This window comes from Odontesthes bonariensis, chromosome 3, assembly GCF_027942865.1.
Source record: "Odontesthes bonariensis isolate fOdoBon6 chromosome 3, fOdoBon6.hap1, whole genome shotgun sequence".
In the NCBI taxonomy this organism is placed as follows: domain Eukaryota; kingdom Metazoa; phylum Chordata; class Actinopteri; order Atheriniformes; family Atherinopsidae; genus Odontesthes; species Odontesthes bonariensis.
In genome coordinates this window covers 24829936-24974114 of record NC_134508.1, presented here as the reverse complement: position 1 = coordinate 24974114, position 144179 = coordinate 24829936, and the positions used below count along the sequence as shown (strand labels likewise).

Here is a 144179-nt window from a genome sequence, read left to right as displayed (position 1 = left end):
AAATTACAGTTAAATTTTCATTGGTAAATGATAATAATAATAATAATAATAATAATAATAATAATAATAATAATAATATATTTTATTTATAAAGCACTTTGCATCAATTTAATGACCTCAGAGTGCTACATTTTAAAACTAGCATTTAAAAAAACAGTAAAATAATTTCAAGATTTTTCAGGCAAACTAAAGGCTTTTCTAAAAAGCATTTAATATGGTCAGGTAACCAATAACAATTGATAACTGTAATACATCAACATGAAACAGTATTATCTGTGAGGCTGCCCCACACACACACACACACACACTCATATTAGAGGAAGTGGGGGGGTGGGGTGTTTTTCTGCTTTATCCTGTTGTTTCAGACATCTGGGGAGCTTTGGCTCTGCAGAAACAAAGCCCGTGGATGTTAACTAAAACAATATGCATGATTGGTTGCAGCATGTTTACAGTCCAGCTGTGTGGTTAAAGATCTATTTGCCTTAATGTTAGATTAGCAAAGCTCTCATGCAATGACTACGATGGGTTGATCTGTTTATGATTATCCAAATGGAAAGAAATATAGCGGGGGGGCTGCACCTTGGGAAAGTTTCGTTGAAGAAGCAGATATAAACCTAATGAGTGTTCAGAGGAGATTTACCTTCCACTATATTGGTCTTATTCAGTGTAGCTATAGCTTGTAATATCCATCATACATCAGTTTGATTCATTTCAATGGTGTTCATACCACTAAGCACTACTTTAAGAGGTAATGTATTTCCGCTGATGTCATATGTCGTTCATATATCCAACAAGTTGTGTGTTTCTAGGTAAGGGGTAGAGACTAAAAAGATACTTTAATGCAATGTGTTTTTATGGTGTCTCTTTTAATGCAAGCAATACCAAACCTTAACTCATGACCTTTTAATTCCAACATTTAACATGTATACATATACACATATATACATATACATATACATGTGTGTGTGTGTGTGTGTGTTTGTGTGCGTGTGTTCCAATTTGAAGTGAGATTCATGTCCAGTGAAATGAATGAGTGAATAAATAATTAAACAAGTAAAATTGTTTCTGTGAACCTGATGAGGTAGATCCGGCTTTCTTGAGCATTTCCTATTTTGCTGTGAGACTAGATTCCAAATATTTCATAATCCCGCATATAAAACTGCCCTTTCAAATGATTGTAGACGATAAACTGGTTCAACGCTGGAGCCTCCGCTGTCAGTGAAATTACTCACTGCGGGCATCAGAGGCCTCTTACCACATCAATCCAGTTCATGAAGCTGTTTTCGTGGTAACAAATAAATCACAGGAACATGAATGCGTGGCTCTGTTACAGTAGTTATTGCTGTGTAATTCAGCAATCAATATAAGAAGTTACACCTGTGTAATTTCTCAGATACGGTCTTTTTCAAACTTTGCTTAACTCCACATCTCCCTGCTCTGCAGAGCGCTGAGCGAGAGAGTTTTGATGAAGACAATGAGATGGTGATGGGGACTGCGGATAAATTCAGCCTTGGTAACTGACTGAAAAGAAACTGACTCCAAAAGAAACATGGCTACTGTTAAGGATCTGAAAACATTCAGATATGCTTGATGCTTAAAGAGCCTCTTCATCTGTGGGTGTTGTGTGGTGCTAAATGAGCTGGATAAAGGTCTAAATATAAGACTGCCGTTATGCTACTGCTTTCCCTAATACAGTGCAGTATGTGATTATCTGAAGCACCGAGGAACAAACCAATGAAACAAAGTGTTTGTGACCGTCATTTGAACCATGGTACAGAAATCGAATGCAGTGCATGTTCAAAGAGCAAAGTAAAAGACTTTTCCTCTTCAGTCAGACACTGAAGTAAAGGAAGAATGTGTTTTGTTTTTCCACGTGGAAACTTTTGCGCAAAGATTAAATCAATACCATATAGTCAATAATATCCTGTGTCATCGCAGCTTTGAATGCTAAACAAGCAGCTGTATACTGGCCTAAGTTCTGCAAATATTGTCTCTTTTTCCATTTTATCCAAAAGAGATCATTTCAACATCTGAAGAAAAAACTAAAAAAAACTGGGATTTCAATGCCCTGATTGAGATTATTGCGCAGCTTATGTCACACAACAAAACACTACAATGTAATCACTCACTGCTGTAGAAGAAGGGTTCTGAAATTAAAATGAAGAGCTATAATTACTATAATACTCAGAATCAAGATCCTTTCAATACACTCATTGCGCCAACGCTAAGGCAGAGGGAGCCTTGGAGTGGGTTTTCAGAGTGTTTTGTTTTGTTTGTCCATTTTATTTGTCACAGTGAAAGATACTTGGCACATTTCTTGAAACTTTGTGGTGTTGTGAACTCCGGGCAAACAAAAAACTAATTTTAACTGTCTTTGAAATTTTGACATCGGACATTGGCCTTGATATTAGGAGTTCGTCTTTGGTTGTAAGGCTGATTAATGTGTCAGATTTTAGAAACTGGTTGTAAAGTGTAAAAGTTTTCGCTGTGTTCATTGCAGCGCCGGTTTATATTGGACATATTGGCCTTGTGACATGTTGAACACATTCGCTCATTTGTCATTTTCAGATCATGGTCACATTCCACCAAACCTTAACCTCTTCTCTGCCGTTGGCTTGAACAATAGACTAATTAATGTTTAAAAATTGTGTTTAATTTTCCAGAGAGACACTTAGATTTTTAAAAGTCAATAGAAAGATTTTTTTCGGAAAATGCTTTTATCATCAGGCCAAATTCTCAGCTTTGATGTGAGATAAAGCAATTGAGAATCACATTAATACCCAAGCAAGACTTGGAAGATTCATCTCAACTGGCTAATGAGCCTGGGAATGTTTCCAGAACGCATAATCAGATGCAGAGGAAAAAAATACAATAAATTATTAGCATAAATCAAATAAATATAACAAAAAGAGAAATGTCCCTCTGCAGATACAAAGAAACAGGTAGACTGTGACAAACCTGGAAGGATTACAGTGAATTATTTGAGCCCATAAATGTCTAAGATACACGTGTGTTTCTCATCAATATTTATTAGAATTTTTTGGTAAAGGAAAACAAGAAGATTAGCATTGCAAACAGTTCACACAGTAAGAATAGTTTGGCATTTACAGATTTTCAGCGCAGTTGGATGCGTTGTTCGTACTTGATGACAGATTTTTTATGTGTTCAAGACTTCTGAAGTCATAGTGTGTTCACGCTACATGACTGATCTGCAGCAAGAGTTCCCATAGGATCTTTATCCAGATGAACCACTGAGTTCAAGGTTTCTTTTTTCTACAATAACGCAACAATAAACACAATACAAGAAGCTTCTGATGATCCAGTCTCTTTTGCTCATCTGGCTGTTAAAGAGAAAGTGGCGATCTCTCTCCACAGGTCCTCTCCTGACTCTGTAATGATACCAACATTTAACCAAATTCAGCAGAATTTCCAGTGCAGACAGTAGTTGTTTTTCACTATACTTTCCTTCACAATGTAGGTTATTCATTTTATTTTTCCAAGTCCTCCCCTCCCAACTTTTCCAGAATATCAAGACTGCTGGATAGTCGGAGGCTGGAGCGTGATTGAGCTTTGCAGATCATTGGAGTCTTTGGACTAAGATTGGTTTTGGACATTTCCTCAGCAATCTCCAAAATTCATCTGGGACATAAAAATGGGGCTTACATTCTGTGAACAATGTTTTAGGTGGGTATTTGTTTAGGAATTCTTTCTTTTGCTTCTAAACATGTAAGTTTTTCCCTAATATCTCAGTTTTATACTTTTGTATACTCTGCTTTGCAATATACTGATTCAAATTGGGAAAGAAAAGCTGTTTTGACACCAATGTAACTGTGAATCAGCTTCTGTTTGCTATTTCAAAGTATTATCAGACCATTCTTGTGCATAGTTAAACAAATCATTCCTGAACTACACAGTGGTACAGTCTGGCAATACAAACAAAAATCCATTAGCTGCAGTGGAAAAACCCGTGGAAAACATCAGAATTTATCAGAATCATGACATTCTACCAATGAAAAAAAAAAAAGGAAAGAAAAACTGGTTATTATCTCACATGTTACTGGAAACCTTGAGAGAAACTGGAATTTGCTTTACAGCAGCCTGCACGTTCCGCCCCCTACCTCTCTGCTGTGCTTCAGGTCTGCCTTCAAAGCCCTTACTTGCAGGGGAGAGTGTCATTTAGCACAGGCTTGTAACCTTGGCAACTGAAGAACTGCCAGTGATTGACACCCATTAGACTCCTCCTCTTACTGGTTGTTTTCACTCAAGCATGGGGGATTCTTGTAAATCACATTAGAGGCTCAAGGAGGGGCCTGAGGAACCTGATATTTACACAGATTTATTGGTCTCATGGATTACTGGGCACAGTTTCTTTATCTTCAAGTGGCAGTGCTCTCACTCTCTCCTCCACTCATGGCCCCTCTCTTTCATCCTCTCCAAACACCTGAAAAGTGTCTCCTTTTTTCTTCCTTGTCAGCCCATATTTCAGTTAAGGATAGTCTGAAGAATAGCCTGCAGTGGCTCCCAGTAATTGGCCTGTAAGTATGAACCCTCCAAAAAATCTTTTCACACTAGTAAATAACCAAACTATTGTTCAGTTTGATACAGACTGACAGAACCCCTTTTTTGTTGCACAGACCTGGAAATTTTGTCCACATTGTGGTCCAGAGGACGTTTCACACCTGTCATTTTGGCATAGAAGTTAGATTTGAAAAGACTATGTTAATAAAGCATAACATAGAAACAATCTAATGAGCAATACCAAGGTTTCCCCTTGTGCTCAGGACCTCAGGGAGAGTCCTAAGTCTGACACCGATGTTGGCAGCAGATCCTGTGGGTGCCGTAGGTTGGCAGGTGGGGCCTCCATGGATTGAACCTGTTCCCGTACATTATGCATATACTCAACTGGAATGGGATCTGGGGAGCTCAGAAGTTGGGAGCCTATATGCTGAAATAGGTTTACTATATCCAGGGTATCTTCTGCTTATCTGGGCTAACTAACCAAAACATTGGAGATCTTGCTAAGCAGTATTGCAACACTGGTAGTCAAATCAGTAAGTCAAAGTTTCTTTAGTTCTGGAAATGTATGCGTTTATATAAAGCAGATTGAATTGGCATCAAAAGACCAATCACAGTCATGGATATGGAGTTGCATAAAACCTGCGTAAAAACCTGCCATTAAAAAAACAAATAAAAGCTGACTATGTGAACGTCTACATCAATAAGCACATTGCCATGCCAGCATCATTAAAGCATGAGTGGATCCGAAAAATTATAATTGTATATTTCATCAAATTATTGTGCTTCATATGTATTCTTGAGGCTGTGAGACGGTTTCAGTCTTTTTTTTTTTGCCAGATGCAACACTTACAGAACCAAAGGTTTCAAGAAAAGTTTCATTAAAAAAAAAAAAAAAAAACAGGTAATCAGGGTCATACAAGAAAAAAAGAATATAAATAAAGATAGAAGATACTGCTGAATAGGGATTAGCATCCCTTCTTCTGATTTCAGATAGCTACATATAGACCAATGTGCTATTACATAAAGGAATCTTCAAGAAACACTTGTGACTGTTTTTTTTTTCCGCAGAATCAAGCTAAATTAAATAAATCGTGTGACTTTGCTCATTAATCATCGCTACAATTAGTTCCTCAGATGTGTCACACGGTTTCCGTGGTGCAGTCACAGGCTTTAATGTTGGTCGTCAGATCACAGCTAACTGCCCGCTAAAGTGAGAAGACACTCCCGAGATATAGTAATGATTAGATTAGTAGCCAACTAAATTACAGAGAAAATGTGTCTTTCAGCCAAGCATCAAAAAGATGCTGTGAAAACATTCAGAATTGCAGATGATACTGACAGAGCTAATTAAGCTGTGGGTGTTGTGTGGTGCTAAATGAGCTGGCTCCAGGTTCCTAATGTTAGACTGCTGTTATGTTACTGTCATCTTTGCACAGTGTGTGATTATCTAAAGCGGGGACTAACAAATGAAAGCTGTTTGTCTGCTGTTTGAACCACCGCATTTTACCGCACAAGATATTTTAAAGGCAGGCAGAGGAGGAAACAAGGTTGTTCATTTTTTTTTTTCTATTGATGATAAAATAAAAACGTAGATGCATGATTGATTGAGATTATTACCAGTGTGATTTATATCTCCGTGCTGATGTCCCTCCGTACTATTGATGCACAATTTGTACATGAAATAAGACTAAGATTAACAACCCTTGATGGTTAAATATTAAATGAGTCAAATGCAAATACTCTGAAGGGCTGTGGTCGCTTTTTGTAATTCACTTCAAGGGCAGAAATTAGACTTGCAAAACTTCACCCATGCGCAGGGAAATTGCACTGAGATGTAGCCTTGCTGTGAGTGGCAAACAACAGGGAAATGAAACATGCACCAAAAAGGAGGGACCATCAATCTAATGGGATTCCATTGCAAATTCTCTGCATTTCAGTATCGCTACCTCTCACTGGGGGATAGTCAACAGTGGAATAGCTTTCAGACACTTCAGCAGACACAGAGGAGGACTGCAGCTACCCTAGATCCCATGTAACAAGCAGTGCCGCATGTACAATGAGAACCATTTTTAATTTTATATAGAAAGAATAACAGCTTGGAATAGAATAATGTGGACTCCATTAAAAACCAAATCAGCTTCATTAGACACGGTAATAGCCTCACTTAGTGATGGCAGGCACAATGACTGTGGCGAGCATTAACTCTGCTCATTAAAGAGAGTTGAGCCTCACTGTGATCAACACATGCCAGCATATGATGAATGGCAAATTATGACCTATTTTTATCACATATGTGTACTACACAGTCATTATTTTGTAATCTTAATAAAGTCATACATCATGATAAGATGTTAATCTCTCTTCTGGTTTAATGTAAAGTAGCTTTGCCTCTATAAGTACACTGAGGCATGGCTGATTTTTGTTTGTTAGTTTTTTTTTTTGTATAGGTGTTTATTTCTGTTGTACATAAATGGAGTTTGAAAAGCATGAATAGATTGCTGCATGTCCTGCGTGTGCACTCATTTGAGCTGGGAGAGAAAGTGGAGGGTTGGATGACAAATTTGGAGGAGGGAATGTGATTACTGAGACATTGGCAGTAGCAGTTGTCACTTCTGCATCGCCGCAGAATACAGCCAACTTTCCCTAACGCCGTCCAAGTAGTGGGAGATGGAGGGGAATGGATTACAGTTGATTACATATTTTGATGGATAGCAAGGTAATATATTAAGGTACTATTTGACCTTCTTACCACTTCAGTAAATGGCTTGGTGCAGTCGTGTCACGTCTGGTGCAATGAAAGTCCAATAACCTTTGCATCATTCTTGCTCTCAGCTGCAGAAAGACACCCCAGGAATGACTTATCTGGGAAGAAGTGTGGACAGAAGAGTGAAAAATTCTACCACAGGCAGGAACAGCTGTTAGATTGGAGGAGGCAGGGCTGCAGATGCGTGCTTGTACTTACTAAGAACACTTTTCTAAAGTAAAGCCTCTGTAAAATAGCATTACTTGAGGGTTACATTAAGTAGTGAGCTCATATTACCAGGCTTGCGTCCGCACTTTCCTCCTTTCTGTCTGGCTGCCTGGTTGTAAATGGGGCTTATCAATTTAACTTTTTCGATCCAGCCTTACATACTTGTGCGCAGCAGCATTTGATCAACTACATTGCACATCTGTTGGATGCCAACCTGGAATGAGATCCAAACAAGCAACTGCCGGTCAGGGTGATAGCACAGGTACCGCTTGGTAAAGTTTAAAAAGGGAGAGCATTAATCATACAGATGACCAGACAATTATTTGCATGGAAAAGAATAATCTTCATTACTGCACAGAAAGTAAATCGTGTTCTCCAGGGTGTAGTTGTCCATGTTTCCTCATCTGTTATCAAGAAGAGACTTGATTGCTGAAACCACAACATTTAAATCCCTGATTAGCATCAAATCAGGTTAAGTTAAGTTCCTGTTTGCACAACAAATAACTTTGGAGTAATGCAACAAAGTTCAATGGACTGATGAATCAAGCATCAACCTCTCAGAGAGGAGAGAGGAAGTGGGGAAAAAAGGAGAGTGATCCATAGCGCACCACCTCACCTTTCAAACCTGGTGATTTATCGATGGCATTTACTGGTGATTTTCCTCCTGAGGAAACGTAAGGATGAACGCAAAGGGGTATGAGTATGGGTGCGGTCTGTGTGTTCAGATTCAGCCAAATCCATCAAATCTCACGGGACAACGTTCATCCGTCAGCGGGATGCAATCCTAAACATAGCAAACAAAGAGCTGATCGGGGAGGAGGAGGTGGAAAATCCTTGACTGGGTGAATCAGTCACCTGATCTCCGTCTGACTGAACTGCACTCCACCTGCTGAAGATCAGACTGAAAGGCAGGCACCAAACAAAAGCTGAGGTGAGAAGTGAAGTGAGAGCATTTTCCTCATGTCAAATCTTGACTGCATAAGATTTTCAAGAAAAAAAAACAACAAAAAAAAAACAGATTGTAAAGATATCACCTCAATGTTTGTGAGGGCCTTGAGCACCCTTGAGCACTGTAGCCCAGTTTTATTATCACTTTGTGTCAGGTGCAGACCCGGTTTTAGCATTAAAAAGTTATCAAGGGTATCTACTAATGAGATGCAGCGGTAGGTTAGTGACGAGTGATTTTCGCATCCATATGGCCCTGTTACATATGTATTAATATGAGTTTGCCTCTCATAACACAGATTTCCAGGAGGAGTACGGAAGTTATTCACACAGACTGATTTACAAAGCATTGTGTTAGGTCAGTCAGTGAAAATTGCAGCATTATTTGCCAGCAGAAAAAAAGCACGTCACAAGGCTGTGGTTGTGGCCGCTGGAAGGAGGCACAGATTTGGTCCATCACAGGCGGGAGGGAGGAGAGTGTGTGAAGGAAAAGAGTCTCTAGTCCTGGAAATGTATTTGCTTTGAGAAAAGAAGTCCTCAGAACATATCGGTTGCCATGTATCGATTCTGCTTCGATGCTATGATGGAACTCAGTCAAGAGTAGAAGTCTACAAAAAAAATGACAATACATGTTAAAAATAGTTGATTTTCTGGCCTCAGCAGAACACTAAATCAGAAGAATAAACACGCAGCTCGAGTGTTATGCAAACATGACTGTGATGTCTTGCGGTGGTGTAGCTGAGAAAGAGCTCAGCAGCAAGTGATCAAAGAAGGGATTTTTAAAAGCTTCAAATCAAATCAAATCAAATTTATTTGTATAGCACATTTCATGTACAAACAGTTCAAAGTGCTTTACATAAAATAAAAGCATTGCAGCAGGGAGTGCAAGAAGCATTAAAAATACATAAAATAATATAAAGAGAAACAAATAAAATCATTTAAATGAATTTAAAATCAGGCAACAGTCTAGATAAGTTAAAAGATATTTCATGCATAGACACATGAGAAAAGAAATGTTTTTAACCTGGATTTAAAAATGTCTACATTTGGTGAAAGTTTAATCTCCACTGGCAGTTTGTTCCACTTGTTTGCAGCATAACAGCTAAATGCTGCTTCTCCATGTTTAGTCTGGACTCTGGACTGGACCAGCTGACCTGAGTCCTTGGATCTAAGAGCTCTGCTGGGTTTATATTCTCTGAACATATCACAGATGTATTTTGGGCCTAAACCGTTCTGGGATTTGTAAACCATCAGCAGGCTTTTAAAATCTATTCTGTGACTGACTGGAAGCCAGTGTAAAGATTTTAAAACTGGTGTGATGTGTTCAGATCTCTTAGTCCGGGTTAAAACTCTAGCAGCAGCGTTCTGGATGAGCTGCAGATGTTTAATGCTCTTTTTGGGAAGTCCAGTTAAAAGAGCATTACAGTAATCGAGTCAACTGGAGATGAATGCATGGATGAGTTTCTCCTGGTCTTTTTGGGAGAGGAAACCTTTAATTCTGTTGATATTTCTGAGGTGGTAAAAAGCTGCCTTGGTGACAGCTTTGATGTGGCTGCTGAAAGTCAGATCTGAGTCTATCAACACTCCGAGGTTACGAACTTGGTCAGTGATTGTAAGGTCCCGAGTCTCAAGATATGTACCAACGCTGACCCTCTTCTCTTTGCTACCAAACAGAATGATCTCAGTTTTGTCTTCATTTAATTGTAGAAAATTCTCTCTCATCCAGGTGTTTACTTCCTCCAGACACTGACACAGAACGTCAGCTGGGCTGCAGTCGTCCGGTGACAGAGACACATAAAGTTGTGTATCGTCGGCATAACTGTGATAATTGATGTTAAAATTCTGCAATATCTGACCCAAAGGGAGCATATACAAGTTAAACAGAAGAGGTCCAAGAATTGACCCCTGGGGGACTCCACAAGTCATGGCCACTCGCTCAGATTCATAGCTGCCAATAGTAACAAAATAACTCCGGCCTTCTAAGTAGGACCTGAACCAGTTAAGGACCGCTCCAGAAAGTCCAACCCAGTTTTCCAGCCTGTGCAACAGGATTCTGTGATCTACAGTATCAAACGCAGCGCTGAGGTCCAACAGAACCAGGACTGAAACATTACCAGAATCAGTATTCAACCTAATGTCGTTTAACACTTTGACCAGAGCTGTTTCAGTGCTGTGATGACGTCTGAAGCCTGATTGAAACTTATCAAGACTTCCACTTTCATTCAGAAAGTCGTTGAGCTGGTTAAATACAACTTTCTCAATAATCTTGGATATAAAAGAGAGATTAGAGACAGGTCTGTAGTTGTTCATCATAGAGGCGTCTAGAGTTCTCTTCTTTAGGAGTGGCTTAATGGCAGCTGTCTTTAGTGACTTGGGAAAAATGCCTGATGCCAGTGAGCTGTTAACTATTCGTAGGAGATCACTTTCTACTGAGGTAAAAACAGTTTTTAAAAAGTCGGATGGTATTATGTCCAGAGAACAAGTTGTTGATTTCAGCTGCCGAACTGTTTCCTCTAGGATTTTTAAATTAACAACATTAAATTGTGACATAACATCAGAGTTATTTCTAGGTTTTAGACACAGATTAGTTTTCTTGTTTGTCTGTGTTGCGTGAATGTTTTGTCTAATTGTTTTGATTTTTTGGCTATTTATTCTTGATTCGCAATTTATTAACTTACCTGAAAGTATGAACTACATAAAACACCTGCGGAACAAAAAATCTGCATGGTAAACATATATCATTGTTATAATATAACTACAACTCCAAAAAGGTTGGGAAAATGTGTAAAATGTCATTTTAGAAAAAATGCAATGATTTCCAAATCTCATAGCCCAATATTTGATTCACAATAGAACACAGAGACGATATCAAATGTTGAAAGAGAGACATTTTACCAATTCTTTTGACTTTGATGGCATCAATGTGTCTCCAAAAAAATCAACAAAAGGCTGGAAAAGTAAGTGGTCCTTAAGAGATCCTTAAGAGGTCCTTAAAAACAACTTCAGAATAATGTGCCCAGATGTAACATCATCAAGAGATGCTGCCTAAAATAAATACTGGATTCCTATGACCTTTGGGCCTCTGTTGACACTGCAATAAGCAGACATGATATCACCATGGAAATCACCCAGTGGGTTCAGGAATACTTGTAAATCATTGTCTCGGAACTAGGTTCACCGTGCTGTGCACGAATGCAGGCAAAATCTTCATCATGCAAAGAAGGAGCCATTTGTGAACATGATCCAGAAGCGCTGCCATCTTCTTTGGGCCAAAGCTCTTTTAAAATGGAATGAGGCAAAGTGGGAAACTGTTTCGTGCTAATGGGAATCAGAATGTACTCTTGAGTGGAAATCATAGACCCCACACCCTCAGGACAAAAAAGGAGGCAGAATATCTGCATTTCTGATGATATCGGGATGCATTAGTGCCTATAGATTTAGTGCCAATATACCAAGAAAGGTATATACAGGTTTTAGAGCAACATATGCTCCTATCTCTACAACAACTTCCATATTTCAGCAAGACAACGCTAAACCACATTCTGAATCTATTACAACAACATAGCTTTGTAGTAAAAGAATCCAGGTGCCAGACTGACCTGCTGTTATGATGCACTGGTTCGAGGCGTAAGGACACAAATGCGGATTTAAAAAAAACAAGACTTGATTTATTAAACACAAAAACAGAACAAGGTTAACATAAGGCTCGGCTGAGCCGGATGACAAAACTAGATCTATGAAAACAAAACATGACTAAGACAAAACAAAGAACATGACTTGGAAAAAACAAAAGACTTGACTTGACTTAACTTGACTTAACTTGGCGTGGCTTGGCATGAAAGGTATATGTGCATGGCACAAGGATCTCACAATAGCCGTATTCGGACTGTAGGAACCTTTGGCAGTTCCTATAACCTTTTCAGGAACGGGGCCGTTTTTTCCCACATTCGCACATACAGGAACTCGGGACCATGGCCCTCAGTTCCTATAACCATTTTAGCTCCTTCTCCGAGGTCGGGTCTTTTCTGGGTTCTATAGGAACACATCTGACGGAGGTGTTTGGTGGTTGGTAGCTACGCCCCTTGTCATGTTGTCATGGCTGAAATGTTTACTCATATGACACGGACACAACCTGCGCGTGTTGAATAAGGCGCGTCGCCAGACATCCGGCGACGTGGAGGCAGGAACCGTTTTATTAATCACAAAAACAGAACAAAGTTAACATAAGGCGCGGCTGAGCCGGGTGACAAAACTAGATCTATGAAAACAAATGACATGACTTGAAAGGTATTTGTGCATGGTGCAAGGATCTCACAATGACTGAGGGCAAACAAGGAACCTAAGTACTGTGGGGACTGATGAGTGAATGAGTGCAGGTGACGTGAGTGAAACTAATGACCTGGCATGGGAAGTGAAGGAAAAGCAAATGGCAAAATTTAACTAAACATGGACTAGGAAACTAAAGACTAAACACCAAAGCATGAGAAACTAAAACATGATAAAACACAAAACTAAAAACTAAAAACATGGCACCCAACCCCATGTTCATGACACCTGGCTACAGCCCAGGCCTAAGAATCTGGTAAAAATATGACAAATAAGACTCTGGACTGTTGTGCAGCTTAGAGTCCAGTCAGACAAGAATTATTTTACCAAAGGTCTATCAACTGGTCTCCTAAGTTCCCAGACATTTACAGTTGTTAAAAGAAGAGGGGATGGTGACACATTGGTAAACATGGCTTTCTCCTTCACTTTTTAGAGTCGTTTAAATTCAAACTGATCTGACTGTTTTTATCTATGAATGAAAATGTAGGTTTGTGCAGTTCCATAGTCATCTTTAGATGCAGGACATTGATATCAAATTGAATTCAATACTTTATCCACCCCGAAGGTAAATTACAGGCCTGCAGTGTTGATAAAGTGTTGATTTGTATTATTTACAAAAAGTAAAAGTAAGAAAAAAAGAAAACATCAGAAGAACCAAAAAATGAATAAATCAATCAAAATAAATGATGTATTTAATGTTAAAAGAGTTCCGTTTCTGATTGAATTGTGAGGCAAGCAAAGATTCACTGCTGTACTGCATAATGAAGTATTACAACAGCCATGGCAGTCATGGAGGAGTTCATTTTGATCAAAGCCAAAAGTCCATCTTAAATATTTCAACCGATGAGGTAATCAGGCTCATGCTTACATGTCCGATGCTGTAACATTTAACAAGCCGAGTCTGTCCTGTTGGTAATTTACAGACTCCTGATTATCAACATGTCTTATTTGCAGCTCTGATTTGCACCGTTCCTAGAAGGTTGCTTTGGTCATTACTGAAATGAGTTGCTTCTGTGTGTCTAGGTCAGTTTTAGGACCTCACTAGCAGAACTGGACACTGCCCCCAGCGCTGTGCATAATTTGTGACCAGACACTAATTTGTCCTGTTTATTACATCTGGGTCTATGTGGTAACATCTCACACTGAGTTTTTTTTTTAAACTTTATTTATGCAAACTTAGTCCAATTACAGGGATACATGGTGTTAAATGTTGTCTGTTCTTTTTTTTTTTTATCATTATTTTAAATGAAACACGTACAAGCTCATGGGCTAAAACAACAGCAACCGTATGTCTGACTTGTCTGATTTGTAGCTGTAGATGGGCAAAAATATCAATTTTTTTTCTGGTAAGCCAGCCTCCATTGTAAGTTAATCAAGTTCATCTCTAAAATGAGTTTCAGCATTACTTTACAATGCATATCATTATGCCTGAATGGAAGTGTGATTGCCATTATGATTCTCAGCAGAGGTCTGATATGAAAGCTCTGCCACAGACTGCATACCACCTACAAGGCTTTTCTGGATCAAGATCCAAATCCTGACCGACATTTAAAAGTTGATTGCTCCCAAGCTGGGCCATCCCTGGAAAACTTGTATTTAAATATGTCCATATGTCCACTTTTTCAGCTTTCCAGCTAACAAAAAAAAAAAAAAAACACAACCAGTTAAACTCCCTGGCGGTTACGTTGTAAGGCAACTAAATAAAAAGTAAACTAAAGAGCTGTAATTGTACCGTTACGGTTTAAAACAAGTCCTGAAACTTCTTCACGGTATTTGTTTCTTTATTTACGATCGCATTGTTGTCATTACCACTTGGACAGAAAGTTCCCGTCAGTTCTGGCTCTATTACAGTAACACAGCTTATCTGTCAGCATCTGAGTCCAGCTTTGAACTCACTGCAAAGTGTTGAAATGATGTCTGCACCCGCAAAACTCACTGAGTTAATTTGACAGTGCTGAGTGCAAGTTCAGCTGGAGTGACAACACTTATCCACACAATTCAAAACTAATGAGAAGATGTTTGAAAATAGAACAGAAACAAACATACAGGCATTCGGCAATCTCCAGCCACTGCAGTTCGTATGATTCCTTTCATGATATACTCCGCCTTTTTAGGTATTTTGAGTGTTTGACATAAAGAAAGGAATAATTACTCGCTCTTTCAAGAACTATGCTGCGCCTGCTGAGTCTTATTTGACGTTTTAAGTTTAGTAGTATGTCAATACGCATTTTCTTTTAAAATCATCTCTATTTACACTTACATTTTGTGTTTGCAGCTGCCACTCAGCATGTCCATGTACTATAACATTTGTCTTCAAAAGGACTGGCACTAAGTTCTTGATTTTTTTTCTCTTCGTATCATGCAAACTCTTCTGTAACTGTGAATTCACTGCAAAAGCTTATCTTAGGTAATTTAGACTCATTGGTTGATATGAACGCCTTCTTCTCTCAGATAAGAGAAAAATCGTGTTAGAGTAATAAAACAGAGGAAATGGTCTTTGATCCCTAAGTCAGAGCGCTACCACTCGCTCATTGTGATTGACAGCAGGCCAATTAGGCAGGATGGTCGTCTCATCTAAGTGTCCACGTGTTGTCAATAACTTCCGTGCTGATAATCCGTTAAAAAAGGACGGCAAAAAAGATGTTACCTGCTCGATAGACTCTGGGCTTTTTGCAACGATCCACAAGATCATGCGGATGCTTTGTCATGTTTCATTGAATCCATCTTCCTGTGTGGTATATGTGCTTGGTTTGGTAATCTGACAGTTACTGTCAAGTCTCGGCTGAACTGTCTGGTGCACACCGCAATGAAGGTGGTGGTTGGGAGTGACCACCCTTCCCTTCAGTCCAATTACTCCCATCTGGTCGACGTTTCTGCTTCAGATACAGCTACTTTCAGACCTGCTTTTTTTTTGTTTTGTTTGTTGATATACAGTATATATTTATATATATATATATATATATATATATATATATATATATATATATATATAAATAATACCATCGCAGCTGCACATGCACGCTTCACACAAACTCCCATCCTCCTGACTAACAAATTTGGTCTGAATCCGAAGAAAGGGTGAAAGGGTTTAATTGTTAACAGTACACTTCAGACGAGGGTCAGTATCATGACGTGAGGCAGAAAAGCCTGAGAAATTCATCAGTATCTGTCACAGCTCCTGACGAGCTGCAACCACTCTCACCTGTCCCTCATTCCATCATCACCAGCTGCTGCTACATAAGGGCGGAGTTCCATCTACTCATCGTCAGATTGTTGTGAAACCCGATGTGGTAACACCTTCAGGCCTCCGTAAACATTTGATATCGCAACCTTGTCCCTAACCAGTCTGTTTCCCCCTCTTGACCAGTTCGACCCTCTCCTCCAGCCAGTTCCACTCTGCTTGACGCTTACCCCTCCTTGGACTCGGATTCCCGGATCTTGGACCTGTCTGCTGCCTAACCCTCCTAACTGGACCGCGGCTTCTGGATCTCTTCACCCGGCTCTGTTCCCCTGTCTGTCTGACCCCGTGCACCTCAGGCCCGTTGGCCCCGGACCTTGCAGTCTAAAATAAAAGACTCTTTGATTCTGAATCTGTCGCTCAGTCCTAGTGTCCTTCTGTGCCTGAACCGTGACAGTATCAACATGTTAAGGAATAATTAGCACTTAACTCAAATCAATTCAAGTCAAACTCAAGCGAAGAACAATCATCACAAAGGTGAAAGCTTTTCACTTTATAATTAGACTATCTGAGCAATATGTCAAATGGTAAGAGAAATAAGAAAACAAATTAGACAATTATTATATTTTGTATCATTTTCAAGCAATTTACAACTCTCAAATCAGTATGAGGTGCTAATTGTCACTAATGCATATTGTCAGCGGAGGGGGGGTATAATCAGCCATGAGGGATCACATCCATAATTCATTACGTTACCAAAAATTTAGATCACTAAGATGCAATTTGAAAAAAACAGCATTAAAATGCACAAGCATAGACTGAATATGGTATCAGTAACTTAAATGCAAACATAAAAGATTTCTCATTGATTTGAAGAACATAATTTCAACTCTTAGCAACAAATACTCATTATAATGAGCTTGTTTCACCTGCAGACCTGAGTATGCGCACTTTGATTAGTCTGTTGAACTGTACACAGGTTTCTTTAGTGGGTTTTGTTTCCAACTTGTTAATGAGCTTGTTCCTTAAAACATCAATTATTTTTTCCCTCTTTTTTTATGATGACTTTTTTTCCCCCCATTAACACTCTAAAACATCATATACAATGAGTTTGATCAACGCAGAACAGGATTCAATTAAAAAAAAAAGATTTCTCATTCTACACAACCAAAATTAGGGGCCGTTTAAAAGATGCAGCTCAGCAGCACTTCATATCTAAATTCAGTATATCTGTTTTTAATGCCAATTCTTATCATTAATTTTGCCTTATGGGCAGCCATTATTGATGTTTGAAACAAGGATGAACCACTGAAAATTGCTATGGCTCATTTCACAGCTTTCTTTACATTTCTACAAATTAAAATACAATGTGGTAACTTTGTTACGTTAATTAAATGTAATTATCTTTTATTTTCATTTAGGGGTTATCATATCAATTCAGAAAATGTTACTCTGTAAAGAACTTATTCAACCATTTTCCAATGAAAAGTACGAAATGTAAGATCTCAGTGAAATCTGAACTGTTTAAAACTTGTCTGTCTGTAGGCGCATTCCCACTGTAGGAACCTTTGGCAGTTCCTATAACCTTTTCAGGAACAGGGACGTTTTTTCCAGCATTAGGACATACAGGAACGAGGGACCACGGCCCTCAGTTCCTATAACAATTTAAGCTCCTTCTCCGAGGCTGGGTCTTTTCTGGGTTCTATAGGAACACATCTGACGGAGGTGTTTGGTGGTTGGTAGCTACGCTGCTGGTCAGATTTCCACTTCTTCGTGTTCCTAATCTGCTCAACGCAAACAGTAGAATAACGGCTGAAATGTTTACTCATACGACACGGACACAACCTGCGCGTGTTTAATAAGTTAAACTTACACGTCGTCTCCTTTGTCTGCAGCGCTCTCCTTCCTTCCTTCATGAAACCAAGAAGTATCGCCTGCGCTCGATTCTTCGTCTTCTGACTCTCTCTGTGGGCTCTTCTAGCCTTGATGTTAGACGCCTGTTGTGATCGTCCATGATTAATATCACCGTCATGCAGACCATGAACATGATAGCTTCTTGGTGGTGTTTTTGTCAGGATCAGTGTTTTTGGTCACCTTGTTCTCTCCTGTGTTTTTGGTTTTCCCTTGTTAATTTGCCCCAGATGTTTTGAGTTCCCTTGATTACCCTCATGTGTATTTAAGTTCAGTTCTGTTCCTTGTTCCCTGTCGGATTCTTGTATGTCTCCATGTATGTCTACCTGTGCTTCATTTCTGTGTATGTTTGCGCTAGTGATGGCAAAACGAGGCTTTTTGAAGCATTGAATCATTTTGAACCATTGTGTCATAAAGTGGTTCACTACTCGAAGCTTCATTCAATTCCCTTGGGTGACATCTACTGGCGTAGCGATTGTTGCACCATAAGAAGCCCTGCGAATGTGATGCATATAATAACACGATAATAACACTTATGTATGAATGTGTGTTGTACATATGGGTTTGTAATACCTCATTAAAGATTGATTAATTTACCCATGAAATAATAATTTGCCCTCTCCGGGTCGGGAATGAGATCCTTCCCCAAGTGAAGGAGTTCAAGTATCTCGGGGTCTTGTTCACGAGTGAGGGACAAATGCAGCAGGAGGTTGACAGGCGGATCGGTGCGCCATCAGCTGAGCCAGAAGGAGAAGCTCTCGATTTACCGGTCAATCTATGTTCCTACCCTCACCTATGGTCACGAGCTGTGGGTAGTGACCGAAAGAATGAGATCGCCAATACAAGCGGCCGAAATGAGTTTCCTCCGCAGGGTGTCTGGGCTCTCCCTTAGAGATAGGGTGAGAAGCTCGGTCATCCGGGAGGGGCTCGGAGTAGAACCGCTGCTCCTCCGCATCGAGAGGAGTCAGATGAGGTGGGTCGGGTATCTGGTTAGGACGCCTCCTGGACGCCTGGTGAGACACGTCCCACTGGGAGGAGACCCCGGGGAAGACCCCGGACACGTTGGATCTCTGGCAGGGGAACGCCTCGGGGTCCCCCCAGAAGAGCTGGAGGAAGTGGCCGGGGACAGGGACGTCTGGGTTTCTCTGCTTAAGCTGCTGCCCCCGTGACCCGATCCCCGGAGCAGCGGAAGATAATGGATGGATGGATGGAATAATAATTTAAAAACAATGTGAAAATTTTTGCTCAGTAGAAGGGCTCAAACGGTTCCTTTTTTTTTGTAGTCAATATCTCCAGCTTAGGAAAATACTCTGTCAGAGGGAACAGAGGAGGCTGGTGTGCTGAAGGAACTGTTTGGGTCGAAATATTCCCACACTTTAGAACGCTTCCTCGATGGTTGCTCCATGAGAGAATAATCAAAAAACGAGAGCTGTTCGTAACATATAATACGTGTAGAACGGGGACATGAACCGGGGCTTCAGCCATCTTGAATACACTGAATCGCGGCAAATGTTCAAAGCTCCGCTATCAACTCGAAGCAGTCAGCTGACTCGGTCTGAATGAAGCAGTGAAGTGGTTCAAACGTCATCAGTGACGTCACATGAAGCAAGCTCCGGCCCACTGCTTCACTATAACTACCCTGTCGAGTTTGAAGCGCGCTTCGAAGCTTCGGTGTTGGAGGTAACATCACTAGTTTGCGCCCTGTCCTTGAATTATTGTTAATAAATCACATTCCTTTTCCACAACGAGGAGTTCCTGTTGCCTTTGGATCGTACTCACCACACACATCGTGACAGAAGAATCCAACCAAAGATGGATCCAGCAGCAGGACCTGGGCAGATTACTCTTTTTGAGTACCTTCGCCGGGAGGCTATCAAATACGAGCGCCGCGTGGAGAAAGAGGCAGCGCAACGCTCACCTTTCTGGGGCACCCGGCTGGTGATCGCGCCTCCCGGGTGAGGCCCCCGGCGATATTGGGACTGTCCACCTCCTCAGAACCGGCAGAACCTCCTTTTCACAGTTGTTACCTTTAAAACTCAACTCATCATGGTTAAAAAAGGTAGAAAAGCTGAAAATGAGAGCGGACAAGATGGCGGTTTAGCCTCCGAGGAGCTAACCAGCAATGAGCCCGCAGAGAATGAAAATCAAGACAATCCGGCTGCAGCATCTCTCGGGGACATACAGACACTGCTCGCGGGCATGGAGGAGCGGATGAAAACAAATTTCAGCCAACCATGCCAGACATGATCAGACAATCCAAGCTATTGAAACCTCCATGAATGACTTCCAGGGGAGACTTACCACGATGGACTCCACAGTCGGCAAACTTGTTAAAGTGAACGAGCAACTGCAGTCGAAGGTGGACGACCTTGAAAATAGATCAAGAAGGTGCAACATTCGTATAACAGGCATACCAGAGAGGATGGAAAGCAACAAACCAACCTCCTTCATTGAATCCCTCCTGGGAGAGATCTTCGGCCCCGATGCTTTCCCTCGCCCTCCAACCGTGGATAGAGCACACAGGCCGGCCATCCAAAGGAGACAGGACGGCGCGCCCCGTCCCTTCATAGCCTGCATCCACCATTTTCAGGTGAAGCAGCGAATTATGCAGCTTGCCCGAGAGAAAGGCTCATTGACCTACAGGGGCACGGAGATTCACATATATGCGGATTACAGCGCTGAGGTGTCCAAGAAGAGAGCCCCAATTAAGGCCGAGCTAAGGAAAGCGGGATACCAGTTCAGCCTGCGCTTCCCCGCAAAGCTCCGCGTAATCGCCGAGGGGTCCCGATACGAGTTCAACACCCCTGCTGAAGCCGCTGCGTTTCTGGGTGAGCGACAACCAGCTGACAGGGACGTTATTCCTTTCTACCACGACCCTGATGGATTGTTTGGTGAGTGAACTTAACTACGGATCTACAATGTCCGGCACCTGAAGTCTGAACAGTCATTCATGCCTGAAAAAGCCGCGGCCTCCTTTTTTTTTTTTTTTTTTTTTTTTTTTTTTTTCTCTTTCTTTAAAAAAATATTTTCTATTTTACCCGCATTTAAACGAACAGTATTTGGCAAATACAGACTTATACCAGGCGTCTTGGACCCTATACACATGGCGGGGTGTGAAATATTTAATTTATTTATTAGGCTACAATTGCTGTTCTGCGTTGAACTTGGCCAGGGGACTGTTTAAGCAGATGGCCTTGATCACTCCGTTAATGACCCGGCTATTTCCTTTCTCCTTTTTTCATAAATAATGCCGGCTGGTTTTAAAGGACAGACTCCCTAATTTACTGAGAACCAGTTGCCTTAGTTCACAGCTTTAAAGGCTTATATCCCTAGTTGTTTGTTTACCGGGGTGATTTAAACATAATCTATAGAATTATTTTGAACACAGCTTTATGCCTTGATGATGTCTGATGACATACTCGCTGGTTATTTAAACTTTTTTCTTATAGGCTATCAATACTGCCTTTCACAGTACTGCTGACTAAGAATCAAGCTTCTTGTATGGTTTTGCTTGGATACTTGTAAAATAGTGGTCCACCAAACTCTATCTTACTTTTTTATGTATTCTATGGAAATGTTTTTCATAAAGACAGAGCTTTAAGTGCAGAGTTTTACAAAGCACAAATGAATAAAGGTACTAGCCGAGAGAGAAGGACTGTAGATTTACACACACACAATTGTAATATTGCTTTTATTGTTGTTCTTTTTGTTTGTTTGTTTTTCTCTCTTTTTTTTTTTTTTTTTGTTTGTTTTGTTTTGTGTCCCCCCACCACCACCACCACCAATGTTTCCTGCTGCAACATATTCCTCAGACAATACATCACCTTGTTGTCACTATTGCATCTCCATCTATTCTCTACTACTCCTAAATAAATATGAAAAACAATCTCAATGGGGATAGCCAACACCACTAAGTTCATATCCTGGAATGTAAAGGGAGTCAACAAGCCGGTTAAAAGACAAAGAATTATATCCCACCTGCAGCAGTTGAAAGTAGATGTTGCATTTTTACAAGAAACACACCTCTGTAATGCTAATGTTTCCAGTCTTAAGCAAAGCTGGGTTGGTCAAGTCTTCCATTCCAAGTTTAATGCAAAAGCAAGGGGAACGGCCATATTAATTAACAAAAACATCTCTTTTCACTCCCAAGAGGTAATTAGTGACCCCAATGGCCGGTACATTATTGTTGTTGGACGGCTCATTGCCAACCCGGTAATTCTGGTGAACTTGTATGCACCAAACTGCGACGACAGTAACTTTTTCGAAAAACTATTCCTGACAATACCAAAAATTGATAATGGATATCTCATAATAGGAGGAGACTTTAACCTCGTACTGGATGTCACCCTTAACAGGTCATCAACCAACCCCCACAATCTTACCAGGTCACGCCAGAGCTTATTCCTTCTTTTCAAACGTGCATCATACTTACACATTACATTACATTACGGTCATTTTGCAGACGCTTTTAAACAAAGCGACTTACAATAAGTGCGTTCAACATCGGTAGGCAAAATAACTTCAGGTCACAAGAAATCATAAGTGCATTTCCTTCCACAACCAAACAGCTAAGAGGAAAACTAGTGCTAGAGTAAGTGCGATAAGTCAGTTACCTCAGCCTCTCACCAACTCCACACCAGTCACAGCGGGGTGGGGATGCAAACCCTGGCTCGGGTAGGGGGTAATGAAAATGTAGAGGGTGCCAGTGGTGCATAGATTATTTTTTACTTGACAACAGGCTGTTACCCAAGGTTAGAATGTGTTCATATACTAGTATTGTAATATCAGATCATGGTGCCATCTTCTTTGATTTGGACCTCCCGAACCGCCCTCCCTCCAATAGGATTTGGAGGCTCAACCCCCTTCTGCTATCAGATGAGAAATTTGTAGAATTAATTTCATCCCAAATTGACTTTTTTCTGGAGACAAATACCTCCCCAGAGATTACACATGCGACACTATGGGAGACTCTTAAAGTATACATTCGAGGACAAATCATAGCCTTCGCCTCCACACGTATAAAAGAAAAAAAAATCAAGATTACAAAATATCTCTCAACAAATATCAGATATTGACTTAAAATATGCTCAAAGCCCCACCCCAGACCTCTATAAAGAGCGCCTAAGACTAAAAACTGAACTTGACCTGTTAACCACTGATGACGCAACACGTCTCATTATGAAGGCGCGGCACAACACTTACGAGTTCGGGGACAAAGCGAGTAGACTACTAGCTATGCAAGCTCGTCAGGCAGCTGCCTCTCGCTCAATTACAAAGATTCAGTCAAATACGGGTGAGATACTGACAGACCATGGTGACATAAGCCCCTTTCACACTGCGACCCGCTACCTTAGCGGGTCCAAATTGCACCTTCGACCCGCGTCAAGCAATGTGAACGCTTGGCGTATTAAGTGACCCGTGTCGCCTGAAGCCGAGTTCAGGGGGCGTTGCCTAGTGGCAGAGCGTCACACAAAACATATAAAATGCTGGGCGTGTACAATGACGTAGGCACAAGCCATGCGTCGGAGGTAGGGTTAAATACACCTTGAGGACTCGTTTTTGCAATTATATATGCAGTTCATGGAGATGTTATTTTACGGGGTGTGGATGGTTACAACGTGGGATGCCGCCGAAGAACATATGCGGATAATACAAGAGCACTATAGTCCCCGAAATGTGGCGGTAAATAACGTCCTCTGCTCGGAGGCTGAGCAGAGGACCTCCTTGTCTCCCCAGTTGGCCATATTAAAAAATGTCTCGAACTTGATGTAGGCTAAAACAGAGTAAAACTTGTCCTCACCTATCGCTGTTGTTCTGAATCAGCTGTCCATTCTGTCTTTTAAACTCCTCACGTCACGCAACGCCCTCGTCCGACCCGCGTCGATTGCGTTCACACCAAACTCGGCTCGGCAAAAAGACTAGGGTCCGACGTGGGTCGAAAGGCGAGTCGAGTTGACGCGGCAGCCCGGGTCGGCAGTGTGAACGCAACAGCGGACACGCTAAATTCGCGGATTAAACGCGGGTTATTCGTCAGTGTGAAAGGGGCTATAAATAACACATTCTTGCAATTCTACTCCGACCTTTACACATCGGAATGCAGTAGTTACTCCCTCGTAATTTCTTTGAAAATCTGACTCTCCCTGCTGTGTCTGAGGACCAAAATTCCAAACTGGGTGCGGACATCTCAATTTCCGAAATTGTTACGGCTATAAAATCCATGCAAAATAACAAATCACCTGGCCCTGACGGGTTTACATGTGAATTTTATAAAAAGTTTTCCCTGCAATTAGCACCAACACTCCAAGCAATGTTTAAAGAAGCACTCTCACTAGGGACTCTCCCTATGACGCTGAGACAAGCCTCAATCACCCTACTTGCAAAGAAAGATAAAGATCCGCTTTTATGTTCATCATATCGACCAATCTCATTGCTAAATGTCGACTTTAAAGTATTATCTAAGGTCTTAGCTAGGCGCCTTGAGAGTGCAATTCCCAATATTATCTCGCCCGATCAAACAGGATTTATCCAGGGCCGACACTCGTATACTAATTTGAGAAAGCTAATTAATATAATCCACTCGGCTCGGTCAAAATATCCTGAGGTAGTAATTTCACTCGACGCAGAAAAAGCTTTTGACCGGGTCGAATGGAACCACTTATTTTTCACCCTTCGCAGATTTGGTTTTAAAGAAGCGTTCGTCGCTTGGGTCAAATGCTTTACTCCTCCCCTCTGGCATCGGTAATTTCTAATAATATACAGTCTGCTTATTTTCCTCTTGGAAGGGGGACAAGACAGGGGTGTCCTCTGACCCCCCTCCTTTTTGCAATTTCAATTGAACCTCTAGCAATAGCACTGCGACTCTGCAGGAGTTTCAAAGGCATACAGCGGGATGGCTTAGAATTCAAAGTATCTTTATACGCCGATGACTTACTTCTATACGTCTCTGAACCAGCCTCATCACTTCCCTCCATTCTAGACATTCTGAAACAATTTGGAAGATTCTCAGGATACAAGTTGAATTTGCAAAAGAGTGAAATGTTTTCCTTAAAAGCTGAAACAGATGCTCCTCTCTCTAGCCCTCCCCCCTTTAAAATTACCCAAAATGGCTTTAAATACTTGGGAATTGAGATTACCCGTACTTTATCTACTACTTTTACAAAGAATTTCACTGCTCTCCTTAACAGTTGTAAACAGGACATGAATAGATGGACCTCTCTACCACTATCAATAGCTGGACGTGTTAACCTTATCAAATTGATAGTATTGCCTAAATTTCTATATCTCTTCCAAAACATCCCGATTTTGATTAAAAAATCTTTCTTTAAAACGCTTGATAAAATCATTATCTCTTTCATATGGGGTAGTAAACCCAGTCGTATCAGCAAGATCCACCTCCAAAGACCAAAACACTCAGGAGGGCTAGCATTGCCAAATTTCCTTTTTTATTATTGGGCATGCAACTTTCAAAAATTAATCTACTGGCTTGAAGATGAACCAATCACAGGAAGGGCGGACTGGGTGCAATTGGAACTCTCATCATACCGATATCACTTAGGTTCAGTAATTTGCGCAGCCTTAAAGGATAAGACCGGTTTTTTGACATTGGGCCCTTGATTTCACATTATAGCATGATGTTCTACTCACCCCTGCTTGTTGTTGAACATTTGGAGCTGTTCCGAAGATATTCGAGAGGCGTCTGGCTGCTCTCTTGAGATATTCGGCCATGAAACGGTTTCCTATGGGCAAGCTTATACAGGCACAAACTATGCTGTTTATAATTTATTAATTACTGTACATTAGCACTGATAACGTGGAGGTGCGTCGCTTACTTAAAAAAATCCGGGTTATTGTAATTTTGATTTTTTTTGTCGTAAAGTGGGTGTTACTGACGTCATCGTCGTGCTACTGCCACAGACAGCCCACAGACCTGCTGCCTATTTATTCATTCGGCTAAAATTCAAAATTAGTAACCCGGATTTTTTTAAGTAAGCGACGCACCTCCACGTTATCAGTGCTAGTGTAGAGTAATTAATAAATTATAAACAGCATAGTTTGTGCCTGTATAAGCTTGCCCATAGGAAACCGTTTCATGGCCGAATATCTCAAGAGGGCAGCCAGACGCCTTGCGAATATCTTCGGAACAGCTCCAAATGACCAACAACAAGCAGGGGTGAGTAGAACATCATGTTATAATGTGAAATCAAGGGCCCAATGTCAAAAAACCGGTCTTATCCTTTAACCCTCATCTGTAATCATTTGACTTCAAATACAATAGTTAACCATTCTATAAAAATTTGGGCTCAATTTAGAAAATATTTTGGAATACAAGGCCCTTCTATCCTCTCTCCTATTAAGTTGAACCACATGTTTACTCCCTCTTATACAGACCCTACATTTACCCAATGGTTCGATAAAGGGATCAAATCAATCTGTAACTTATACATAGAGGATACATTTGCATCTTTCTCGCAAATATCCCAAGCCGACAATCTACCTAAAAACGATTTATTCCGTTATTTACAGGTTAGAAGCTTCGTACAAAAGATGTTCCACTCATTTCCAAATAAACCCATAAAATCCCATACAGAATGTATTCTAGGACTGAAATCAGACAGTAGAGGACTGATCGCCCAGATCTATGACCTCATTCAGAAAATTGACCCACACTCGACGGAAAACCTAAGGAAGGCCTGGGATTCTGACCTTGGTGTAGTTTGCCAGAGATGATCAGTGGAAGTCTGTCTTAAATCTGATACATACATCATCTACATCTGCTAAACACGGCCTAATCCAACTGAAAGTCGTACACAGAGTTCACTTCACCAAGGCTAGGTTGGCAAAGATTTATCCGAACCTTGACCCATTATGCCCTTGATGTAGGGGTCAACCTGCAGATTTAATGCACATGTTCTGGCTATGTCCGAACCTTTCTACCTTTTGGACAAGTATTTTTAAAGCCCTCAGTGAGATGTTTGGAACCCGATTAGATCCCGACCCGATTTGTGCCCTCTTTGGTGTAACATCTGAGGAATCTAGAGCTGCCCTACCGACTAAAGCTTGTGTTGTCATAGCTTTCACTACACTCCCTGCAAGACGCTTGATTCTTTTCAAATGGAAGCAACACACACCTCCATCCTTTTCTCACTGGGTCAAAGATACCATGTACTTCTTAAAGTTAGAAAAAATCAAGTACACACTTAAAGAATCTTCCCAATCATTTCTCAAGTAGACTTGAACATATACATGACCTTTTGCATTGGTGGAATTTCCCCCCTTCTATTATTTCAAGTTTGTATGTATTTATTTCCCTTTTTTCCCCTCCTGGTTGTCTTCTTTTATTTTTCTAGTTTTCATTTGGTTGCTTAAGTAAATTGAGTGTGTTTGGGAACCTGTAGCCCTATGGGTGGGGGGTGGGGGGTGGGGGTTGGGAGGTTGGGGGGGGGGGGGGGAGGGTGGGGTAAGAAGGATAGGGTGAACTCCAATGTAACTGATGAACATTGTACCCTGTGTTTTAGAAATGACTGTAAATGGATAGAACATGTACATGTGCTGTATTCTTGTGGGTAAAAATTTCCAGAAAATCAATAAAACATATTTTCAAAAAAAAAAGAAAAACAATGCCACTGTCAAGAGCAGGAACACTGTCATCAATGATACTGCTGCAGTATCTGGAAGATGAAATGCTTAGTGTGTTTCTGTGTTTCATGAAGTTCGCGAGCCAAGACAATTCAGTCAATAGAGGTGAAGGTCTGAAGCGCCCGGCGTCACCACTTCGAGTCTCTGCCCTCTTCTTTGCCTTCACGTATCTGTCCCATAGCTTCTTCCACACATTCTTACAGAACTCTCCCTCTTTCCCCAAATTTCTGCCAATCTCTGTCCACGAATTTTGGGAGTTTACGTGGTCCCTGTGCTGTTTCACTGCAGTTTCGTACAGGTGCCTGTACAAACGCACCTACTGACTGAGCCTGGTCTCAAATTGGTCCATCCGGTTTGTGGTTCTCGGCGCAGCCAAGTTACAAAAATTGACTGGTGCACGACAACACGCTGTGCCGTCTTTTCAAGGCATTTTGACATCACGGGTCGACTGCGCCGTGAGCTACGCGTCAACTGTAAATCCAGCTTAACACATCACCATTGTAGACGGTTGCGTCGCATCGGTCCCTATCAAGGTCCCAACTCATGTGCAAATGCAAAATTAAACAGTTCCCCTGGGGAAGGGCAGTTCATAGAACGGAATTCGAGGTGGACCGTTCTTAGAACTGTCCGAATGCGGCTATTGATTTGTATATAGCCGCTGTATATTTTTGTTGGACACATTTTTAATTTTTTTAATTGTTATTCATTAGCTGTACATACACCAGTTAATGATGCTTTAAAGGGGGAGTTATGCATGTTGAGAAATACATTCATCAACCCTTGAAAACACTCTTGTTTTAGCCCTCACTAATGTGCATACACACTGCGCACGAATGCTAAATAGAAGGCGTCAAGAGTGTAGTGCTAGCCAAAATCTAATTTCAGTGAAAATTCTTCTGACAAGGTGGAGGGACTTTCGTTTGCAACATCACCTTGAATATACAATCCCTGCAATCTGAGTCAGATTCTTTTGTTCATTTGTCAATATCGCTTGCCATTTTTTCTTTCAAGGGCACATAAATGAAAGGTTGAGTGCAGACATTGAACCTAATCACGCTGATGGTTGTGGGACTCTAAAAGCTGTGGGTCATTAGCTCTCATAAAGGTCTACATGCCGTCCCCTGAGTGACGTTTTGCTGAGGACAGGGAGATGCATCTGATGCATTTTTATTATGGACTTCACAATGACTGTGGAGGGAGGATGGTCGATAAAACAGAGGCTTTGGGAGCTCTAGGAGTGTATTGTTTTCTCAACTGTCAGGCTTGCTGTCACGTGTTTGTATTGAATCTATAATCTGTATGCAGCCCTGTATCATATATCTGCAGAGTAAGGCACTATTGTTGTTGCAGCACTGCGCAGAAGAAATTCAGTGAGTGATTTCTGCTATGAAAGGAACTCAAAAACTAGATAAATGTGTGTCCATCTTCCTTATCTTCCCCAACATATTTCCACTCAGGATGTTTCCTGACTGCTAAGTCTATGATTGCTAGACATCTGGACAACGTAGTTTACAGAAAATACTTCATTTATTGCCACTAAAAACTGCTGCGCCTCAGTTTATTTCCTTAAATTTAAAATTCCTGTACATGTCTTGGGCTGGCGGTTCTCCCGTGGGACATGTATCTGTCTCCGCCACACAACAAAGCTTGATTTATTTTCAGTCCACTCTGTGCATTCGATATGTAGTTTAATCTTGGCATCGAGGTAGGGAACGCTTCTATTTGTCTACTCTTGGATTTAGATCAATCTTTTTCTGTGGGACCTAAAACAAAGCATGTGTTGGATGAGCGCCACTACACAGACGAGTAGCTCAGAAAATGATCTTCAGCATGCATCAATCCAGGAATGATTCAGGTGGGGAGACTGAGTGGAGCTCGTTTGCAAGGCTCTCATTGCAAAACAAACAAATTGAGGTGTCTGAACAGTCACTCTAAGCACTGCAGTGGTAGAACAAAAGATCACTATATGATCACAATGTTTATACTGAACATATTCCATATCCAACTTTTTCTATATGTGTCTAGGCCTGTCATTCTCGCCTCTGGTTCTCTAAAACCAGAGTAATTGCATAGTTTCATTCTCAGGCTATCACAATAATGAGACAGTATGATACCTTTTAAGGCGCATAAGGTGAATTTGGTGTCTTTGCTTCCACGTCCATATAAGAGCACATCTTCGACACTCAGAAATGCCAGAATATGCACTAATTTCACACTTAACTGGCTGCTAACATAGTTTTTTCATGTCATATTTTGCCTGTGTGAAATGAAATGCCTGCAGGGTGTTAGGAACCCAGAAGATAAATTGCACCGAGATAAAGGCTGCTTCACAGGTAATCATGTGTATGACAAAACCAGTGGAGAAATGTAAAAAATTTAATAAAACACCCTCAGTGTCAAGAAAATGTGCAACAGAAAGGTGGTCCGGATGTTTAATGTGTATATTTACAGTGTTAAAATATCTCTACGGGATTCAACTCAGTTGTGAAGGCTGATATTCTGGTTAAATTTGTACTTTAATGTGTTTTACACTGCAGCACTCAGCCACCACTAAAAGGACATAACATGATGCGTAAGGTGCACCATAATCATCACAGTGACAGCAATACACTGAATGTTTCTTCTGAGTGAAAGCTGCCTTGAATGTGTCAGTTACAGAATGCCAGTAACAGTTTAAAGGATAACACAAAACCCAAAAGGATCTCTACTAAAAACAATATATGGAATTTATTTACAGCAATTCAAAAAAAAAGGGGAAAAAAAAAAAGAAAAAGACAATTGAATGAACGACCAAAAAAAAAAAAAGGCACGAGTTAAATTGCGACAGCGTACAGGAACATCTGTGCTGAGTATGGGTTAGAAGTTCCCCAACTCCCGATGGTACACACCGCTGACAGTGGTTGAGAACAACAGAGCGAAGATCCTGCGAGACTTCAAGTTCCAGACTGACAAGCAGCTGCTGGCCAACCAACCAGACATAGTGATGGCTGACAAGGTTGTGACAGATGTGGCAATCCCAGCTGACAGCAAGACAAGGAAGAAAGAGCATGGGAAGATCTGGAAGTACCGGGAGCTGAAGAAGCAACGGGTGCTGATGTGGGAGGTGAAGTCCACGATGATCGGTAACAGAAGGTTTGAGACACAAACTGGGAGGCTGGCTAGATTTGCAGTAGATTTTTGAGTTGTGTGTGGCACTATGTTCGCAGTGCGTGTCATACCTGTAGGTTTATACGGTGCTAAAATCCAAAAACTGTTTTAGACAATTTAGAGTCAAGATATTGAACTTTTAACAACAGAAAGCAGAGGAAAAAAAAATGTTTATTTATTAGAGAAAGGAAATCATGCTCACTGTGATAAAGTGCAGTAAGTAGTTTGACCTCGCTGAGTTGTTTGGCATGCGCTGCTTAGCAACCTGGTATCTAGTTTTCTTTTAACTTGACTGCATCAGTGAAACTGTGGATGGAAACGTTAGAGTCACATGAACCTTTTCCTTCAAAAGAAAAAAAAAACAATACAAACACAGTTCCAGTTTCGACCAAATGAATTCTGCTATGTTAACGGTGTGCAACACGAACAGAGGACAATGACACATTCTCAATTAGTAATCCTTTTGTTCATCTGCATAACTTCAATTTTCATAATTGCTTTGTTCAAATGGAACTCCAGGCACCTGCCCAGCAGCACTATTTGGCTGTACTCTCCCATATGCTGCTTACAGATTCTGGCTAGTGATTTTTCATACTTGCATTGATTATCGGGGGAAAAAAAAGAAAAAAAAAAGCGTGCTTGGTAAAATATTCATCCGTCACTTTTAAATAAATTACATCTTGCATACATTTGCAGACTTTAACAACACTTTCATCTTCGATTGTGTGATTAATTTAAATGCTAAACTGTGTTCGTCTTTGATATTGTTGATGAGTTCTGTGCCTTTACGCTTAAAAGAAAAAACTTTTGCATAAGGATTTCAATGTGAAGCTTATTTTTGGGTTTGAGCGTGTAACATATGTATTCTCATCAAAGTGCACATTCTATAAATTCTCAGGGAAAATGTGTGACCTTCATCTGGTGTTCATCACATCATTTTCACCTGAGAGGATTTCAGTTGCTGCTTTTCATAAATTAGACTACATTCCCGTCATGCAGCCTTGGCGAAGGAATGATCAACATTCTCAAGAGGGTATGCGACTCTCTATTTTACATAGTCGGAAAAAAATCATCGGAATCAGAGATAATGTCATTTTTATTTCAAGCATTATTCTTACTTGTCAAAACCCACCCACAATTCAACTCAGCCACAGACATTTCAATTTAAGATTCTGGCTGGTAGCAGCTAAAAGCCAGAGATGGATGCAACCAGGAAAAGTGATGCCCAAGTGAGACGTTAAACCCAACACTTTTGCCTTGTCACATGTCTACCTTTTCTTTAGCATAATATCACAATCATAGATATCGTATATTTCCCTCTTTCCAGTGGTATGTTGACTTATTAAGTGTATTTAGATTATAGAATACACACGTTGCTATTTCATCCTTATTATTGTTACTATTGTACTTTCTAGGTGCTCTAAGCATTGCAAGCCGTCCATTTCCTTCATATTCATTCCTCCTCATATCTCCATATTTCAGCAGCTCTCGTGAAAACAATTATAAGGATAAATAGCGTTACGGGCCAGAGGGAAAACATGTATATTTGATTTGGCGGTGAACTTTCTGTTTAAACTGTTGGAGGTTGCTTAATTTTGGCTCCAACAGACCTCTGACTCCATTAAATTCCCAGTAAAAGGGTGTCAATGCCTCTATTAAACAACTACAAATCACTAAATCTTTTACAAAAAACAACGTTTTCATGACTTAATTCCACAGTTTGATCGGTATAATGGTGCAGTGAAAAGAACCGGCTTAGAGGAATTGCTGCCGTTGATTGCAAGCAAATGGATTAAGTTTATCTAACAAGACAAAGTGCAATTTTCAAGTTGATTAATTCCACAAAAGTACCCTGCCATGATCAAACCAGAAAAACGAAAATTAATTTCATGATTAAAAAAAAGCACTTTATATCAACTATAGCTCAAAATTGTTTTGGAATGCTAGTGAGAGTAATTCCATAATTGTGTTTATGTAAGGCGTCATAGAGAGAAATATACAGAGGTATAAGGAAGCAGTTTGAAAGCCGTTTAGGGGGGAAAGACTTGGAGGATCATCCACTAGTTAAACTTGAGGAATGCACGTTGTTTTGATTCATGATAGTTTTGTCAGTGGAAAAAGCATTTCATTTTCCACAGACGGTTTTGGTGTGTTGGCGTGTTTTAATCAGTTTTCCGTTCATCTTAATTATAGCTTGTTTCCTTGGTTAATTGGACTAACAGACCCTCGAGGGGATCTGGCATCCATTTATTCTTTTTTCAGAAAGTAAATATTTATTTTGTTAATGGTTTCCTATTTTTATCCACTCGACATGGAGGTTTTAGACTAAGATGCAGTATCTCAAACTGCAGCTTCATTATGACAGCCCTCAATCACTGGATCCCATTGTGTTCACTTTTATACACGGTCAGTCTACGGTTTTGAGCCTCAAGCACACACCCTGCGGACTTCAGTCAAAGGTCTGGTAAGTCAACCAAGGTTACAGTCAGACATATATATATATATATATATATATATATATATATATATATATATTAACTTTTCTTGATTGTGAAAATGGGGTGAGGTCATGGTAGGGTGAATTCACTTATGGAGTTATGAAAAGACTACTGAGCTGCAATGAGAAATCCAAGCTCGCTAACACTGTGAGGTGGCTGTGATGTTGGTTTGCTGCAGCAAACACCCCCAGTCTAACTATTTGTCCTCGTGTCCAAAAGCTAGTAGTTTCACAGTCCATGGCTCTAAAATTGTTTTTTTCTGTCTGGCAGCATTGAGGTGGCATGACTGGATATGCGACACGTAAATATCTAAATGTGTGAGTCATCAAAATCTACATTTTTTGTGTACATTAGGGAGACATGAAAAGTAAACATCATCACATCGGAATATGTGTGGAGATGTGGGGCGTCAATGTGCGTATGAATTAAACTAAGCTGATTCAGTGTTGGGAGCAGAGTAGGGAAAACAGTAATTGTAGGAATTTTAGGCCTTCAATGTGAAACTGCAATGTTTTGTGCTGTGGACCCACAGAGCTATTTCACAAACTGTAATGAGACTAATTTTAGGGAAATTACAACTGTTTGAAAAAAAGATGGACACCAAAAAGCAATAATTCACCCTGTGCACTCTTATGGTTTTGTTTCATGAAAGCTATCCACATGAATCCTAATTGGTGGGATAATATGGACGTATGAAAAGTAGAAGTAGAATCTCCTTTCCTTTGAAAAAAAAAGATTTCCCAGTGTTTCCTATGCTAAAGGAGATACGAAAAGAAGCACTGAAGCTCCTTTCCTTATTCCCTAGAAATTTAGACCATCTCTTACCATGACCCTTGGATGAGTCTGGATTTTTGCACTTTAGTTAGGAATCTTCCACAGCCAAAACAACTATTCAACGGCAACCCCGTTCCTACCCTCCATGGCAACAGATATTGCCATTGCCAAATCAAGAAAGTCTGTAATACACACACGGGGGCTTTTAGTGTTGCTGCTGCAACGCACCGGATTCATCAGTATTCGATGCTGAGAGTAAACATTGCTACTGTAGTAGGGTTTTGCTAAGATTTGCTTTGAGACATTCATTTGAGCTGCTTGAAAGCTTTGTATGAGACCATGGTGTTTTCACTTAGAGGGGATAGATTACAAAAATATCCCTTTTTTTGTTCCTGAGAGCAAATATTTGAACATTTGAAATCTCTTCCAACTCAAATACAGAAATAAAAGCACAAACATAGCACTTTATTTTTTTTCCTCCCAGGTTTGAAAATATCTTATTCAGTGACCCATTTAGAGTCTCAGTGGAGACCTGTGTCTCTTGTCAAGTTCATTCCACCGTCTCAGCTTGACCTATACCTCTGAACCTCAACCCCATTTTCTTGGTGCATTCAATCAGCTACACCGATGAAGCCAGCTTTGCACGAAAAAATTCTCTTGTCAGCTGTCCTGAACAGCATGTATCTGACTTCAGCCCCAGCCTCAGAAGATATAAGAGCCCACTGGTCTCTGTATAGCAATCGGTTTCCATTGGACTGTTTTGTCAACTTGGGCCAGTTTGAAGCTGAAGATGTGAAGAGTTCCAGCTTTTTGTAGCCAAACTTCAAATGAGGAAAATATAAGTATCTAATAAATAATTCAGCTAAATTATTTTATTTTTATTTTTTGCCTTTGAGCCTTAGCAAATGCCAACAGCTTAGGTAATGAAGTTGATGTTCAAGCTTCACAATTGACTTAATACTGTTACTTTCTGAAAGATAAACGTGATTGCTATGCCATTACTTTGTTGAATGCTTTTCAGTCGAACAGCTAATTTAGACAACCCATAACTGTCTGGTTAAGGGGTATTCTGCAGCTCTCATCATTGCAACAATGATGCGCGACATACCTGCAACCGGTCCGCTGGTCAGTCTTGTTGAAAGCCATATACCGCTGTTAGTGCATTATTGTTGCATGTGTGGTCTCCAATTGCAATTATTGAACTAACAATGATTTTGTTATGTACAAAATGTATAAATGCAGTAATAAATAGTACAAAGGCAATACTAAAGTTAAGCTATGTGCGTGCCATGCTTGTTCCGTTACCGTTGATGGGAAAACAGTGCTTGCTGTTACCAATAACTTACAGCACTAGAGTGCCATTGTGGGATCACTAAGATAACTATAAATATGGAGAAAGCTTACATTTTATTGGTGTCACTGGAGGAATAAATTATTCATATTAGCGTTTATTGCCTTAATATGCACTCCAGAGGAGTGGGTTTAGGTTACAGTTAAGGAACAGAAACACACTGTATGACATAACAACAAGTCACTTGTAGTTGATCATAGGATAGCCAGCATGACAGTGTCCTCAGCCAAGTTATGAACTTCTAAAAGCTAACCGAGCTCCTTGAACTTCTATGCAAGTTCAATGTCTGGCATCGGTTTAAACTGATATGGTTGCAAGGCTCCGTCAGACCCTTTTTACACATGCATTGGAGAAATGTTCCCGAGATGTTACGAACCAGTGACATGTTAGAATGCAAATGTCTGCAACATTCGCTCTGGAATTTCTAACCAGCTGCCTTGTAAGATCTCTGAAACATCAGCAGGTAATGCACTGTATGAATATGTCAGTACATTTTTGGGAGTATTTCTGAAAGTTGTGTGTGTTTGTGCTGCTGAGAGTTTGTCCATTCTGGTGCTTTCTGCTCACTCCCCACTACTGTGGATACGTTAAGATACAAGGAGCCTCATATGACGTTCTCAACCTCCTGTAAAGAAAACACAGCGATTTCCACCGCATAATTTCTGCATGACATATTTGATCAACTGTTCGATCGCAAAACGTTGACCGAGAGGGCGCATCTGCAGCAGAAAGCCCCCCGCTGTGATGTGTTTGTTAGAAGCAAATGGAGAAAAGGTAAAAGAAAAGTAAGTGGAAAAAGCAGGACCATAATGTTCACACTGTCTCCTGAAAATCTCTTGTATTCATTCGTGAAAACGACTGGAGACAGTTGCGTTATGTTCTGCAAACTTTCTTTCTCCCTAGCTTTGCTCAGGAGTTGCCATGGCAGGGAGAAGCTGTTGGTCTTAAGAGGCACAACCTCAGGAAGAGGGGGGTGGAGTAAAAGGTGGAGTGAGAGGCTGCTCACCTCCCCAGCCCTCTGAAGCAGCCTGATCTTAGATGTGTATAATGTGTCTCCTTTAAATCCTTTATCTCAGTTTGGTTAGGTTAAGGCAACAAAATTGCTTCGATCGTGGTGCCCAAAAACTACTTGATTAGTGGTTTTGGCTTTTAAACTATTCGCAACCTTAAACCCATATGTTGAAAAATATACCAGTATGACCAGTTCATGGCAGTCTTGACAAAGTGACAATATGTCATGCACATATTACGGCTTAATTTGAGTGACGTCACTCAAATATCCCATTTCATGCAGCTTCCACTGGAGCAACAAAGGGGGTTTTACAACTTTTACCAGATATGGGGTACTCCCAAAGGTATTCAAAAAAAGTCTCTGATGTGTAAAATTGGGTCCCTCTTTGAATGTTTTGGTATACTATTCTTTTAATGAGGATGACACCTCATTATAAACCTCTTTTAGTCCTTCAAATTAACAGTAACAGTTACATCATGTTACAAATTCAGATGATCAGTCAATGATCAGTTATGTCAAAGGTGAACACATTGCATAATGAATTAAGCCAAAAAAATTTAAACAATTTGAACAATTATGAGGCGGTAAAGTGTGGAAAGTCATCTCTCCTAACCTTATCCTTCCTCTGAAGTCCACTGAAAGTAAAGACACCTGACTGAGAATGTTGAATTAATTCAGAGCAGGTAAAGAGCCACAAAAAGATTAACTCGAATTGAATCTGTAATGCTGCTTTTCCGACTTTTAAGGTTAAAAGAATGTCCTTGTTTACTGTAATGAAATCCTGCATCAGTAATGGAATAAATTCTAAGTTCGCGGACGAGACCCAACATCAGCTTTGTATTTGGTGTGTTATACTGGTAATTATGCAGGTAAGTGGAGACTCATTTGAATAATAAGTTGTGACAAGAGGACCGTTGGATACCTGCTGTCCGTGGAAGGGCCGTGGGAGGTTGTGGATTAACTTGACACAAAGTTAAACCAGACTGCTCTGAGGATCTTCACGCTTAATGTGCTCAGTTGTTAGCTGACACAAAAGGCTTAAGTATATCCACGTGCTGAAACACTAATGTGGGATATCATGCTGAAATCATGTTAGGATATAGTGTACAACACGGACTACGCGGTTCTTTTCTGCGATGCTGACAAGCTGATTTCCTTTACATTGGCGCGTTGCTCTGACAGCTTATTCTGTTCAGCACGGTGTGGCCATGTGTACAAACATCTGCCAGCTGTGGCAGTCGCTCTGTGCCTAAAAAGACCACAGCCAGAGCCACGAGGGAGATAAATGCAGCGACTTCTGAATAATTGACGAAAGTCAGAGGTATCTTAATTTTAATGAGTTTGAACATGAGGAGAATTTGAAGATTGTCATTGCTCTTTTCAATTAGAGGAAGGAGGTAAAAGCATTGTCTACTTTAACAGCGAGCCAACATTGTGGAGTAAATATAACCACGGATAACAATGGCACCCAAGGTTCAGCTGCTCCAGCAAAGCGCTGACATTCAGCCATCATTTAGAAACAGTCATTGTGAGCAGTTACATCGTGTTTGACAAAATGTTTTTTTGCTGTGCACAGTGTGTCATTTTTTCCCACCGTTTCTCAATAAACTGCAACACGGCATTCTACACAGCGTCTGAATTAATCAGATGGAAGACGATCCATGTTTGCATGTATGCAAATTCATTGAGGAATTTAAGAACTGTTATGGTAATGAGACTTTCCCCTTTCAACCAGCTGTTTGCGTCATTGTGATAATGTTCAACAATCCTCTGTGACATGCAAATGAGTGCAAATTGTTGAAAGTGAAATAAAAATTGATCCCCGAGCTTTGCTCATCCTGGCACAAATTACCTGTGACAAAAGAAAAACTCAAATGTCTCGTGTTGTCACACGACTTTTTTTCAGGCCGCCTATTTTTCTCCCATGTTGCTAAAAGACAGCTGTTGCTATTTGTTAAGAACACATACACACAAACAAAGGCTGTTGGTGTACTGATTAAAATTGCTACACAAACAACCTGTGCTAGGCTTCAAGAACAAGATCAAGTAAATTATTATGGCATCAATATGCCGTATTACGAACACTGATGTTCTATTCTGGGGGCTTTTCCTAGCTATTGAATCATCCAGAAGTGCGTTGCTGGGCTTTGTTGTCTTTCGGTGAAAAATGAGTCTATTATGTTCTTCAGGAGCTCCACTGATGGTCCTAGGTGGTTTGAACAACTGCATTGATTAATGACAACATGAATTTTGCACACACCCTCTACTAGCTTCAAATAGCAACTACTAGAGCCTCAAATCATTCGCGTCATAACTCTTTCTTTCTGTCTCCAACTCTTTCTTTCCTTCCCCCCACATTTATTTGATCGAATACTGACCACCCAGATCTAAAATTTTCCACGTTTCCCTCGTTATCTGCGCATTACAGAAACTCATTCTCCAGCCTACAGAATTAGGTCAGCAGCGCCAACACATTACATCATGGCAAAGCCCCTCTGCATTTGAGGGTGCAGCATTACTTTGATGAATGAAGTAATGTGCGCATATGAATCAAAAGTATGATCTTATGATGATTTAAAGCAAAGTGAACTAGAGAGGCTGAGCCAACACACGGAGCACGTGAAGTGTCCTGTTTCACTCATTCATTTATTCATTCATTTTCCACTCTTGCTTGATCTGGTCACAGGGGGCTGGTGCCTATCCCAACTGTCGCAGGCCGAGAGGTGAAGCACACTCTGGACAGGTCGCCAGTCCATAAGTGTCAGATTTCATTTTATTTACTCTAAGATTGCCTGCCAGCGACATCTTCACACTCTGGGAGACAGATGACAAGCACAATATAATCAATAATCAGTGCAAGGGATAGAAGAGGCACGGCATGTCACAGTGGAGAAGCACCTTCCTGTTTCCACGGGAACTTCAGATGTTCCCATCTGCTCTCAGGGAATCCTGTTTGTTAGAGTATCACTGCCGTTAACACCCTTGTGTTCTCAGGCGAAACTTGTTTTCATGCACATTTGCAGAATTTAAAATCCAGACCTTGAATTCTTATGGACATATTCATCATCCAGGTCTTAGCTAGCTGTTTAAAAAGTAACTGAGTCACGCTCTCTTTTGCAATCTGGATGTATTTGCTCATTGATTGCGTTCACAGCTTTCTGTCAGCATAAATCATAAATGCAGTCCTGTTTGGCAACTTACTTCCCAAAGCACATGGATGCATCACGCAGGCAGACTTTTCAAATCTCTCCACGGATTTCAGCACAACATAATATGACTTTGACGAAAATAAAACCAGACATGATGTTCTTTGTAATGGCTTAAGTTGTCTGTCATTCCTTGCAGACTTTAAATGAAGCCAATGACTGCCAAGAAAGCAGCAAAACACATCAGAATTCTTGGCAGTAATGTGAAATAAATGTGGCACCAGTGAATGGACTTAAACATGCAAAATACAGGTTTGGCCCTTTAAGATTGGATGTGATTTAATCACAGCCACGAGGCTTTTATTTCTAATACAGATTTAGAAATATTGGGTCTGGAATTTGGCACAAAACCCTCCGAGTACAATGAGGATTATTTTTCATAATGTTGTTCAAATGCAAATATAGCTCAGCCTGTTTTTTTCATATGAGTAAGTTGGCAATTGTTCACCATTAATCAAAAACAGAGAGGAACAGGAAGATCACATCACGTTACACTGTAATCTTGGATTGCTTCCCACTTTTTGACATTTGAGCTTTAAAGCTGTTATTGGCTAGCTTGAGGCTAGATTTCCGAGCCCCTCTTTCCCCTTTTTGAGTGCTACCCAATTTGAGGCTGTCCTGCCTTGGCTGACAGACACTCGTCACACCCTCCTAAAGCATTAACGTGTCGGAGATTTTGCACAGTGACGTGACACACCGATGAGAGGAACTACAGGACAGACCAACAAAAGATATTGTGGAGGAGTAATAATTATAAAAATAGCTCTTAACTAAATAATGGAAAAGATTGAGAATCGAATAAATTATATATGGTCATAGCCTGAATTGCATTACATAATTGATGCTCCCAGTCGTACATTATGCAGCAACTGTCAACATGTGAAATATGTTTGAAAAAATAATACAAGTGTGATTCTCAAACCACTTAATGTCAAAGAGGAAGGAGAAAGCTGTGGGACAATGCTGGTGTCATAGCTGGACTCATGAATCGTACAGCTTCTGTGTTTCTCAGCTTTGCTTTTTCTTCTTTAATCTGAGGCGCAATTGAAGTGTCAAAAAGAGTGTTAGGATGCCTTTGGGGTCTCAGCTCCTTATGGGTGAAAAAGATTAGAATGTCAAATGTCGCTGCGCACATTACAAATGCCTCATAAAACTACTATGGACTGCAAAGCCATACTGTGGGAAGTGGAGGGCAGTTGGGGACTCCTTTGATTTTTCAAGGTTGCGGCACAAAACTCGGCGTGATGCTATTAGAACAAAAATAATTGGCCTTGAATCAGTATTTACTATGTTGCCGGTGATTGCTTCCATGCGTTTGCGACTATCAACTATCTTGTCAGGCATCCAGGTTAGATGTAATAAATACAACTGAAAGGCGCGTTATGAATAATAACTTATTGCCTGTTCCCTCATTTTACATGTTTTAGATGCCCACAGTGCACGGCATTCAGGGAGGCCAAGTGTTTCTATGCAGGAGAAAATTGAGTTTCAACACAGGCTGAGATGCAACTGCAAAATTACAAGTACAAATACTCATCTGACAAAGAACTCATAATGTTTTTAATATTCTCGTATTAAGAGTTATCACAAAGAGCGTGTCACCCATTTGTTTTGCTTTACTGTCATTTGAATGCTATTTATTGAAAATTAAAAACACACACATGGAACACACGCATTCGTTATATTGAATCCATAGGCCAGGATCTTATTGTGGCTGATTCAACAGCTGCAGGGGAATTTTGTGGAAAACAAAACAGGTAGCCTCCAGTCACATGTAAAAGTTTTGTCAAAATTTCTGCAGCTCACAATAGCTCTGCGAGTTAGTAATCACGTTATTTCTGAAGTTGCAAAATAGCAAAGGGGGTCCAAAATGAAAGCTAGTGTACTCTCCGTGGTCGGGACTTTATTTGCCCTCTGGCAAGAATCAGAATGTAAACACTCTTTGATGCCAGCTCTGAGATTTCTTGGATATTTCTGCTGATTCTTCCAGCAATAATTCTGTAGTTCGATGAGATTCTTGGGCCGGTTTGAAAGCACTCTAATTTAAGCTCGATGCCACAGATTTCCAAAGTTTTTTAGGTTGGGGACTGTAAAAGAACTCCGGGTTGGGCATTTCAAATGGTCCTTCAAAGCTTGTGTGTAGAAGATCACGGTCCGTTTGTAGAAGCCATTCTCTTTTCATGTTCAGATTTCCAGAATTTGTCGGTATTTGGTTTATTTCATTCATTAACCTGCTGTGGTTCCCCTTTGGAAATTCACCCTCACCAAAAAGAGGGAGGTCTGCGCTTCATTCGTGCGTGCTTACATAGGCCTAGCCTACAACAAGCGGTCGTCGTGAAATCAGCTGAGTGACGACAGTGTCGGTCGTTTGTTAGAAACAACATTTTCTGTGATGGAGACTCTCCCTCATGCACATAGACAGACCCATCTCTGTTACTGCCTCTCTTGCCGGCTCAGAGGCATACCAGCAGTGAATCGACTTCAACCCCCACATGACACCGATGCTCAAAGAAGGCGCATGAGTCCCGGCTTGAAAGTCATGTGGGAAAAGCTAAACCCGACAGCACAATTGATCCAGCTGAGTGCTCAACAATATGATATGTATTCCTTTCGAGTGTTTTTGTACCATTAATTCCCCTCCAAACATAAATGTTTTCTTATTGTGATCAACAAAAAAAATACATTTCATCAGTCCACACAGCTCTTTTCTAGCATGTATCAAGCTGTTTAGAAGGTCATTAGCAAACTTGTGATGATGAACAAGGACACAGTCAGGCATCTTTTTGCTGAAAAGTCTTCTATGAAGGTTTTTTTTTACATTTTAAAAAAGTTTTATGCAGGTGAGACTTCATATTCCAGGAGTGAAAATTTGCCTCACTTATAATCCTATGGGCAGCTTTGGATTTTTAGGATATTTTCTCCACTGTTGACTGCCGTATCTTCATTCCATTCCAAACTCGGACGTGCTCGTCTTTTTCCAAATATCCTTCTGCTTTGTAGGTATTGGATTGCACTTTCATTTTTGTAGTGCTGGGCAGCTGCAAGCATAAATATAGCTTTGAAATTAGGATCACCTGCTCTATGACTGTGAGCAACTCATAGTCCTAACAAGACTTTAAAGGTCTGAGGCCATAGATAGTGATCTGAGAGCTTAAATCCTCAAATCTTCCTTTGTTTTTACTTCAAAAATGTTCAAAGGTTAAATGACATATTGATTTTGCTTAAAGTGTTGAAAGGGATGGTCATCTTGAACAACCCTTTTAATGGCTGACCATCCATGCCACTGTACATCTTGGCTTTGGCTATGAGGGAATCTTAAGAGTTGGTTCAATTCTAACCTGTAGATGATGACTGTCTCTTTTTTTTTTTTTAACTCATTGCTGTTTGTGCATTGTTCCTCAGAGCTTTAATACTCCCAATGAATGGAAAGTAATTTTAGGAACAGTGGCAAGAAAAAACCCTGCAGAACTGCTGCCGATGTTAATAATTTGACCATGACATAAGGGGCGGATTCATTTGTTTTTATGATAGAATAATCAGTCATTCATTGTTTATCGAATCTGTTTGGTCTTTAAAAAACTTTAAAAAATGGTGTAAATGTCAAACCAGTTGTGTAAAACCCCCAGTTTACTGTCAAATAAAATGAAGAAAACAGAAAAACATTCACATGTGCAAAAAAACCCAACAGAAAACAGATTGACTGATTGTGAAAATAGATGACAATTGAACTGCACGACTCCGTGGTTTAAATCTCTTAAACGCGGAGCTATAAATATGCGCTGCTTACAATGCTTTGTGATGATCTATTGGTCAGGGGAGATTTACCACCACACAAGGGGTCAGTGTTCTGGGTCCACTGCACAAACACTTGGAGTCTACCTGATAAATCAAAGAGTTGCCCTTGTTCTGTGTCATTGGACAGAACAAGATAGACCAAAAACAACTAAACAAAAAACAGAAAGCGAAACTGAGAAGTGTTCCTAAAAATTCTGTTCAGGTTAAATTCACTTAATCAGGGAGAAAACAATCAGGTCTGGAGCAATTGTCAGCCAAGGTGGTGTGTTGCTGTTTGTATGGAGGTCGTGCAGCTTGGAGAATCATACAAGGATGCCCACGAGGCTGTACGAGCTTTGAAAAGGTAGGCATTTTGGAGAGGAAGCAGATGGCCCACATTAAAAGCAAAGGGCCCTTGTGACTGTCCTCAATGGCCCTGTAGAGAACTAGGTAATTAAATGAGAAATTTAATCAAATTCCTCAAATTAAATGTCCAGCTGGACAGTTCTGCAAGAACACCACTGACTACACATTTACCTAAGGTAGTATCACCAGTAGATGTAAAACTCTCCAATCGGCACACACTTGAACACGATGATAGCCTATTCCAGGTGATGATTGCTGCTCAAGTATTCCATTCACAATTCAGCCAGCAGGAGGCAAAGGGGCATCATGTGTGGCCACAGAGGGGTCGTTTTAATAATCGGAGCAGAGAGGAAGCAACAAATGACAGGATGGAGGGGGGGGTTTGAAATCACTACATAGAGCAGGGACTTTTTTTTTCCTCCTCTCATCTAGTTCAGTCCAGAATTAAGCTTAAACCCAGACGCCCAAGCTAGAGAATACTCCAACAATATCTCATCATGTTTGACACAACACGTTTTTTTTTTTTTTGGTCGGTTCCCAGTGTGGATGGTGACTTGACAATCTTACACGACTCATTGGGTTTTTTGGACTATTTCCTATCATAACACAAGAAACCTGCCTCTGGGTCCGTTCTGTCTCATTTTGCATTCAGCGAATCCAGGAACCGCCTCCCCCCTCCCTCAGCTGCTCCCGCCCCGTGCAGACTCCTCACGCGCAGCCTGTCCGGTAGGATGGGACCAGAGCAGTAGCCACATATCCGTGCATGCCTGACCGCTAGACTACTTCCTAGATGAAAGAATGGGACATTTCCAGCACCACTTTTCTGCTTCAACCTCCGTCTCGCTGACGCCGCGGATAATCACTTAATAATGACCGCGTATGATCAATAATATTCGACCACTTTTTCCTGTAGTTAAAGACAGCGATTGATTGCCGATTGACCCCCTCTACACTTCGGGAATGTCGCTATCTGGAAGCCCGCTGCAGACACGGAGGAGTCCGACAACAGATTTTGAATTGTTTCCATACAGCCGTAGTGTGCTCAAAGCTTTATTCCTCGAAGCTACAAGCAGCCTCTGCTCAGACTGGAGGCGAGTAAATTTGTCTTTTTGAAAGCAGTGACTGTATCCTGTGACCGCCAACCATTACTTTGATGCTCTGCCGTCGTGGCCGCTGTGCCAACTTCGCCTCAGCTTCGGTGGTGTGTGTGTGAGTCTTTTTTTTTTTAAAGAAGAAGAAGGAGAAAGGACACGCAAACTTAATCACCCGTTGCCTTCTTGTTGCTCTCGATGAGTAGTCTAACATGCGGAAAATACGGGAACCGAGTTACTGGTGGATTTTATCCCTAATGTTTTTAACCTTGCCCGAACACAAAGCCTGTCAACCTGGTAAGTACTCGCGACAAGGGTTAGCTATCATTTATCTAGCCGATACTCAATGTCTATTGTTGGTGTTTCATTTGCAGGGGTATGAGCCAGTTTGGCTTGACGATATGGGAGATTTCCCAGAGGTGACGCTTTTGTCGAAATTTGCAACGGTTGCTGGGCCGAGCCGACATCAACTGCAGCGGCTGTGAACGCGGACACGTTTAGCCTCCGTGATTTGTGTGCATGTTATTGATTAGGCAGCTGGACTGTGGCGCAAACTCTGCCTGCGTCGACGTCAGGCTAAATATTTAACCAGTACCGGTTGCGGATGTTTGACCTTTTTTTTTCTCGTTAGCTCCGGCGCCGGTTATTCAGACAACACGGCGCAATTCGTCAATCAAATGTAAAATATTGTAATATCCTTGTTGTTACTCCGAAGCTGCACTTTATACCGTTTCACTCTATTCCCCGTGGAATTTCCCAGATTACGCCATCGAGCTCGACCTGTAGTTTTGCAGTCGTTAAATATGGTGTCCCAAGTTTTGTTACAGGTTTTGCCGTAGTTGTGGCCAGTTGAAGCGAAGGTATAATCTTGGTGTGTCTTTTTGCGGTCATGTGTGACGGCAGAGAGGAGGACCGTGGCGACAGTTAGCGCTGTTGGTTCGTACATAGATGGATGTGGCGTATGAGGGGCGATTAATGCCACCGGAGCGTGAACGTAGTTCTGTTTGGGATTGCTGGTGTTGCACAGAAACGTGCCCCATGATGTTCAATTGTGGAATTGCTAGTCACATAATGTAATTTTAACTATTAATGCTCATACTTATTGGACATGGGGCAGTTTGGTATTCAAGTAAGGCAGCTTTTCCCAACAGTAGCTTAAAAAAAAAAAGGAAAATATCTATATCTAGCTGTGTATCTGGTTAAAATGATTAAATATGTTGCTGAATAAAGTGCAACACTGGTCTTTGTTTCCCCCCTCCCTTGTCAGTTAGTTTTTCCTGGGAATTCATGGTCGTACATGGCTCAAAAGAGCCAAGGTGGATCCAAGATCTAGCTACTGATCCTAGTTATGTTAATTGATTTATTTGGTCTTTTTTTTTTTTTTTTTTTTAGCCACGTGAGGACATATCCCCTTTCAGAGATAAGACATTAACAGTTTTGTCAGTCTGTTAAAGTGGAGGGCATTCAGTCAGTCAGACCTTTCTGTTGATCTCTCCCCGATATCTTTCACACATAGACAGAGAGCCACGATGCACGCGCAATATTTGCACAAAAGCAGGTAATACACAAAGTGAACTATATCACTAACTATGTCAATGTCTTGTCAAAGTAACATTTCATGTTGACGTAGCCATTCATATACAGATCCTCAGACGACGTCTAAAACGTGGCAACAGTGAAACTGAAAATGTCCCCTTTTTTTAAGAAAAACTGATTAAAACTGACTTATTGATCAGTCTTTGTTACACTTCATTTCATGCTGTATCAACTGGACAAAGACGAGATCTTTTGAACTTCACCAGAAGACGCTGGCTCGTCGTCACTGCTGTTTGTCAGATGAAGAGACGTGCCGCACACAAAACTCAAAGTCCCTCTAAATTTACAGTTTTTACATATAAGCTAACAGGTGCGTTGCACTGTGTTGAATAAAATGTTGACATATCGGTCAGAGAGCAGAAGTTTCAGCTGCAGTGCAAATGCTTTCGAGCAGTTTTCTTTATTTATTTGGGTCAGATGCTGGCATGAAAACAAGTAGGTGATGCGGCGAAAGGTTGTAGGTAAAAAGCAAGGAGTAGGAGCATTTGAATGTTGCCAACAGCCGATCAGATGCCAAAATGAACCCCTCGCTCTTGTGTACGTGCGTTGGTTAATGTGGGTGGTGTAGCTCAGGCTTGTGCCGAGGTACAAATGACAAGTATGTGTTAAGAGGTTTGACTTTGTGAGATTTCTTGATGTAAAATGTTACCGAAAGGTACAAGGGTGATCAGTCATGCACGGCATTGACACGTTCAGTTGCCCTCCAATTATTGGTAGGCAGTGCATGTCTGAAAGGGACTTGTGATTAGAACAGCTGGATTAATTTATCTACGAAGACTGCACACTTCTGTGGGCATTTATAGAGAATGTATGCACCTTGATACTGGTAACCATGACGAGCAACTACTACTCTACTGCTGGGGGGAACTAAAAAAAAAAAAAAATGGTAGAGTAGCTCTTGCTTTGCTAACATTAAGCTTTTTCATCATAAGACAGCAAACACTTTAAAGAAGCCAACATGGATCATTATAGGAAATCAAAAATAATGGACAGTATGAAACAGAAGTAGACATTTGAATTAGGGAGTAAGAGTAAATAATGCGAGTAACTCAAAATTGCACCAGCAGAATGAAGTAAAGAGATAAATGAGCAACCTTTGAGTGTGCAATGCGTGAATGACCTCATTGTGTGCGTGGTCTTTCCATTTCTTCCCCAAATATTTAGCACAAAAGCCAACAAACCAAATCGAAATGAGTGTGTGTGCATTTCCCACCAACCTACCGCGTAATAGGCCCCAGAGCTATTAATGTTCTTTGTCCTCTTAAAGCAAATGGTGAAAATGCAGAATTAATGAAACGAAGAAAAAAAAGAAAAGAAAGAAGCTTAAGACCTATCTATCCACTAACAAGAAATGGAGCAGCCATGGTTTGGCTGATTTCCTGGAATTAAGCCACTGCAGTCTATCATTTACTTTTGGTTACACTGAATAAATCTGTTCGTGATTAGGTTTGATCTTTCGGATAAGTTGCTGTGACAATCAATCCAATAACAGCTTTTAGGAACCAATGCATCTGGTGTTAAATTGTCAACAATGTAATCCATCTAAAACTCTAATCCATGTACAGACAAGGTGCCCTTGCTCCCCGTGGTTGGTGTTTGGACTTCATATGGATTAATATCATGCCCTCTTTGTTATTGTTGTTGATGTTTTCTCTGCTGTTAAGAAATCGTGCTAACAGTGGTTCTCAGAGGTGTTCCTGAGCCCATGCAGGGACCTCTACAGCAGAGTTATTGGTTTTAAATGTAGTGCTGTCTGACTGCATGCGGTGCAGCCTGCAAATCACAGCGTTGGGTTCATATTTACATTCTACTCAGCCACAAGTGGGACCTAGGTGGGATGAAGGTCAAAAGTGGCGGCTCCTGAACAGGTCACAAAGACGCTGCAGTCGTGTTGGTAATATGGGGAGTCATTTGTCATCGAAAGGATTGCACTACTTAGACTTTTTTTTAAATTTTCTATTAACTGAAAAGATTTTTTTTTTTTTTTGCTCTTTTGCTCAACTGGTGAGATTTTGGTTTGCCAGCTGACTTTACTTGTAGGAGCTCTTAGATGATTTATCCAATCACTGACAAATATAACTCAGAAAGTTGCTGCATGTTTTGAAAAGCAATATACCTAATAGTTTATTTTAAGAAAAGAAAAATCTTTCATGTTAGGTTGCAGTTCCCAGTGCCACATCTTTGCATTTGGTCATCCTTTTTTCTTTACGTCCAACTGAGGCAACCGTGTTGTCCCTCTTTGACCTTACTCTGTCGGGGGCTGAGGCCATCTCACGCATTAGCATTAATGCACTTACTTTCATGGCACCAATCATCCTCCATAGCTAAGTAGCAATCAGCAATTATAGTGATGTAACACAGGAGAACGTTCTGAGTCACCTCCACTCCACTCCACTCCAGGACAACGCCACCAACACCACCACTCCAAAGTTCCCTAGTTCCACGTTTCCACGTCCTCAGTTTGCAGCTTTATTGACTGATAGCTTTACAAGCCCCTGAGAGCTGAGTTTTTCTCATACAGCTCGTCTCACCAGACCCCTGACACAGCGGCGGAGAGGCGATACAGGCTGACCAGCCGACCGGCTAGAACGTGGCGGAGGACAAATGCGGTCGAAAATGGTCATTAAACTGCTTCTGTCGTTGAGTGACGTGAATGTTACTTTCCATCAAGGACACCGTCACTAAGGCTTGCATGGAAAAATAATTGACTTGTTAAAAAGTTAAATCTAAACTTAAATGGCTTTCTTAAATCATGCATACTAATTTCAAACTTTTAAGCCTTTTTTTTCCCTTTGTTAATGGGAAACGTCGCTTTTTGCCATTACAAGGTGAGAGTTTTATTATTTTAAACTTTTGTAAAACTTTTAAAAACTCTTCTTATTTAAATGTTTTTGTTTTTTTTTAAAAGCAAACGCATGTGCATCCATTGTTATTTTGTAGCAGCCATCAGAGTAATTGATCATCTGGCTAATTGTGGCACTTAACAACAATACAGTCATCCATAAAAGGATAAAGGTGTATGACATGATGAGAACTAATGTAGAACATGCACAAAAGGGACTCACTGAACAGGATTAAAAAAAAAAAAAAAAAATCTGTTATTTGATAAATGAAATGGCTATTTCAGTGGTAGCTACTGCAAAAGATGGCCCTTTTCAGAGAAAACCCTCTCTACCTACTGAACGCATCATATTAGCAGGCAGGCATTCTATGAATTTAATAATGGAGTTCGGATGCGAGGTTGTGCTAGTGGGATGTTGGATGTCTGGCCGTCAGTGATGCTGGCAACACCGCCATTACCATAGAGGTCCTTCTCTGGATAATTGGTTCAATGTGTATAGTACTGAAAAAATATCTCAGAAGGAGCTCTTGTGGTTTTAAAATAACCTCACCAACATATGCTCAGTTTCAATCATAGATGGGACTTGGATTCGTGTTATCTGTTGTCTCTCCAGCAGCTCCCTTTGCCACCCACTAAATGGTCCGATGGGGCAACATTGCAACTGTAATCACTTTTCACTGGTGTGCACGTAATTTGCTGTTTATCTTTTTCACTGGTGATGCTCATCCTTCCCTCACTGCTTTCCATTTCAGTTTTTAGTTAATCTGTCCTTTAATTTGACCGGGAAAAAGCGCAAGTACAACAATGCAGTATTGCCGTTGATGACATTATTTGAAATGTGGGGGTTTTAAAAGCTATGATGGAGTAAACTTTGTTGTGCAGCTGTCTGGGTTTGGAGAACCGAAACTCCACACACAGCTCAAGCCATATTATGGTGCTTAAGCAGTGATCACCACTGGGGTTTGGGGAAAAAATGCCCCTGCATGTTTACCTCAAACCGATCAGCTGTGAAAAATGTGCTTAATTTGGTTGAAACTGCTTGTGAAATGAGATGCCTCTTACTATTCCTTCAGAAGTCATAGTTACCAACAACACATAGTTAGGTTTATTCACGCTGCAGTGGAACTTTAAGATAATTATTTGAAATGTGGGGGTTTTAAAAGCTATGATAGGGTAAACTTTGTTGTGCAGCTGTCTGGGTTTGGAGAACCGAAACTCCACACACAGCTCAAGCCATATTATGGTGCTTAAGCAGTGATCACCACTGGGGTTTGGGGAAAAAATGCCCCTGCATGTTTACCTCAAACCGATCAGCTGTGAAAAATGTGCTTAATTTGGTTGAAACTGCTTGTGAAATGAGATGCCTCTTACTATTCCTTCAGAAGTCATAGTTACCAACAACACATAGTTAGGTTTATTCACGCTGCAGTGGAACTTTAAGATAATTATTTGTAATGCAAGGCATTTTTAATTGGGATTCGAAGGTAATTTAAGTGTTTTTATAACTCTCATGCAGCTTCGTGTAGGTTGTACCAACACACAAATGGAAGGTGCCATTGAGTTCAGGGTGGTGAAGAAACATCAGAAAATCAGACTAACTTTCACAAACACAATGAGCAATCCTATGGCTTTTAAACAATTGCTGGTCGTAGAGTTGGAATATTTCCTTTTTTGTTTCAGTGCAGATGTTGCTGTGTCTTTACTGATGCAAAAGGCAATTTGAAAAAATCCTACAAGATTTCCCAAATGAAAAGCGGGTAAGGTTGAGTAAACGCATGCGACTATGTTTATTACAGAATTTGACTCGTGCTCATCACTCTCCTGAAACCAATCTTGTGATTTATTTATTTTTGATTTTTTTTTTTTTTAAGTGATTTGACGTTTTCTCTGGCCATGTATGCAAGTTTGTTGACAGCTAGTGAATGAGCACTTCACCGATGGCTACACGATGATACGAAGAGAGCGTCTGTGTCGGAGAGAATGGGACTGAAATTTCAATGTTGCAAGGCCATGAATGTTATTAACTTAGATAATATTCAAAGCAAAAATGTTTTCAGTTGGATTTATTCTTTTTTTTGTGTCATGTTTCTCCAGCTGTGAAATTGCGCCACCATTAACAATAAGTTCAAATGAATACCTGCAATGAGATCCTCCACTTGTGTGCGGTCTCAATTAGTTGCGAAAATTCGTTAACGGGGCAAATTTGCACTTTGTAGAATATCAAGTTCAGGCTAGCAGTGTCCTCTCTATGTTTATTAATCTGACAGCTGTTTAATTTGAGCTATTCTGATATTTTGTAGACCAAAAAACAAATTGGTTAGGCTAATCAAGAAATCTTCTCATCAGATGGATCAACGTTGAAAATCCTCATTTGGTTCAGCCTTAGACTTACCAAACAAGTTGAATATATATATATATATATACACACACACACACACACACACACACACACACACACATATAGATCTATATGTATGTGTGTGTGTAAGTGTCCTTCCTTCCTGTGTTTAGCTTAAGTGTGTCGTAAATCTTACATCGTATACATTCATGTTGGCCAGCTACAGTCGTCTTCTTTCCTCTCATTGTTAGCCGTCACTGGCTAATTATTGATCCGTGGAAGAGTGGAAAATCAGGGTGTGCACAAACGGCACGTCTCACCAGACCACAATGACCCGATGGAGGCCACGCGCTGAAACGCATTGGTTTGTCAAAGTTGCACCATGTCGCTGGAGTTTCCACCTCTTCAGCGTCCGTCTCTCTCCGCTGTTCTTCGAAGGAGGTGAAGTTGGGCCAGAAACCCCCCCTGAATTTACGTCCATCTAAGAAGGAGCCATTTATATTTAAAGAATGGTCCAGGGAGCACCGTGTTGCTCTGCTATGCTCCGCAGTAGCTCAGATTGAACAAACCTAAAAACCAGCTATAGTCAGTCCCTGAGTTGTCTTTACATTTTACATTTTGGTGGCCTTTCGGTGGCCATATACAAAATATAGACAGTACATATATTATGCCACCTTTTTAATCAGTAATATACAATTATTTTAAATTTTCCACATTTTCTTTTGCACCCCTTTTTCATGTTAGGATGAGGAACAGAGTTGCAGGATCAGTGCTATAGCTCACCGTGTCCACCGGCTGCTTTGGTTTCCAGTTGTGCCGTGGCTTTGTCATATCTCTACTGGGATTTTCGTGAGTTTCAGAAATGGAGCACCCTCAAGCAGTCTGTTCTGTAGCAGACACATTTTCAATGATGCCGGCAGTTGCTCTGGGGTTTTCTTTTGTTTGTACAAGCTTATAGAAGACACATTTCCAGCTCATATATAAGCAATCTGGCAAGGGATACTTTGTGGCTGTACCCCCACTGTTTTAATTACCACGGCCGCCCGCATCAGAAGTGAAGCTGCCTCCTTTCCACATTTGTGAAGGAAAATTAATAACAAATGAAAAACACCATTAAATATTAATTTAATTTTAGTTGTCAATGAGCATTTCTATGCTCAGGCTTGAAATTCATGCTTCAGAGAAGGCAGGCTGGCAAAGACTGATCTGGTGTTATAAATATATTGCAAGATGGAGAGAAGAGCCTTGAGTGAAATAGAACGTCATGTGCCTGCTGAACATTAGCTCGCTCGCTGACGTTGGGGGGTGAGATTGTGCTGCCTGGAAATGCAGAAACTGCTCTTAAAGTGAAATATTTTTCCGTCAATTCGGTATCAACCCTCTCGCAGCATTGTTTATTTTTCAAGATAATTGCCGTAATTTGACATTAATAGTGATTAAATTGTTTATTTGTCTAACTTATGTTAATTAAGGCAATCAGTCATCACTTCATTACTTGATGTGTATGGTTGAGTTCGCTCAGTCTTTCAGCCAAGACACTCAAAGCTGGTCACAGTAGCATTTAATCATTCAGAATGACTCACAGCCACTTCACTCCAGATCATTTCATCTGTCTTAGAGACATTAAACCCAAAACACATACGCACACACTGCATCTGACCAGGTTGCCTTCTAAGTAGGGAAGCACAATGCCATTGGGGGAGGCTAGTGTACTTATTTCCTGTGCTTCATGACAATAGTGATTAATATCCAGGCAACAAGACACTTTCAATGAAGGACATCTACTGCTGCACTGGAGGACTTGGCTGTATCAATAAATGTCCTTTGTCCTTCACTTGCCACATCCCCTTTCCCCTTAAACAATCTTGCCGTGATGTGATACTGTGTCAGCTTTACTTACAGCTGAACTGTCAGTCAATGCTGCCCTGTGGAGAGTGGAGACAATGGAACCTTCAGGCTCCTTTTCCTACATTGTGTTATTGTGGGTCAAAAGACCATTTGTGTTTGCTTTGTGCTCGTGTTTTTTTTTTTCTTTTTTTTTTTTTTTCTTTTTTGCGACTACATTCAAGATTGTCTTTTCTGAGGCGAGGAAAACAAATTCAGAAAGAGGCCATCTCCTCCGCGAGGCTCATTCTCTTTGTCGTGAATTATGGCAACAATCACTGAAGATATAGGATTAGGCTGAGCATGTTTTATCGAGCCCCGGGTGCCGTGCCGAATGCAAAAATGCGCTTGCTGAACGGGAGTCGAGGTGTGTTTGATGAATTAAGTTTTAACCTTTTCCAAAAAAAAAAAAATTGCCTCTTCTTATTTTGACTGTGCATATGTGGGTACTGTCGCGGCTCCCTCCGTCGGTCTAAAAACATTCAGTAAGGGTTAATTGGTGATTCTAAAAGGGCCCAGTGAGTGAGTGTGATGGCCAATGGTTGTCTCTCTCGTTTGTCTGTGTTCGCCCTCTGATGGATTGGCGGCCTGCCTTTCATGCAGTGGCAGCTAGGATGGGCCACACACCCCCCCGTCACCCTGAATGGGATTGATCGGACAAAGAAAACGTACGGAATGAGCTTTGATCACTTTTTTTGGAACCAATTCAACTCTTTACATTTTTGGGAGTCACCGTAGGAAACTTCCAAAGGTTCTTTGCGCCATCGACGTCAGAACTTTTGCTACCAACCAATCTGTAACGCTTCAAAAAGGATTCCTTAAAACTAAACTCTTATTCAGTTCTATTGTCTTCTGTATGATGTTTGCATATTAAAAGCAAGAACGGTGCTATAACTTGGCTCGTGTCGACTTATTTGGGGTCATTTGTGAATGTGGCAAAAGCGGTGAACAAAAAGATCCACAAATGCTGTTAAATGTCAAGTTTGAACACCAGCATAGTATCAATTTGTCAACTCCATTGTCAAACATATAAATTCTTGTCGAATGTTCATCTGTTTAGCTGTTGTTTTACTTTCCCCTTCCTTAAATTGGCGCCTTTAGAGATCAGTCCCGAGGCCCTTTCCTTTGGGTTTAGAGTGAGATTGATGTTCTGTTTGTTTCTTTCACACTTCAGCTGTCCCCGAGAAAAGAAAAAAAAAAGCACTAAAACATCAGGAAGCTTCGGTATAATTGGTGTTTAACTACGTTACTCGAAGGGCCGTAAAGCATCTCAGGTAGTTCTAGGCCTCCTCCAGGTGCATGATGTAAGATGATGAAAAGCCTACTTTTGGAAGTTTTACTGTTTGTTTTTTTTTTTTTTTTTTTTTTTAGAGATTCATTTTAATGGAATGAGTCGGTTTTATTGTAAAAATGACAAAGGCAGCAAGTATTGAAATTTTGTTGCGAGTTAATTTCCGATGATTCCCAGGGAGAAGATCTGCTGAGTTCAATGCTTTTTGGAGGCAGAACAGGAGTTCAGAGACTACCCTATCGATCCTGTTGACACGCTCCCCTTTAGGGAATGCAAATGTTTCTGTTCTTCAACACAAACATTCAAACCCTCCTAGCAGTGGAACCCTAATTAACTGGGGATTTGAATACCATGGCCTTTTCATTTGACATTTTCATATTTCAGAAAATACATTGTTTTACGCTTTTTCTCAACAAAGACAACTCTCATATTTATCAGACAATGAAATTTCATGATGGAAAAAGGAAACAGCGGAATTTATTGAAAAAATTCAAATGAAAACGCCCTCCACTTGATCCCTGGATAATTCTTCTCTTGTGCCTTCTTATCTGTCGAGCAGTGGTATAAACTTATGGTGAGAAAGCAGCTGGTGTTGCCACAGCCAATGTAAACCTGGTAGCACATGTGCTTATCACAGCTACGGATCCCAAGGTAACCACTAATCACTTGGATACCTAAAATCATCTGTCCCCTCACCTCACAGCCAGCGTCGAGCAGGTGGAAGCTATCGAACATCAACATCACGGTTCCGATGACAGTCATCCGGGCTGCTCTTAGATTGAGATTTAAAGGCCGTGGAACGGGCTCCTGGCACCACTATCATTACTTGATGTTGTGTGGTTAAAAACGAGGTGGTAGTTTTGAGAAGTAGAGAGGTCAATTGCTACTTTTGCCAGTGAATAAAGTGGACGCAGGCGGTGCCGAGGACTCGCCATCTTACCGTTAACTGTCGATGGGAGATTAAACACGATAGACAAAGCTGATCTGTGCAGATAAGTGTCGGCTTGATTGACTGAGAGTCGGTGTGTATCATTCGGAAAATTGAATAATTTCCTTTGCCCCCACCCCCCCTGGTTTCAGCTTCTCAACTGTTATCAGTTGATGGTTGCTCTGATAGTCATTATTACTGGAAAAACTGTGTGTGTGTGGGGGGGTCGGAGACCTTTGAAGACACATTGCCATAAAATGATGGGAAAAATCATAGATTAGACTTTTTGCCAGATTAGTGGATGAGTATAGCTTTTAGTTGCATCCTGGATCAGCGATTACCCCTTTATTTATCGTTCTTGATTCAAAGCCTTATTCCAGTCTGGAGCACATGGCTTTCCTTGGACCAGCTTTTATTAGGTTCTAAGATTGGCAGCTAAATGCCCAGGTTTCACGATGACTTCACCACTCAGCTGTGGTGTGTGGTATTTGATTAGAATCATTACCTTGAGTTACAGCCAAGTCCCCCCCCTCAATCGAATGCTGCTTTTCGGCCTCTGTTTACCCCAGCTCCCCGTGTCTATTCTGGATCACACGTTTATGGGCCTTGGATTTGTTTTTCTACAAGTTTGTCTACATGAGGATGATGAGACCCAAGTGGCTTCTGTGTGTGCGATGCGGAATATGGATTGTTGTCTCTCGATAGCGCGCAGAAAACCATCAAGCTGCCGTATATGAAAACAAGGCTTAATGTCAAGGAGCTGTGGTCTGGGCAGATGTCCTCATTTGTCATCAGTGATATGTTGCCATAGATGACTTGTTCTGTGATAGTCTTGTAATCCATTTTGGCTAGTTAATGGCCATCTTATTTTGCAGCATGATTTCTTCCATCCTAATTGCTTCCAAGTTTAACAGCAGAAACACTTTTGTATTGTTTGGACCATTTGTTTGGTTACTGATGAGACACAGTGAGAATTATTTTTTTTTCTCCCCCCTGTAAATGCATTAGTTTTTGAGGAAACTGTACTCACGGCTCTGCCTTTGATCACCTTAAGTATTACGCACCTACTGGTAATTTCTAAGAGTGTTTTTTTTTTGTATCGAAGCATGGAACAATTGATTTCACGCTGAGTTTAAGCAGTTCGATCAGCTCGAGAGAAATATTGTCACTTTTCTGTGAGAAAAGAAACAATGACCACTAATTGGCTATATATGGAACTAAGAATAGCCTGTTGATAGAAATGTAATAGTTCCAAAGCATAATATTCTAGCATGCTGTTAATTGTGTGTGTGTGTGATATCTGCAGGAAAAACAAACTTATTGTGTAAAAGAACCGTTTTTAACATAAAAAAAATTATCTGGAGCGATTTGTCAAGGTTACCGTTCGCAGTATGTAGGCTGCTGATGTTCAGTTGGTATCGGGGCAGCCAGCTGAGATGGTTTCAGTTTTCTTATTGTACAAAGCTCAGGTTTTTGCACTCGGGTTGGAATTTAGTGTATTGGAATGCAACGTCCTCTGGTGTAAGCAGGACCGTGTGGTAGGTTGGTCCGTGCCTCCCGATGCTTCGGCCACGTTACAACCTGCTTATTGTACAGTAGCTGTAACATGTCAGTGAGATAACAACGGAGGCTGTTGGAGTGGTATCAGGGACAATGCTATTCATGGTTTTATCTATCGCTTCTAAATTCAGCCTTCCAAGTATTGATTAGAGACATCAAAGAGCATTTAAGGAGGAAGGGAGGAGGACTTCCTGCTCGTATGGCCCCGGGCAGCCATGACTAGTCTGTTTGGAAGTGATGCATGCAAAGTCCCGGTGTTGTGTTTTTTATTTATGGCCAACAGCGACCCAAAGGTGAGGGATTTTTTTTTCATCAGCACCAGGCACGCATTTTCTTCCCAGGCACATTTCTACAGGTATTTAATTTGATTCCAAACATTCGAATGAATTTGCAGCACCGCTGTGGTTGTATTTTATTATCCGACAATTATACTGTACCATTTTGCTGATGCTTTCCTCTAAATCACTTTACAGTAGCTACGCCGCCATAAATTCTTTCAGGCTGGGCTGGTCACGCTGTTCTGTGATCAAATAACTGACCTGGCGGTATCAGTGTCAAGCTCCTAGATGGACCCATTTACATTACCAGTAATCAGCCATCCCCACTCGCCAGCACCATTAATGTGTGAGGAGTGTAATGCATCTACCAGAGGCAGCTGAATATATTTCAGAATCAATAACTAGACAATTCATGCAGGACTGCACAGCATGCTTTGAAGAATGACCTCATAAGCTCTTGGCACTTAAGTGATCCAATTGCCACATATTGAAAACTCACTTTACACAGTAAATTTCCCTGACATTGTCAGAGCTCTTATGTACAGTCCTGCCAGTCCTGTGTGTGGACACAGATTTGAAGATTGTTTATAGTAGTCTGTGAAAGGAACAAGCCATGGCTGGTCTAGGAAGGATCACAAGCTTGATTTTGTGTAATCTTGTTAATGGTTTTCATCAGAGTCCCTGATGCACTCAATCAGTAATCACTCTGGCTATTTAATGCATTTAATTCACTGTACAAGCATTGGCCTGGAAGCACATTTAACGGCTGATTGACACAGTTAAGATTTACTGTATAATTTCACCATTTCTTAGTAGTAGCCGTCCACTGTAGACTCTGTCTGTCTGGATTTTGCCACGTTTGTCCTTAGCAGGAGGTCATGCAGTTTTAATTCAGAAGTCAGGTTTGGCCAGACAATAGAACAATTGCTCTTTACTGGCATCTTTTTTTAAATTGAAGTAAATGCCAGGATGTGCTGGGTTTTGTGTGTGTGTGTGTGTGTGCATGCTTTATTTCTTTTTTTGTATTCAAGGAAGACTGAATACACCGGAGACTTTCATCTAGACCTTTTCTCCCACATGCTCTATCAAAGTCTGACACATGATGTACTCTGTGTCTCACTTATCCCTGGGGGTAAAAGGTTTAAAAAGACTGTAACACATGACACATCACACATCTCAGGCCTCCTCTCCTCTGACTTATGTAATATCGTAGCACAGATCATATAAATCTTCACTATACATCCTCTTTTTTTTGGCATCTGATGGGTGTGTTGAGGGCAGTTGACCTCAACACACACATCAGGCCATCTCATTATGAATTTTATCATAATTAGATGGCCTTATCAATTTCTTTACAAGACCGGTTTAGACAAAAGCCTGCAGAGTCGTGCGTGTGGCCTAATGAGAGAGTCAAGCATGCCTCCTTTGCCCTTCCTTTAATTCTTCTTGCTTTGTTGGGTTAGTTCCCCGAATGCAACGCAAACAAAAAAAAAAAAGAAGAAGTTTTTAATGTTTGGAAGGAGATCCGAGGCTGCAGCGCACACAACGCTCACATTCGTGTGCACTCTCATTTAAAAGTTTTGAATTTCTGCCACATCATCACCATTTCTGATCGTCTCCGCGTCTCGCTATAAATTAGCATTAGTGTGCCGGCACCCCGCGTGGCATTAACAAACATCTTCGAATTTAGCATGCTCTCGCACTTCCTGTCAATTAACATGAGGAGCACAAAGCCTCGACAGGTGTGAACGTGTACTCGGATATGTTCATACTCAGAAAAAAAAAGACAAGATGTGAGGGGATTTTTCTTTTCTTTTTCTTTTTCTTCCTTCAGTCGAAGAAGGTTTCTTAACACTAGACTAATTGGCTTAATTCGACAGCAACATGGCTTCATTTCTCTGGCCCAAGGACGCTGATGGAAGTCTCTTTGCTGAAACTGCTCATTTGTGTTTAGCTGTGTGGGTCTAAATATCTGCATTGGGATTTGAGTTGGTGTGTTATTATTTCAGAGTTTGATGTTTTAGCCCGAAGGCCCGGCTCCCTCTGTGCTGTATCTCTGGCTGATCTTGGCATTTCTCATGTTCCCGAGGTCCTTGGTGTGACTCGAACACTTCCGGGGATATCTTGCCACATTTCCCACTTTCCGAGAAACACATGCGCTCACAAGATCGAGCTCCCCTCAATTCTTCTCTGAGCTCATCTGCAACAGAGGGACCGATTTTTCTTTCTTTTCTTTAAAAAAAAAAAATCACTTATCACAGTTATGGTGTTTAACTAAGCTTCATGCACTGTGGGTAGACCAAGGTGTTTGTCATTTAAAAAAACAAAAAAAACAAAGGGGGCACAGTGGGTGTGCCTGTCATAAAGAAATGCGTTAACAGAGAGCAGAGCAGATGTCCTTATATTTCACACTTGACTCTATGCATTAGAGATGAGTTTGTCCTAGACGGCAGCTGTCTCCCTCAATATGCACATTTTTCCCTCATACATAGCAATTTTGGATCAAGAGTCCACCTTTTCTGCACTCGCAAAGCCTGCGAAAACAAAAGCTCACTTCTGCTCGGTGAGATTTAAAGAGGGAATAATGTAAACACTGTTCAGGCTGTAGTTTGTCTAATTAGTAAATTTAATGATGTGCATTTTCTCTGCCTCTTATTTAAGGGACACATTGAGAAAATGGGACTGGGTGATGGGTATGAGCCGTGCTGGCCCCTTCTCCCACAACAACTGCTGTCAAAATGTCTGCATGTGATCCTGAATGTAAAGCAGGACGACGCTGCTGAAGGAGAACGGGAAAACTGTAACAGCACTGACTGATGTGTTGGAAAGAATCCACTTTATTTAAAAGACTCTATTCATCACGCCGCCTTCATTAGGCATGTGGAGGTGATGGGGAAATGCATTTTTCAATAAAATGCATGCTCTTCGGGGACGTCGCCTGCAGGAATGCTTTTCTGTTTCTGCGAGGTAGCAGAAGGCCTCTGTATGTAGTGTTGAAATCGTGGAAGTGAGCTAATCATTCACATATGTGTATATATATAAATATATATATATCATCACATGCTGTTTTTTCCCTCAGTGATAATGGATTTTACCAATATGGAACAACACCAGAGATGTGTAACTAGCAGGAATTTATTCTTGTCTTTTGTTTTTCTTGTTTTTCGCTCAACGAATCCCAAGAAAAACATAGAAACCGATGACGAACTGGTCCTGCGAACATGCATCGTCTCGAGTTGACAAACCCCGACCGCGTTGTGCTGGAGACATCAGTCACTTCTGTTTTTTTTCTTTCTATCTTAACCAATTAAAAATAAATCAGTGAGCCTCACTGTTGTCCCCCCCCCCCCCCCCCGTCACATGTTCCTTAATTGTCACGAGTGTGGACACTCAGTTTATTTTGAGTCAGTCCCAGACGTTGTCTTGCTGCGGTAAATATTCATTAACACACCAAATCCATGTCTGACAATAATCCTCAACAAGTGAGTAATGTTTGCCTGAACCTGGCCGTGCCCCTATGTTTGAGGACATTATTTAACCTTCTCTGATAAGGAAACTGTGAATTTCTACGTTTTAAAATGTAATTCTGTCCTCAGTGGGAAAGATATGGACTAAAGTTTGCAGGGTTGTGTTTTTCTTTCTTTCTTTCTTTTATTTTGTGGGGTGTATTCATGACGGCAACACATGTAGAACATTGACGGCTTCATCTTTTAAAGCCAGATGCCTTTTTTTCTGAGGATGGGCACAGAATAAGAGTTTAGCACATGACTTCTCACGCACCTGCCTTACTGGTCTTCGGCTTGTTTTCATATTCGTAGAAACAAATCGTGTAAGAAAAAAAAAAAGCAGGTCCAAAGTTCAGTTTTATTTGTGGAGCTCCATTAGCTTACATAAGACATAATACTCCTTTTGCTTTCAGACTTCCATGAATCATGAGTGGATTATTTCTCATGCCGGTGCTTTCTGCACTGAGAACGGGGTTAAGTACTCGGACTGTTTTTGCTTTATTATATTGCTTTACATTACACCTGCATTAATTGGCTGTATTGGGTGAATATAGTCAATGTAAATGTTAGAATTCACCTGGAAGCTGTAACTCGGGATGCCTTTGAGAGCTCAGTAAATCCCTCAGTAATCCTTCTGGTGACATGGGTGTGCCAGCCTGGCTGCACCTCACAGATCTGATCCTAACACTGGTGATTGATATTTTAACTCTGTCCCCCAATGACTAATGCAAGTTAAATGCTCCTGTGGTTGTTGTTAGGCTGCTGTTTTTCAAGAGCTCTCAGGGGTTCTTGGCTTGTTGTTGCGTGTGATATTATGGAACAAATGGTAGAGCTTAATGGTGGTGTAGATGATTTAACTGCCCTCGGGGCAATGGGAAAGGAAAATGATTTTGCAGGAATATACAGTGTACAAATGTTTTTCTGTAGCTGTTTTAGAGGCCTGTTTTCTTCTTTGTCGGCGTCCTAAAAATATAATCAAAGTGGAAAAGAAAAATCCAGGACGAACCAGTTGTATGTATCGTCTCATTTCAAATACTTGCTAAGCTGCGTGATTCACCAGTGTTTTCCACATTTCAGATTTATGTATTTTGTTGGAGTGCAGCACAGCTCCCCTCAGTCTCCTTCAGGCCCAGCCGGGACTGTGTTGTCTGCTCTGCTCCATCAAAAATGCTGTGGCTTTAATCCTTTGCCCACAGGGGACGGCTGACATGGATGTGTGTAAACTGTTGACATGGTGCTGTCTCCTATGCTCTCTGATCAAAGACGGTGCAGTCCTCCTGTTTCACAACCTGCCTTCAAATATGCTCCGAGTCTCAGTCTCCCAGACTCCCTCCCTCCCTGGTTCACACTTTATGTTAACCCGGGTCTCCTCATAGTAAATTGGTACATCTGATAATAACAAAGCAGCCGTTTACGACTGTGCTCATGTAGCGTCTGTGGCCTCCCTCTAAGCAGTGGATATGATCAGGGAAAACGGTGTGTAAGTGGCCCATGCCTTAGTGGAAACTATTTTAAGGGGCGGTAATGCACTGACTTTAAGTGCAAAAAAAGATTTGGCTCAATGTTGTGCTTACTTTAATTAATCCTTGGTAATGATGCAACTATTAGTAAGAACTCAGCTCATCTTAAGTGGCTGCAGATGTGTGTGCGTGTGTGTGTGTGTGTGAGAGAGAGAGAGAATGAGTGAGTATGTATTAGATGTGTGCAAATGCTGATCAAGCCAGTTACAGCTCACTCTGTAAAGGTGGGCCTAGCTTCAGGAGTCCAGGGACTTCTACTGCTGTTCTTAAGTTCCCCTTAAACCTCACGAGGCTGCTGACAAGTATGATAGAAACTCGTTGTCATGGTTACAGTGTCACAGTGCTGTTTCGCATGCGTCTATGGAGTAAGAGCTGGGAACTGAGATTTTAAAGCTTTTAATCTTGCAAGAAAATTCCATAAAAGATATAGCACTGAGCTAGTGTTGTGTGAGAAGGAGCTGATACTCAGAAACGCACCAAAAGACTGTTCTGGTAGCTTTAGTCCGTTTTAGGATGTGAGATTAACTGTTGTGCCAAGCTGCATGTTTGCAGAGGAAACCGTGTGAAGACTTTTAAAATGGCGAGCACCTTATCAAAGCACAATTTCTTTCGTGCCAGTTGTTTTAAAAAAAAAAAAAAAAATCTGATACAACACGGTCTATCTAAACGAATTGAAAAGCTATATTGCATCAAGCAGCACTGTTTTTGCCCATTTCAGAATATTGTGGTCTATGCTTTTGTTTTAGTTTTTATTCTCCTGCTGTTCTCTTTACACAGAAACAATCTGTCTTCCAAATTGTTTGCATCCTTCTAGCAACGAGGAACCAATATTAGCCGGTCTCCAGGTTTTGAATGCCACAGCAAGTTTTGACTGCTTAAAGCAACACAAATCAGTATTGTTTTTGCTCTTGCACCTGATTGACAATAGCTTCAGCGAGACGTTCTCGTCTCCTCTGGCACCGGCTACATCCGTCGCAGAGTTCATTTTCCCCATTGAGTTTGATCGTTGTACGTCTGAGGCGACGCTCTAGGGAGTGTGCATGCTAAAGGACAATTTGTGCCTCTAGCATTCGCTGTAATTTTGTTGACAATGTTTGATTTTCTTTCAGGCAATTTTTCATAGAAGCTAAAGAGACATTTGTGCCTAAAAGATATGGGACTGATTGTCTACACCCCTGGTAGCACAGGCTGGCTGCATTTTACTAATCTGACTTTTCATAAAAGGGCTGAGCAGGGAAGCTGTTTTGACTTTAATGTTTGCCGTGCGTGTATTTTGAACACACTGACTGTCCAGTCCATTGAATTCTTTTTCTTTCCCCGATGACCTGCTGCTGTAAAGGATTTTAATGGATTGTAAGTGTAAGATAGCAGGAAGCAATCACATTATCCATGGGAGAAGCTCCTCTTATTTTCTGCAGAGCTCTGATGGTGGTGATTACCACCCATTAATGCTTTGTGTCAACTCATGGCGCCCGGGTTGAAAGCATAGATCGTCACCATTGTTGCTTCACTTCTGTTTCCATCTGGGCTAAGAAGCTATGCAGTTCAGGACAAATATATATAGACCTATTAATTGCTAAGCAGGTGGGACGATTATTGGTCATTTTCAGATCTACCATCAGCCCCCCCCTGGAATTTCAAGAGGCTAGTAAGAAAAATAGGAACTTGTTGTGGCTGCTGTGGAACTTTGTTTTTGATTGCACGCAGGGATATATTTAGTTTCCAGTCTTCTCTTTAGAGTTCATGGATCCAGCCTTGGGTGGATCTTTGCATGCCCTTTCTTTGACCTTGTGAGTTCTCTCCAGCTGCTGCGGTTTCATCCCACAATCCAAAGGCACGTCAGGTAAATTTGTTATTCCAAATGTGCCATATGCGCGAGGATAAGCGCACACGGTTGTGTGGCTCCGTCTCTCGGACAGGCGACCTGTCAGCGGTATACTCCGACTCTCATCCAGCGGCAGCTGGGATAGCCTCCGGTCAGCCCGCTGCGACCTTTGAGAGATAAAGCGGGTATTGAGGATGGAGGGATGGGTGGGTGATATTGACATTATATCCGGTCCATCGGCCATCCTGATCTCTAAATACAGTATGCAGCATTGGCCTTTGAAGAGCCTGTCCTCCTGGTCAGAATTTATTAATCTTTGACAAGTATATCTCAGCCACTGACAACTACAGGGGGTCCAGGCTGAGAGAAGCTGCACTTTGAAGGAAGATTTTGAGGAAAGTTTGCTGAATGTACGGTTTTGATTCCCACTTTGATTTTGGATGAATCAGAAAAAAAGTCCCTCCCTTAAATTTTCTATGAGAAATTGCACTTAACTGACGGCTACAGAGACAACTACGGCCCGGCTACACGCTTCGCTAAGAGCCTCCGCGCGAAGTGTTTATTTTTAGATGCTTTAATTGACTGTTGAATCCGTCGTCATACCATTTGTTTGGGTCGGAAAAGAAACTTTCTTTTTCCCCCCGTGGATTTTCTGACCTCTATCTTTGCCCTTCACAGTTGCATCGGGTGACCACACTCGCCTCACTGGAGGCAGCCATCCTGGAAACACAGGCGTAATGAGGGAGCGGAGGACAGCTGGTGACCCCTACTGGTCCTATTCAGGTAAGCTCTCATTTAGGCTCCGGCCGGAGCCTGAAATGGGAGGGAAAATTGCTCACCTCCTCTCCGAGTCTCCTGTCATTTCCCTGTTTCACTCTGTTGTTTTTCCTGCAGCCCTTTTCCCCTCCTCAGCGCTGTAGCCCGAAGGGTTTATTTAGACGTTTTAGTGTTCATTTAATGGCATACCTGTGCTGTATGTTTTCATTGCCCTTAATAACGGTAATTACACTAATGCATTTGGGAGAGAAACACTGACATATGGCATAATGAGTTAATGCTCAGACTGATAATGCTAGATTATTATGTTGTAGCCTGCTGTGTTTAACCAGAAATAATAAATCGACTCTTCTTGAAATGCATGTTTCTTTCGGTCAAAGATTTTGACACGTACACAATCGATGTATTGAAACTGATAAGGATCAATTCTTACACGTATTATTTTATGATGATGTTGCATTCGGTTTTGAATCCTTTTGTCCTTTAAAAAGTTTTAATGATACAAAATATACACACGGGCGCTTATGACTTCTTACGTGTCACATTTTGGTCTACAGAAGGAAGTTGTCTGAAGGACAGGTGACCAAGCTTTTGAAAAATCCGGTTGTTTCAGGTCCAGTCGACATTATTGATGATACGCATGTTTCCACTGGAAGAGTCGGTGTGTTTGGGAGTCTTTGCTTTGCCGCCGCCTCTAAATTTTCAGTCATCTACCTGAGAAAATCGTAGAGATTGATGACTGTGGCGGCGGAGAATAAACAGATGCATGCTCTAATGGATGAGTCATTACGTTCACTCATATGTTTGCAAATGTTTCCACGAGTTTGTGTCAGCATATCTGTATTTTGGGTGGTAGCGCTAAAGGGGGCAGCAGCTGAGCTGTAGGCTGTGGGATGGCAAATATCCTTCCTAATCAATACATTTGTCATTTGTGCGTATTGCATGTCTGAATATTTGTTTTCAACTCAGCATCTATTTTTGATTCTATTTTTCTATTTGGGATGATATTTTGACTGTGAGCTAGGAAATGCTGATCAAACATTGTTCATTAGGCAATTATTTGTACACTTTCAGTCGTGTACATTTAAAAATACTATACTTAAGATTGTTGAGCTTTTTGCAGCACTGTCCTGGTTGCCTGTAACAGCCTGGGGACTGATTTCTTTGTAAAGCGTTTGGGACACTTTTTTGTGGTGAAATCCAACACTGGAAAAAATCTAAATCTTACCAAGTATATGTGTCTCATTAAGTATCTCATTACACTTGATATAAGACACAATTGCCTAACAAGTACAATTTCAGCAAGATATAGGGACTTGTTTTAATACAATACATCTTGAATATCTTTTTAAGTGAAAAAGTCTTGAAAACATCAGTCATATTTCACATGAAACAAGCTTTTTTTTTTCATTTGAAAAGGTTTTTAAGCTCATTTCAAGATCATTTTTAACTCAAAAGTCCTAAATATCACATTTTATTTCAAGAAATCTTGACAAGCCGATTTTCACTAGTTCCATTGGCAGATGCTTATTTCAAGCAAAAACGTCTTGTATGTATTGTTTTTTTTACTTATTTTTGGAGGGGCATTTTTTCCAGTGAAAGGATGTGACATTTGTGCTTGATTCCAAGTTGCTTGCCCTCAATCAGTTGATTTATTGGGAATATGTGTTAAATGTTAGTCCAACTGAAATTGGACTAAACCACATTTCTCGTTGGGAGTGGAATTACTCCCACGTGTACGCCCTCACCTCGACCTAAACTTGCCCCGGCACTCCAGGCGGGCTCCACTTTCTGCCCCCGGGCTTTGACCTGGAAGTCACAGAAGAGGCCAGAACACAGAAGAAGAAGAAGAAGAAGAAGAAGAAGAAGAGGAAGAGGAAGAGGAAGAAGAAGCCTGTTTTGGCAGTGAAATGCCAACAAGGGATGGTGTGCATCTAAATTCTAAAGAAGTGTACACAATATGCATAACCGTAAAGCTGACCAGTTCACTGCTTGACATGGTACCAATTTGCCGCCGGCTAAATTGTTTGACAATTGTTTTGGTCTGTGCAGTAATGCCTTGTTCGAAGGAGAGAAAAAAAAAAAGAAAAAAGGCCAATAGAAGCAAGCTAACATTAGCACAAGGGGGCATATTGCAGCCGTTCAGACCCAGTTCATCACGGTACAGAAGAAACGGAACAATCTGTGAAGGAGGGCAGCTCTGTGGGGAATTTAGCTAGCAAAGGGTAAATGTGAGCGCAGGGAAGAAGCTAACACGTAAAGGGTGGGACGAAGCACAATGCAAGAGCCCTCATGCTTGCTCCAGCAGCTCATGTCATGCCGTTTAAACAAAAATGGAGTATACTGCACGTTAGTAACATTAGATAACGGCAAGCACACTTTTCTTCATTTAAGAAAGCAGAAATGAGAACAATCTGATTTCCTCATTTTTAGGTGTTGACGAAGATATCGTTGCTACAGCTGACGTTAGCTCTCAGGCTGCTGACAGCGCCTCTGAGCTCCTGCACAGTTGCTACACAGGCAGGGGATGTAATGAGTGACGAAAGGGTGAATGAGTGTCAACCTGCTGTCACAAACTTGTTCAAATAATTTAGAAATGTCCCATTGCTCGTTGATTTTCTCTTCTAATCAGTTCAGTATTTTGTTGAAAATGAAATCTGTGGCGTTGACAACGACTCTAAAGCCAAAGGTTTATTCTGTTTCCGGGTTTCAGATAAAAGGCTAAAAGCCTGCATTGTGCTGGTTTTCACAAAGAAAATTGTGTCAAAGAGCGATAAGAGAATTGACAAAGACTCAGACCAATAAGAAGTATCAATGATGGTAATGGGGGATCAGCAAAATCTTAAATTTCCATCCCCAATGGTAAGGGAGGAACTTGATAATTATGTACCAACTCTTTTTTTTTTCTCCTGACGGATGAGTCGCATTCAAATAGATATTCATTTTGGTGCTGCTCATTTAATATCATAAAGGATTTTACATGTTTATACATTTAAAAAACCTTTATTGCTATTAATGACACGGACAACAGCCAATATCTGCAGAAATGAATGGAAACTATTAGCCCAGGCCTAATAATGGTAGCTAAACAGTCTTTTGCTGTCCTCTGCGGGTATAAACTTTTGAAATGTAAAATCTCCTTAAACTTTGAAACTCTTCTGCTCCTCTGATCTGCTTTCAAATGTGCCATATTTCCCCAAATAGAAGCCGAGACCTTTACTCACGCCAACGGCTTAAGGTACCGGGCCTCGATTTCAAATAGTTCTTTATTTTGAAACGGGGCACATAAACGCTTGTGCCTCACTTCTACATACCTGTGTGTTCATTCGTGAGCTTTCACAGGTTTTTTTTTTTTTTTTTTTTTCTATTCTTTTAAACCCCAGAATTTGCCTCAAGCACGTCGAAAAGGATTGAACCTTTGCTGTGGATTGAGGAGAGGGACTGTGCCAGAAAAGATGAGTAATTATACTCACAGCGTGGCTTTTTAGTGTGAAAGATGGGGAAAGCATACTGAATGCAAAAAGCTTACCGGACAGATACGGAGTGGTTCACGATGAAGAAATGATTAAAAAAAAACAAAAAAAACGGCGTGATTGTTTCATTGAACTGATCCAAAAGGATTTTCCAGCTCTGATTTGCACATTGAGATGACAGGTATGCCTCTTTTTCCTTATTTCATGTTCTCCTTCTCTCCTTTCTCCCGCCCAACCGGGCCTCCACTTGGGGGCCAACCTCTATTTGTTCATGTCAACCCAACCCCCAGCGAGTGTAAAAGGACCTGCTTTTAATTAAATCCCGGATTTTGTTTGAGGATGAGCTTTTTTTTTTTTTTTTTTTTTTTTTTTTTTTTTGCACACACAGTCGATCAAATAGATCACGAAATAAAACTTTTGTACTGAATCAAATTGCTTTTCAGTTGAATCAAGTCCTCAAATTTAAAGACTAAAAATGAAATGCACACACAGACATCACACACACTTATTCTGCTTGTGTGTGTGTGTGGTCTGGGCGGTGTGCAGTTCTGATAAGCATGTTGTTTCAGAGCACCACTACTTATTCAGCCATACACATCTACACGAATGCAAACACGGCCCTCTCTTGCCCATCAAGCAGTTCCAATGGGAAATTTGGGTTGTGTGCTTTGATCGAGGGCACCTCACTGAAAGAGCTCGGGGAGGGAGCACTTGTATTTACAGGTCCGAAAACACCACCTTGCAAATAACAAACTCAGTCCCCGAGCTACCGGAGTGCATCACAGCTGTGAGAATGATTACACTGAAGGAATATTTTGTCTTTGACTCTGCAGTTGTGAGCCCACAAAATCAGGGTTTTAGGCAAGAAGATTGCGCAATCCACAGTGGAAAAATGAGCTGTGCTTACTTTGGACTCGTGTTTGTTTGGTATTCACATCACTCCTGACGGTGGTCTTCGGCTCCCTTAGTTGTCTGGTAGAGGCAGCGAGAGACTGTCTGCTTTGACTATCCAAGCATGACAGCTCTCTCGCAACATACAAGGTATGTGGAGCCCGTAATAAGAAACCTAATCACTTCAAACGTGTCTTTGTTTTCTAGAATTCGCTGTGCTCAGAAGTCCTCTATAAACAGGCGACCTTAATCACCGTTTCGCATCTGTGTGTCTCACGAATAGATTCAACCATTTCATTTCTTTGATTGGAAAACAGTTCAGATAATATGACACTAGAGGAAAACACGCTTGCTTTTTGACCTTGGCGAGGGTTTGTGGTTGAAGTGGAAATTGCCGCAGGCTTCGTAAGTGACGATAAAACGAGCCACCGGAGGCTTAACCGTGGTAGTGAACCAACACGAACATGACTTTGCTTTTCTTTTGATTTATTTTTCTCGTGTATGAGAACTTCAACAAAAGTCCCGCTCTTCACTCATGGAGTTTGATGGGTAAAAGAACAGCGTCTCATTTTCGTTTCTGTAGGTGGTATTGTACGTTTTTCACCGTGACCACATTGCTCTTTGTGCTCTTTGTGTTGTAACTGTTATTATGTGCTCGGCCTTGATGTTAATCTCCAACTGCAAATTCAGCTCTGCTTTACTGGCACAAGGACCAAACCAGAGTCCTAAGCAGGCTCACAGCATCGTCTGAATATTCACTTTCTAATAAAGACATCAGAGTTGGCTTTTGGTCGTAACATTAAATTTTAGGGCCAAATGTTATTTGTTATTGATTTTTTTATTTTTTTTATTTTTTTAGTTTTTGTTACTTAACTAATTGTGTATTTTTGTGTAGACAGAGCTACACGTATAAGGTTAATACCTATAGTTTGTAATGTCCTGGGAAATCATCCAGCCATGTGCTGTTTGAGAGCTGCTTAGAACATGCTTGGCGAGAGGTGAGCCTATAATTTGGGGAACTGCTTTAAAAAGGAAATTTATATTGAGATGGTGGCTTTAAAGAAAGACAAAAAAAAAGGCAAACATTGGGTCAGGGAACTGGTAGACATGGGGGAACTTTTGGACATCCATTTCAGGCCTGTGCAGACCACCAATTCCTACCAGTGAAGGCAGCTGGCTGATTGCACCGAGAAAAAGGGAAGCATTGAGAGAACACAGAAATGTCCATTACTTTGGGAGTGTAATTAGTGGCCAAGGCTGTGAATAGGGGACAGACAAGCGTGCCTTAGCAGCTAAATGGTTATTAAGGGCATTTGCTCTGTGCAAGTGAGTGTAACCGAGATGCACGCAGTAGGGTTAGCCTCGGGCTAGAAGGTACTCGTGCAAGGCGGGCTTCAGCTCTATGAGCGAGACACACATAACATATAGAGGAGCGAGCCTTTCCTCATCGCTCACTGTGTAGCCCTCCAGTGCACGTGTGCTCTGGAAGAAAGCCGATGGACGAATGTGGAAGCAAAAATAGATAAAACTCAGTAAAAATGTAAAAAAAAAAAGTTTGTCTTTAAAATTCTTCTTCTACGTGAGATCAGGTAGTTGTCATAGTGATGGAAAGTAAACATGTTTTCTTGAAGATGCACGTCAGTCTTTACGATTTTTCTCTTTTCGAAGTCATATTAGTTGTCGCACTCCGTTTTTTTCCATGACGAGACGGATTCTTTTTTTTTTTTTTTTCCTTCTCCCCACGTAACATATTACTTCAAAGCATCAATGTTCAGGGCACCCAGTGCAAGGAGAGTTCTAATCGGTCAGTGACATGTCGCCTTCCTGTGTGCTTTGATTATGAACCACGGTGCAAGTAGTCTTCAAACCCGCACCTTGAAACTTGATTAAAAGTTATTTAAGGTGGGCTGTGTGTGTGTGTGTGTGTGTGTGTGTGTGTGTGTGTAGGCACGCATGTGGAGGCATTTTTCATAAGAGGGATGATATCTTACTCACTGTAAGACTCCCGCAGGAACAGGGCTATGCATCATTTCCCCTTTTTATACCTTTGCAGGTTTTCACATCATTTCTGTTGGTTTCTCTCGCTTGCTTTATCAGAGGTTTTATTTCTTTATTTTTAGTTTGCTTTTGCTGTGGATTTATCTGTCGGGTTTAATTACAGCCCAACATTTGGAGTACCTTAATGCAGATTTGCAGGAGCATTATGTTTGATCCCCCTCTAACAGGGTGACGCAGGGAAAATGAATAAATAAAACAAAGCCAAGAAATGCCAGCAATAGATATCGAGGACTGTAGATTAACTTTGTACAGGTGATTGTCAATTTTTCATTTGCGTTGCATTATAAGATCGTCGCTGAATTAACTCGCACTCCACTTCAGACTGATGCGAGCAGTCGATCCTTAATGAAAGATTGATGGCTTTGCTTTGATCACAGCAAGAATTTGTGATGTTGTTTGGGAAAATGGGATGACTGTATGAAATTGGGGAAATTAAAAATACATGAAAAGAATGCATGCCACTGTAGCCCTAATCTTCTGATGAGATCTGGTGTGTTTGCTTGGCTAATATTGTAAATGGAACCTGTGCATTTTCAAGGTTTTAAATAAAGGCCGAACGTTTGAATTGATGATGGAGTGCTCTACCTCCACAAATGGATTATGCAGCGTAAGGCACTGCATCCCAGTGATTTTTCATATTAACTGCTCACTAATAGTGCAGTGCTTTATAGAGATAGAGCTCTTGCTGTCTGTTATTCATGCAGCGGTTGTGGATGTTTGGACGGAAGCCACCTAGACAAGCTGCTGTAGCCTCTGAAAGAGCCTGCAATTGTCTGATATGTGTGGATTATATTTCCCCTCAGCCTGACTGTTTTATTCCACTTCACTGACATTGCCCATGATCATTAGCAATCTTTCCACTCATGTATCACATAATGAAATGAATGAAGTGTCATTTTCAATCAATTGCTATGTTGATCCAACTTAATTAGTACTTTAGAGGATACAAAACAAGATTAGGTAACTCGCGGTACTCAACTGGCAGAGTGGTTTGTTTTGGCTTTGATTTAACCCTGACTTCTACGTTTTTACACTCCTTTTTTTTTCTCTAACTTCTTCCTGTAATATGACAGTATTCCCTTGTAGCAAGTGAGCAATATAAAGCTAAACAGGCATCGACCTCTTACCTTTTAAGATAATCACGTCAATTGTAAATTATTCAGAAGTTGTATAATTGATGTTACTACTCAGAAATCCTCATTAAGGCACTTGACAGCTTTGAAAATAATTTCAGAGCAGAGTGTTTGGGCTTCTTTCAGATTTTGTGTCCGTGCTCCTCAGATTGTTTGGTTTGATTGTGACGTGTTCCCACCTTATGATTCATGTTAAATTAGCTGGGCGGTTGTGAAAGCAGTGCACTTTGTCTCTTATATCATGAAAGGGCTTGAGGGAAAAGAGCAGCAATGCCATGTTGTCATGGTGCCCAGCAGAAGGAGCTGCGGCTCCTGGAGGTAATGAATCGAGAGGAGGATTGCTCCCGGTAGACCACCATATATGAGAAGCACATGAGTTTAAAGCAAAGCTCCTCTACTCTACGGCTACACGGGGGACGGGAATGGAGCTTAAAGTATGGGGCATTCTTTACAGGGATCCAGGGACATATTCACCAGGGATAAAGATAAAAAAGTTTTGTTTTTTTTCCCTGGACAAGAAAGAGTGCTGTGAAGATAAACTCACTTTACAGGAGTTCAAGATATCTCACTGTGCTCCGATTGATTAAATTTGTTTCTCTGTAGTCAATAATGTTTTGCACCTGTTGTTTGGAGACAATGAAGTCATGATGGATTCCAAAACAAAGTCAGGAATTTCATCCTGTAGCCCATCATGAAATATTTAGAACGTATGAATAAGATCACACTTCAATTTAATTTGGAGTTATGATACACCGCAATGCCGTTAACCGCAGCTAGACCACAGTTTATGCGATCTTCCCAACAAAGTGACTTTAAGTTTTATAGATGATAATAATCTTAACATTGGATGGTTTTAGATATCCAATATTTTTGCATTAACCAGGCAAAATTTGTGCATTAGTCACTACGCTTTTAACCGATTTAGCTCAGAGAATGCACTGCAGTCTCTCTGCTGTCATCTGATTACTATGCACACCAACCACAATTCATTTACATAAAATTGCAGTCTATTCAAATCACCAGACCTGACAAATTCTTGCTGCTTGCCACACTAAAATCCTGGATATACTCGATCATCACAAGTCAGCACAACGTCTGCACAATAGTACCTCGAATAGCACTGCGAATGCCTATTTTTTACTAAATACCAATTATATCCTTAATCCATTAGTCAGAGTAGCTCTCGAGGGCAACACACAACTAATAACGAGCACAAAAGCACCTACATCCATTTTTTTTTTTTTTTTTTTACGTGTGCGTTCTGGAACCGTTTCAACAAACATCTTTTGCCAGATGTCAAGTGCACTGGAAAGCAGCAATTTTAGGATATTCACTCCCTGCACTGGCATTTGAGTGCCACTTCTTTCAGTATGGAAATTTGGAGTGTGGATTGTAGCCATCAGTAGATGCAGCCTGTGTTGCACTTAAATATTTATTCCACCCCCCCACCCCCGTCCCCCCTTTTTCTAGTTTGACCCTCTGAACTTCGCTCTGCTCATCCCGAAACATTTCTTTTACGGCTGCTCATACCACAGCGTTCTCTGGACTTGATTAATTTCCTGCTCCTGGGAGAACGCAGAGAGATTCATCTGTCTTGCACCCCGTGTTTCAAGTCACAGCCATTCTCCGTGATGATTGAAGCTTAACACACAACATCATCTATATTCCTCCAGTCTTGCTGATGTGTTGTATCAACCTGTAGATGTACCTGCACTCATTTTCTCAGAAAATGAGAGGTGCAGGAACACTAATTATTAAAAATGAATTTTGCTGGAGCCGGAGCTGACTCATTATTCATCTTGGTTATTGCTAGCACTTTGGATAGGCCTTTGTGTGCCAGAATTGGTCAATTTGTCTCTGTCAGGGGTGGGCCCTTGACAGATGTGCCAATATGGCTGCCGAAGTTCTGTGCTCGGGGAGAGGCATCTTAATTCTCCATGATGTATCACACTGGCAGCAACCAATTTAGCAGAATTGAGCTCCAAATCATCTTACTTCCCACTGCCTCTGACAATCTGTTTCCTTTCCTAGATGAGGTAAATATATTATAGATGGAAATAAATTAAGGATTCCAGCAGCCTGAGTTAACTGAGTTTTTGTTGACTTGATTGTGTTGTTTGCATTGTTACAGTGTCACATGCAGAGAACGACATCCTGGTCCGGCACCATCATTGCACATAAAGCCAAGACCCAATTGCACAGCTGCGACGATAAATACAGCCAAATTTTCTGGATTCCCTGTTTAGGGCGGATTGATGTGTTGGGCTGACAGTTTGTTGTGTAAATCTAATTAATTAAATTTCAGGTGTCACATGGTGTTAGTGTGCCTCGTGGCAGTATATTAGGCTTAGTTGGTGGCTCAGGTCCAACTTAATGGATGTGGACATGCTTGGCCTGCTGGGATCGCAATATTGAGGAAGTGTGAGATTGCCAGCCCACAGGTTTCCTCTCTAATGTGGTTATGCTGATGAGCTGAAATGAGTGAGATAGCAGCTCAGCAAATTTTTTAAACTCATAATCATGATGACTGACTTTATAATGAGTACACATCCCCTGAGAGGTGAGAAGCTAACTGTTGGGGGCAAGGTCGTAATGGTGACATGATGGCGCAATTTTTGAAGGCGTGCGATGCCTCCCTTGAATTATAAAGCAATATTTGTTCAAATGCAGCGAGGTGTGAAAGCATAAAATAGTGCTTCAAACCACCGAGTGACTGCGTAGTAGCGGTTAAAGGTTTTTTTTTTGTGCAGCATGACTTCTTCTTTCCCTGGCTCTTTTTTTTTTTTTTTTAAGGTCGTTTATCCTGTGCTACTATCTCCAGATTACGGAGTTACACTGCTGCTATTGATTTCTGTCTGGATTCTAAATTTTAAGGACACTTGCTTTGCAAACATGCAGCCATTGTTGTCCCTGCTTTGCTTGCAGAACAACCGCAAGAGTAATAGCTGCCAAGGGGGTTAGGAAAGCACAGAGATGGCAATAGCTCAGAGTGGTTCAAGCCTTGTTTTTTTTTTTCTTGTACTGAATTAAGTCTGTGAGCTAATAGTGCCTATGGGGTGACTTTTTTTTTTTTTTTTTAAAACACTTATACATTTTGGTCATTGAGTTCCATTTTGTTGTGCACAAATTCAGGTCTCATGATTTGGTTGCTGATTCTCAGTTCCTCTTCTCTGTTTTAAGTAAAAACGCAGTATAGATTGCCTCATGAATTTCAAACCAACCAGCACCATCACTTCAAAGTCTAAAGACATTTCTGTGAAATCGGGTTGATCCAGCTACATACCCTCACTATAGCAGGTAAAGGAAAGATCACTCAAGCCTGTCATCTTTTGTCTTGTAGAGTCTCATGACTCATTTAAGTCTGAGCTCAAATACCTGCAAGGGATGGTAAATAATGCAGATGTATCATGAAAATTGTTGGGGTAGAAGCCGCTGTTTGTGTTCCAAAATGTGCATTAGTCGAGGCCTTTCATGCCGATTTAAACATCCTCACCAAGTTTCTGTTATTTCCTGTTTTTAGGCACTTCAAGCTGAATATTTTACCCTTGCATCAATTAGGGCTAGCAGAAAAAAGAGCGATATGTCCAGTTTTTGAATTTATAGAGAGCTTTTTTATTATCATCATCGTTTTTGCATTTTTAGTGTCCAGCTGAAGAGAGAGAACGAAAAAAGCCAGAGGGCATAGGACCACTTTGTCAATCATCCATGTGGATGCCGGTACTTTTGCTTCTTCAACCATTAGCTGCCTTTGGTGACACATTTGTATTTCAGTGACTTGGAACTTACATTCTCAGTGCATGTGTCTCCAATAGAATACAACAAATGGAATCTGGGAAAACGAATGGACAATTTGAAATTGTTTTTTTATTTATTTATTTATCTTTTAATTTACCATCTATTTTCCTTTTCCTTTTGTTAATGTTCGTGCCTCGACACCTGCCTACAGCATCTTTTAATTTTGAAATTAATTTAGCCAGTCTTCACCGGCACTCACCTCTCCCCACAAATCAATTTTCTGCTGCTTTATGTGAGTTCCCTCCTCCCCTCTATTCTTTAATTTTCCTCCTCATCCCTCTCCTAATGCTGCCCACATACCAGTTCTGAGAAGGGCTGTTTCTTGTGTATGCTATGGGGTAGTGCAGAGGGCGAGTGAGACACATACTGGATTAAGGCGTGATTTAAGGTGGCTGCTCACTGTGCTTGGCTCAACACTCATCTGGGGATGTGGTCATGTGCATCCTTGTGATTTGTGGCCTAATTAGTGGTTTCGGGGTACCCAAGGCTAGGAAAAGCCCACATGTACTCGCTCTCCCTCTCTTTAAGCTCTGAAAATCCGAGCACAGGATGACTGTGAAACCATGTGAATAAGCTTCAGATTGAAGAGTTTGGCTGTGCAGATAGAGGCTTCTCTGCACAGCCAATTTGTCACTGCGGGAGTAAATAAATACATGTCTGTTTATTTCAGGTCAAAGTGCACAGGTTCAAATCTAAAAGATAATTTGGCTCTAGCTGGTGTTTACCTGTGCCACGGAGGTTATGTTAAGATGGCTCTTGGCTGTCCGTTTCGGTCTGTTTCCTAAATGCCTTGCGTTAATGACTGGATCAGCTTTGGACTTCAGGCTCCAAAGAGGAAGGTACCTATTAGATATGAAGACCCTGTGACCCGTCCTGTACAATGATTATCATTCAAACGTAGGCTTTACAGAGCTGCTCTTCTCCATTCATTACCCAGGACACTGTAGCCGTTGTGGCTACCTCATGAAAGGTTTAGGACTCGGTTGAGTATTCCTCTGTGTTCCTTTGAATTGTTGTTTTGCCTCTCTCTAAAGCTGTCAGGGTTTGAAAACATTACCTTCTACTAGAAGTACATTTGCTTTTGTTACGCTTATGGTTACGTCTCACTCTGGACTCGGTCATTTAAGCATTTTTCTGTCCTTCCTCTTAAAAATAAGTCTCTGTCTCAGTGTGTTTCAGCTCACTTTTATTGTCATCTGTGTTGGCACTAATGCAGAAATAGAAGCAGCTCGTGAGCCTCCTTCAGGTAATTGCAATGTCAGAACAGTTCGTGTATAACTATCGATCCCGAGCAGCTCGTGCACATGGGACTGATCCCTACTTTGTGAAGAAAATGATGAAGTTCTGATTGTGAACTGCACTCGTTTTTCGGCTTAATTCCCAATATGTCTGAGCATAAAGTGTGACACATCATTTAAAAAACAGTTTTATTCAATTATTGTTTTAGATTTTAGATTTTCCCCCTCTATGTTCTGTTTAAGGAGACATGTGCCCAACATCGTCTGCAACTGCTCTGTCACAGGGCTGATAAGCTTCTATATTCAGGCCAATGCAGGTATGGTTATTGAGACATTTGCTGCTTATCGCAGCATAAAATTGCACCGTAGGCCCAAACACTTAAAATGCAGGCTCTCACAGAATAATATATACAGGCTGTTGGAATTAAATTCCATATAGTTCTACTTGGGGAGGGGAGGAGGGTCACTGTGTGGGTGAAGATCTTTCACCTCCGCCTGATGAATGCGGCTAATGGTCTGCTTAGTGCCAGCCTCGTATCGTGGATTTATCCTGGCACTGTGACAGGCAGGTATGTGAGAGGTTTCTGTTTGTCTCATGACCTCTGTCACCCTGTGAGACAGCGGCCCCCTTATGCTTGTCCTGGTTTATCGCTCTACAGTGACCCACTGTGAACTGATTCTCCTACCAGTAAGCCCCTCAGCCCCTGGTATGAGGGCCCTCTGGCAGCTTTCTACTGCTGGCCCCTCTGACCCCCATACCTAATGGCCAGCTACTTACTGTGTGAATGATGACACATTTTGGACCTATCGTCTCTGACATGTGTTTCACTTTGAGCCTTTCTTTGTTGCTATGAAATCGGTCAGATAGTGTCCATTTATCTGTCTGCCCCCCCCCCCCCCCTCGATATTGAATCTGAAATTCAATATCAGATTGGATTTATTGCATTGAATGCAGTTTTATTCTGATGACTTTGACTCTGGTGATACCCTGTATTCATGCCATCTAATGCCACTAGCTTGTCAAATGTATGAGTTACACTTTTCTACTACACTGATTCAGAACTTTGGCATTTGAGGCTCCCTGAGGCTGCATCATATCATCTTTTACTAATTCACTTTCTTTTTTGGAACCCAGGGTTGGGTTCATATATGTGATGTCAAGTGAAATGTCTCAATAGCTAGATTAAGTTGACATCCGTGTTCTCTGGGGTATGGCTTGTGACGTCTCTGATCTCCAAGTCAGAAATGCAGTCCCACAGTGGGACTCGCATGCTCAACTCAGGTGGTAAACATTATACCTCCTTAACATCAGTATTCCAGCTTTGTCATTTGGACCACCTTATCATGCTGCTGTGAGCACTTAGCGCCTTGCTCCTCTGTTCCCAACTACAGCCCCACAGCACAAAGAGTGCCAGTTTATGGCCTGCCAGAAGTAGTTTGAAACTCTTGTCATCTAACAACACTGAAAACCAATAGTGTCTTTAGCTGACAAGGCCCAAAGTAGTTGTGAATGTCATATGGCTGTTTTCAGAAAGTGATCGGACACAGACACCCCCCACCGTTACCCCCCGCCTTCCAGTCTGATGTTTGAAACGTGCGAGTGGTGGGGGATTCCATTGCTGTCCAACATGCTGTTTGAATCGAGTATAAAGCCAGCTTAAGACTTGCTACAATATGCGGCAGTCTAGTTAGTCGTTTGGCATGAATATGGTTGAAGATGGAGGATGAGATACAGAAATTCCACAGATCCGGGCCAAAAGACAAGTGTCCCCTTCATTTTAACAAATAGCAATATAGGCATCCTGATCTAGCGAGCATAATTGGTGAGATTCACTCTGGCATAACCTAATGTGTATTTAAAACTGACACAAGACAAAGAGGACAGCGTGTATAGATCCCGTTTCCCCTAATTGGGCTGAAGTGATTTAGACTGACCAGCGGGGCATTATCGTCATTAAAGTTCTGCACTCACGCTAGTGAGTCGAGAAAGTGGTCACAGTATGCCTTCTCTAATAGTCAGGTGCTGAAGCCACAGCTTAGTGCAAGTTCTTAGAGCCAAAGAGTTAATTAAACAAATGGATGAAAGCTGCATGAATAGAATATGAGGGTATGGAAGAGGTGATGGCTCAGAGCGAGATAGGGCTGCTCTCTAATAAAGGCGTAACAATGGGAACAGATTTAAAGGATGATGTGAAAAATTAGAGGCTGGTTTAGTTAGATTCCCCCCCTCCCCCGTGTTTGTGTGGGGTGGTGCACAGCTGAAGTATGCGGGGCTGATTATTTAGTGTTTGCTCTGAGGACCAATACCAACATAAATGCATATGGTACAGATGGCTTCACACATTAGCATATCCATCTACTTGGGTCTCTATGCTTCATCTTCATCTCCATTTTCAGGGACATGAGTAACTACTGAATTACTAATTGTCCCTCACTATAATTTGACTATGATTTCAATACAATCGCAATTTCTGATATTAAACCGTCCATCACACTCAGCTGCAGGACATTTATGAGTGCTGAGGTTTGCGTCTGAGTTTCCGACAGTTAGCTGATATGAAACATTTGCCCTTGGACAAAGCAGAGTAATGTAGCGTCACTAATCAGTGTTTCACTTTGCAACTCTGCAGAGGAGATCTGTGCTCTGCTCGACAAAGTGCTCACCTCCCTCTCCTGTTTACAATTAGCAAGAGGCTTCCTTCCACTGATGCAGTGCTGGATTGATGTCAGTGTGCACTGATACTCAGAGGGCCAAACCCAGAGAGAAAACATTTACTCCTTTATGCTGTGTGGAAAAACAACTTTTAAATGTGCAGGGAAAACTGTCAACTATAAAGTTGAATGGAGACGGCTTTTATTTACTTGGTTGGTTATGCGCAACCCTCTTCTTTCAAACTTGGTCATTATCCAGATAAACACAAGGTTTGTAATCCTTTCGCTAAATTGAGTAAATTGGCCGAAAATATATATATATCTATATATTTTTTGTTTTAAGCGTCCTCCTGATGAAATATAACACTTCTCAGCTTTAGAGGGCAAAGCCATTGGAGCCAAAGTCGATAAGGAAAATGATTTGTGAGGCAAAGAAAGATTGTTCCAGCGGCTCCTGTAGCCCAGCAGATACTGTGTAGCAGTCAGGTGATATTTGCCGAACAAGTGTGTATTTGCACCGGCGTATGCGTTGTCCAGTGTGCAATGATACGAAAGCTTGTTCAAAGAACACAAGGCAGAAAAATATGCTCGGGGAACAGAGGGGGAGAAAAAAAAAAAGATACAATCAAAAATCATTTGGGGGGGAATCACTGAGGAAAAAAAAAAACAATGTTGAGCTTAGACCACGGTTTTACTTAATAATACTGGTAGCCGAAGCATGGGCTGCACATTCTGTATATTGGAGGAAACAGCTTCTGCTTAGATGACTGCCCTTTTCTAACTGTATTAAATGCCCCCAGGAATGGGTCAGTTTTATTCTGATGACATTCTTTTTTTTTTTCCCATGGTTGAGCTTCTGCGTGGATTACTGGTGGGATAAAAGTTGCTAATGCATGTTGATTTCTAATGAGGTTGAGCCTGAGAGCATTATTTCACAGCCCTTGAGATGATTCTTTTACATTAGTGGCTTTAACTATAAAGCTGTTTTGAGTGGACGATGTCTATTGCATGACATTTGCTTCTAATATAAGAATGCCGTCAAGCGCGCTTAAATTGCATATGGATGTTTAAATACCCTCCAGCTGAAAATGTTTCCACCCTTTCGCTATAGACATTCACAAAAATGAAAAAAAAAACAACAAAAAAACAACACCCAACATTTTGGCAGCCCTCCCTCCCCTCAAATGCGATTACTGGTCAGTTTTCCGCCACAATAGTCCATCACATAAATGAGGCTCGCTTATAAGCTTTGCGTTCGTTTGGACATGCTGAGCTTGTTTTTTGCGGGGCTCATCTTTCGACATGGCGAATGCACAAAAATAATGAACAATTTTGTCTTCTTAGAAGATGACAACGTTTCCGACGAATGTTGCCAACCGTTTTCAGTTCAAGAGCCGATCAGATTTAATCCGAAACCGTCGTGGCCAGCTTCAAAGTGCCGGCATGGGCTCAACTGATCAGTCCGTGTCCCCTGCCCCCCTTGTGTTTAAAAAGGTCCGCGTCGTTTTTGTCTCGATTGTGCCCCAATTTAAGTGCGGCGGACTTCGGCTGCTTTTACAACACGGCAAGAGGGAAAAAAATCATTTGCAGACAAAACCTCAGCATGATAAATCTGACTTAAAGACGGTGACTTAAAGTAATCAAATAACTCGACAGAATGCGTCGGCTGACACGGTAATTCCGCTCCTCTCGAATGTTGTCATAATAGCCACGACTGTGTTTATCCTGTGAGTTAATTTGTGTGTGTTGTGCTGTGTGAAGAAGTTCGTCAGCTAAGTAAATGATCTTAAGTGTAGAAAAACTGAAAGACGGTGAGTGCAGTCTACAGCTGCTTGATGCGACGCAGTGAGCCGTCCACCTGCTGCTGCCTCTTCGATCACCTGTGTTGCCTGTTGCCGAGCAGCAGCCGCACTGTGAAGCAAAGCAAACAAGGACACGTAGAAAGTGATGACCCATAAGACCATCTTGTCTTTCTCCAGTTTTAGTTGTGTAGCGCCGGTTATCTTTGTTGTATAACACTCACTGTGTTCGACAGCAGAGGCTAACGGGGCCTGAGGATATCGACCTCCTCTGGCCGTGTTTGGACCCATTGGGGTTAAATCAAATTTGAGCGTCGGATGCAAACGCTAAATTTGCAGTGACGCATTGTCTTGCACTATCTTGAAGTCGATACAGATTATTTAAAGATGATTTTGGAGAAACACGAGCACACTGACTGGGTTCAGTTTTTCGTGTTAGTGTAAATCATCTAGCCTATTATGTATTCTTTCAGGAGCATTTGTTGGCATGCTGGCTCTTTGTCAAATTAAAAGGGAAACTGTTGAAGCTTTTGAATTGGAGGGGAAGCTCTTCCTCATGGGACACAATGTATTTCTGTCCCTCCTTTTCTTTACACAAGGTCCTCGAGATTATTTTTACAGACTAGGGGATGTTGTACTTATGTAGCGGCCAACACCCAAGAACAGGAAGCCACAGTTTCTATGAAACTCCACGAGATGGAAGCAGATAGTGCCAAGGGAAAACAATATTTTGGCTGGAGCTCATTCTGGTGGCCAATTAGACCCCAATGCCTGTATGATTTACCACTTCCTCTACCTGCTTTTATGTGTTTAGGGCTGCTGTGTGGAACACAATGACCCCTGATTAAAGATTGAGCTCGGGTTCTGAGACGGCCGTGGCGCCATTCTTATCAGATGCTTACTTTACAGAACTCAACACGACCACCTGAAATCAATGGTTGTATAGACTCACTCTTGCTCAGTGAGCATAGTTAATATAGTTTGATGAAAATATCACCAGTTTTATAGAAAACCATTCATTGTGACACCAATTATTTTTGAACGGGGTTCTCTGAAAGCAGTCGTAATCGCGCCCGTCAACTAAGTATATTTTTATCTCTTTGCAGCGTTTCACATACGAAAGGGTACGACATGGCAAAGAGTAACTGTTTGCTAATGTTAGACGTGAGAGGCTGCCAGTGCTTTAAATTCTTATTGAAAGTGAATGAATGATCAAGTTTGAAATATTAAAAGTGTATTTGATGATTTTTTTAAGTTAGTAGCAATAGGCCTTTTGTCTATGAAAGCACTTACTGAGTCCCATTGTGAAACGTACAGAGAGAACGAGGTTGTTTGTTTTCTCCCCCACCCTTTCTTGCAGACACTGGCTGGAAGTGAAGCTCTGATCTTGAATGGGCGGGTGGAGTGCAGAGTATGAGGTCGCGCTGCTAATTACATAATGAAACATGTCTCGGTGAAGATAATGCCTTAAAGAAAGCATTATATAACATGAAAGCAGAACCGATTTAAATTGGATCAAATTGTACAGTTCACTCAGACTATATTAAGACACTGATATGTCTCACTGTGTGTCTGTTTTAGCTTTGCTCAAGCACTCTGGGATGAAATATAATAGTCAGACTTAAGCACAAGTGCTACTTTTTTTTTCTTTTTCAATTTTAACGATATACGAGGCTGTCGGTATTCGGTGAACTATGCAGGAGTCGGTAGCTCTCTGTGCTAATTATCTCCCAATTTAAGGGCAAAGAAGTAGAACAATGGTCTTAAATTAACAGGCCAACCAAAGCTTTTTTGTTTTATGGGTGAGCAGTAGAGTGCCATTGACTGGGCAAGTTCTTTGACCTAAATCTAGATGAGTGTGCATTTCACACGCTGATGACCAAACTGAAGGCGAACACTTTTGCACCAAGTGCCACCAGGATGTGTCTGCCGTGAGCTTCAGAATTTTGCAACGGAATCTGAAAACTTTTTCCTCATTCATCATAAAATGGCTTTGGGTTCAGCCTTTCTCTGTGCACATAAAAGCAACTACTCTGTTCAAGTCAGCTAAAATTCTCCCATATCAGACGATGGGATTGAAAAAGCCTGAATGCCACTTACTACTCACCCTCTTGATTCAATTACTCACCATCACAACCACATAAACAAGTACGGTACCTACGTTTTTGCTCTCGGGTTTGGACAATAGTTAAAGTGCTTTCACAGATGTCCTCTAATTTTCTTGCATCTGGAAAGCTTTCCGGTTCCCCCTAAAGGAATCGAATAAAAAGCAACATTAACCTTTCTGTTTGACAGACAGGCAGAGTCTCCAAGTGGTTAACTTAGGTCACACAACGGGTATCTTTTCACCGCATAGTGACATACCCAAAGCTGCTCACTTCAAGGTAAATGAGATTCCTGTGTCTGGTAGTGATTGGATTCACACTGGTAGCTGTCAGTCACTGTCAGATCCTCTAAAGTATCACAGGAAGATGGTGCTCCACAAAAAGTGGCAGAGGCAGCACATTGATTTGACCAATCAATTCCAGAGTTTAGATCCTTTCCCTTTTATGACCATTTGGGCAGACTTTACCTAAATTGCCTCTCTACCGTCCAGTTTTAGGCTCGGCTTAAACAGGGTCTCATCTTATTAGAATTCCCAATTGTGGCCTCATCACTGTCTGGGTTGCATTTATTAACTTCTCCAGCGGAAAAAGACATCTAACCTGTCCGCCTCTCTGAGGAACGTTGGCCTCAGTCTTGCTAATTGCTCATTAGATTGCCACGATAATGCTCTCGGAACAAAAGATTTTTCTTGACACTGGTTTGAGACGATGGTTCTGAATGATCCTCTTTGGCCGGGTCTCAGGAACTTGTTTGAAACGTTTTTGAAAAAGGGGGAGAAAGAAAAAAGCTTAAAGCAAAGTCTTGTTAACCCTAAACCAATCTGTTACGAATGCAGTGGCTGAAATTTTGCATTTACTATGCAGGATATTAGCAACTTGCACAGCAGATAGTCCAATGCATTATGAAGCCTTCAGTGGCTAAAAGCATAGTGTTGGCTCTGGCTGTAATTGTAGGCATGATAGATGTCTGCACATCTTCCACACTAATGTGGCAGATTATTAATGTCTACGTGAAGTGCCACATCGAATGACCCCAGGAAGCAATCAGATGCCCTGAAAAAGTGCTCATGATTTAAAACCAAAGCCAAAACCACATCCACAGATGGATAGATAGGTAGGTAGATGGATATGTAAAGAAAAAAGAAAAAAATATTTGAAAGAAAATAAGCAAGCAAGTAAGTGTATGAATAAATAAATCTGAGAGTGAACTTGGTTCAGTAAGTAACCGGCAGCATTTGCAAAAGAACGTTCAACTTCAAGATGTCTCCTGAGCGCCTTTTTTCTTTGATAGTTCAGGTAGCAGCAGATTAGTGATGATCCACTGGATCCGATGATTTAGTGGATGTTGTCTGCTTTTTATGTTACTCTGGCTTTGGCATTACTCTTTAGATGAAAGTATTTATCTTATCTGAACCCCCTGCAAGCCATCCCAACTAGACCTTTAATCACCTGCCACAGCTGGCGTCTGCAGTAACTCTGTCTTTGCACCGTAGGAGTCCCGCACGGAATACCCGAAGATTGCAGCTGAGTGGCAAGCTCATTAGTCAAAAGTGCCATTTTTATTTATTTTTATTATTTTTTTTTTTTATATCACAGATGTACATACAAATGAGGACGGTAGTTTTGGATGTAATAATGATACAAGTCTGCTCAGAAATGGACCTCAGCATACACTGTGATGGATCGATTTAACGGGTTCGAATATTGACACTGACCTCCGAGTTTGATTTTGATAGAGTTGTTCCCTTGAATATGAAATCAAACAAAGTGCTCATTATTGACTAAATTCGAAACAGTCATTAATTTTCCGTACCTTCATCGTCTTATTCAAGGTTAAGTGTGTGTGTGGGGGGGTGTTGCTGCCATGAGGCGAGAGGCAGGGCACATCCTGGACAGGTTGCCAGCCATCGCAGGACCAGCACAGTCCCCCTGTGTGGCAGACTGTATGGTGATACCTGCTAAATTGTCCAGGCTACGACTACACAGATTCTACATTTCACGCCGACCTAAACCAAGTCTAATGAGTTTGTTTTTACCCCTGTCTGTATTATTAGTTTCACTGGTTTGATACGTACTTACAAGTTGAAATTCTTCTTCCTTCTCCTCCTCCTCCTCTTCCGTCACTCGTGGTGCAGCCATGGTACTAGTTGTAGCCTGAGCTTTGGTTTTTAGGGATGCACCGATACTGGTATCGGGTATCGGGCCGATACTATTCTAACATACTCGTACTCGTTAAAGTTAACCGATACCATGAACCGATACCATGAAGACCGCGATCAGAGGGTGTCCAAGTCCTGGTGTGCAATATACAACTACACACAAATATATATTTTCTATTTACTATATCAGTACTTTGTATGTACTCGTTTCATAATACAGAGGAAAACTCTGTTCATAAAAAGAATTAAAAAAAAAAAAAAATCCTCAGAGAACCCATATTTCGCTGTTAGCGCAGGTGGGAATTATGAGACCGTGACACATCAAAGGCTGAAGGACAACATGAAAATAGAGAAAGAGGGAAAATGGAGCGCTTTCTGGTGTGGAGCAAACCATCAACCACCAGTGCAGAGACTGCTGACAAACCCACCACCGATAGAAAAGAGGAAAAAAACTGTCGACAGTAGCATGAAAGTTACCCGTCTTATGGCTTCAGTTGGACCCGGGATGTCAGCAATCCTCAGCCCGAGTGCTTCCTATCGGGAGAAGTTAGCTAATGCTAACTGAACTGCTAGTTAGCTAATTCTTCTGCATCGGACTACCTAAGCATCTCCCACCACGCGATTGAGCAACGTCTTCCTTTCCCCGCTACCTGCCTGTGTGAGTTGGCGTTCTCTGCTCTGGTTAAACATGAAGAACAACAGGAGGGCACGGCTCTCTGTTGAACAGGACTTGCGAGTGGCCCTCTGCTCAGTGCCACCGAGGATTAAAGAAAACTGCGCGCCCTGACAGGCACATGTATCTCACTAATTTGTAAGTAGGCTAAATATTTGCAGTAGCACATGTTTCACTGATTGCTGAAATGTTGCATTGATAAATTGTAGTTTAGGACCATGAACAATGCAGCTTCCTTGCATTGACAGTTCTCTGTGCTGAATTTCTGCGTGCTGAGTTTCCTTTGCCTCATTTTTAATTTTGTGACCCGTCTAGTTTAAATGACCGTTGCTGCTTTGATGAAGCCTAATTTGATAAAGTTTCAAATAAATTTTTGAAATATTTCGTTAATAAATATTTCATGAGTAATAGTTGTCTTGTCACATTATATTTGACATTAGTAAATAGTTATGCACATTTACAGATATTTTACATGATATGAGTGATAACACGTGTTATAAGGGCTATTTTGCACAATAGGTGTACCTTCAGATTTTTACTTGTCCTTTGGTGTGCCTTGGGCACAAAACGTTTGGGAACCACTGGGCTAGTTAGACCGAAACCTGTCTTCCAATTCATTACATTTTTTTGTGGTAGAAGTATCGGCATCGGTACTCGGTATCGGCAAGTACTCAGATCCAAGTATCGGTATCGTATCGTTTGAAAAAAAGTGGTATCGGTGCATCCCTAGTTTTAACTATATTTGTAGGTAAAACGATCATTCAGAGAAAAAGCAAGTAGGTTAGGTGCAGCTCACAGAGGTGCCTTCAGCTCATGATGCCGCTTCCACTTACTGAGTAGGACAGAGAGAGGGATTAAAGTTCCCCCTTTGAGAAATGCATTTTGTATGAACTCTGAGGTGTAAAACAGAAGCTGCAAAAATTAGAAGTGTCTTACTTGCCGCTGCTCCTTGAGCGCCCCTTTAACTACACCCCTACCCCAGTAGTTTGAGCTATTTGGAATTTAATCAAGTTTCTGTCACAGCTGAATTAAGCTACAAGTAGTTGTGGAGATAAGAATTGTTTCAGACCCGCCCCCTCGCCGGCCTATTTTTCAGCGGCTAAGCCACTGAGACAAAGGCAACGCAGGGTGAAGCCGTGCCACCTCTGCTAACTCTGAAATATCTCAGCTGCTAGTAAAGCACACGAAATGTCCCGTTGTTGTCAGCAAGAGCGAATGCGAGAGTCATCGAGGCTCTTTAAAGTGGGGTTATGTGAGGTACTTGTCCACAGTCTGTGTAATACCCACACAGGGAAGTTTAGAGTAGCATGCAGGCATAAAGAGGCTGTGGAGTGAAATGACAGTAAAACATTATTTAGGTACCTTTAGAAAAAAAAAATTAAAAAATCCAACCTTGGAAGAAAAAAAAAAATCTCAGTTCAAGTGCGTACTACATGAAGAATATTTCCACAGCTAAATGTGCTTTCAGGCAGCCGCTTCAAACAAGCAACTGATACCATTCGTCTCACAGCCACCAGACTCCATAGAAACTCTAATTATACTTCCCCAAATGAGACTTGCTGGTCTACCACTGCCTTAGCGTATTTGTCTGCTTGTTTTCGTTAATGCGTGACTCGTCAGGTTTTTCACGTCGCTTTACACACCAAAGCCAAAGTCGCGCATCGACACAAAACCCAACCCATCAAAGCAGGGGTGCGCTACCGAACCCCTGTGCGTGCAAACATGCCTTTTTCTTTTTTCTTTGTTTGTTTCTCCTGTGGAGTTTTGTGGCGGTGGCAAGAACAACGTATAACGGCTGTCATAACAAGTGTAGTAGTGCCGGTATTCTAAATGTAACGCAGAAACTAATCTCGACAGTTGATGGGTTTTCATGTTGCTTTTTTTTGCGTCTGAGCAACACGCACTCCGCTGGCTTTTTGTCAGCCCCGTGCATCTATTCGCGCCCCCCCCCTCCCCGTCCCTATTTGCTCACTCATGCTGTATTTTAGCTCTCAATAAAAAAAAAATAAAAAAACAAGCTCTCTCATTTACTTGTTCTTCTGTTTGTGTTGTCTGACAATGGAACGGCTCTGAAATAATGACACAAATGCAGCCCATTACAACCCCCGTGCTGGAAAGTTAACTTAGAAGTAAGTCATTTTCCAAGCTGCCGTTCTGCACGATAAAATCCTGATTATATAACTGTCATCCATCATCTGATAAAATCATCAACACAATAAATTAAATGGAACTGCTGAGCTGTGAATTTGGCTATAGTCACTGGCATAATGATCAGTCAACGGGGTTAGAGGTAACTTTTTGGGGCGTCGGTGGTGTTCCACACATTATCTAATGCAACAGTAGCTCCACACTGTCATGTGGTTGTGTACAGCAAAGACAGCAGGGCAGCTATTTACTGCCCCCCCCTCACGCTTTGTATGACGGTGTAGAAACCAACGTTAAGGTGCAATGACGCCCCCTGGCACGCTGGAGTGTTAGCCGTGTCAGAACTGCCATTGGCTCTGCAGATTTAATGAAATGTTTAATATTGACATCAGTGATAATAATGTTCTTAATATCTGATTGAAGAATATAAACCTCTTCCCGAGTGGCTGATGCACTAATCCATGTATCGCTGATATTAAAGAAAGTGCAAATTCCCACAGTGCAGTGTTGTTTGGCTGACCGTCGTTTGATTGTCGGCATTGAACTCATTCGTGAGCTTCCTCGTTCAAACGTGGCTCTCTGGCTCGGATGTCTTTTCCTCTTTTGTTCCAAAACCACCAAAGGTTTTCGCCTGCTCTCTCTAATGCGCTTTCTCATTTGTTTTGTGTCATCAAAAAACGCAGTGAATTAAGACGTTCTACTTGGTCTCCTCATTCATCGCAGAGTTGCCAAGGCCGAGCGAATGCGCGTTTGATTTGGTGAAGTGAAACTGAAGAGCCGCTCGTGCACCCCCCCAGACTGTGTGGTCCACACTGACCCTTGGTTGCCGTTTTTCCTATTCTTGCAAACGCCACTGATATTTCAAATACTTGCACCTTGTAGATTTCTCTCAAAGACGAGAATGTAGGCCAATGTTGAGAAAATGGGTTTTTAAAAACCCGGAGAAAGGCGCTGCCATTATTTACTCGTGTGATAAATTCTTGTTTGAAATTCTTTAGTTACTTGATTGGATATGCCCTCACTCATTTTTTGAAGCCCACTGAGGGCATTGTGGCTTCACCTTCATGGTCCACTTATATTTGAGTCAGTGTATTCAGACTGGCCTCGAAAGGAATCTGACAAGAAGCTCCTTTTCAAGGTAGAGTTCCTTGTGCCTACGAAATTCTGCGCACACAAGATGGAAAAATGAAATTGTCGCAGCTGATAAACGCTCTGTGGGTGACTTAAAGACATCTGCCGGCACGGTGAAACTTCCAACAGTTTATTTGAGGTGTTTCAATCGTTGAAAAGTACAGTAATGGCAACAAGAAAAGCCTCCGTCCTCCACTGAGCTGTTGTTCAGACACTTATTTCACCCTGGTGTAACATTTTGCAGTTTTGGCAGCATGACCCCCTTTAGACTCGGGAACAGTCAGTCACCAATCGGCTGGCCCAGTTTTGCCTGGATGAGTTTCCCTCTCTTTGACAGTAGTTGGGTTGAGTCGGATACATTTTCATAGACATTCACACCAATTCACATTCATAAAGTCTGAACTTAATGGTACGTTGTACTTGTACTCTCTTATTTTTTCTTATTTGAGAGGCTTTTTTGGTGGGATCCTTGGTGGGGTTTTTTTTGTTAAATAAAACAGCCCCGCTGTAATTATTTATGAATAAGGAAAAGCAGTCTTCCTGCTTGCTTTCACTCGGCGTAGTAAAGAGTCTGTATTTCTGTCGCCGAACGCTCACAGTCGGCATCGTTCAGTAAACTGAATCTACTTTCTTCTTCCCTCAGTTGATTCAGCTTTGCTCTGAGCTCTCTTCTTTTTTCCCTGTCACATCCCAGCCACTAGGTCACAGAGCTGCCAGGAAGCATGTAAAGAGATCTGCATGACACAGAGACAGTGGAACGAAGGGATAAAGTCTGGCGGCTTGTTTTGTAGAAAGGAGCTCTGGCATAGCAGTTTACCAAGATAGAACGAACTGTTACGTGCTTGTGCTGTTACTAGTACCTTTGACTTGCTTTGCCTTTGGGTTTATTTTGAAAATGATTTAAAAAAAAAAAAAAACAACAAAAAAAAAACCTTGTTTTCACTCCACTTCATATGCAAAAAAAATGTCCACACACTCAGCAAAAATCATCTATAAGCTTACGCAGTTATAAGTACCTGCTTTGGTTAAGACAAAGGCTGATGGTATGTTCCTACGATGTACCCTTCTTATCTGAAGTTTCCTAATCGTTGAAAATATAGTAATATAGAAGTATTAGATGCCTGCAAAGTTAACCCTCAACCCCAGAAGACGCATCGCCTTTTTCCAACACAAATTAACCGGTGTTGCGTAAACATAAGTCTTGATCAACCTACTAACTGCGTTGTCATTCCAAGAGTTGTGATTTATCATCCTTTCGTGGTTAATTAAGATGTGAACAGAAGTGTGCCAGATTGTTCTCTGTGTTTTTTTTATATAATAATTTATAGTAATTATGATATAGGTAGGCATGTGCCGTCAGGCCTGTGCTTAAAAAAAAAAACGTTCTTTTTTTTTTTTTTTACTTGATCTGATATTGATTTATGAAATCTTAATGCGTGCTGTGTTTCCCATTCATAGACTTCACTTAAGACAGGCTGTGCAGAGCATCACCGGCCCAATCCATATTAGATTTAGTTTAATTCTAAGGGCCACTCTCTCTAATGTAATCGTGTGATCGGGGAATTATTTGTAGCGGGGGGGGATATGACTTGTGTAAAAAAAGGTTTTGCAGTAACAAATCATTGTGGGTGAAACCAAGTTGCTGAACATAATGGGAAATACTGCACATCCTCCAAACAATATGATGGTGATGAAACAACGGGGAGCGTTCAGTCGGTGGCGTCTTCACCTGCATTCCTACCCACAGCAGTGACCCTAAACGCAACGACGGTTATGACTAATGACCTTTATGTGTTTATTCGTACCATGCCGCAATATAATCACGATTACGTCTTAGGGATGAATGAAATATTCAGTTAAATTCAAATGAATCAGAAAGAAAAGGTACCTCGTATTTGCACCATTTGGCTTGGACGGTAAAAGAAAAGGTGCGCTTGTCATCCATCATCCCACAGTAAAGCCTCACAGTGCTTCATTGTTCATTGGCAGGCTACAGTTTAAAGTTCAATCTAGAAACGTGGCGGTAAGATTGATCAGGCGCGCAGGGTGTGTCCTTTTCTTTTCTCTTTTACATGATTATTTTTCTGAACTCTGTTTTTCAGTGTCGTTCCAGCTTCTTTTTAGTGCTTTTGCTTCGCTCTCCAGTCTCGTGCAGCTTTATGCAGTTAATTTGATGAGAGAACACGTTATCTGAAACACTTCTCTCCTGTGACCCGTTGTTACCGCGACACCTTTGTATGTGATTGGGTGATAAGAGCAAAAAAAAAAAAAGGGCTGTCATTTCCTTGTGAGGAGTTGAATGATTACCAACTTAGCTGTCTGCTTCAGCCTGTCTCAACAATGCGGAAGCCTTGCGATCATCAGTTTTCTGACCTGTACATTTGATGGCACCCAATGCTGCAGTGTGTCTGTTTCCACCATCTGGAGTGTTATCAACATATTGAGAGTGACAGCAGGAATGTTGTTCAAAATGTTATCTGATGCTCCTGCTTTCACTGATGTTATACTACAGCACACACACGGCTTTAATCTTCTTAGCACTATTCCATCTATACAAATGGTGTGACCTTTCTCAGTTGTGACACTGTGTCTTCTATCTGCTGGCCATGTTTTGCTGTCAGTGCGACTCATACATATGGACTGATCAGTGTGGATTTTTGCAAGCACTATTGTGCCAATTCTGGGAGGTCTGCCAGCCGGCATACAGCATGCATGCCTTCACCGCAAGGGACAAAACGGAAATGACAAGGCAATCGCCATTCTGTCAGCATTGCCATGGAAGCACAGGCATGGCTGTTTATCCCAAGGTTAATGGGATGACGTCTGGAACTGAAAGTGCCAGATTGAGAGAAACATGTGCCTGTTTTACTTAAAAATAGTAGATTGCAGAGACAGTGTCACATTACTCCGAGGAAAGCCCAGGGCAGGTCACAACAAAATGAATATATAACTCTACAAACACAACCCATCCTACTTCTAGCATATATTATAATGTAATAAAGGCGTGATTGAATTTCTATAAAATCCTGATTTGAATGGGATGCTTAGCAATTCATAGGCTGGGGCTTTATTTATATGTGACTATGCTACAAAGTGAGCAAAGCTGAGTTTTTACTGGGCTAAAAGGCTGTAGATAAAAGCCATTATTTCCGAGGAAGCGAAGGGATGAGCATAAGCATGTGGAGATCTTGGCATTAAATCTCCAACTTTGGTTATATGGTTTTATATGTTTTTGTAGTGATAGCCGAATGGATATTTGTTGTTTTCCGAATACATTCGTTTAGAGGTGACACAATGCATGTGGTTTTAAAATTCACGTGTGAGCAGTTTTCCATATGATATGCACATAGGAATGCAGCGTTCTGTGGATCCGTCAAGGACACGGGACCACACAAACGAGCAGGTTGTCACTCATCTTGTGCACTTACAGGCTGTCGCTTCCCATTGTAAACGGCTGAGCGTATGAATCAGACTGCGGCGTTAACATTGAGACGTTTACATCAGACTTAACACTGTTTTTTTGGTTTTTTTTTTACATGTCTGCAAATGCAGGCCTGACTCTCACTGTAAATCAAGTGAAATTGTATTCAAAGTAAACGCATTTTAATTACAGTGCAAACAATAGAACTGATTCCATTTATTTGTAATTATAACCTAAGCAACATGTATTGCAGCTATAGGTAAACAAATCAGCATAAAATATCTGATTATCTTTTGATTAAAACCCCATTATGGCTTAGAGATGATTTTTTTATTATTATTATTTTTTTTAATCATTCTGCACCTTATAATCACATTTGAGTGCTACCGTGTGCAAGTAACAATTTTCCACCACCCAGTAGTCATTCATTCAATAGCTGTATTTTCAAAACTTGAGAACATTTCTTTCATTCAACAACGTAACTCAGACAGACGTGTTTAATCTCGGGACTGCGCTTAACAACTACACTATAATCAGTCTGTGCTGGTTTGTCGCAGGTCATTTATTCTTCTGATTCCCATGTAATAATAATAATTCCCATGTAATTCAGACGATTCAGAAATGTCGACAACTGATGAATTCTGTTAAAAAAGAGAAATTTCCCTAAAAGAGGGACTGTGACGTCATTGGGTTGTAAATGTTTTTTTTTTGTTGTTGTTTTTTTAAATTCAGTCACTGATTTGCATTTAAAAAAGATCAAGAGTTTAAAGGGTTTGCTCCATCACGAGTGAGCAGTCTTGGTGCCTGAGCCGTTTCAGCGGATCCATATGCTGAGTGAGGCTGATGCCGTGTGTTTCAGTTCACATTTGGAACGAGGACTTATTTATAAACGTCTTCACCTCAGCCTCTGCAGAGAGTCACGGCTGCAGTCGGAAAAAGACTTAACCACGAGAATTATAGTCTGGTTCTGATGAATGGCAATGAGACAGATTAATCGACTGCTGTGCAACCCTCACTTATCTGATTTTAGGACTGCTCCTCCCTCTCTGTTCTTAAAAGGCAGAATTATCCCTCTAGCAGTAAATGGGATGTAATTTGTGTTTGAATGGAAAATTAGCAAAAGATTACACTTTTTTTTTGTTGTTGTTGTCGTTTGAGACTATGTTACACATTGAACTACACGGGCACCCAGAAGAGGATTCCTCCAGACCAGCCGATGCTCTTTTCTTCCGGCTTTAGAGGATGCGCTTTAGATCCGCAACAGATTTCTTCTCTGTCTCGTGATCGAACCTCGCGGACAAAGTTTCATGGAAAGCAGTGTCTTGCTTTTCTCACACGCAGGGTGCATCTACTGTTGGAAAGCACCGTGCTTGCTAATGCTAATCAACGATAGATTTAGGCTCGCTCCTTTCGTTTTGCTTTTATTCTAAGATATTCTAAGACCATCGATCAGGTGAAGGGTCTGAAATGATCACTGCACTTTGCCACGACTCTGGAGGACCAAGTGGAAAGCAAGAAAAAGCAGGGGTTGAAGTGAACGTGTGAACAGTGTTTTTTATAGGTAGCTGAATGTAGCACACTTGTTACCACAGCTGTGGGGAACCGTACCCGAGACGAAGAGTAGATACACTTTCTGCTAACACAAAGGCAGTAGATGTAAGGCTAAGCCACTGTACAACCACCTCAGGTATGTGGTGCCTCATCAATAATCTTTCCCAGAACACTGGGCTTGTGGGTATGTGGTCAACTCCCAGTTTCAGTGTGAGCTCCATTTGTTTCTTTTTTCTTTTTGTCACAGGAGGGTAGGGTATCTTTTCATCTCGGTTTCTACAGGCATCATTTTATATTTCTGTAAAGACAGTTTAACTAAGATGCATACTAATTCTGTCGCGAAAACATGAGCACACATTTACATTTGGAATATGATCTTTCAGAAAAAGAAAAATTAGCATGGCTTTAAGCTAAATGTAATAAGTTGTGACTTATTGTTGAATGTTGCAGCCGAAGCTTTAGAACTCTGGACTCTTTGTGAGGCCTTGGTTCGGGTTTTAGCACTGGTCCGGTACCTGATCATGTAAGTTTTTTTTATTTTATTTTTTTTTAACCCTTCCTTATTGAAGCCGTGGATTCAAAGTTGATTGACCTCACAGTGGCACGGCTTTCACATTACAGTGAGTCATTTGTTTCATTTGATTCAAAAATGAAATACCGCTTCACGCAGCTTTAATCTTTGGATCAAATTATTAATGGAGCCGTGGGTGTTAACTGGGCTTCACGCCGTTCCATTTTATTCTGCAAGGTTATGGCTAAAGCGTTATCGAGTACAAATGCAATGGTAATGGGGAAATGACAAATGAGTATGCATTTTTTTGCACACAAAGGCTCAATAGGAACCTTTGTGCACGTAAGACTTTTATCTGAGAATTGTAAACATTTGCTTCATTTTATGTAAATCCTCTGTGTATTTATGAGTGGCAAGCAGCTTTCAATTGCTCCATGGCATTAGTGTTTCACTCATAATGGGCTTTATCCCAGAATATGAAATATCGGGGCTGTACTGGCACGGTTGTGTTTATAAACTATAATCATGGCTGACAATTTTAATCCTGCTTGCTAATGCAGTCATTAGTTCAAAATGCTGCTCACATTCATTGTAGCATTCAGGGCCATTCGGGCCTTACATGTCCGCAGCATGGCAGCTGATGTTCTCACCACACTCTATCATCTTTTAAGTTTGCTGGCCTGGTACGAGGAGCTGTTTTATTAATCTCTCCAATGAACATGTCTCCACGCTCTAAATGTAACAAGAACTTGTACAAATGTCTGTCGACATGTCACTCCACAGTGCGCGTTGTTCTCTGGCTGTTGGAACGCTGCGTGTTTCGAAATAATTCTGAATCAAAGTGTCCTTTTGAAGGAGTTGAGCACAGTCTGTTTAGCTGTAAGGTGTTTATACATACCAAGACATAAAGCTGCCCTCAATTCATGTTTTTCTTTTCTTTCTTTCTTTTTTTTTTTTTTTTATAGTCAAGAGGAGTTCTCATATCTTTTTCATGAGCTCATAGCAAAGTTGTCCTATATCTGTAGGGAATGAGATCATGAATATTGTGCAAACCCAGAAAAGTTAAAATCCATGCATGCTTCCTTGTTCCCCTGATCCCTCGGCTTTTGTTGTTGCATCGGCCAATTGTACCCTGGAAGAGATCAAGGGGACCCCTGTCGGTTGTGGATTATTCCTTTGTAGAAGCGCCACTGTAGGGGATAGAGGATTAAAAGAGCAGACACTGGATGGGGATTCTACAGGAAGTTAGTTTGCAGCACACGCTGCGCATGAATTGTTAACGCAAAGTTGTTGTTTTTTCCTCTTTTAAAGGCTATTGATTAGGCTTGCTTTTTATTGGAGGAAAAAAAAAAAGAAAGAGAAAGAAGAGATGCGCATAAGCTGGCTTCTCATTCCGGGCTCTGGTCCAGGTAGTGTCGCAACACAGGGATATGACTCATTTGGATATTTATATTTTCTGCAGACAATTAGCACTGGAATTGTTTGTACCCAGATGAAGCATTTTTTTTTTTTTTTTGTGTTCACTTGTTTTCTCAGCTGAGGGGAGGGAGCAGCAGGGGGACTGAGAGGGCAGTGCAGCTGAATGAATATGAAAGAATCTTTGTCCCTTTTTCCCTCTCTGTTGTGGCTGTTACCCCGTGGGCTGCTGTAGCGGTAGCTTCATTGTTGGTGTCTCTAATTTAATCTGTGGCAGAGTTGATACCCGTGGATAAAGGTGATCGGTGTGAGCCAGTCTACATTCTGCACAGTCTACATCTTTGTGTACTCTGTTTTCTGCAGGGAGCCATGGACCTCGAGGCTGGGCGGCGTTATACCCAGAGTGTGCTGCTAAGAACCAATCCCCTGTGGATATTGTAGATGACCACGCGTCGGTTTCGGAGGAGTACCAGGAGTTGGGGCTTGAAAAGTTCAACACTGAGTCCTCCAATCAAACCACCATGAAAAACACCGGAAAAACAGGTTTGTATCAGATATTTAGTTTTGTTGTGTCTGTAGACGGTATTGGTAACTCTTTGTGAAATGATGCGAAATGGTGCCATATTTGAAGTAGTGTCATTTACCATATAAAACAGCTGGAGATGCTTTTTCCCTGTAATACAGATAACTCTTGTTGTATTGGACTATTGCAAACAATTCTGCAGTTCACCATGAAAAGCCTCATTTTAATATTGAATTTTAAGGATCACTGTGATGTGCCTTAATGTACCAGTTATGAAATAAACTTGGCTAGCCAAAAAGAAGTTAGACAGCTTAAAAGTTCACCTTTACACAATATATGTTTTATTCGGATATTTAAAAAATCGGTGCAAATTCTTAAAATACGAAAATCCTCCACATCGGGGATGTAGAAACCATAACATCGGTCAGTTAAGCATCGAGCGTGCATTCATCGTTAAATTGCACAGCTGTTGTCTGAGTCTGTATGATGGTGTAGATCCTGGTGAAAAACATCGAAGTATGGGCGGTCACGGTGTAAAAACAAGTCGAATGGCTGGTGGGCAAACTGAAGGGTCTCACCAGTGTAAAAAAAATTCCACAATAACATTGTGTCAGGAGCAGGGCGCTCGAGAAGCAGAAAAATCTCTCAATATAAACAAGTCAACAAAGTGACACTAAGTTGAGGTGAGCATTGTCCATAAGTCACTCAGAGCTCTCAATAAGGTGACAAGAGTCACCTTATGGAAGGGTGACTGAGCCATGAGTGAGGGAGTTGAAAAACTGCGGAGTGGCTGGATATCATCAAGGATATTTCAGAATGGGGATCTTTCGGAATCAAAGAAAAATGGCATTTTCTTTAGTACACAAAGCAAAGTTGAAAAACACTTTGCTGCTTCAGTGAAAGACGCAACGGCCTCACTTACGCTCATCAGTCCACCGTGGTTCTTGTAAATCTGTGAGCCCCCCTCACCTCCAATGCTCTGCACTCAACATTCTGTTTGTAAGCTAAGCTTCGCACGCCTTGTTTACAGATTCATTCTGAATGTTGCTCAATTAGCTGCTTCTTAAAATCACTGCCACAAAGTAGTTTCTTGTCAGGTCTTTAATGCAGCTAATCCGCGGCACGTTGGTGTGAAAAGTCTGACCCTAATTGATCTGGCTGCTTTTGGCACAGTTTCTGATAAGAGTAGTGTCATCTTTTTTTTTGCGTTTGATCATAATGAGAGTTGTTGGCCTCCATGACAACCAAGGCCACTGACACAGCCGAGCGGCGCTGTGGGCCGCTTATTTACAGAGATGGAAGTAACGCGGCTCGGTGTCATTTTGGGAACGTACGGGACAAGAGGATCTTAAATGGCTGTGAAAAAAAGGGGGGGGGGGGAACCCCATTACCGCAAAATACTCCAGAGCAAAGGTTGTTTGGAAAAGGTCGACTCAAAACCCAGCAGTGTATTGTGAAATTGATGTAATATCAGTTAGTCGAGTAGAAAAATATGTAGGCTTTTTATTACCCTCACCCACCGAGCCCATTACAGTAAGAAAGCCGGGCCCTGAAAATATCTGTAAATTGACCGTCCAAAAAAAAAAAAAAAGAAAATCCCACGGCTCCCGATGCAGGACACTTTAACCACAAGTGTGACATTTCTAATTCTCTTATTCCATTTTACCAGCAGAGGCAGGCTACATGACCTGGAATTACGTCTAGTCTAACTGAAACAGCTGAACGCTCTGCAGTTTCTGCAGGTTAATTTCCTGTCACATTGCTGCTCCTCTCTTAGGCAGCGCCAACATCTATAGCAGACTCTATCTGTGGTCATGACTCCCCGTGAAATGATTTGTTATAGAGGTGGCCTGGTTTCTCTGGTGTATTTTCTGTCGCCCAGACGTTATATTTCAAAGTCCTTATCACCTCAAATGTGACTGCTCATGACATCATTTTGTAGTATGAGTTAGTTATCGGTCATGCGATGCGTTTGCCCTTCATATTCACCGAGAACACTTGCTCAAACAAGTCTCAGATGTTGTATTGTTCTCCCAACGAGTCTTTGTCCTTCAGAGTTCTCATCTGTTATTCTCCACATCACGACTTTTTGCATCCTTGATATCCTAGATTATACATTCCTTTTTTCCTTGTCCACGTCTTTTCTCTCTTAAGCTGCGTTTAGGTTGTTAAACAACACCTCAAACAGGGATTTTGAAATATAATTCGACATACTTAGCGATCGCTTTAATCATTCGTGTTTGGCTGAGCTGTTGATAACGTTCATCTGTGATGTGAAAAACTCGGAACACGATTATTTCGGCTTTTTTTCCAACTTGAATGAATGCATTTTCATTCAAACGGTGACTGGCGCGTGCAACAGAAAGTCCGTTTTCCCAAGTCCAACCGGCTATGGCGGACGGCCAGAAACGTTGGCCTTTGTTGGGCCACAATCATTAGACTATGCAGCATGTATTATATAATGTCCTTGGCCTTAATTACATTTAAAGTGCTTCTGTTTATGTTTTTTTTTTTTTTTTTGACAGATTGGACAGATCCTCCAAAGACTTTGGAGATTTTTTTTTTATAATATCATAAAAGTCTTTCAGTGTACTGTAATTAACTCTTTTGACATTATGCAATGGATTAGTTGTACATGCAGCTGGATGTTAATGAATATATGAAAGAACATTTGTATCGGCTTCCATTCCACCACACTCTCCTAACGTCATCGTTGTGTAGACTATCCTCTTTTCAGGTCATGGTGGGGCAAGGGCAAAGGGATTTAAGTCCTCGGCGGCACATAAACACTCTGTCTTTTTATTTTTATTTTTTCTAAATCTATGATGCACTGCATCTGTGTGCAAGCTGGAAAATGGAGCCCTCCCCCTCAGTTGCTCTGCCTCGGGTTGAAGTTGTTGTGTGACTTGACCTGGCTCGTTCTTGATGTCCTAAAGGAAATGTCTGGCTCTTATCCGTCACTGTGTTCACCAGCTTGCCACCGACTGAGTCTGTTTCCCATTTGCGGCTGAACCGGTAGAGTGCCGTTGCATGTTACAGCTTTTTAACTGAGTGCCGGTGCCCCGCTGAGTCTAAGACCTGCACTACGAAAGACTGAGAGAAAACAGTACAGTTGCAGGTCAGGTAGCCAAACAGCAGGACGACGCTCCGTGCAGGCACAGTTAAAGCCAAGTGCTGTTCCAGATTGAGGTGAATCAGTGAGCTCATTACCACGAAGAACTCCCTAAATATAGTCTTTGCTCCCACAGTTGGATGCATTGCTATGACATAATGCCTTTAGAGATTACACTACTGTATTTTGCCGACTCCAACCTGTTATTGGCACTAGGGGGGGTCGCTGGAAATTGAGTTGCTCAAATCCCCCCTCCCGCTGAGGGGCATTAACATCCTTCTCACTATTTAAAAGTCACTTTCACAATTAAGAGCTGAGTGAATAGATCTTAAAAGTTCACTGCAATTGATTACACGACATTCCCTTGTGCCTTGACCTGCTTTGAGATCAGGCTGATTGGCCGCCACTCATTCACCGTTCCTCAACAAAACAGTTCTCAGTAAGATTTCAAACAACTTTAAACCCAATTCAGGGGGAATCGGAAGGCCCCAGAGACATCTGCATTGATCAAGGATTTACTTTCACACACCCCTCTTCTTTCACAGGCTCTGATTCAAGGTCTTTTTGGCTTAGCTTCTAATTCTTCCTCTGCTGTTTGAGGGTTCACATACACCCAGGGCTGCATTCCTAATGAAACTCCCAAGGCCAGCCAGCGTCTCCGTTCCTCAGCTTTTCTCGTGTTGCACATAGGATTACATTGCTTAGACAACATCAGTTACAGGGGATTTCTATTTTTATTTTTTTGCAGTTGAGTCGCACATTATGATAATGTTATGGGTTGTTATTTCCCGTGCAGACTGTTTTTTTACTTTGACCTAATGCTTTCAGTCTTGGAAATCTCCCGCATCATTTCTTCTTCTTCATGCTGTGGGCCTCCAGTTTAAACAGCACATTAGTACTGCTGGCAGATTCTTGCCTCACGACACAATAGCAGTTCATCCCTCATCACACAGCGTTCCTCTCTTCTCAGATCTTCTTGTCTCTTCCTTTTGTTTCTTCAAATCTCCAACTTATTTTTTCACCCTCGATCCATCAACGGCTGACCTGTTTTTGCTAATGTTAATCTCTTGCGTTCTCATTTCAAATCTATCCTTTATGTTGTCTATTTGCTGTGAGTCTTTTTGTTTGTTTTTCTCTCCTAGTTTGCTTTGTGATATGATTGAAAGTGGGCTGTCCTGATTCAGAGGCTGACTAAATCCTCATGTTAACACCAAGGATCAGCCGACAGAGCATCAGGTCTAATCTGGCTAATGATGTCAAATCTAGACGTGGTAACGGGTTCTAAATGTATTAGCATGCGACCTCAGCCAGGACAGCAGAGGGATGATAATCTGGCTTGCCATGGTGTTTCAGATGCCACGGATTACCAACACAGCTTAAACTCGGACTTACATGACATTACGGAGAACATTGACAAGCACTAAAAGCAGGCCCAGCTTCTCCTGTGTACACGAAGAAGTGCCCTCAAGCAACATACCAAAGCCTGATTTGCTCCTGAAGGGCAAGCTGCAGCTCATCTGCAGTCTGTGTCTGTGTGTGTCCGCCACTGTAAATTATAAAAAATAAAAAGAAAGTGCATAACATTATTGGTGGTGTTATTGTTATCTTAAGGTTTTTTTTTTAACCTTTATTGCCATCCCTGCGCGATCACTTCTTTGTTTAAGCATCTCGAATAAGTAGTCCTTCTTGAATGAGCAGTTACTATTAACACGTATTAACACTGCGGCCTGTTTTGGGATCTTTAAGTCTTGGAGAAAAAATCACTCATTTGAAAAGATGTACATTAGCACACAAGTCTTTGCTGTGTCGTATCTGTGAAGTCACATTCATAGATGAAAAATCAAACAATTTCTGTGTTGCGAAAACAACTGAAATTCCTCATTTCCTCAACAAAAAATGTCTTTGCCGAAGACTCCGCTGTTAATGATCTTACATGAGAGAAAATGGAAAAGATGCCCGCTATTCTGCAGAGGGAGCAGCGGCATTACAGTCTTTTGTAAAAACTGGAATGTGGATGAAGATCACAAGGCATGTGAATGCCATTATGTGGTCCTAGGGAGTCATGCAACAATTAAAGAGACGGCGACTTCTACTGAACCTGTTCACTACACCTCACACAGTCGACCAGGGATGTCAAGGCCACTGGAAGGAAGCATGTTTGTGCTTTCTCTAAAGGGCACATATCTAGCATTGCTGTGAAGGTGCCCACACTGACTTTCCATTTAGCAGCTTATGAAAAAAAAAAAAAAAAAAGTATAAAGTAGCACAATGTGACATCTCAGGTCTGAAACATAAAATATTTCTGGGAAAAAAAATTATGAATGCAAGTGTGTCATTTATAATAAGACTTGAGCTACTTTACGCTCTCTTATTTAATTTGCAATCTCCCTTTCTGCTGCCTTTGCATATTTGCGCTTACATTTCTGCCTTTGATTCAATTATTCCCCACCCCTGTTTGTCTTCAGTTGCTGTGCTCCTGAAGGACGACTACTATGTGAGAGGTGCTGGACTGCCGGGACGCTTTAAGGCTGAGAAGATGGAGTTTCACTGGGGCCAGAGTAATGGATCGGCAGGCTCAGAGCACAGCATCAATGGCAGAACGTTCCCTGTAGAGGTAAACGTCATGTTACTACTCGCAATTTGACAAATGCTTATGGTCCAGTGTTGAAGGTCAAACGGTGATTAGCCAAAGTGTTTAAATGGATTACAAGTTGATACAATTTCTAAACTAACTAATGAACCCTTAGAATTAAGGTTTAGACACATTTTAACTCGTGAATCTGGCTGAATTCTTTGTGGGATGGGCTCCGTGGAGCTTTGAAATGTTGTCGGCATTTAAAGCTTCCGTGGCTCAACAGTATACGGCAGAAAATGCTGAATTGAGGTGACGTGTCCGTGCCTTTTACAGTCTTTGTTCAAAAGGGGTTTTTAGTGAGCTCTGGATCCACTGAAGAGTCAAATTAAACTATTGTAGATGTGTCATTTACGAAGTCATCATCAAAGGGCTTGGTCATGGCCTCCCCTAGCAAATGCATATACATATACATCAGTACATTAACATCAATACAAAGAATAATTCAAGAATTTTGAATGTGATCATTTTTACAAAGATATTTCATCAGTATAGCATTGCAAAGATGATGTGGAAGTTTTCAGAGTGAGTGCCATGTTCACCACCACAGAGCTATAGGAGCCAACATCATTTTCTTTCATTTCGAACTCTGCAGGTTGTACACATTAAAGTTAGTTTACTGGAAAACAATCACATGCAGAAATTAGTGCAAAAATAATCCTGATGACATTATCCACGGCTATATCTGTTCCATGTGTTTGGAGACACCATATTTATAGCACTGAAAGGTTTTATTACTAAGTGGCTTTCTAGACTGTAAAAGATGAGGGAATTTATCAGACTGGGAGGATCTCTCTCTCTCTCACACACACACACACACACACACACACACACACACACACACATAGAAAAAAAATAATGAAAATCTAGCTGCAGTATCTAAGTGTTTGAAAAAGGGAGAACAGATTGCAAGTAATAAAGGGAAACCAACAAAAATCATCCAAAACTCTTGTAAAAGAGGTGTAAAGGGTGTAAAGTCTCAAATCCTCTATTATGATGTATTGTGCATAATGGATTAAAGCATAAATCTCCCTCTTTTTTTTTATGCCATGCAGGAAAAGGGTTATGACAGCCTTTTATTTTTTTTATCATTTACAGTTCCATTCCTATTAGTTACCTAAATTGAATTAGCAAATGCATCATACTTTGTAGATTTTGTAGGGTTAAAGTAGGGATTTTCTTCTAAATCTTACACGTTTTTTTGATCATTTCCTAAAATTTAGCAGTGTACAAAAGCAGGAAATAGCTGTTGGTTTGCCTCTCTGTACGGACTCCAAACACGCAGCTTGAGTCCTCCTCTGTTTGTTTCTTGGCTCTCTTCTTTGGAGCCCTCTCTACCAGCACGGCTTTTGATGCTGAATGGCTGGGTAATTAGATTTATTTTTGCCACATCATTTTGTGTTCAGTGTAGTGTTAAAGGGCACCGGATTATATACAGCCATTATAAAGCTGTTGTGCATATGGCTCCTTTGATGGTGTGCTTCTAAATAATACGGTGGAATTTACTTTAATGGCCAATTTGGGCAGCTGTTAAGAAAAAAAAGCACAAAAAAAAAGAAAGAAAAGAAGCACGGGGAACGAGGAAATTATGTCCTCCAGTTGCATAATTCATGGATGTGAGATGTACGTAGATTTGTGGCTTGACATGTCTTTGGTGTGTAGACAATAGTTTTGCTTTGACTTCTCTTTGAAGGTGCACAGATCCCCATGCTAATATGCTTCTTTTATACAAGTAAACAGCATAAACAGACCTGTTTGGGTTCGGACACTTAACTAACTTGGGGGGCGGGGGGCGTGAAACAGAAATTATATTAGGCCAAAATAAGCCACATGTTTTACATAGGATGAAAACAAACAAAATACTTGATGATGATGATGATGATCTCTGCTGGATGTCTTTATCTTGCTGAAATGCATCTAAACAGCCCGAGTAAGCTGTAACACCTTGAAGCCACATGCTGCAGCTGAGTGCTCTGCTGGCCAACCGCGACTGGTTAGCAAGCAAGCAGACAGGTTCAAATAAATAGAGGAAAGCAAAGGATAAATGATTGAAAAATCCAGCTCTTGCCATTTCGTAGAGATGCAAACTGTGGCCAAATATGCCGAAAATGGAGGAAAACAAGCCTAATCATCCCCTATTACAGCAGACCCGTGTGCTGATGCAGGGAATGTGAATTTGTGAGCGCGGTACTGGCACCCCGAATTGATTACTGCTAAATGTTTGGGGCCAGTCGTGAAGAAAAGTCTGCCATTTGCATGCAAAGATCATCTGCGGCAACCCTGTTTCCTAAATAGGTTGTGGATGTTGTGTGAAATGCAAGAGTAAAGCAATAACCCAGGTGTTATCAAATTCTTTAAACACTGTGTTTCATTGGGGGGGAGCTTAAAAGAAAAACTTGCAGAACATCACAGAACTAATTGATTAATGGACTGAAACGAAGTAGGGAAAAAAAATGACTGTGCTGTGGTCTGAATAGATAAAATTATAAGACCTGTGTTAAAATGACGGGGACCATCCAGCTTGTTAGCAGCACTCTGATAAAATGCAGTTTATTATTATATGGTGGTGCATTAGTGCACGTTGCATGGCTGACTTACACATATTTGAAAAACGTAAAGTTTGTGCGGCGGCATAAGCTGTCATCCAATAATCTTCTCCGTGGAAGGTGTTGCCTTTTTTAAGCAACTAATGCAACATGTCGCAGGCGAAACGGCACGAGTCCATCGTAAAACTCACGGCCCGCCTGTCTCCCGGACTTTGCGCCGTCTGAAAACATTTAGCGCGTTCTGAAGCAAACAGAAAGAAGAATACCCTGTCTTGGAGAGCTGAAGTCTTGCATCAAGCAAAATTTGGGAAAAACATTTTACTTTCAAAACTACATCTGTCAGTCTGCCCAACTCTGACAGAGGGCCTTTAAAAGAGGAGCTGATGCAACACGGTGGTAAACGTCCCCCCTGTCCCAACTTCTCATCTTCTTTTTAAAATATTATTTTTCACTCTCGTTTGATATATTGTCTTTGGACCTTTTTTTTTTCTTTCTCTCAAATAAACATCTAGTTTTCAAATTATTTCTATTTCACATTTCCACAATGTCAAAAGCGACGCTGCACACTCTTCATATGAAGGGGTGACCCTCTTCTGGTGGCGATGCACGTGAAGCACATGCGGTCCCGATGGAGCTGATGTGACACGCAGCGCTGTATGATGGGAACCGAAGGGAAAAATGGGGTCAACAAAAGCCTCTGAAGGCAACTTCAGTCACTTTGTGATTTAAAATAGACAGTTGCCATTGATTTCTTTTTTCCCTGCAGGAGGAACAAAAAGACTCTTCCACCCATATATCCTGTTAACGACATATGTACATGCACGCGGTGCAGCACAGAAACAACCCAGAGTGGCAGCTCTGCTTTTAAGAAATTATTCTGTTTTCAATAAGTCGGATCGCATACATCAGACATGATGTATTATTCGTCACTCTGAACCAGAAGGTAAGAGTGAAATCGAATGATGAATGGTCGCGGGGGAGTGTGCTTATGTAGGATCTAGCCTTTAGCCATTTGACTGCTTCATCTTGTAAGATGTGTTATTTTCATTTTTCATATTTATGACCTCGAACAATTTGATAGATTCGACAGTGTATTATATCTGACAAGATGTGTGCAGCAAATCATACGTGTTGTACAGAATGTATGAATGTTTCTGCTTGGTGTACCTGGTGACCTTTCATAGCGGAGGTTAGCCTTTGTTTAGGCGATTGTGCGTTTTTTTTTGTCTGAGATGTGAGCAGCGTGGCCATGAAGGTTTAGCTCCAGGACTTACTTGCCTCTGTTAAACAGAAACAATTTTCCAACCTGCTGTCTAATTATCTCTCGACTCCAAATGAGTCACATTCAGCCCTGAGTCACTTCCTGCGTAAAGGATTTACTCTTACAGGAGAAGAGGGGGGAAAAAAGGGCTTTTGTGCCACCTGCCCGAAAATTTGAAAAGCAGCACAAATATAGTGCGCCTGTGAACAGAAAGACGAATTTAGTTTCAATGAGCTGGATTATGGAGCGGATCTGGCTTTGTACTATGGTTATGTTAGCAAAAAAATAGAAATAAAAAAAAGAGGGAGAGGGAAAGAGAGAGAGAGAGAGAGAGAGCGAACCCAGGGGGCTGCTTGGCCTGTGGCTCCTGAGCCTGACATTAATCTAACCACGGTCTTTTTCATGGGAGTGAAGTGGGGAAATCGATAGATGGACCACCTGTTCGCTCAAACAGCACAATGAAAAATGAAAGTGTGGATTTTTCTCCCTCAGGGTACCTTAGGGAGATCTTTTCACATAATATATTAGGGTGTCACCAAGGTTAGATTAATTATACATGTATTACAAATCACACCTTGGAAGGGTATACGTTTGCACACCCAGCACTAAGGGCGTATGAATAAGTGTTACTGTGGGCATACAGTGGGAAAGATAAAAGCTTCAGTGGCACTGAAAAGAAAATGCAGGGAGAACGTCGGATGAGTGAAGACTGATCCCTTGACCCACGTAGAGCCCAATAGCTAGAAGCACTGCTATAAGTAACTCATGCTAAACTCAAGGGGACAAAAAAACACCCCCAGACATGAAATCCACGGCATATTGAGAAACATAATCACCGATATGGAATCACTTGTGCTGGAAATGAAGCACAACGTGGAAAGACAAAATGCAGCACCCGTACGTATTTAGATAGAAAGATCACACCATTGATGTGACGCGCACCAGTGACGGTATATAGTAGAGTATTGACGAGGTTTGTGATGCATGGCATCACCAATGCCAGCGATCTCCCACTGGTGCTGAAACATTCGGGAAGTTTCTGACCACTAAAACCGTTGGTCCGTCCAGAGGAAATCTAGACGTCAATGTCCGAACCGAGCAGTGAAGTTGCAGCACTTGAGCCACGGTTGTGGTTGAGCAGCAAATCAACGTACGGGAGAACCCTTCCCATTATTTTCTTTTTCTTTTTCTTTATTTCTCTCTTTATCCTTCGACAGCAGCTGTTTACTGTATAATAACGGCCGCAGCACTGGCTGTTCCGCTTCAGCCCATACAAATGTATATTCACCCGCTATATTAGTTCCACTCAGCTGTGTTAGCATTTGGTCAACAGAGCACACTGCAGCCGATTTCTGTTTAATCTTACTCTAGCAAACAAAAAGGATGCGCTGCTAACATCTATGTAGCATTGCCAATAATCTGTAATCAGAAACACCAGGTTTCATGCTTTTGTTCAGTAACACCACTACACAGTTGGCACTTGATTCTTCTTGAAAATGAGTGCTCTAGCACTTAGTAGGTGCTCAAAAAAAAAAAAAAAAAAGGTAGATGATTATGTGTGATGGGAGGGTGAGAATTGAGAAGATGTATCTGCTAACAACATAATTCTGTGGCAGCACAGTTAAAGTAAAAGGAAGTGGAAATGCATTTGTATGTGATATAATCCAGCGTCTCTCCTCACACAAACTTATTTCTTGTAGTTTCCTTTGTTTTGACTCAACGTTTTGCTGTCTTGGGAAATCACGCCAAACATGACTTTGTTTTTCACCTTTTCTGCTTAAATGGGACAGGGGAGTGCCGAGCGGCCCTAAGCGTTTGTTTTCACTCTGTCGGTGCTGGAAATGAAGAAGAAAATCGGCGCGCATTAACCAAACTCAGACAAAAGGATATCCGAGGCCATGTGGAAAGCACATCCCTCTGCTTTACAGAAAGCTTAAAGATTTGTCAGACCACCTGTCCGTCCTCTAAATCAACATCTTTATCTCTGGATGCGCATGAAGTTTCCACGAACGTGGAGAACTTGTCAGATCTCAGCGAAGACACAGTAAACAAAATGTGTAACCAGATGATTCGAGTTGCTTTATTGACGGCTATGAAAGTGTATAATTGAAAATCACGTTTTCCAAAGTGTGCTGTTAACAAGAACGGGTCACATGAGCCAATCTTGGTGAGTAAATGAAGCCTAAGGGGGAGCCGGCTTAATTGGGTAATGTAGTTAATAACATCTGAAGGGTGATGAATGGCCAATCCTCTTTCTTGCTGAGTTCTCAGACAACAAATTAGTTCCATTAAAGGCTGCAGTTAAAGGAACTCTGAAGGAAACTGATTAACTTTAATTATTTGGATTGAGTCATTTTGAACCTGGTTTGGACCCGTGGTTCCCGCTAATGGAATATCCATGTTTATACTCTTATTTACCGGTACTTATTTATTTTGCATTTGTTGGCAGCACACCCGATTGGGGCTCATGGTGTCTTGTGATTTTCCTTTGAAAAGAAGAAAAAGGCATACCTTTTAATTGAATCAACATCTAGGACCTTTTTCTTATTGCCTATTAACTCTCCTCAGCGACATGAAAGGATTTTTCAATTTACAGAGCCCTGGCAGCAAGATGATGGACAGCTCCAATGCTACTTTTAGAATCATTTGCTGATTTTTATCAGCACTACCATGATATTTTAGCTTGAAATGAGAATCTTTTTATTGAAAGCCAGAGCCACGACTGGTATATGACTTCTTCTATGTATTCTATGTATGACACCTGTCACATTACACCCAAGCACCCAAAGAGTTGTTGTGAAATCAGAAGCAGTGTTGGGGATGGTTTTGAGGTAATTGGGATCCATGATTACAGGCATACCATTCTGTTAGATCTTTCCACAGAGGATGAAAAAAAGAAGGGAGAACGCCCCCCTCCCCGGTTTTTTTTCGTCTCGCCTCGTTACTGTGCCTGTGAGGACAGTTGCCCTGAGGAATGGGATGCTGTATTTCTCTGGCAGCCTCCAGGAGTGGCAGCACACAAAAAAAGACTGACACAGATTATGAGAGATTTATAGGAGTGATAAATACACTCTCTTTTCTGCCCCTCAAAACAGCTTTTCATCAGCTCCTCGATCGTGCGTGCAAGTGATTGATGACCTGACTGTTGGTCCTCCTTGTCCACTCCTTAAGATGTTTATTCTCCGTTTCCCATACCAGATGCAGATCTACCTTTACAATTCAGATGACTTTGACAGTCTCAGCGCTGCCATCAAGGAAAGACGCATCATCGCTGCCATGGCTGTCTTCTTTGAGGTAAAGTATCTGGCCTAAAGGTCAAGACTTATCTGGAGAAATCCAGGTGTAAAATGCAAACCTGCCCTGTTTATTCCAGGCTGAAGGACTGCTGCATGCATGGCTTCCCTCATAAGAAACTGTCTTAACTTTGATCCTCTGAATTTCCCCCACACGCCATCATTGGGTGAAAACTTTCAGCTTGTTTAATGCTTTGGCTCGTTAGCGTGCCTTACCGATATTCCCACGAGCAACGCCAACTTATAGTTTGTGCAAATTGAAAAAAATAACAAGCTAAAAAAGAAACATGGTGAGTGTGACAAATATACATATAATATCAGAACATGTAGCTGGCTGATGTTAGCATTCAGCAAGTGTAAGTGCAGTCTGCACAGCAGTATTGTGTAATATGTTTGAATATCCTGATGCATGAAGGTTCATCTTTATACCTACTATTCAGTTTTCTCAGAGGAATTACTCAGCTCTTGAGGAAAAGCTCTTTGTAATAACTTTTAGCTTGTAGCTGCTGGTAGCACTGATGGAAAATGCTCTTATTCACAGGCCTATAAAATAACTATAAATACAAAGATGATGCTTATTGCCAGCTGTTTGAAGTATATTACAAAACCATTGAGGAGAGCGAATAAATAGTAACTTATGAGGAGAAACTGACATGTGGGAAGTAAGGAGCTTTTTTTTATATGTTGGGGCAATAATGAAATGTGGTAACGACTAGAAAAGGATTAGTCCGATACTGAAAAAGCTAGAAATTAACCTTTTTTGAAGTTGGTAAATGATGAATATTGATTAGAAACGATCTGTGACACCTGTGTTGTGATATAAGACATCTCTTCGACACCTTGCTGACTGTTTTCCTTGTTCTTTGGCAGATTGCTTACTGAGATACCACAAATTGTCCCCTGACGATCTGAACACATACGCTCTTAATGGGCAAGATTGGTCCTAATTTCCGTTTAGCGCTAAAGCACCTCTGAGATTTATGAACTGTGAGCAGCTACTCAGACAACCTCGGAGTCCTTTGTCGCGTTACACTTATTTCTGTTAGCAACACCTTTACAATTAATGGCAGGTGATCAATGCAAGCTTATATTCAGCTTAATTGCATATAGGTAGGTAAGGGTCAGCTCTCTGGCAGAGGTGGGCTGGAATGGGGACACAGGTGTTTTGTAATGTAGGTCTTCCCTCAGACAGTGATGAACCGTGTGTGTGCGAGGACCTAAATGCCTCCGCTGGGTCCTGACAGCCCTATTGCTTACTGCAATTAGCACCACCATACACAATCCGCTGAATAGCAGTTTACAGTGTGAGGTTTTGTAAGCAGGCACACACACATTGGCTCAGATTTACCATTTCTAATCAATGAGCAGAGTTCTTGCTGTGCTCCCCAAAGGCCTATTAATGGCCTCTAAGGTTTGCATATTATCCACATTCAGCATTCAGTTCCACACAATTATTCTCCTCTGACTGACCTGAATTAATGTTGAGCAAGGGAGGATTTGGTCCCCATATCCCAACACTGTTTTGTCCAATCTTGTCTCCTAAGTAGGACATTGGGAATATTTGTTACCTGTGGGGCTAAACAAGTCTTTGCAAACAATTAAGTGTAGGCCGAACAGATAAGGAAGGACTCATCAGTGGCATTTTTTTTTTTTGAGACACAACAGTTCGTATGGTCATAGAAACCTGAAAAAAAATATATATAATTGGAAATTGGAAAGGCACAGCATTCCACAAAAGTTTTTTGGGGAAAATTGTGGCAAAAAAGTGTCAGTTCCCAGTCTGGATGAACTATGGCAAAGGTGGTGGTGGTGATATGACTTGATGAGTATTAGTCCATAAACTGTAAGCTACATGTCTTACTGCAGTTTTAGTACTACTTTGTCTTGTTTGAGATGATCTACATTGAATTAAAACATTATAGAAATAGTTCTTAATCAAACCGCACCCTCGATGAAACAACCTTACAAAGAACATCTGAGATTGTGAGCTGCTTTCATTAGGAGAGTTGGCGCCAATGAAACTTGGGAACTGAGGTATGTTGCATTAAGCTTTTCAACTCTAGCATTTTGGGCACTGTGGGATAAAAGAGATATCTCACACGCAGTTCTTCTGATATGGATAAAAACTCACTCGAATTAAAACTGAGGATTATTTCACTCTTTAATGAGGCATTCATTATTTATTTTGGACAAATTTGCTGAAGCACAGAGCCTCAAGTAGAAAAACTGTGTTACTGTCCAAATAGTTATGTTCTGGACAGGCTGCCTTCCCTGCATGACTGCTGTTTTTTTTTTTTTTTGCAAAACTATCATCCCTCACAGAGTGGAGACCCACTGCAGTCTGTTAGCTCACAAACTCCAAATTTCAGATTCTCCAGCCAAAAAAGCTAAGCACTTAAAGCAGATTACACTGCACAAGATTTCCTAGCCATGTTTCTAAGACACAAACATGAACGCAGAACTTGTTCAGTTTAGTTCAATGTTTTTGGCAACGGAAAGAGATAACTAGAGATGGCTGATTGACAGGATCGCATCGAACCATCGTGGCGTGCACCTTTTAAAAATGTTGTGGTTAAATCATGAAAATCCACTGGGCAAAATTTGCTCTCACCTCCATGAGGCAACGAGCCTTTCAGTCTAATGCAATGCGTTCAGGGCTATCAAAAACGACAAGACATGATATTTAAGGTTAAAACAGATTTTTTTTTTTTTTTTTTTTTTTTTTTACAAGACTCCACGTGTCATGGACGTTGGCCTCTTAAAAAAAAAAAAAAAAAAAAAAAACAATATGACATCACCCAAAACATCATCTTGATGGCAAAAGGTGGTATTAAGAGCCATCTGGATTGTATTGCATCACAAAGATGTTGCTCTTATTCTCTCTGACCCCTGTTTCCTGTTCATGTTGATTGTTTTGTTTGCTTTTTTTTATTATGCTTAGATTATTATACTAGTCGCATAATCCCTTTTTTCTAATCCTTTTTGTCTCTGGACATTTCCTGCAGCTGGGGCAAAAAGACAACCCAGCTGTGGACCCAATCATCCAGGGATTGAAAGGAGTGGTGCATCACGGTAAGTAATGAGAAAGCAACCTCAAACTTTGCTGCGAGCAGAACGATATTATTCATGTGGCGAGCGCAGGTAATTTGATATTTAGTGAGTTCTTTTTCCTCATCTCCTCCACAACGTTTTGTGTTTGTTTATTTGCTTTATATTCGTATGCCATACCAAAATCTCCTTCCCAAGGAGCATTACCCTAGTAAATTAATTTCCACGTGGGATTTTCAAAATCCGACCTTTTTTTTTTTTAACTCTCTTCCTGCTAGCTGCTAAAAGCTCCTTTCAAAAAGCAATTGACCCTGACAAAGTCCCTCTGACGTTGGTGTGCAGTCGATGATGGTTGATCCGGGAGGTAGATTCCTCTGATAGTACGGATACTCTCCTTGCCTGCAGAAACCAAATATTGACGTTCTTGCGTTCAACTGCTTAAACACTGGATGTCATTTTAAAAAATATATATATATTTTAGCCCTCAAATTGGTCTAAACCAACAAAATATGCGCAGAGTCTAACTTCAGAAGAAGAATAAATCTGCAGGATGCAGCCTCTCTCCTGGTGTTGCGTCTCTGCAGGAAGAGACCTCCACAGCTTCACTCACAGACACCGAACTATTAATTACATCTGAGCCTCAATTAGACAACCCCCTGTATCCATCTTACATGTGCTGGCATGTACTGGAGCTCACGCAAAAGTCCATCTTCACATTTAAACTGTTAACGTTTTGTGTTGCGGGCTGTGGCATAAATTCGTAATGGCACGGTATGTTGTCTCATGTAGTCTATGAAGTACTCATGCTGGGCTTGCATCACATAATTTGATTTGTCCATGTTTAAGTCCGTGTAATCCTTGACTGCAGATTGAGGCCCGACAACACGCAGCTTGTTTTAAATCATGTATCCGATGGTCATTTTGTATCCATAACTGTACACCAACATGTGTATGCATGAGGGTGCATGGGAGCATGACGTCATTTCTCCGCACTCACGATGGTTTCACAAGACCAGAGCGGAGCTTCACTCAGCTGAGTCGATTCTAATTATAATTTATAATGAGATGGATGTTTGATGTTGTGCTTTGTAGGCTACTCAGGTTATGACATTTTGCATTAAGCAGTGGAGAAAAGTCTTTGCTTCTTGCGAAAGACAAACGTAGGGTAGTGTAGTAGGAAAAGCTCCCCATCACCAGAGACCACTAGAGCACGTTTTTTAACAGCAGAATCAGAAAATAGGTCACTTTGAACTGAAGTAAGTGGAATAAATAACAAAAAAAAAAAGTCAGTTCCCTGTGTAGTCATCAGCTGAGAGACCGTTTCACTTAGTTTTATTTTATTTACTCATATCAGCTCCACTTCAAAAAAAAAAACAACAACAATGTTATCAGTGTATTTTTCGTAAATCTCTGTCAGTCAGTCTCATAAAGAAAAAAATGGTCTGCATTTACGTAGCACTTTTCTACCATATTGGCACTTAGTGTTTTTATTGCCTCTCATTCACACAATTCCTACACGTGCTCGCACACCAAAAGCAGCGTCGATGCCATGTAAGGTGCCTGCTACCATCAGGAAAAACTTTGGGGGGTTCAACATGAGGAAGGATCTGGGATTTAACGGCCAACCCTGTAATTGGCGGACAACCTGCTCTCCCCCCTGAGCCGCAGCCTCCCCTGCTGAATTGGGTGTTGTATAGCTGCACAGATGTCTCTGATAGCAGTACAGAATCCCATTTCCCAGCAGAAAACAAGCTTAGCATGGGTGTGGTGCTTTTTGGACTCTCTTCCTGGTAGCTGCTAAAAGCTCCTCGCCTTCTTCACTGTTAGGATGGTTGGTTTTCCACTAGCTCGTTATCCCACAGTCATCCATCCATCAGCATCTCGCCGGCCCAGGAGCGATAGGGCACGTACGCCGTCTGAAGATGGAGAGAAGAAAGGCTGTGCATACTGAATTTGACTCAGCGTACAGATGAGGCATGGGGCGAGGCTTCCTGTTCCTCTGGAGTCTGAATACAAACCCCACCCTAAACCTCTGTTTCTTTTAAGATAAGGCCATGAGCTGTAAGACATTGGATTTGACAGAAATTCTGCTTTATTTAGGTTCTTCTCATCATAATAAATATATATATATATATATATATATATATATATATATATAAAAAAAGGAGAAACAAACCAACTCCCATATACCACACAGCATATTTCCAGGAGATAAAGGCATCCTCCTCTGGATAATTTTAGCTCCCCCCCTTCACAGCCTTGCCAGGTTCTGATCAGAGGATAGAACAGATCCAGTAATCATTTGGATCTGTCTTAATCCCCGTGGCCTATCCACAGTTGTTACACGGAGCAGAGCATGCTACCACCCAGCCACAGATCAGCTGTCAGAGTTGGCCATCTTATCAGGCTCCCCTGCTTTTGCTCCTCTCTCAGCCCTTCTCAGCGCAGAGATCTGGCCGCGGTGATAACAAGTGCTGAGGCTTTTAACTGCTGCTCTGCCACCAGGGGAGGCTTTAGGAAAGCAGTAAAGATGACACTAGGGGAGTGAAATTAGAAAAACTTTGCCAATGTAGATTTAACTCAAGATATGCATCAGTTTTAGAGAAGTATTGCACTGTAAAGGAATCTGAGATGTGCAGGACGATGACCCTTACGGTTGTCGCGAACTAACACATTTTAATTGCTTTTACTTTCCCAGAAAAGGAAACTAACCTCAGGTCGTTCATCTTGAGGGATCTGCTGCCATCGTCATTGGACAGTTATTACCGGTACACTGGCTCTCTGACCACTCCGCCCTGCAGCAAAGTCGTGGAGTGGATCATCTTCTCCAGGCCTGTGTTTCTGTCCCACTCACAGGTGCGTTGGGTCCAGTCACACACTCGCCTAGACCGCTATATTCCCCACACACAGGAAGATCCCATTTGTGTACTGTCAGAGGATCACTTGCAGTCCAACACTGTGAACACACAAGCAGATTTCTCCTCTTGTGTCTCTCTTATTTGTCCTCTTTCCTTCATTCCCCTCCACCTCCTTTACATATGAAACCATGACTGCCTCTATCGTGCATGATTAAACAGAAAGAGGGAGGTAATTACTGGCATTTGAATGACACTGGGTGTGAGATAGCACTTATGCATACATCATTCTGTCGATCTGCGACAGTGTCTGTAGGCTTTTAATGTGTTAGAGCATCATGTGAGGCCGCCTATCATACTTAATAAGTTTTTCAAGTTCAGCAGTTGAAATGCTCATTAATTTGGCCTGTTACAGTTACAAGTTCATGAAAAATATAGCATTTTACCGCACCCACCTATGCGCTTTACAACATTTTACCTCCAACTGGTTTAGCTGTTTGTGATGTTGAGAGATAATTTATGCCAAATCATGCCCCTCGCTTTTCTGCTGATCCTCCTCCACAGTGCTTTGCTGCATCCTTTATACATACAATTCCTGGGTTACCCAGCTGCATATCCTCTTGTGCGTTCGGTGCCACTGAAATTTGCAGGGCTCAGTGGAATTTCTATGAAGTTGCTCGAGGACAAATCTTTTGTTCAGAAATGACTTCTGCTGCAAGAATATTGACCACCTCTACAGTGTTTGTGACGCTCACAGATAGTCTTTTATGAACCTGTAATTCATTTCTCCAAGCACCCATAGGACACATTGATTCCACAGTATCTGTAATGTGTAGTCATTACAGCACGCGGCAGGAGATCATTCTTGGCAATCAATGGCCACAAATTTGCCCCATTGAGAAGTTACAGCCCAGCGGGTAGCCGGGGTGGTGATTGAAGTCTGTGCCTGCTGTTGCCTGTGGTGTAAATGTTTCTTGCAAATACTGTTCTCCACTTGTGAACAGTCAGCTACTGTCGAGCGACTACAATTGCAGTGCTGCATGATGTATAACACATACGCGCACACGCTGGCACGCATAGTAACAGTAGCACTTAGATTTGCCTTGATGGCTATTCTGTGTTTTTTTTTGTTGTTTTTTTTTTCCCCTACTAGCTGGATGCTTTTTACTCCATCTTTACAACGGAACAACAGGACCATGTCAAGTCTGTCGAGTACCTGCGGAACAACTTCAGGCCCCTGCAAAACCTGGACAATAGAGCGATTTTTAAGTCGGCTGTAAAAGATGCATGGCAGAGAGATTTGACTGAGGTCCGGGGGAGTCCTCATAGCACGGAGGCTTCGAGAGGTAAGCTTGTTTTTTTTTGTTTGTTTTCTTTTTTTCTCCTCCTGCATGCTGTCAAGTTTACTGTCTTTATCACAAGAAAGAAGCTGTAACAGGATTGGATCAACTCCTGAGATCCTGCAATTACAGTCATTACGTAGAAATTTATTTGTTCTTCTGATCTGATGCCAAAACCACTGAGAGTGGAAAGAGGGGGAGGGGATGATCACATCCCATTCAAATCTAGAATCTGCGATGGAAGCCATCTACCTGATTATATCCACCAGAGAGGTTTGCTGATTATTACAATTTGTTTATTACTGGGATGACTCCAAAAGTAATCCTGCAGATTTGCAAGAAAATTTCTCCAGCTTAGAAGAGATTTTGCTTCCTTTTTTTTTCTTTTTTCTAATGAATGCAGATATGGATCGAGAACTTTTCTTTGTTTTTGTTCAGCTTTTGAAGAGTTTTGCTCTTTGTGTGTCGTGCACTTTTTTATTATTATCTTTCATTTGCTCTGACTGAGCAGCTGTTGAACCAGCATTTAATCTTTGCAGCTTTACTATTATTTAGTTTTAATGAATGATTTATTTTTTTCTTGCACATTTTTCGAAGTTTTGCCGGAGGAAAATGTTCACGGAATCGATAAGACTCAAACCCCAAATTCAGTCAATTTTCTCACTTTTAAAGTGTTTTAGGTTGTTTTTTTCCCGCCCGTTTGGAGCTGATGCGCACAGGAGATGGATACAGCCTCTATGAATAAGCTATGACGAAGCTAACATTTTATCAACGTGACCGATCACACGAATGATCGGCTTTTACCGCTACATTCACATTCGCTCAAAGGGGTTTTCAAAAAAAAACGCGCCTAACGGGGGATTGAAACACCCATTTGTGAGTCACCTCTGATGTGCAAATAATTTACTCACTGATGGTTAGATGCTTAGATCCAGAGATGAAAACAGTTTCAATGCTAGCTAACTGAGAATAACAACTCCAGTTTTCTTTCAGTACGGTCGCCTCTGTTAGCTTCGTTAATGACGTCATGTGTCATGCTATGATTGTGACGAGCGACCCCTGTGCTGTTTACGCAGTTAGGTTTTTGCCAAGCAAGCATAGCATAATCTACCCACTGCATGATAACGGCGTTGTGATGCATTATGCATTAGACTTTTTTCTATTTTTTCCTCCAAACTTTTCATGTCATTTGCACATTGTCAATGGAACTTTTCCTGCGTTTTTCAAAACAGAGGCTATTAGAGAAACAAAATGCCCTCAATTCTAACTGGAAACTTAAAGACATGGTAGGTAATCCTGTTCAGAAACACATTTTGTAATACTGGGTGAAATGGTCCGTCTATCCTGAGAGAAATCTATACAAGATGTATTTAGAAAAAGGGACGAAAATAATCAGACCTCTGTGGCAGCTGCAGGACTGAGAAAAAGCTGACCAATCCGAGATCAGCGTCCCGCTGATCTCGGATTGGTCGCCTACAAAAAACCAATCAGATGCCTCTGCTTTCTGCCTACGCCCCCCTCTGCCGGCTCCCTGCTCCATGTGCGCATGCGGTTCCACCGGCTTTGGATGAAGCACTGACGGAATGGGGAGGGGGGGGGTGGAGCTTAGAGGAGTGGACACTTTCGAATCTTGCTAGCTCTCTTGCTAGCTCTCTAGGATTACATACCATAGCTTTAAATTAGCCGACTAAAATTAGAGTGACGGGTCTTTTTTTTTTTTTTTTTATTAGCCGTACCTAGCTAGTGATGCTAACGTTAGCATCATTGGGTTTTTGGAACAAATTTGGTCAGTTCAGGAGATCAGGAAGCATTTATGGAGTCTGCCTCAAGTCAGTAGGGCAGTAAATATAATTTGAGAAAAAACAAGGACCATAGAGAGTAGCTGATTACTGATTGACCACATTTCCTTGTAATTACAACGCGGGGCTTTGGGAACCTCTTTTGGGTAAAGGTGGCCACATGTCATTCTCTCACTGTTGCAACTCATTCATCAAACAGCATATTAATACCAAACGCAGACCTCATGCAGGGCTTGATCATAGTATTTTTGTTTGTCTTTCTTTCATGTGTGCATCTTGCTGCGCTTGCTCTAACAGAAGCGTGCAGGAAGTAAGGAGACTAATGAGAAAGGCTGCTGCTCCCTAAATTGGTGTTGTTGGTTTTCTTGGTATCTGGTGGGGAGAATTGATTGGGAATGCTTGTGATGAAGTTGGAGCACTCTAAAAGGGCCGATCAGCAATCATCATTAATATGTGGCACAGCTAAAATAGACCCATAGAGATTAAGCTGTGAAATTGCTTTTGTGGCTTTATGTCAGTAGTCGGGATGGATGCGGACCCATAGATCTCCTTTTTTTTTTTTTTTTTCTGCCTCCACTCCCTCTTGTTCGTTTTATCTTTTTCCTGTCTAGCATTTTGGTTTCTTTGTGTTCAAAGACAAGAGTCGGTCGGTGATTGGACACACTGGCGCGAAAGTGTGGCAGTATTTTCTTCAAGTGTGACATCTGTTGAAGTTGTTTCATGAGCAATATCCATCCCTACAAAGTAAATAATGGCTTTGATTTGAAATATTATCAAAGCCGGGGCCACGCATCGACTGGATGTTCCGTCGCCGCAGCTTTTCTGATTTCGGTCGTCCATTAGAAATGCAGAGCTAACCTTTCAGATGCAAAATAGAGATTGCAGATTAGTTTGTGTCGCGGAGATTTATTGTTTGTCGAATAATAATTTCAAGATCAATAAGGCAGCATTTATTTTGTCATTTGTGTTTGCTGTAGACTGGGTGCCTGTCTGTCAGTGTGTGTGTGTGTGTCTGTGTGAAACCTAGCTCCATCACAGGCTTCGTTTCTCAAGCAGCCCAGATTTAGTGCACCCTCTGTTTGAAAATGAGTTCATTCTGTCAGTGCTGATATTACGTTTATTTTCATTGTGACTTTCATTGTTTATTGTTTTATGTCCATCAGCTGATTGCCTCTAAAATGTCAAAATACTACAAAACGCCAACCACAATTTACCAGAGTCCAAGTTTATGGGATATGATTGCTTCGCTGTCTCAGTTATGGCACAAAAAAGCAATGTGTACAAAGATTTAAAATGGAAGGAAGCTGCAAATCCTGGCATCGGAGCTTTTCGAAACAACGACAGGTTGGTATTTTGTTTGGGGGAAAAAACTGACACAGACAGCGGAGACTGCCGTGGCATCTGCAGCAAGTGGCACACATTATCATAAGATAAGTATTGTAGTTACTGTCTTGGTATTTGTCCCTCAAATGACTTTTCAGAAAAAGTTCAGAAAACGCGAGTTATCGTTCAAATCCGATATATTGTTTTCATTGATTTCTTGTTTTTTCTCCCGCATCATTCCGACGGTTGCTTTAAAAACGTAGCGTGCAGCTTTTAGAGGCGAGACAAAGTGGAGGTGCTTTGTTGACAGCAGTCGATTCATCCCCTTCATGGTAGAAGCTGACAGGAGAAAGATTCGTGCTCTTCTCTGAGTTGTATTGCAGGATGAGATGAAACCTCTATGTGGGATATTTTGGGAGGTTACAGAGTAGGAATCTGTAGCTGAAAGAGAATGCAGTCCCGACCATTTTCATCTTTTTTAACGCCGGAAAAGTATTATTAGCTCGTTATATTCAACGTTTCAGCATTATACCGCTGTTAGACTCCTTATCTGTTGTAGGTTTTGTCCACAGTTGAATAGGTTTTGATGATGGGCCCGAACCTCATCTGCAACAGTTTGAGGAGTCAGAAAATTAATAATCTCCGTAAATCAGTGGAGTTTAAAATTAATATTTTTTCTTATTTATTTATTTTTTTGTCAGGTTTACGCATAAATTGAGCACAAGTTGCCCAGATGTATAGATTTATTTATTTTTATTTTTTTTGCGGGCCGAAAAGCGGCAACGACGTTAGTTTGTAAAATGCAAAAGACTGAGTTGAAAGGTGGTTTCACGACGGTTGTTAATATGCTTGTGCTAATTGTCAGGACAGCATTAATGCAGGCACCAGAGCCACAGTGACACCTTCAGCAGCTATTAAATTATTGTTCTTGAGCTACTGAACTTGACAACGAACATCCGACAGGTTATGATGCATTTCGCACCTGTCACACCTAATCAACACCCTGAGATTCTCTTCCTGTTGTTTTTTTTTCCCCCGTGTTCCTTTGACTGATTCCCTTCCTCCCTGTCTCCTTTTCTTTCTCTCACATGTCATGGTGCATAATTTGCGTCACAGCCTCACTGTGCGAACGGGGAAAATTGTGGTGACAATTTCAATTTGGCAGAAACTCTGAGAGCACATAGTCATTTGACACTCGTTTCTGATTGCTGCTGCCCTGATGTGCTGAGAGGCATGTCCAGATTGTCCCTTAGTCATACTGATGGCGCTCTGTGTAAAATATCCATGCTGCAGCCTGCACTGCCACCTTGAGGCTGACTCGCATATCTTCCTTCATCCTCCTCATTCACACTGCTCAAGCCCACTCAGGGGAATTGGCAAATTAGGTATGGACAGGAAGCTGGTGTATCATCTGCATCATCTATATAGCACGATAGCTGGCTGTTTGATATTCTTCATGGTATCTCTTGCAGTAAAGATGCACAAGTGTCAAGACATGACAATACACAATGACACCTGAGGTTGTGTCTGACTCCAGCCAAGCTTTCAGGATTGTTTGTGTTGTTAAGTTTTCTAAAATATTCTTGCAACTTTGCAGCTTTTTCATTCGGAAATGCCTTTAAATCGAGCTTCAAGTGTCATTGGAAGGGTTTCTAAAGGTTATCATTACATGCACATACACACACACGCACACACAAATAAATAACTATGGTTAGGATCTTCCGCCAGCTATACTCAGTCAGTAAAAGACTGATGTTTTCTATTTCTTTTTATCTTTTGTCAGATTTTTTTTTTTCCCTTTCATGCTGCCTCGTTCTCATACCCCTCTTTTCATTCTGCTCTTTTAGTGTGCAGCAGTGCCCCAGTGAGCATGAAGATCCAACCGCTGAACCAGACGGCATTGATGGTGAGCTGGGAACGCCCTCTGACAATCTACCACCCCCCCATCACCGGTTACATGGTCTCCTACAGCTGGGTGAAGCGTGATGTCGCCGATGAAAAGACCTTCACCAAGACCGGGGACCAGAGGATGGTGAGCGTTATCACGATCCGCTGCTCGTAGCACACCAAAGCGGAGGCTTTTTCAAGTCTTATTCTCCTCCTCTTAAGCTATTTCTCTTACAATGTGTGTTGCTTAAACAGCTGCGATTGGCGTTCAGAGCCTCAGATGTACAGTATCTGTCAGGATAAAAGGTTAGCTGGATCAGTGACAGTATGTAAAGGGGGAGACAGGTTGTGATGAACCCTGCGTGTGGCTGTTGGTTGATATGAGGACCCAGACGCTTCCCTGTCACTCACCTGTCTAAGAATAGAAACACAGGCCCGTCGCAGACATCGGCGTGTCACAACTGATATATGTGTAATGAGCTGACAAATGCACCTGTGGGCTTTTCCCAGATGTATTATTTTCCATTATCCATTGATATTTCTTTTGTTGTTTTCTTTTGGAAGGGTGGAGGTCGGGTTGTTTTGTTCTGTTCTGTTTTTGCATTCATTTAAATGTGAAACAGTTTCTGAAGCAAGTATCGGTATTACAGGGTCAAAAAGCTTATTCAAAATAAAGCGGTGTAAACAAAATATTATTGGCACTTTTATTTCTCCAATGTTAATACTAGGGAGAATTTGAAAAATCCCCTTCTGGTTTCTGACAGCAGAGACGGCGCTTTGAACACAGACTTGCTTTAGCAACAAATGCAGAGCAAATGTAGTCCTTTAGATCTCTGATCCAGTGATCATTTAATTCAGCTTAGCTGCCTTAAACATTGAAATACCACTTCAGTCCTTACAGTATCATTCCAGCAGAATATTCCCCGTGTCTACAGAAATAAATCTTCTCCCTGTAGGAGGTTGCACCTACTGTGATGTTCCTTTTCACACTATATATTCTTCTCCATGGTCGCATATCTTTCTATTTCTGAGAATCCAACACCCAACTGTGCATCTCTTCAAGGCCTGCTGACCCCCAGCTGTCTCGATAGTTTGCATGACTGCCTCTTTAGATAAAAACAGTGTCGGGTCAAAACACGCACCCACCAGTTCAGAAACCTGGGATCAGTTTCCCGGTGACACTACTACCTTCAGCTTGGTCATGCATTTCAAAATACACGGTTGTCATTGTCATGGGTTGGAGGGCTGGTGAGGCATCTCGAATTGTTGCCGCTTTTGTGACTCCCATTCGGTAGGGAACATTGCACAGAGAGGGCAAAATCTATAGGAAAGCACAAGCTAGTTTTTTAGGATAATAAGCTCCTTCACATATATGCAGTGTCTAACACTAAACAGCTATTTTCACATTCAGCTGTCCTCGTTTTTCAAGATGATTGCGTGACGTTCGAATTGGTTTGCAAAACTCACTGCGCTCCAGCGTGCAGCTTGCACACATTTGATGCCTCAATTGCACGTACGCCGTAAGTGAATGAGAAGAAATGCTTTGTTCAGCAGTTACACTTTGAAAATGAACACGATTTGAATATTCATGGGTTCTGGGAGAGAGGAGGGGGAGGAGATGTAATTTTAGGAATTTTAACCAGGTAATTGAACTATTTAGTGGAGGGAGAAAAGATTCTGCACACTTCTTATTATTCCATGCAGCTCGTCTCGTTCTGTATGCCTTAAAACATGCCTGGAGGGCAACTTTAACTTAAAATCTAGTCACAGAAGCTTAGACGTGATGGACAAGTAAGTTAAAATGAATATGCAAAAAAGGCTTTCCTGCTGTCAAGGATTGCCTAACAAATTAAGTTAATGCTACCCTCAGCTAAAGATGGATTAATATTTATTTCCTCTCCGTTAGATTATTGCACCCTCTAAAGTCCACGTCTCACTTGCAGCTTCTCGAGAAACCTGCCACAATGCTTCTGTTTGATGTTAAACATGGAAAACATTTCATTTGCAATCTGCCTTTGCTGGTTATTTGCTGCTTGAGTCAATCTGCAACAACATTTACTGTAGTGACCTTTGAGTTATCCAAACTTTGCAACTTTAGGTGTTCTGGCACAGCTGTCCTACCTCTGCAGTCTGGTCTGAATTCTCTGTCTTTTGTGGCCTTGTCATGAGACACAAGGGGGCAGATCCTGCTCTGTTAGGTTGCCAATACTGTAGGGAAACATGCATAGGCACGAGATACGAAGTTGAACCATTGAAGTTTTTATTTTTATTTTTATTTTTTAAACTCCTGTTTGAACTTTGAATTGTGAGTTAAATGATACAGAAGTCAGGCTCGGGAAATGTTACTTTTTTTTAAACACTGACTGTTTTCCACTTAATGAAAGAATTCATACTCGTGATTTATTTGTTATGAAACACATTTGTTTTAATAAGACCAGCAGTTACATTTCTTTTTAAGTGCTGATTGAAAGAATGCTTACCGTGTCCGTGTGCTGCTGTACCTGTATCGTTGCACTTCTGACATTATTGTCCACTTCTCTTTCCACTGTCAGTCCCTCTTATTTTGCCCACTTTCATTTCCATTTCAATTTTCAGTTTCTATTTCTAGACACTTTATCTGAATTATTCTGGAGAAAAGCTAGCTCTCCAGCAGCTGCAACAGTCGAGGCAATCATCCATCCATTGTGAGGACAATTTTAATATAAGTATAGCCATCTGTGAACACTATTAACTTAGACAGGAAAATTACTATTGACAGAACTGTAGCTTAACGCAATATATTTTCACTTTTAGGCATCAGCATCTGAGCTCTTAAATGGGATTTCACCATACTATGATTATAATTTTTGCAAATGTGTCTCTGTTTTCTCTTGCAGAAAGCAGTCATTACTAATGTGTCCCCTGACCTCCTGTACCTGTTCAGAGTGCAGGCAGTATGTCAGCATGACCTGCGCAGTGATTTTAGCCAAACACTCTTATTCAGAGGTACATAGTCGATCCATCTAAGCGTTGAGTCATTTTGTATCTTGGAATGTTTAGCCTCTGAAGAGTATTTTTCCTTCTTTTTTTTCCCCCTTTTCTTTTCCAGCAAACACGACGAGGATCTTTGAAGGGTCTCGCATTGTGAAGACTGGGATGGTTAGTTGACCAGAAGATGGCAGTGCAAATTATCTTTTGTATTGTAGAAACAATAGCACACCATTCATGCGTTACTGTTGTGTAACCGTTTTTTTTGTTGTTGTTGTCTGCCTGTCCCTTTCAGCCAACAATTTCCCCAGCTTCATCAGCCGACATGGCTCCCATCAGCTCTGGCTCCTCCACTTGGACGTCCTCTGGGATCCACTTCTCCCTCGTCTCCATGGCAACCGGGATGGGACCGTCCTCCAGTGGCAGCCAAGCCACTGTGGCATCAGTGGTGACGAGCACCTTGCTGGCTGGCTTGGGCGTTGGCGGAGGGGTCATCTCTTCTTTGCCTAGTTCAGTTTGGCCCACACAGGCACCTCATGCCACCCAGAAACCAGCACATCCTTCCGCCCCGCCCGCAAAGTCTAGCACTGAGCAGACTGCACCTCAAGGTGCTGAGACAGACAAGCGGGCTGACGAGAAACAGGCTGCACATGAGGGTGAGGAGGAGGAAGAGAAGGGCGAGAAAGAAGGAGAGCAGGAGGAGGAAGAGGATGAGGACACGAAGAAGAAAAAGACCAAGAATCCACCTGATAACGAAGAGAAACGAGCAAACGGCACCGTGGCCGAAGAGCCTTTAAGAACGACCCCCGCATCCACAGCCAAAGAGAAAGGAGAAGGCAAACCTACGATTAAAGGCACCACAGTCCCTGCAAGCTCTGGTGATGAACAGCTGGTGAACATGGAGAAGAATACTACAGAAGGAAATGCAGTGTCCACTCAGGAGCACCGTAATGACAGTGCTGAGATGCAGATCCCCCAGAGCTCTACACTATCCCCAAAGATTAAAAATGATGACGGGATGAGTAACTGGCCTTTCTCTGTCCACACTGGTGAGCTCCTTCTTTCGCACATAGAAGACACATTTCAAATCCATTTCAAAAAGATTATTTTTTTTTTTCTAACTCACAAAGCTTTGATCTCCTGTAGTCAGCTATCTTACGAGGGAAGACTTAACTCCAAAGCAAAATTCTGTAAACACTACCAACCGCTATGGAGCTCAGTTTAGAAGAACAAATAACTTGATATAAGACCCCAACTACACTGGTTACCATCTCAGTCAAAGACAAAGCTTCAGGCTCCTGTGTCACTACAACACAGAGGCCTGAAGGAATAAGATGGCTGTCTGCCAGAGGGGTTTTGCCTCAAGGAATTCCTTTAAGTATATTTCAAAAGAGTTTGCTTCAGGAAGAGCTTTTTTTTTTTTTTTTTTTTTTTTTTTTTTTTTTTTTTTCTCTCTCTCATCAGAGCATTAGGGATGGCAAGTTCCACAAATGAATGCAAAGTTCAGAGAGAACAAATTGTGGTGTCCTTTTTAATTTGAGAGAGTTAAATGTAAACCTCCAGAAAGCACTTCATTTGAAAACAACTGAATTGTCTTTTTTATTGGTTGACTTTTGGCGACAGTTCCTTTCTTTTCATTATCTGTGTGTTACGATCTCACGAGCTAGCAGAAGCACTGAAGTGACCACTTTCTGACAAAGACTTGGATCATTCAACGAAGCGGGTCCGCAAGATCTTTCTCGTCATGATTGTACAGCTCCGCAAAGAGTGAAAGAACATGTTTGCTTTCCACCGGTTACTCCAGAACCAGTCCCCTGTGGACCACCATTCCACTCTGTTCTGCAGAGGCAACGTCACTGTGTCTTGGGCTTAGCAGCACCCGCCACAGTGGCAACTGGTGTAAGCTATAAAGATGTGTTCATTTAATGTATGCCATAAATGATGATGGGTTCAGCTCCACCATTCCCCAGTGCTTTAACAGCTCTCGCGCATACAGCTGTGGCCGTACAAGACGGCGGTATCCTACACCAGTTTTCATCGAGACTTCTATTTTATCTACAAAGGACGTCAATCCTCAGAATACTTTGCAAACGCTTTATTTGTGCAGTTTCTTGCTCAATTTGGATGAACTGGTGTGAGTTAGATGTGTTTAACATGTTTTTTCGTATCACCCCGTAGACCGAACCCCCTTGTCCAACATGACGCGGAGCCCTCACCCAGGCATGGGCCGGATGGTGTGGATTGTCCCCTTGGTGGTGGTGTCTGCTCTCACTCTGCTGTGCCTCATCATGCTACTGATTGTGATGGTCTACTGGAGGTGAGAAAGAGTTCAATAAAGCCGCATAAGCACATTACAGAGGCATCGTTATACTGCTGGAAATTTAATTGAACAAGAGCTTTTACATGCACAGTACTCATCTTGGGCGTCAGTGATGCTTTCACTGAGCCGCCCGCCCCTCCCCCACACTGGCCTCACCCTAATATCTTTTCATACTTTGCGTAGTGTCACACCCTCGTGCATTGTTGGATGCGCCAGTCTGCCTAACATGGTTTGCCTTTTTGAACGCACTTGCCTCAGTCTCAGCCAAGCTGCTCATCGCTTTCACTTTGTATCCCAGGCCCATCACCCACTTGGGTCAGGGGGAAGAGACCTAAAGGCTCTGCAGTTCCCGCACAGGTCCCAGCTGTGTCTTCATCTGCTGGACTAATTTCCAGTCACGCCATTGGAGCCCCAGTAATTACACAGGCCAGGCCACTAGCACATGTCGGATGGTAGTTAATGAGAAACAAATAGCACTACGGACCACTTCCTCAGTTGGTGCCAGGCTTGTTTACTGCTGCTGCTTGTGTGGGGTTTTATTTGTTCCTGGTCTCAGACTTTTTTCTTTTGATTGGACTGCTCTGTAAAATCACTTCAGGAAATGTTTATAGCACCTCACTGTAGCAGATAATAAAGTTGTGATATAAATAAAATCCTGGCTATCAGCTCCATAGAGGTGTAAAAAACAGACAGCTGGAAGTAAGATGACTGTAGCGGATTCAGTTGGTGGGCAAAATACTGAGAGTCGTGGTATTCGAGTAGAAACGCAGGGGCAGCTTTGAGATTACAACAGCTGTTGTTGTGACAACTCCGACAGTTCACAGACAATGCCTACTTCCCCTGGGGAAAAGGCCATGATGAAAGATGATATTCACACTCTCTTATCCTTCATCCTCTGTGTAGCCTCTTGGTGACAAAGCAGCTATTGAAGCCAGTGAGTGTCCCTAGTTGCAAAGGCTTTGCTCATTATCAACATAAAACCACAATCCATTTCATTTCAAAATGTTTATCTGAAAACAAGTAGCCAGTGGGCTCTTTTGACATTTAGCAGACTTTTACTTCTTCTTTCTGTTTGCTCGTGGTGCCTGTTCGGTCAGTCTCCGGTTATGAGCCTATCCGGAATGGAATTAATTGCATTAGTTAGGGTACACATCTGGAAGCTTCTGGGGCTGGAGGTGTTTGTTGAAAAGCCAGACAGATGTCAAAATGAGAGCAAATCCCATCTCTTGTCAGCGCCTCTCTGCTGCTGATGCCCATGTCGAATGGAAGGCCTCTGCTCCATCCCCGTGTCTGCTCCCGCAAAGCTATTCATTCTTCAGCGGCTGTCGGCAAGGAGATGTTGACAGTGCTGCTTAGGTAGCTGGACCACATCTGCACTCCAAGGGAGCCATTAGATTTGGTGACTGTGACGCAAACCAGGAGGGGGACTCTCCTCCCCCATTTGTTTTTCCAACACCCCCTCTTGCTCTCTCTCTCTCTTCCTCTCTCCCTCTCTCTGTGTGTTTCTCCCCCTCCATCTCCTAAATGCAAGGCCACCTTTTTGTTTTTGTTTGATCTCTCTTTAAGAATGACAAGCATCTGCTCCCTCCTCTGCAGCAAATACAGGTAGGATTAAACTATGATACGATAGCACTTGAAATGTGTGGGTGTTGGTCATTTATTAGTAAACGTCTTATCTGGGATAGGATGGTTAATATGCAAGATGTGCAGGACCTAAGAGATTCCTCTCTTGCCCTCTTCTGTCATGCTAGAATTGTAGATTTTTATTTTTTTGTCACCGATAGCATAGAGGGATTTCTTAAATATGGAATGCATTAACCCCCAAAAATGCACAGCTGCCCTTTTTACAGCGCTGAAATACCTCCCCACCTAAATAATTTAAACATTCTCAAAAGATTGTGGTTGCTTGCACTTTTCAATATGTAAACTTTTGACCTTGAATTGTGTAACATTGGTAAGATATTATTCCTATTATATAGGAGTTGCAATGTTGGCTTTTGAAGCGACGTTGACTATCCAGTGAAAAGTGTTGGATTCCAAAATTGCGAACAACCAACCGTAAGAACAGCAGCTGCTGGCAACATTGAATGAGTATTTTCTTCAGAGATGCACCTTAAAGTTGATTTTGTTATCCTTGATTTTGTGTCTTGCGAGGCGTCCTAAAAGTGGCCACGAGGAGGGAAGTTGTGTTTGGATTGGTTGTGTTCGGTTGGCGTGAAAAAGCTAGAACTTGGCACCGCGCTGATGTGAGCTACTGAGCGTTCTTTACCTGTTCCCAGAAGCCAGCTCAGACTGCGTTTCCAGGAGCCTCTCGCTCTCTATCCGTGTGCAATCAGCTGCGTCCCAGTTACTCTAGGGTTTTCATTAGCAGTTTTCAGCTGTTGTCATCCTACTCAACATTTAACATGCCGATGTTGACAGTCCACATCTGAGAACAACTTCCAAATACACTTTACTGCATCACTTGTGCTGCTAGGGTGTGGATTAACTGTGCTGCGATCACTATTCTTATCTCTTTGTGTCCCTGTAGGAGATTTTTCCAAACGGCTCATTTCTATGTGGAGGAAAGCAGCTCTCCACGGGTGGTGGCCAATGAGAATATCCCAATCATCCCCATTCCAGGTGAGATGCACTAATGTTTCCTGTGCTACGTTGGAGAATTCAGTATGTTTGGGATGACACTAATGTACAATCATGACAAGGGAATCTATTTCACCAGTTTTAAAAGTGTGAAAAAAGTCTGGCTACTGCGATATCATATTCTGATATCGTATTGATATCATATTTGGATATTTTGAATTTCCCCATTGGGGGATGAATAAAGTATTTTTCTATTCTATTTTCTATCAGTTTTGATAGTTGGTGTAAGGTCATTCTTAAAATGGTGAAATATGAAAATATATCCCCATTGGTGAAATACTCGATGTGTAAATAAAGGGTGATCTGTTTGACTTGCAAATATAGCTTCGACACAGTTGAAACCGTTTTGTTTCTTTTAATGTCGCTTCTAATGTTTGCATTGTCTTATTGAACCTGACACGTGTCTTTGAACTGGAGTGTTGACTTACTTGTAGAGATCCGGGTCTATTGATAAAAGCACACCTCTATGCTCCCTCGTTAACTGTTTTCCGATGGTTTCTTAAATTACCTCGACATCTCGGTCTGCACAGTTTCTGTTCATTTGCATGTGAAGTGACTCCTTGAACAGAAGTTGTTGGCTTTTCTTTGCCCTTAATATCCCAGGCTGCGCTGCAGTGGCAGCTTGTCGATATCAGACTTTACCTTCACAGTCTCTTAAAGCTCATTTTAAGGCAGTGATAGCCTAGTTGGAGTGCAGCTGAGGCTAGAGTTTACTCGGCATTCATCCTACTCTTTTTGACCTTTTATTTATTTGTTCCTTTCTTTCTTTGTAGAGCTGTGGCTTTAATGTGCTCACAATTGGCATGTCGTTGTGTGTGTCTGCGCATATTTAAGTGCATGATATAGTGTCATGGGAATTTCAGGCATGCAAGTGAATATAGCTGTGAACATTTCTACATCCTTGTGGAAAAGAAACAAAAATCAGCCTAATAAGCCGTAGTCCATTAGAATGTCTAGCTACTGAAACCCCCTTTGATAAATGACCTGATTAATAAATGAGAACTCACCTTTTTGCTGTAACCACTGAAGCAAGTAAGGGCCTCACAGGCCTCAGCTGCAAGGCTCCGTTAGTTAAGACTTTGGCCAGGATCAGCAGCGATGACAGCTGAGTCCCCTGCATTGTTGTCTCTGTGCGAAGCAGACCAGCCATATCAACGACCCTTCATGTGTGATTTGGGGCTGATTTGGCTCAGATGAAACAGATGCTCCCTGCCATAAAAGCTCACAATACCAGATATAGCTATTTTTGAGGTTAAGCTGCAACAAAAATGTTTTTTTTTGTTTGTTTTTTTTCCTGGCCGAGATGTATGGGGACCTAATGCACAGTAATGGGCGTATTGCTAACCTCTATCACTGCTCTGTATTTCTCCTGCAGATGACATGGAGGCCATCCCTGTCAAACACTTTGTTAAACACATCATGGAGCTCTACAAAAACAACATGCAAGGTTTCGCCGAGGAGTTTGAGGTACACTTTCGCGCCGCTCTTATTTTCTATTAGTTCTCCAAACATTGTTTTCAGGCTTTATTTCATAGATAGCTGTGTTTTGCCTAATGATTCAATGTGCAGTTTTCCGACAACAAAAACAAAGCAAACCACGCGTAAGAGTACATTTGCCTTCTCTCAGACTGGTAGGCTGCCGAGTGCGGATAGTGTTTGTCAGTTTTGCACATTGTTCAGATGCAGGCAAATGTGCTTTAATCGGAGCAACACTCAGACGCTATTTTATGCGTTTGTATGTAGATTTGCTCATTTTGACCAGATGGTCAAGAGAAAGATGGAGAGAGAGATCAGATAGTCAAAGGTTAATTGGAGAAGGTCTCTCTGCTGGTTGACTGGATGGGAACCCTTTTTATCCGTGTAACTAGGTTATGCAAGGAAGCAAAAGCTTCACCCCTCGAGTATTCCGTCTAATTGGGGTCATTTGATGCGAGGCTAGTGTGCACGATTTCCAAACGCACCAGGATGAAACTGTGCTGGAAGTGACTGCATTTTTTGGGTGGGTGAATGTGCTGTGGTGTAGTGAAGAGGAAAAGAAGGAGGCTGTTCTGCTGGAGGCTTTAGCTCAAGCCCCAGTGGCAGTAAGCATCTGCTCCGCTGAAGCGTCCTTGACCGGGACTCTGAGCCCCTGCTAGAGGTGCAGCTCATCCCGAGCTGTGAGCTCTCCTATGCACAGGGGACAGTGTCCCCTTTGGAAGCAAACAGTATCACAAAAATTGCTGATGTTAGACTAAGACCACAGCTCCCGTGTAAGCAAATCCAGGCGTGCTAAATCCATTAGCTCCTCTCTCCTTGTTTGATAAAATCCGTTTTTGTCTGTTTTCTCTCTCTCTCTCCAGGAGGTCCAACGCTCCACAGTCGACCTGAAAATCACCGCAGAACATTCCAATCATCCAGACAACAAGCACAAAAACAGATACATCAACATCGTGGCCTGTAAGTCAGCTGTAAAATCTGATTAGGACGTCTACCAAATGGACAATGTTTTTAGATAAGGTTTTCATCCTTTTCATATTTAACGTAAATATGTCAATGCTTTCCCTAGATGACCACAGCAGGGTGAAATTACGAGCTTTGGCGGGGAAAGATGCCAAACATTCGGATTACATCAATGCCAACTATGTGGATGTAGGTTTTTCCATTTTACTCATGGCTCTCCTTTCATTAATGCAGCCATCAGTGCTGAATGCTGACAGCTTTGTTTACAATATCCAATAAGTTATCAAATCACCAAATCGAGAGACATTAAGAAAATAATTAGGTTTTGTATGAAATATTTACAATAAGTACTTATACAGTGTATATACAGTGATGATTGTGACTGAATAGATGAAATGAAATGCATCCTGCTCGTGTTGTTATCCTCTTTTAATACTCTTCTGTCTTCTTGTGTCAGGGCTACAACCGACCCAGAGCTTACATAGCTGCTCAGGGTCCTCTCAAGTCTACGTTCGAGGACTTTTGGAGGATGGTGTGGGAGCAGAATACTGGGATCATTGTCATGATAACAAACCTTGTGGAAAAAGGGAGGGTAGGTGCACCTCCATCAGTCACAAACCGAGAATGGGAAACAAAGAGAGCTGTGCCTCAGGCATGCTGTAACGCCCGTTTCTTTGCGCCCGTTGTGTCTTTCAGAGAAAATGTGACCAATATTGGCCGACAGAAAACAGCGAGCAGTATGGAAACATTGTGGTGACGCTGAAAAGCACCAAAGTGCACGCCTGCTACACCCTGCGCCATTTTCTTATAAGGAACACTAAAGTGAAAAAGGTAAATCGGAGTCAGACTCGGACTATAAAGATCTTTGTTCTTAAGGACTTGGCTTGTAAAGGCAAAAGAAAAAGCAAACATCTGGGATGACATGATAGAAAGAACCGTCTTACTTTGGTACTCAGAGAAGTGTTTGAGACCGGGGCAGTATTTATGTAGTTTTAGGATGAGTGGGGACTATTTGTAAAGAACTTAACCTGCCGTCCTGAAAATAAACAGACAAATATGTAAAGTGAGGAGTAGAAATAGTGATAAATTAATTTAGTTTTAGTTTAGTTTTTTTTTTTTCCTTATGAAAAATTAAATGCCCTCACAATGGAGTGATTCCACGCTTTTATACACATTACAAAATCTGGACCTCCTCTAAGATTTTTCATGATTATTTCCACAGACAGTTGCAAACATTTCAGAAATGTAAATATACGGGAAAATGACGGCTTGCTTCTTACTTTTTAAAAAGGAAGAATAGTGAATATTTAAAAAAATGTATTTGTATGTTTGTAGTGTTTGGAGATCATTTTCACAGCTTTATGCTTACAGTTGTTAATGAATCCCATTAACGAACATGTTTTACCTACATTTTTGCTTCCCACATTAATTTAAGCTTGCGATGAATTTCAAGAACTGAATATTTCCATTCGGCTAATGAGGGCTAAAGAAATAAAATGTTGCAGTGATTTGTATATCGTCTGGTCCTTTGGCTGCATGTTGGGAGAGTGAAGGGAGAGCATTGTCTTTTCAGCAGAATCATTTCTCTGTTCTCATGCTTCAGGGTCAGAAGGGGAATCCGAAAGGGAAGCTGAATGAGCGCACTGTGGTCCAGTATCACTACACCCAGTGGCCTGACATGGGAGTCCCAGAGTACACTCTTCCTGTTCTCACCTTCATCAACCGCTCCTCAGCGGCTCGCACTGCAGACATGGGTCCAGTCTTGGTACACTGCAGGTACATCATTACCACTGAGCCCCACGGCTAGATAATTGTTGCTGATGAGTGTTAAGGCTCATATGTGCTGACTTAGTTAAAAGCTCCTTCTGTGAATCTGCTCATATTAATTGTGTGCTCCGCTCTTCAGTGCAGGGGTTGGACGCACGGGAACGTACATCGTCATCGACAGCATGCTGCAACAGATCAAGGACAAAAGCACAGTCAGCGTCCTGGATTTTCTCAAACATATACGCACACAACGCAACTACCTAGTCCAGACTGAGGTAAGACGCCCAAAATAATCAGGTTCTCTGGGAAACTGGATTCTACCTGTAAAGGTCATCTGTGATTTAAGATGGTAACGCAGTTATGAAATCTATTCACTTTGATACTCTGAGCTGGGATAAAGGTCACAGTCGCTGCAGTTTCAGTGCAGCACAGAGTGCGAAACCGCGACGCGCTCACAATAATACAGATGACCGTATCGCATCAGAGTTGTTCTCAGGCCACACCCTTTAGTCATTACCTCACGAACATTTAAAAGGCCATGTCAAATGGGTTGTGAAGTCCTATTTACATGCATTTACATAATTCCTGTAGAAACCAGAAGCCAACCCCTTCCCGAAAACACGCAGTCTGCTCTGATTGGTTTGGCTCCGCTGGCCTGAGCAGGCACCACCCAGCACAGTCTGCATAAGTCTAGTAAAATTTGAATTTGAGAAAGTGTTTTTAATAGAGTGGAAAATCTGTAGACATCTCTTTGAGTGCAGGGTAACTCCAAGGAAATGACCAACGTGCATAAAATAAAACCACGTTTTGTCATCCTTAGGACGGACACTTACGAATCATTTAGTAACCCAGAAGCGATGTTATTTAACTTTTTTGCTTTTAGCCCTCTGCATGTTGAAGGCAAACGTTTTGCTGAAATTGAAATGATGCAAAATTATTCACCGGTACATGAAGATTTGTATGGAAAATATATAACAAGACCTATTTCATTTCATCCTACAGTTTCCTTTTGAGTTCTCTGTAGTTATGAGTGTAAATAATTCAATAATCTCTTTAACGGAGAAATCTGAACATGTTATACCGCCTGCTCTCTGACAGGAGCAGTACGTTTTTATCCACGATGCTCTGATGGAGGCCATCCTCAGCAAAGAGACAGAGGTGCCGGCCTGGCAGCTGCACAGCTATGTCAACAGCATCCTGACGCCCAACTCCTCCGGCCGCACTCTGCTGGAGAAGCAGTTCAGGGTGAGTCCGGCTGATCCAGTCGGGACGAGCCTGCAGTGACATCATCAGCTAGATTTGAGGTGGTCGCTGGATCAGTGGCTTGTTAGCAACATGCACAGTGACTTTCCACTTCCAGACATGAAGAGATGGAAAGTGTCTTTGATGTTGGCTTTAATAAAATCGTGTCTGTCACCCCTGCTGCGTTATGCAAAGTTTGATGAATGTTTCATCAAGCTGCTGCTCTTTCAACACCAGGAGACAAATAAATAATTGCTCACATAATGTCACTTCTTTCTGAGCTTCTCACGCTTATTATTAATTTGAATGACGTGCTGTTAATTTCAGGTTGCTAAACAAGGTTATATCTTATTCATCGAGTCTGATTTGAATTTGCAGCGACTCCCAGGATTAAAATCGTATTTTTGTCTTCTCTCTTTCCAGCTGCTGACTCAGTGCAACACGCGCTTTGTGGAGTGCTTCAGTGCCTACAAAGACTGCAACAAGGAGAAGAACCGCAATTCCTCAGTGGTGCCATGTGAGTATTTACAGCAACACCCTTACACCGGACCTGAGTCTGATCAAACAACGAATCGCAACACTCCTGAATGTCGAATTTTCAGTCTGTAAATTATTAAGACGATTCGTACGCCAAAATTAGAATCCATTTCCATAATCCTATAAGTTAATCTTTACATGCATTCTCGGCACATTGACAGGAGGAAAGGAGGTGCTTGTTGCTATAGCAACAGCCAGGACTAGTAATGAATGTGAGCATTATCAGCCAGTGTGATATAAAGAGGCCTGGGTTGTGATTTAAAGCGTGTTTTTCTATCTCTGCCTCAACAGCGGAGCGAGCGAGGGTTGGACTCACCACTCTGCCTGGCATGAAAGGAACAGATTACATTAACGCATCCTACATAATGGTACAGTGTTGATAATTAATGACTAGTGTGTCTTAACGCTTGCGCGTTGTGCTTCTGAGAACGATTGTGGAGAAAATGAGACGCGGTCATCCTCTGAGAATGCTAACGGCTCACCTCTGTCACCTCAGGGCTATTACAGGAGTAATGAGTTCATCGTGACCCAGCATCCTTTGCCACACACCACCACAGACTTCTGGAGGATGATTTGGGACCACAATGCTCAGATCATTGTCATGTTGCCTGACAACCAGGGTCTGGTAAGCAGCACTGAAAATGACAACCATTTAAACATGTAGAGGGGAAAAAAAGCAACATCAAACCACGTCGCTGTTTCCCTGCAGGCAGAGGATGAATTTGTTTACTGGCCAAGTCGGGAAGAGGCCATGAATTGCATCGCCTTCACCGTCACTCTCATCAGTAAGGACAGACTGTGCCTCTCCAACGAGGAGCAGATCATCATCCATGACTTTATCTTAGAGGCCACACAGGTATCCTATAACTCATTAATATCTTTTATCAGTGCGACATGTAAAGAGTTCTTGAATATTTTTTTAATTCTGAATTGTCATGGGTGCACTCCTCCCCCCCCCACCTGTGTGTCAAAGGATGACTACGTTTTAGAAGTGAGACACTTTCAATGCCCGAAATGGCCCAACCCAGACGCTCCTCTCAGCAGCACTTTTGAGCTCATCAGTGTCATTAAGGAGGAAGCCATGACTCGAGATGGCCCCACCATTGTGCACGATGAGTAAGTCTGTGTTTGCCTCTAATTTCTCTCTGTACAGTGAGAGTACTTTTCTTTCGGCTTGACTTTAGCCAGGGTAATAAATTATGTGTATGATTTCATCACATGCTGTTAGTCTTGTGTGCCGCGGATTTAAAAGGCTTAGAAGTGATAAAGATCTCTCCTGGTTTTTAATTACCTTCTGTTGGTTGTCTTGTTTGCACCAGCAGGATGGAAAAGAAGCCACTAAATGTTGAGTGCTTTGCATGGTCTGGGGTTTCAAAGTCCTTAATTGTATGCCAGCGCCGAGAACCTGCAGGCCACCACCAGAATAAACAAAAAGGCTGCGAGTCTTTTTGTAACTAGGCAACCGCAGCAGCTTCCACACTCCCAGCTGATGTGTCTCCTGCATGCATCAGTGTCTGCAGCACCGCGGCTGCCATTAGTGTGAACATCAGCAGTGAGAATAGCCTTCATCGCCCAGGCTCCCCTCAATCAATCACAATTTCCTCAGAATTGATTAAAAAAAAAAGATATATTTTTTCTTACGCATTTATGCTCTATTCTGACAAGATGGGATTCAGGCACTAAAACATCGGCCAAGAAAATAGATAGACTCCTCTATTTTAATCTGAAGTAAGGAGGACTCTTGTGTTGCAGTCTTGCTGGAGAACACCAGACATGGAGGACGGTCATTTCGAGCTTATTTTTGAATGTGTCCTCGCAGGTACGGCGGAGTGTCAGCGGGGATGCTCTGTGCCCTGACCACGCTGTCCCAGCAGCTGGAGAACGAGGGGCTCGTGGACATCTATCAAGTGGCCAAGATGATCAATCTCATGAGGCCGGGAGTCTTCACTGATATAGTAAGTTTGCTGTGACGTAAAGACAAACACTGCGGCCACTCTGTCATCGCAGTTTATATCTGCTCTCATTCGTATGTTAAACATCATTTTCATTTCCAGACATTCGTCTGGGCAACTTTAAAGTCAAAGTCCTTTGTTTTGGATATTTTCCATCTTGGTCAGCTGCACCCGAGTGGCGAGAAAACAAGTTCATTGTGCCTCCAGCGACAGCCTCGGGTCCAACCAGACTTCCGAGCTACAATGGCCTTTAAATGGTTTTGTTTGTCCCTTCTGTGCTGCTGTAGTGACATGACAGATTCTTAATTTGCAATTCTGACCTGAAGAGTTCACCCTTATTTTTACACATTTGAAAGTTACGGCGGCCTTTTGACCGAGTTTACTAAATGGTTAAAAAAACAACACAAGCTTACACACATCAAGCCCAGTTTAATCTCGTAGATATGGACTAAAATCACCGTCTCTCTGAAGTCACTTTTTTTTTTAATCCACTCAGTGGATCCTAGCCCAGTTTTCTGTGTTTTTTTTTAGTTTTCTTCATTTTTCCCCTGACATCGGGGGGGGGCTTCAGTGATCGAATGCTTTACTCTGCTCACTGGCCATTTAATTAGATTTGTCTGCCAATTGATGCTACGCAAGCCATAACTCTTAAAACGGTGAATTTATTTAAACCTTCTATCTGAAGGTTAAATGTGTACAAGGCAGATGCAGTATTGTTTTCAGACGCGACACCAGTATGTTTTGCCGGGGTTTAACGGCGCTACGACACACGTGCCCGCAACGTTATGCTATGATAACCGAGGTGTTCTAGTTGGACTCAAAAAATCTGTTTTCTTAAATGATTAACCATCATTTTTAAGGGAATGAGTGATTGAAATGATCAAAATAAATGGGAAAACTGGGTCAGGGCCCGACTTCCAACTGATTGATGAATAAATCAGTCTCAAAAATATACTGAAACATCAATCTGTACTCGGTGATTAATTGTGGTAACTAAAATTACTGAATTAATAGCTTGTGAAGGTTGAAGGATGTTGGGGGGGCTTGGAATTGTAGAGGTTGGCGGTAGACCAGGACAAGAGAAGATATTCATAGCCAGTTTAATAGCTTGTCTGTGTTATCTTTGTCGTTTAACAGCGCTGGGTTATAAAAAGAGCATGCTTGGTTTGAATGCAAGCCTATGTAAAGCACAATTAATGTCGAATTAACCCTGTAAGACCTCGGCCATTCATAATGGAAGGTCTTCTAACACTTGAGTATTTCATTAAAACCTAAAGCTGTCAGCAGCTTTACATTTACTGTAACGTTCTGCATCAGCATTAACAAACTCGGTGAGAACAAATCAATCCACGTGCCGTACATCGATCCAAATGAAGCATTCATACGGTAAGCCGTGCACGGCGTCTCTACACAACTGCCCGTTTTGCCACGGATGCGGACGCATTTTTTATAGTTCATGCTGCGTCGCTCCGTTGCATTGTGAGGTCACCTTGCGGCCTCTGTGTGTGGCACGCGTGTGCAGGAAGTGAAATGGGGGCAGATGTTCTTTGTCACAGTCGCTTGAATGAGCCCGTCCTGGCAGACCATGCAGTGATCAGAGCTGGAGACCTGCTCAGAGGTCCCAGAGGAAAAAGCTGAGCCGATCCTCTCTCCGGCGATTAGTGAAGAAGAGAGCAAACTCTCCCTTTCCTTTTCTCCCCGTGAGGAAAGCAAGCAAAAATTTGAGTTTCTGGGAGGGGGGGGCGTTCAGTTTGCTGACTGAATGGCAGCTTAACCTCGGCGAGTCCAATTAAATTCCCTTTAAAATAGTTTGTTCGGCTGTACATTTGTTCATTGAGTTTTCTCGCCCAGGTGCAAGACATGACGATACACACGTAGGTTCCGTTTGGTGTTGCTAACCTGTTGTGTATGTTTTTGTTTGCGTACACAGGAGCAGTACCAGTACCTTTACAAAGCCATGCTCAGCCTGGTCGGTAACAGAGAGTGCAACCTGAGCCCCATGCACATGGACACTAATGGGGTGGTGGTGATTGGAGACGAGTCGGACCCTGCAGAGAGCATGGAGTCGCTCGTCTGAGGACTTTCTCGCAGGCACTTAATTTGTAAAAATCCAAGAACTTTTCTGAGGCCTTTTTTGCCAGACTATTGATTAAACGAATAACCTTATTACTTTTTATACTGATAAAGGTTTTTTGATATTTATGTTTTTGTCCTTTATTTTTATTTCTTCTTTTCTTTATTTTTGTCTTAAATGTTCTCCTGCTGAGCATTTGCACCTGTTTAAGTTGACGTGAGGAAAAAAGCAGCTCTGTCCAGTTTGCACTATACTATCAGTGTTACTGCCTAAAACCCAGCGAGTGAAACTTTGGAAAACGGTGGAATTCCGTGCCATCGCAACAGAAACTGGGGTCTTTGGACCACATCGAGACAAACCTGGAAGCATGAATAACCCCCCCCCCCCCCCCCGGATGAGTCGAGGCGACCCACCTCCAATAACTTCTCAAAACAGAACACTCCATCACATGGTTACATAGCCCAGCATGTATTTTGTCACCTCGTCACTTCAGTCATACCGTTTTGAGGCTCCGCTCCACACGGATGAAGCTTTTTATCACACACGAAGAGACTCATAGCTGCCTATACATTTATGTCCCAGTATCTCACTGCTGTCCTGTAAAATGTACTTATGGCTTATTTTTGTTAAAGTGTGTTGCAACATCTAATGTGAACATTTATTGCTTTTTACAGGGATTTATATTGTTATATTGTTTTGTAATATATATACATATATATATATATATATACTTACATATATTCTATCCTTAATAGCCGGTTGTTATGTTTTATCTTTTTTTTTATTATTATTATTTTTATTTTTTTTTCATTATTATTCTTTTCTGTACTTTTGCTAAATTGTCCACTGGCCTTGGCGTGGATTCATATGTTTCGGAGATTCCGTTGCTTCTCCTGTAAAGCCTGCATATCCCCGGTCATGTTTTCTTTTTCTCTTCCCCCCCCCCGAACCTCTGCAGTAAAAGCTCAGCTGTTATGACACGTGTATCTGTACCGACACGATGCAGTGCCTACGGAAAAAAAAGCGTTCACTCCACACAGTTTTTCATGTTTTATTTGACAGCTTTTTTTTTTTTTTTTTGGTCACAGTCGATGTGATTCGCATTTTGCTTCAACACTGATCAACGCAGGAAATAAAGCTCACGGTCGAGGTGAAAATGAATGTCGGAGGATTCGGCGAGATTAGTTCCCGAAAGCAAGCGTTTCCTTTGTTTTTGTACTCGGCAGACGAAATCTTTCCTCTGGGAAGTGTTGCTCAGCCGCCCTGAGCGAGCGAGCGAGCGGTGACTCTCGACTGGACCGGGTCTAGACTCTGACCTCCCCCTTAGTTTTGGACATTGTTGTTTTTTCATTTAAAGACATTCCTTCAGAATATTCCTATTGCTGCAGCTCATGCGAAGTTTCCCACAGGATTTCTTTACATTTCACTGTTTTAGTAGATTTTTACAGTGGAGGAGCATCCTCTCCGGCCCTCCTGGTGAAGATGCTATTCAGTGCCTTGGAAATGTTCTTTACTCTCATCCCCAGTTGGTACTTTTTCGTTAACCCGTCACCTTTTTTGGATTATTCATCTGTCCTCATATGACAATTTTCCAGGAAATGAGCTGTTGGATTTGAGTATACGTAACATCATCGCACTTATTATTCGAGCAGTGATGATTGCGCTCTGAGGAAGAGGGATGATTATCTGTGCAGTTATTCAAGTGTTTTATTTGCCGTGATAGAATTCTTTGTTTTTCTCACCTTGACATATAAACCTCTGCTGATCAGTGTCTAGAGAGAAGAAGAAGAAGAAGAAAACAAAAGAAAAAGAAATCTGTAAATAAATAAAACATGAAAAAATCGGAATGAGGTGAAAACTTTCTGTAGACACTGAAGTTTCTTTTTGGTGGGTTGATGCTTTATTTGTAACCAAAGATGTGGTTCCAGTTTGAAACATGTAAGTGGTTTTGTCCTGAGATCTATTTAATCAACAAGAATTTAAAAATCAAAATTTGTTAAAGCGTGCAGTACAGATTTCCAGTGTCAAAGGTATGAATTTAACCAGAGTTAAGCATGTTTCTGTTTGAGCCTCAGGAACTCAACCTCCAGTTAATCTGACTTTGTGATGCTTTCCTCACACTAGAAAGTAAGGTTTCAAATTCAGACTGTAAATTGTATTTTATTTGGGCCGATATTCCGTCTCTGCGTTATTTTGTGGCTATAATTATAATCCCTTTTGAACCTTGGACATTGTTCTTTCTTGATTTATTTCTATTTATTCACCTTTCAGAGGATGTCATTCTGCCTAACCAAAGCTTCCTCGTCTGAAGCTCTCTGCTGCTGCAGCTGCTGTTGATGTTTTTGTTTTGTGTTCTCCTTCCCTTTCAAACTGAGAGCAGCACTTATGATGCTGTGTGCCAATTCTGTAACCTTTCTCATCACATGCTTGTGTATTTCCATGCAAAGATTTGGTTTGTGCTGTTGCTCTGTAATAGATCTCACTTTTGAGGGAAAAAATGTATTCTATAAATCTCCACAGCAAAATCCCAGTAATCGTAGCTGCTCCTCTGAGGTCCCTGCTCGGCTTTACACCAGATTTTCCTGACATTTGCTCAGTGTTTCATGGGGCCAGTGTGTTGGCTCATTTTAGCCAGGTCAATGGTTAAATCTAATTTGTAACTTAAAATGGAAAAGTAATCTTTGTCAGTCCTATCACGTTTATATCACAGAAGTACACTCCACTGTTCCTCTTTCTGTTCCCTGGTTCATTGTTATTTAATAGGTAGAATGTACTGGTATATCATAATTAAAGTGTGCTGTTGGGTGCTCTTCATCCTTGTATCAGATGAAACCACTGATGGATGAGTTGACTTTCAAAGAGGAACCTGCGCATTTTGTCGCCCCCTGCTGTCAGTTTGCCGTCAAACAACAGTTGTCGATGGGGGTTCTGAGAGTTCTTTTTTATCCAAGTAAACGTGGCATTAATACACTGACTGTTGACATTACTGCCATGTAAACTCCATTCAGATAGGGCTCACAGAGCTGCAGACAGCGCCCTGCTTATTCTTAGCTCACTGTTTGTGACAATTGGAGATCAGGTTTTCTCCATTAGTTCCCGTTTTATGTAACCCACTGATCTCGGGCGCAATAACCCCCTTATCTCACTTCCCAATTTGCACCCACTGGATTCCTACACTCTACTCTTCTATTTCTGCCTTTGCGCCTCCCACCAGAGATGCGAGGGACAGACACGAGGAGAGAGGAGGCAAGGTGATTCTCGAGTAACAAAATGAGACGTCCTTGGTTTAGAGCGCCACTTTAAACTGACGTCAGCTGAATGTGACGAGTGACACGGCAGCGTCATCGAAGCATTGTTCAGTCGCAGCTAAGCAATCTAATTGCATCCGTCAGGTGAGCAACGAATCTGGGACTGAGTTGGAG

At 41.5% G+C, this 144179-nt stretch overlaps 1 protein-coding gene across 1 annotated transcript; it reads left to right on the top strand.

The window, feature by feature from the left end:
* Positions 1–44171: 44171 nt before the first annotated feature.
* Positions 44172–142984, top strand: ca16b (carbonic anhydrase XVI b). Its single transcript, XM_075461202.1, has 29 exons — positions 44172–45001; positions 64951–65055; positions 97564–97743; positions 103301–103449; positions 110473–110568; positions 113573–113639; positions 116314–116471; positions 117624–117816; positions 122780–122964; positions 125696–125804; positions 125908–125957; positions 126082–126835; positions 127965–128103; positions 130637–130728; positions 132122–132213; positions 133086–133182; positions 133292–133374; positions 133643–133777; positions 133882–134016; positions 134789–134961; positions 135092–135227; positions 136051–136197; positions 136618–136711; positions 137023–137099; positions 137228–137356; positions 137441–137587; positions 137705–137847; positions 138551–138686; positions 140614–142984. The coding sequence occupies exons 1-29, from the start codon at positions 44917–44919 to the stop codon at positions 140758–140760; spliced, it is 4233 nt and encodes a 1410-aa protein (XP_075317317.1). The 5' UTR covers positions 44172–44916; the 3' UTR covers positions 140761–142984.
* The last annotated feature ends 1195 nt before the right edge of the window (positions 142985–144179 follow it).

Coding starts and splice junctions, on each gene's coding strand:
- ca16b (XM_075461202.1), top strand. CDS start 44,917: ATGCGGAAAATACGGGAACCGAGTTACTGGTGGATTTTATCCCTAATG. Junction 133,183..133,291: donor ATACATCAACATCGTGGCCT/GTAAGTCAGCTG, acceptor TGCTTTCCCTAG/ATGACCACAGCAGGGTGAAA. Junction 137,100..137,227: donor TTAACGCATCCTACATAATG/GTACAGTGTTGA, acceptor CTGTCACCTCAG/GGCTATTACAGGAGTAATGA.